The sequence below is a fragment of the Zalophus californianus genome, chromosome 8 (genome assembly GCF_009762305.2).
Source record: "Zalophus californianus isolate mZalCal1 chromosome 8, mZalCal1.pri.v2, whole genome shotgun sequence".
Taxonomy (NCBI): domain Eukaryota; kingdom Metazoa; phylum Chordata; class Mammalia; order Carnivora; family Otariidae; genus Zalophus; species Zalophus californianus.
In genome coordinates this window covers 25,422,160-25,564,270 of record NC_045602.1, presented here as the reverse complement: position 1 = coordinate 25,564,270, position 142,111 = coordinate 25,422,160, and the positions used below count along the sequence as shown (strand labels likewise).

Sequence of the window (142,111 nt, the reverse complement as noted above, 5' to 3'; positions counted from 1 at the left end):
TCAAGAGTGTGAAATAGGAGCCATTCTACCAGCCAGTTCAAACAGGTTATGAACAGAACAGATGTGGAAATGAGCTTAGGAGGAACAGTTTATAAATTAAGAAAACATAAATATGTCAATAGCAAAAGGGCTGAAGATGCAAAACGCAATTTGCACACACACAAATACCACCGGTGTTTGGTTTTGGTAATGGTAGGATATCTTGTTACTTAGACTAACTATCCTCCAGGTAGACTTATAAACTCCAGACAAACAACCATAAAGTCAGTGGAAGGCCCTGGAAAATGATTAAAAGGAGGCAGAAACTGGAGAAGGATTAACCCTTGCAAGAAAAGAATTGTGCTAATGAGAGTCACGTTTATATAGCTTTTCACCTGATAGTTCCTCCCCTGCTTCCACCAGGTCAAGACACACAAAAGAGGGAGGCTACCCCTCAATCAGGAAGCCTCAGCCTTACAAGTTTAAGGAGCCAAAGGAGTGATTTCAGGGCTGCAAGAGCACTTGGGAAGTGAAGAGGGAATCTTGGAAAGGAGGGAGCCACAAAGTGGGGAGACACAAAATATTCTTAAAAGTTCTGCCCAAATTCTTAATTGACCCCTGAATTGCACATGGGTGGGGGTATCTCCAAAAAGCCCAGCTGGAAAGTTAGAAGAACTGAGCGTATGCTGGCCCGCAAAGTAAATCTCAATACATTTCACAAGATTGAATTCTTTCAGATTATGTTCTCTAATGACAACAGCATTAATTAGGAATCCAATATAAGATACATACAAAAGCCTTAAATATTTAGAAATTAAATGGTACACTTCTAAATAAGTAATGAGCCAATGAAGAAGCCACAGGAAAATGAGAAAATATTTCATACTAAATAGTAATGAAAATACAACATATCAAAACTTGTGTGACACATCTAAGACAGCGCTAGAGGGAAATTCACTGATGTAGTGTCTCTATTAGAAAAGAAGAAAGGTTTAAAATTAATGATCTAAGTTTCTACCATAAGAAAAAGGAACAAATTAAGCCCTAAATTCATAGAAGAAAGAAAATAATAAAGATTTGAGCAGAAATAAATAAAATACAAAACAAACAAGAAAACTAACAAAAGCAAAAGTTGGTTCTTTGTAAAGATTAATAAAATCAATAAAACCCCTGGCAATACTGGTCAAGAAAAAAAAAAAGAGAGAGAAAACACAAGTTACTATATCAGGAAAACACAAATAATCTGTATTGAGGATCTGTTATTGCTAAAGATTCCACAAACATTAAAATTGTCCTAAGGGCATATTATAAACAAGTTAATGCCAATACATTTGATAACTTAGATGAAATGGACAAATTCCTTCAAAAACAAAATTTACCAAAACTGACACAACAGAATAGAAAATCTAAATGGCCCTAGCTATTAAAGACATTAGATTTATCTCAAACCTTCCCACCAAGAAAGCTCTAAATCCAGATGCTTTCACTGTTGAAGTTTATCTATCAAAATTAAGGACATGAAATGTCCATCTTCTATAAATGCTTTCAAAAAACAGAGGGTGAGGGAACATTCCCCACTATACTGTATGAGGTCACCATAGGCCTCCTATAGGAATCTGACAAAGCCTTTACAGAAAAGAGAATTACAGATGAATATCCCTCGTGAACATAGATATTAAAATCATAAGCAGACTATAGCAAGTCGAATCCAACAAAAAGGATAATCCATTGTGACTAAGTGGAGTTTGTCCCAGGAATGCAAGTTTGTTTCAATCTTTGAAAATCAATGTATTTTACCACTTCAACAGAATAAAGGAGAAAAATACTCTAATCATCTCAATAGATGCAGAAAAAGAATTTAACAAAATTCAACTTCCATTTATGATTAAGATACTCAGAAAATTAGGGAAAGGAACTCCTTCAGTTGAATAAAACACATGGACAAAAATTTTATGGTTTACATTATACTTAATGGTAAACATTAGATACTTACTAAGCAAAGAGTCTACTGTTTCTGCAGGGAGTTTCCAGTAGAACCCTAGTGGACCATGGGGCAGTCATGGGTTGATTATTTAAGACTGCAGGGGGAAGTGTTCTAAACTCATGTTCTCAAGCTGAAGTGTTTGCATCTTCTTCAAACTGAAGAGACAGATAGAGTACAGAAAAATTCCACATGAACGATGAGTTTGGACAGAAACATTGCTCTAAAAACTACTATTAACAATGAGACCGCTTAACCAAAATTTAAAATGCTTATGTCCTCCATCTAGAACATCCACTTCGAGGTTTCTAGCCCACAGAAATAGGAATATGTACAGGGATGATCATAGCAGCATTATCTGTAATGGGGGAAAAACTAGAGAAAAATTAAATTCTATCAATAGAATTTTCCCTCTTACTGTGCAATACTCTATAACCATTAAAAAGAATGAATGCAATGACATGAAAAAATGTCCATAATATATTTTCTTTGTTTTTTGGGTTTTTGTCATAATATAATTTTTTTATTAAAAAAAAAGCAAGTTGATATTTATAGTGCAAGCCCACTTTTATTAAATAAAGCTCTTTATAATTCATATATAAAATAAAAGCCTGAAAGGATACATACCAAAATTCTGATCATACTTCACTTTGGGTGGTGGTATTATAGGTGATTTCAATTTTCCTGACACTCTTACTTTCAAGTTTTTCTGCAAGAAGCATTTTTTAAGATACGAGCCACCAGTCGTGCAAAATGAGTGCAGTTATTCCCCTTACTGGGAGGGAGGGGGTGATTCCATTAGAAGGCCAACTGTGTGACTTTGAGCAAGATACTTAATTTTTCTGAGGCTTTTACCTTCTCTCCAATGACAATTATGATAATAGAACATTCTGCAGAGCGTAATTGTGAGCATGTGTAAGTCCCTCTGTGCTGATATACATATTCCCATATGGATCCCAGAAAGTCTCGTGTGTCCCTCAGGGAAGCTGGCAGAACTTTGGATCTCACACACACCACAGCCCTCGCATCCTCATGTACTAATGGTGTTTGAACACCTGCCAGGAATGGAGTCCTATGCTGGATGCTTTACATGTATTATTTCGAATCCTCCACAAAGCCCTGAAAGACAGGCATAATTCAACATGCATTTTATTTAATAAATATTTAGTGATCATCAACTATGTGCCAAGCACTTTTCTATGGGCTGGGGATACAGCATTGAATAAAAATGACAAAAATCCCTGCCTGTCAGGAGTCAAACATTTTCATGAGGAGAGACAGGCAACAAACATAATGAATACCTGTAGGATAAGTAGTTAATGTCAGTATCTCGTATGGTTGAAGGCGGTATATGCTAAAGGAGAAAAATAGAGTGAGATAAGGCAAATTGGGAAGATCAGAGGGAGTTGAACTTGCAATTTTCAAAAAGGATGGTGAGGGTAGGTTTCCTTAAGAAGAATTATTGCAGCATTATTTACACTAGCCCAGATATGGAAGCAACCCAAATGTCCACTGATAGAAGAACTGGTAAAGAAGAAGTGGTATTCATATACAAGGGAATATTACTCAGCCATAAAAAAGAATGAAATCTTGCCTTTCACAACAACATGGATGGATCTAGAGGGTGTAATGCTAAGTGAAGTAAGTCAGTCAGAGAAAGATAAATATCATATGATGTCACTCATATGTGGAATTTAAGAAACAAAGTCAACTAACAAACAAAGAAAAAAAAGAGACAAACTAAAAACAAACTTAAATACACAGAACAAAAGGGTGGTTGCCAGAGGGGAGGTAGGTGGGATGGGTAAGTAGATAATCTTGAGCACTGAGAAATGCACAGAATTGTTGAATCATTATATTGTACAGCTGAAACCACTATAACAGTGTCTTAATTATACTTGAATAAAAATTAACTTAAAAAAAAACACTTGAGGGAGATGAGAGAGTAAGTCAGGCAAGTATCTTGGCAAGGGGGTTCCAGGAGGAGGGAACAGCCAGTGCAAAGGCACTGAGCCACAGGGAAGGGCCAAGGAGGCTGAGTAGAATGAGGAGAGTGGGAGATGAGGTCAGAGAAGGAACAGGAACCTGGGAGGCCTTTTAGGCCATTGTAAAGACTGACTTTCTCTGAGAAATGGAAGCCATTGAGGGTGAAGTACAGTTTTCCAAACACTTAAAACAGTCCAGGGTGGCAAGTGACAACCATTAGAGTGTAGGCTAGAGAAACTGAGGCATTGCTAAATCAAGAAAGCACCCCAAAGTCACGCAGCAGGTTGGAAATGGAACCTCCTCTCTCCCTCCCTCTTGTCCGTTTAGCATCTCCTGCCTCCTGGTCTAGACACTGGGTATTAAACATAAGCTGTGCTCTGTCCCCGGTGGCTCAGTTCCCAAAAGAGTGCCGGTTCCCCTTGGCAAGGGTGAGCACCACAGCAATCCAGCCAAGCTACAGTGAATAATTGTTATTTCCTTGCACAACATCCATCAGGAGACAAGCCCTGGCATTTATCTAGCAGCAAGTGATCGTTATCTGGTGGCAATGTTCTTCCCACTGACAGTATATTCTAAATAAGGGTCAGCCATCCAGCGGTCTGTCTGCTGCTGATTTCTTCCTGTGGAATAAACCACATTCAAACTGAGGCAGTGGGGGCCCTGGGGCTGGGGAGCAGGAAGAGAGAAGAAGGCGGTCAGGGAAGGCGGTCCTTCCACAGTTGAGCCAAAGAAGCTAGCCTGAGCTTTTTGATTCTGACAAATATTTGTTGAATGAATGTTTGGGAGAAGATGGAAGATAATACCAGGAGAATCCTCATTTCCACTTCAGCAAACCTTCATACATAAATGAAACAGAGCATCCAGTAAGTTACACGGATGGTGAGGTTCTGGGTGTCAGGAAGGGGAAAGAAAAGGCTCATGTGGCTTTTGATCTCTGTTGCTTTTCTTCCTGTCATCAGACCAGGATCTGGAATGGGTTTGAGTCACAGAGCTCAGAAGTAACTGTCATTGAGTGAGCTGTGGACTTGGCATCAGAAGACCTAAGTCCAGACCCCACCAATTTCTGGATCCTGGACCTAAACTTCTCTGAGCCTTGATTTGCTCATCTGCCTAATGAGAATGGGAATGACCTTTTCTCACAGGGCTGTTGTGAGAATTTGAGGAAATAATAATACATAAGAAATGCTGTGTTGACCATAGGATGCTCTGCATGGAAGCTACTGCAGTCTGGTTCAGGTCTAGCAATTTCATTGACGTTGTTGAAGTGGTTGGCCCTGTACTGCCCCTGCGTCTTGCTGACCTAGAGGCTAGGCTTCTTTCTGTTGTTCTACCTCTTACGGTCTTAGACTGAAAGCTATAGTCCAAATAATGAGTCCATCAACTAATAGAGAGCCCAGTCTGAACTAGGCTGCAGGGATTCAGGAGAAATATAGGATTTAGTAGTCTGTGTGCCTTCATTGGGTTTATAAGGTTCACACTTGGACAAATTGAGCCCAATAGAAGCCAAGGTACAATTATGAATATCTCTGTAGTTGGATCATATTTACTGAGGGCCTGACATGTGCTAAATGGTGCCAGGTGCTTCCACATCATCATATTAACATTCCATTCTGAGTACAGAATGCCCTCATTTTACAGATGAAAAAACTGAAATTTGGAGAGGCCAAGTGATCCACTCAAGACCAGTCCAATGACAAGATAGTGACGGGGGCCATATCTGTTTATTCCCAAGTCCAGAATTCTCTCCCCTACCTCAACTCTCTAGATTATAGATTATTCTCTATAGTCTGGGGCTTTGACCATCTCTAAGGAGAAATGAAAATTCGTGGCTCACATTCCAGGCAGTTGAGGCTCTGGGAGGCTCCTACACATGGATTCTGCCCCATCTCTGGAGGCCTTGCTACCATAGTGTAGTAGGACAAGTAATCTCCGGAGGGATTTGGATATTTAAAACCCCAGGGATAAATGCAAATCAAAACCACAATGAGAAACCATTTCACATCCATTAGCATGGTTATTGTTATTGGTTTTTTTTTAAGCGGAAAATAACAAGTGCAAATGCGAATGTGAAAGAATTAGAACTCTTGTTCATCGCTGGTGGGAAGGTAAAATGGTGCAGCCACTGTGGAAAACGGTATGGCAGATTGCCATAAATGGCCAAAAAGTTAAACATAGAATTACGACACGATCCAGCAATTCCACTTCTGGATATAACCCAAAACATTAAAAGGGAACTGAAACATATAATTAAATACCCATGCTTACAGTAGTATTATTCGTAATAGCCAAAACACAGAAGCAACACAAGTGTCCATCAGTGGATGAATGGATCAACAAAATGTGGTATAACCACACAATGGAATATTATTCAGCCTTAAGAAGGAAATTTGGACACATGATACAACATGGATGGACCTTGAGGACATTATGCTAAGTGAAATAAGCCAGCCACAAAGAACAAATACTCTATGATTCCCCTTATTTGAAGTACCTAGAGTCATCAAATTCACAGAGACAGAAAGTAGAATTGAGGTTCCCCGGACTGAGGGGAGGAGGCAATGGGGGTGATTATTTAACAGAGAGTTTCTATTTGGGATGATGAGAAAATTCCAGAAATAGATAGTTGTGATGGTTGCACAAAATCGTGAATATAATTAATATCCTTGACTGGTACACCTAAAATGGTTAAAATGGTAAGTATTATGTATATTTCACTACAATAAAGAAAAAAAGCCCTCAGGTAGAAATTCTTCAGTTGAAGAAGAGGAATGTTATGCTACCAGAGTTCTGTTCTCTAACGAGTCCAGGATGATTATAATGTTTGTTTGGAAATCATTAACTGCTCATCAAAGAAGGGGTAGCCAAGAACACTCAAAAGGTGACAAGAGAAGAGAAATAGCTCTGCAGTGTCAACGTAAGTCAAGAGGAAATAAGGATTTGATTTACGAAAACTCTGTTTTTGTGAGACTTTCTTCAGAGCCCTCCTATTGTCCAACACAAACAACCTGCATCACTATTCAAAGGAGCTACAAGAAAAACCCAGTAGAATTTGACCACAGGTCCCTTTAAGTCATTCAAAGATGAACATTTATGCCACATGTTTCTTGGGCCTTTAAAAGGCAATGTTCTATGCTGATGGTCCCCCCGGCTGTATAGATAATTGTAAAACAAACTCCATATTCCACTGACACCCTTTCTAATTACATCTCACCTTCATTAGGCTATTAAACTGATAGATGGTGGCAATTACATTGAATCCCACTGAAAACTCTCTATCTGTGACACGCAGTGACGAGAACATGAGTTATTTACCCAGAAGCCAGGAAGAACTTGGCTGCCTTGGCCACTCTGGGGAAAGAGAAACCTCACGCGACCATTAGCAGCATATGGATTCCAGGAGCAATGTCAGGAGGCTGGGTGGCAGAGCACACAGTTGGTGTTCACTTTTCTACAGACCTCACCAGATGCTTAGATGGAAAATAGAAACTATTATCAGGTGTTATAGAGTTACTTAAAACAATTTTAATATACTCAGAAGAGAGCCTGCAAAATACTTAATTACTCCTAACCACTCCATATGAGGAACCAAAGACTTTGAACCTGGAGAAAAGAAGACACAAGAGCAGGGGGCGCTATCTCTAGACATTCCAACAGGAATTAGACTTGTTACATCTACATGGCCCCAGAAAGATAAATTAATAAGTGCAGATAACAGAACACCCTACTCTAATACGTTTAAATAACGGGAACATTTACTAGTTGACATAGCTTGGAGGACCAGAGGTAGATGGGCTTCAGGTCTGGCTGATTCGGGGGCTCAATGATATAATCTAGGTCTCAGATTCTTTTCATTCCTCCTCTCTGCTATCCCCAGGGGCTTGTGATGGCCATCAGTAGCAATAAAGGCTACGTGCTCTCTTGTTCACTACCAGTAGGAAAGCAAGAACTGACCTCCCATAATTCTCAGAAAAATGAGGAAAGCTCATAGAAGCTCTCAGCAAACATTCCTGATCACATCTCACTGGCTGGAATGGGGTCACACCCTCATTTCTAAATTAATTGTTGTAGTATGGGAAATGGGATTATTTTGATTGGTCTGATGATCGTGTCCCAACCTGGAGCTGCTGCAGGGAAAAACATGCACCGATAGTTAGAAGCAGTTGATTCATAGAAAGAAGAGCTTCTAGCATGGGGGGGGGGGGGGCATTTATGCTGCATCCATTCCATAGCTGCCCCCCTTCAGTACCAATGACAAACATAGTTCATTAATCTATCATCTACCTCTGAGCCTGGACGGCCTCTGCATCCACCTTCACTTGGTCCTCCAGGTAGTCACTAACAATAAATTAGGGACAGCTCTTAAAAACCATTCTATTAGCTAGGCCAGCCTAAAGATGGAATGAGCCAGCATAGGAGAGAGTGAGCTCTTGGTCACTGGTGCTGTCTTAGCACAGCCTGTGTGACCTGTGTGCAGAGATGTTGCTATGGGGATTTGATCACAGGTGAAGGTTGGAGCCCGACTGTCCCTAAGATTCCATGGTTACAGTGGCTGGGGAAGGAAGCCAGGGCATTAGAACAGGTTTCAGATTAGTAATAGAGGAAGGATTTGAGTACCTTGTCCTAGCCTTTGGCTTTTTCTCCATGGTCCTGAAACTTTAGATTCCTTACATAGGGTAGTACCACGGGCACTGACAGTTTTTCTCCAGAGCACCCTTCCTAGTCACAAAATACCAATATCTCTGCCTGGGGCTTAATTGGTTTACAACTAATACACAGCCTGAGAAGTTGGTTGTCTTGCCCAAGATCACGCAGCTAAGTCAATGGTAGGACTGAAATGGGACATTGGGTCTCCTCCCCTTTAGCCCAGAACACTCCTCTGGAAGCACCAGCTATGGAGCTGAGGGGTCCTCCTTTGGTCTACAGATGACAGAAGCAGACCTGCCCTGATGTAGGCAGAAAGCACCAGATGGGCCCCAGCACTTGAAGTGTGGCCCTCATGGCCCATGCTGGCTCCTGCAGGAAGCTGAGTACCAGCAACCGTGTGATGGGTCTTCTATTCTGTTTGGGCTTCACTTCCTCCATCCACCCCCTCACGTGTGTCCCATAAATAGGAGATGTTTGTATGGCTAAGATGCTCTCAGGCCAAGATGTGATGTGGAGGCCGTCCCTCCAGCTTCTCCCTCCAGAGCAGATATTCCAGGTTCATCTGAGCAGGGTGGGAGTCCCCATGGCTGCTTCTTTCCATAGGTTCCTGCAGCCTGTCACCTCACTGGGCAAGAGTGGGAGGACAGAACTTACCCAGACACAGAGCTACTGTTTCCCTGCTCTGTCGCTTCTCTAAGCCATCCTCTTACAAAAATGTGTAAAGACCAGAAAAATGTGAAAGGAAATCCAGAAAGGAGTTCTCTGGAAGGAGCTCTTTGTCCCCAGTGACTTCTGACAGCACAGTTAGCATACTGAGCCACTCCTGGGGGGTAAGCCCAGTAGAAGGCACTCGATGCACATTATCCGGGAGTTTCTTGCTGACAGTGCTGTGACACCGGTGTGTTTCAATCAGCCCTGAGGGGTGCTGCTAGAAATTCCATGGAACATGTCTTTACGTTCAGTCTGTAGCACAGTGCCTAACCTTAAAAGGCATTAAAAAGTAATTAGCTAAGTGGCGCCTGGGTGGCTCAGTCAGTTGAGCATCCGACTCTTGGTTTCGGCTCAGGTCATGATCTCAGGGTTGTGAGATCAAGCCCCAGGTCAGGCTCTCCACTCAGCACAGAGTCTGCTTGTCCCTCTCCCTCTGCCCCACCCCCCTGCTCATGCATTGCCTCGCTCTCTAAAATAAATAAATAAATAAATAAAAATCTTAAAAAAAATAAAAATAATTAGCTGGCAGACTGAATGAATGATTAAACCCATTTTATAGATGAGAAAACCAAGGCATGTGATCCTTAGTTGATAGGCCAAGGCAACAGAAGAGTTTTGGCAGTGCTGGGACTGAAACTAGGTCTTCTGCCTCCTGGTTTGGTTTGGGGCAAGACTAGACCATCTCTACTCTCCCTCTGTGCTCCCTAATATCTGGGGACTCAGCAAATTCACCTCTTTGCAATAGAACTCTTTGTGCAGTGAGAGAAATGCTCTGTACCCGTGCTGGTCCAGTAGCCACTAGCCACATACGGCTTGGGAGCACTTGGAATGTGGCTGGCGAGACTGTGGAGCTAGGTTTTTACTTCCTGTGGCTAGTGTCTACCATGTGGGAGAGCACAGCCCTAGCATTTTCTCTCCCCCAGGGCCCAGCAGCACAGCCTCTGCCAGACATTGATGCAGTGGAAGTTTGCAGTTGGCAAGGCACTTAGAGAAACTTCCCCGTATCCCTTGGCAAAATACACCAGCCCCTCCCCTCCAGATGCACCAGTCATTCTTCAGTAGCTGTGCTTCTCTCTACAGACGGGAGATGGAAACAAAATTGGGAGAGTTGAAGCAGAAAGACTATTGACTTTTAATCCTTTTTATCATCCAAGAATTTCAAGGTGTATTCTTCATGTCATTCCATTCCTCACCCGGGAGCTGGGAGAACTGACCCAGAAGACCTGGGCAGTGCCAAGTCATGTGAATTAAACACACTTTAAAGGAAACTTCTCTGGTCAACATCACTTTTTCTCTGCAAAACGTTTAGATCTTTACTATTTTCTGTTGGGTTCATGCCAGGAGGGGATTTTCTTTTTTTTTTAAGATAGATTAAACCATGAATCCATTAACCGCTGATTTAATTTCTGGGCCCTCGTTCTTCTAAATTGTTATCACGTCGCATAATAGAACCATGGCACATCTGAGCTGGAAGACAGTTCAGGCAATCTCCAGGCTGTAAAATTAATGAGAATGGAACAGTTACTGCTTACCCAAGCTTGTGCAACCATTGGACCGTGTTCTCTACACCATCATTGTCGTCATCACCGTGATCCTCTGGGGTCTGTAAAATTCTCCCCCACTTTACAGGTAGGTAAGTAGCTGAGCTAGAATTTACCTGGAGGTCTGGCTGGCTCTGAGGCTGGGACTCCTCCTCTGTTCTCTAAACTTTCCAATCCTGCCATGGATAAGGACACAGAGGCCTGGAGAGCTAAAATCACACAGCAGTTGGGACCTGACCTCCTGTCTCTGTGCTCCATTCAGTTCTCTCCTTCGGCCTCGAATACACAGCCCCACACCCAGCTTGCTCATACCACCCTCGATTTCTCTTTAGCAATACCCTTTTACCAAGAAAAAAGGTCAAAATACCTTCAGGTGCCCTTCAAGGCCCTCCACAATTTGGTCCCACCCTCCCTGAAGCAGCCTCCATCCCCACTCAGTCAAGGGAGGTGTCTGAGCAAACCCGATGTTCACACTCCTTCAACACTTTCAGAACTGAACTTTTTCTCTTGCTATGATAAAAAAAAAAAAATACATTTAAAAACAAGTTACATACCTGTATACTGACAAAGATGTTTTGGCATTAAACCTAAAGATGTTTATTACAGCAATAGATGCATTACAGTGAAAAGTGCAAAATGAAAACAGCGTACAGGGTCAACCACAACAGAAATGTTAAGAATAGAGTAATTCTATTCTGTAGATTAATATAAAGCCACTAAAATGGAGGTAGGTGCCCATGACGAGGGAACATTTGGCTACCCACACTGGAAACAGCTGAAGGAGAATAGATCGGATTTCCCTGAGTCCTCCTGGGCATAGAGGGCACTGAGCAAAACCAGAAATGGCTGAATTGGGCCCCATAATAATAATAATGATAAAAATAGCGATAATGTGGGTTAATCAATTTTGCATTAATTTATAAGCTCAAGTCTCCAGCACTTGCCTGTTCGTCCTTGAAGCAGTCCCTTGGGGATAGCTGGGAGACAAGTTGTCACAACGGACTTGGGCGTCTGAAACCGTTAGCTCAAGGCCCAGCAGGGTCCCTGAGACTTCAGTGTGCCCGTCTGTAGAATGAGGAGGATGCTACCCACTGTCGGCAGCTGCGCTGAGCGTGACTGGCAGCCGGTAGCACTCCCGCTTCGTGTGTCCCCCAGCTGCTCCCGCAGTGAGGAAGCAACCCCATTCCGGGCTTCCTCCAAGCCCCGGGAGAGTGAGGGCCGCTTCACCAGGGCACCCCAGCAGAAGGTGGGGCCAACCACGGCTCAGTTTGGACTTGCTGGCCCCCCAGGCTCTTCCTTAACTTGAATCAAATTGATTTGCAGCAGTCTGTCCACAGGGTGGCAGGAATGCAGAGACAGGAACCTGCCCCGGCTTCCCCGGGAGTCCTGCTGTATTTGTGGAGAAGGGGGCCCTAACTGCGAGGACGGCCCACGCCTGCCACACATACCCCGGGCTTCTCGTGCTGTAGCAACCACTCAGAGAGCCGCTTCCAGACCCCAGTCAGTGCACAAGGCAATTACTGCCTCCATGGAAGGTGACTGTCACCCAATGCTCTCACGAATTGTTGGGTTCCCCAGGATGTGCTAGTGGAAACCTCTATGGAATGATTTCATCTCTATGCTGTCGTGCGTAAACACTCAGCCTAGAACCTGCCCTCCGGGGCCACAGAGCTTGGGAGCTGGATCCCTACCAGGTCTGATTTTTCAGCCCCTAATTCAGAATTGTGTGAGATGGCTAAGAACAGTGGCTTTTAAATTTTTGAAGCAGCAGAGCATTTTTTTCCTCAAATGAAATCTCATCTGAAACGTATGTGTTTATTTTGTAATTTCTAATTAATAATATTTACCTTTTTTACAGTCAATCAGTGACAATAATGAGGTTGTTTTGATTAACAAATAAGATTAGATCAGGAACCAGGGATGACAGTTGCATTTTTTATACAGCTTCAGCTTCTGATTTATATCAGTATTTTATTTTTTTTGTATCATATTAATTATGCATAATAACTAATACATTAGCACCACTGATTGCTTCAAACATTTTTTTTTTTTGCTTCAAACATTTTAACTCACTTAACCTTCAGAACTCTAATAGATAATATTCTCATGCTCATATGTGAAAGTGGAGGCCCAGAGACCTGGAGGAGTGGCCAAAGCTGGGGTTCAAATCCAGGCAGGCTAACTCCATTGTCTGTGACTGAATAACTATGTTCTTGTGGCTCCCAGTGAAAAGCCTAATAGAGTTGACCCTTGAACAGTGGTGGGGGTTAGGGGCGCCAACCCCCCGGCACAATCAAAAATCCACAGGTAACCTTTGATTCCCCAAAAAGTTAACTACTAGTAGCCTACTGTTGACCAAAAGCCTGACCAATAATATAAACAGCCAATTAACACACGTGTTGTATATGTATTATATTCTAGATTCTTAAAATAAACTAAGCTAGAGAAAAGAAAATGTTAAGAAATGCTAAAAAAAAAAGTCTGAAGGAAGAGAAAATACTTTTATGGTACTGAACTGTATTGAAAAACAAATCCTGTTATAAGTGGACTCATGCAGTTCAAACCCGTGTTGTTCAAGGGTCAACTGTATATATAAATATGTAGTTATAAATGATAACTTTTTAATTGTCTGCCCTGCAAAATTGGGCTATTCTTTAATTAAACTGGGAAGGCGGAAAGAGTTTTATTGTGTTTCCTAACCGAAAATAAATAAATAAACTAACCCTGGAAGCACCCTCATTAGGATTCAGGGACCAGTTTGAAAATTCCTGACCTACAGCACCAGGGACATATTGAAGGGACAATCAGTCTGTCAAAACACACGTGCAGAGAACCCTCAGGGTATAGTTGAGACAAAAGGCACTGGCTGGCATTTTACCAAAAGGAAATCTCTAGTCTCTGGCACTACCAATATTCCCCGTTACAAATCTTCCAGCTGGTAAACAGAATGATGCCACTGACATTTAATTGAAATGTCAGCACATTTAGAAAGAGCCCTGATGAAACTGCCAAGTTAAAGTTATCGCTGATGACTTAAGCTAAATGGAAACAGAAAATCACCACTAACGTCCCCACCCCACCCTCACAGACAGAGAGAAAGCGGAGAGCTTCAGCTGTCCAAGAAAAATTTAGAGATCGTTTTTAAATGGAGTTTTATTTTAGCTATGAAAAACCATGGGGCAATTGGAAAAACTTGTGAAAGTAATCAGGTCCGAGACAGGCCAATGCCCATGTAAATCAATTCAACAAGCATACCCTGATTAAATTGCCTTTGGATGGTAATATCACCTTACATTTATTTGCATAGCTTACAGTCTATAGAGGCCATGGTAGGTGGCAGGAATGGTCCTAATTCTGCACCCCCTCCCTGCATCCTCCTCACCTTAACTTTGCAGTGCCCTCCTATTCTGATGCTGGGCTTAACCATGGGATTTGCTTTAGCTAACGTGCTCCTAGAAGACGGGACATATGCAGAGGGTTAAAAAGCTCCTGTGTGTTTCCACTCATCCTTCCCTGCGCCATCTCCCCTAGACGAACGTGCCCATGGAACAGAGCCAAGTATCCCAATTGTCCCAAGGCCATCCTAGATCAGGAATAGCTAGCCAACTCAGAGTCATACGAGAGAGCCAAGTCCCAATCCGCAGAGCCAATCAAGTGACCTGCAGCTGCGCATGGGCACTTGAGGAAGCACATTGGGAGCAGCTAAGCCCAGATCCGCTGGACCCCACAGACTCGTGAGCTAATTCAGTGTTTACTATTGTAAACCACTGTGGTTTTGAGGGTTTTGTTAAGGGTCACTATTGTAACAGCACACATCTGATGAAGAGACTTGCCTTGTATGACCTCCTGTGTCCCCTCCTTGGGAGGGAGTAGTTACCTCACCCACTTTATAAATGAGAACACTGTGATTCATACAGGTTAAGTGGATTGGCTTTATTTCCACAGCTTCTTCTGATGCCTGGTTCTCTGCTCAGGCGCAAGTCATGCAACCTCTCTGAAATACTTAACCAACAGCATTAACCTAGAGGCTGAATCCGTTTTTTTCTTTTAGATCAAAGAGGCAGTTTTTATAGGTTGAAAGCGCAGAGGGAGAGCAGATGTTTCAGAAGTCCTGGGGCCCAAAAGGCAGAAGCTGCAGAAGCATTTGGCTCTACAGGCCCCCTCCCACTCTCACCCTGGGACACCTCCCTCCTTCCCCAGGTTCTACTCTGCTTTGAAGAGATACATGACACATCCACAGCAGCTGTGTGTTTCTCTTGCCATCTCTCGGTGGCTGATTTCATTCGCAGGCATTCTGCAAATGCTTCACGGGAATCCCTGCCAGGTAAGGAAACCACTGGGGAGTTACAGAGAAATGATCAAAAATATTTTTTTTGACCTTGCAACGCTCACCTTAAAGATCTATTCTTGCTCCCAATTTCCCTCAACTCACGTCCAAACTCAGGCAAGATCCTTTACGATCTGGAACCAACCTATAATTTGAACATCACCACTGCCTCCCACTTCCCTCCCCAAATTTCTCTGTTTCAGAATCAGAAATGTCCTGCTCTTTTTGGACAGGTGGCCCAAGAGCACGAAGCTAGGGAGTGGCAGAGCAGAGCCGGTCTTCGAACCCAGGCCATGATCTATGACTCAGGCATTTTGAACTTTTGCCTCTGCTTATACTCCCCAATCTGCTCTGCATTATCTTCTCTTCCTTTTTCTTGACTTGCTGAACCTCTATTCTTTCCTATGAGATCACACTCACTTCCTTAAATACTTTGAAGACCCACTCACTTTATGTGTTTGTTCATGCATTTGGTTTATCTGCCTGAGACTGTGAAGTGTCAGCAAGTCCTACTGCCAAAACTTCATGGCAGCCAAGTTCATGCAGAGCCCTCAGAAATCACAAGGAAGTAGTAGACTTTGCTCTACTCTGAGTTGCCCCCAGGTTAAATATGATGGGCCCCAAGACGTAGGCTTTAACGTGCTCAGAGGGAAGGACGGGACTACTCCCTTTTAGAAACAGGTAATTCTAAACAGACCCATTTATGTTATGTGGGGCTTTTTTGGGGGGGGAGGGGCAGAGGGGAGAGATAATCTTAAACGGGCTCCACACCCAGCATGGAGCCCAGCATTGGGCTCAGTCTCACAACCCTGAGATCATGACCTAAGCCAAAATCAAGAGTGGAATGCTCAACCAACTAAGCCACCTAGGTGCCCCCAATATGTGGGTCTTAAACACCTGTTTACCAGGAGCCTTCACACGTGCTCACAGGTAAGATAAATTCCCAATTCCTCCAGCCTGCAAAGGTATGAATCACATTGGTTGCAAGTGCCTCTTTTCACTGATGTACTCGCCCACTTGCTGTGCGCTCATCAGAGGTAGATGCCCTGTTTTGTTTACATTTGTATTTCCACATCTGTCCTGCCACTTCCTCACCCCCAGCACCAAGTGCTACCATAATGCCTGGCACATATTACAAGCGCAATGCTTGCTTGCAGAAAAGGGAAAAGTAAAACTTAGGCTGTTGGGTAGTAGACCCACAGGGGTTCCTCTAAGAAATAAAGGCACCTCCTCAGAGCCTTTGGTGAATTCTCCTTAAAAGCTGGGCATGCAGGAGAAATAGCATGTGCTCTAGAGTCAGAAGGTCCTAGCAATATCGCTTAATTTCATTGATCCTTAGTTTCCTAATCTGTAAAATGGAGATAGTAAATGGTATCATCTTAATGCTATCATTGCGGGGAGGGGTAGAGAAAAGAAAAGCTCATCTTTCCAGAACTTATGACACACTGGGGAGAACAAGCATGTGTATTTTGAAAATCTCTCCCCAGAGGATTCTGATATACTAACCCACCCCCAACGTGAGAATCACTAGTCTAGGTCTGAAGAAAAGAGAGTTGGGTTCAGATGGAGGCGTACCTGGAATTCTGGAAGCATTCAGAAGTTCAGATGGTGACAAGCAGAGTGGGGTTGACTCCCAGAAGAAGGATGAAGACAGAAAACATGCAGAAGGAAAGGAAGGCCACAGTTGGCTGTTTTATTATCCATATAGACCAGCGATAAATACAGGAAAAGGCCATCAAGATATCATTTTGGATGTCTCATTGACCTGGTCTGTTTTCTGGGGTTTCATGATCCAAATTCATGGAGAATGTCAACAGGGTATGAGGGCATGCTCAGGACAATGATTGAGGAAACCCTGGGGGCTGGGAGAAACTGTGAAGATACTTTCATTTGGCCCTGGACTTGTGGGAAAGAGAGAATCCAAGATGCAGGACTGGATGTTGGCAGTGGAGCAGAAAACCAGCAGACCTGTCATCCATTCTGCAGGAGAAAAGGCAAGCAGGGACTCTGACATCCAAAAGAGAGCCCCAAAGAGGATGTCCCGGCAGAACTTCTGAGAGATGCTCAATCCCCTGGGGCTCTGATGCTGATTTAGCCAGGGTCTTAACCATGTCTTTCCTGGACTATAGCAGGAGCCTCCCAACTGGTCTCTGTACCACCCATTTTTGCTTCCTGTTAAGTATCTTCCCAACCACTACCACCAGAGTGATCTTTTTCCCTGCTCTGTTTTTACAGGTATATTAAAAGTATAATCGTATGTAGATTTATATATTCAATATATGCATATATACTATACTGTTCTTTGTAATTATTTTATTAAAAGGGGATTGATTATATTATACATACCCTTCTGTATCTTTTCTCATCCAATAAAACCCATGGAATTCCCTCTAAATCTGCTGGCAGTTCTCCAATTCATACTTTTTTGTGGTTACATAATATTCCACAGTAGAATGTACCACAAATCTATTCAGTTTAGGGCCACTATAAATATCAATGGCCAATTCAGCAAATACACACACACACACACACACACACACACACACACACACACACACACACACAGATATACATATATATACTTGTATATATAGCCAATTCATATGAATTATGAATTCATAATAAAAAGATATTGATATTGAAAAAGAACGTCAACTGATGAGAAAAGCTATCTCATTCATATGAATTAGGAATTGGCCTTATGTACAATATATATGTATATGTATAGCTCTGTGTCTGTGCCCTTAGAAAATATTATTTTCGTTTTCATAGGGTAGATTAACAGAAATGAGATTGCTAGGTCAATATATGTACTTTGAATCTTAATAATTGGATATATTATATATATCTATATATATATATATATAGATAACTATATATAACTATATATATATAGTGTATATATACCAACCGGCAGTGTATGAGAACCCTCTGTTCCCCACATCCCTGCCAGCAATAGATATGAGAGTGCTTTTTAATTTTTGCCAGTCTGATGGGTACAAAAAGATATCTCATTGTTATTTTAATTTAGACTTCTGTGACTATCAGTGAATTGAGTATATTTGGTGCCGTTTGCATATGGCCTTCTATGAATTGTATTTTGATACCATTTTTTTCTATTTATTGTGATTTATTCTTTTTGTCAACTTATAATTTCTCTCTGCAAGGAGAGGAATTAACCCTGTATCTACCGTCTGAATTACAAACATTTTTATGGATCTACTACATGTCTTATTACTTTGTTTAATCAAAATGCATAATCTAGGTTTTTTGCTGAGATATAATTTGCACACCATAAAATACACATTTTTAAGTGTACCAGTCATCAGTTTTTAGTGCATTCACAAGGTTGTGCACCCATCACCACTACCTAATTCTAGAACATATTCATACCCTTGGAAAAACCTGCACCCATTAGCAGTCACTCCCCATTTCCCTCTTCCCCCCAGACCCTGACAATCATAAATCTGCTGGCTGTCTCTGTGGATTTGCCTATTCTTCACATTTTATATAAATGGGATCCTACAATATGTGGCCTTTTGTGTCTGTTTCATTTACTTAGCATGTTTTCAGGGTCCATTCACGTAGCCTGTGTCAAAACTTCTTTCCTTTTTTATGGCTCAATATTCCACGGTATGGATCTACTATATTTTACTTATTCATCAATGATGGACATTTAGGTTACTTCCACCTATGGGCTATTGTGAATATATGCTATGTGAATATATATTGCTATGAACATCATATACAAGATTTTGCACAAATGTGTGTTTTCATTTCTCCTAGGTCTATACTTAGGAGTGTGACTGCTGGGTCATATGCTAACTCTATATTTAACTTCTGAGAAACTGCCAAGCTAGTTGTTTTCCAAAGAATCTGCATCATTTTACATTCCCCCAGTAATGTATGAGGGTTCCAATTTCCTCCCTATTCTAATTTTCGGAAAAATTTGTAGATGGATTAGTGCTAATCCTTCTCTATAACTTCAGTAGAATTCACCAGTGAAGCCACTTGGTCTGGGCTTGTCTTTGTAGGAAGTTTTTTTTATTACTAATTCAATCTGTTTACTTGTTATAGGTCTATTCAGATTTTTTATTTCTCCTTGAGTCAGCATGAATTTTTCTAGAAATATGTCCATTTTATTTGGATCATTTAGTTTGTTAGCCTATAATTGTTCATACTATTCCCTTATAATCCTGTTTATTATAAGGTCACTAGTAATGTTCCCTTTTGTATTCCTAATTTTAGTAATTTGGGTCTTTTTTTTTTTAATCAATCTGGTTAAAGATTAATCAATTTTGTTCATTTTTTTCAAAAAACCAACTTTTGCTTTTATTTATTTACTTATTTATTATTGTTTTTTCTATTTTCTGTTTCATTTATTTCTGTTCTAATCTTTATTATTTCCCTCCTCTGCTCATTTTGCTTTTTGTTTACTCTGATTTTTCTAGTTTCTTAATTAAGATAGGTTAGGTTTTTGTTTTGAAATCTTTCTTTTTATTTATTTTTCTTTCTTCTTTTTTAATATAGTACTTTACAGATATAAATTTTCCTCTAACTGCTGTGTTTGTTTCATCCCATAAGTTTTAGAAAATTAAGTCTTCATTTTCATTTTTCTCTTTTATTTTCAAAATAAAATTTTATTTCTAATTTCTAATTTTCCTTATGATTTCTTCTTTGACTCATTAGTTACTAGGGGTATTGTTTAATGTCCACTATTTGTGAGTATCTCAAATTTCCTTCTGTTTTTTATTTCTTTTTTTTTTTTAAGATTTTGTTCACTTGACAGAGAGAGACACAGTGAGAGAGGGAACACAAGCAGGGGGAGTGGGAGAGGGAGAAGCAGACTTCCCACAGAGCAGGGAGCCTGATGAGGGGCTCGACCCCAGGACGCTGGGATCATGACCTGAGCTGAAGGCAGGCGCTTAATAACTGAGCCACCCAGGTGCCCCCTGTTTTTGATTTCTAATTCCATTCCATTGCAGATGGAGAACATGCTTTGTGTGATTTCAGTCCTTTTAAACTTATCGAGGCTTGTCTTATGGCCTAACATATGGCCTGTCCTGGAGGATATTTCAAGGGCACTTGAGAATGTCTGTTCTGCTCTGTTAGGTGGAATGTTCTATAGATGTCTATTAGATCTGGTTGCCTTGTAGTGTTGCCCGATATATAGAAGTCTTCTGTTTCCTTATTGCTCTTCTGTCCAGTTGTTCTATCCATTTTTAAAAGTGAGATATTGAGGGCCCAACTATTATTATTATCTATTTTTCCTTCAATTTGTCATGTATTTACTTCATGTATTTGGGGAGTGGGTCTGTTGTTAGGTGCATATGTGTTTATATTTGTCCTAGTAAGATATCCTTGTCTATAATAACAATTTTTGTCCTGAAGTCTACTTTCTGATATTCGTATAGCCATTATAGCTCTTTGAGTTACCGTTTGCATAATATACTTTTCCACCCTTATACTTTCAACCTATTTATATCTTTGAATCTAAAGTGTGTCTCTTGGGGTGCCCGGCTGGCTCAGTTGGAAGAGCGTGTGACTCTTGATCTCAGGGTTGTGAGTTTGAGCCCCACATGGGGTGTAGAGACTACATAAATAAATTTAAAAACTTAAAAAAACAAAGTGTGTCTCTTGTAGGCAGCATATAGTGAGTTTTTAAAAATCTATTCTGCCAATCTTTGCCTTTTGACTGGAGTTTAATAATTTACATTTAATGTTTAATCCACTTGTATTAATTACTAATAAAGCATTTATATCTGCCACTATGCTATTTTTTGTACATATCTATGTCCTTTTTGTTACTCTGTTCCTTCGTTTCTATGTCCTTTTGTATTAAATAAATATCTTCTGGTATACCTTGACTTCTTTGTCACTTCTTTTACTATATATTTTGTAGTTATTTCCAAAGTAGTGACCCTGTTGGCTGCCAGGCTGCTGGTATCCACGGTGTTAGTGAGCTGTTGGTTTTCATGAATACTGCATGGGGAGAGGGAGATGAGACGAGGACAAGTTAAAATGTTTGCTGTTCTTACTAAACGTTAGCCATTTCTCTTATATAAATGCCCATTGAATTTCTGCAGGTCTTTGGTTAATTTTCAGAGCTCTGAAAAAGTTGATTCTGAACAATTGCTAGTGCTATTATGGCCTTTATGGAAGAGAGAAATTTAGAGGTCCTTACTCTTCCATTTTCAGTGATATCTCTGTTATACCCTTGTTTTCATGTAAAGTTAATTTTAATTTGTATTTTCATTTAAAGGCCTACTTTAATTTGTATATAATTAAATACGTTTTTGCCATATTTTGTTAATTCTGGCTGTCCACTCTCATTAGTAGAGTCTCTTCAACTTTAGGGTGTAGTCTCCTAGGTTAATATTTATAGATATAGATAAATGCCACGTATATTAACAGATATATATGTGTATATGTATAAATATATAATATGTAAATATATAAAATATGTAACATACAAACAATATGCATCGTATTTGTGCATACATGTACGTCACATATATATTAAATTTATTGATATAATAATATATAATGATATAATGGGTTGTTTTGATAGATTCTTTCATATTAGACCACACTTACTATAAAATCTGCTTAATAATAATATATCATTCTTTAGGCCATTGCCAAATTCTATTTGCCAATATTTCACTTAGAATCTGTACCTAATTAAGGTATTAAGAATTTTGCACCTAATTAGGGTATTAAGAATTAAATGATATGAGCTATTGGGATATGGTTTTTGGGATATGGTTTTCCTTTTTTGTTGTCTTTGTCACGCTTCTTTCTAGCATCTGGAGTAGTTAAATAGGAATTACGTATTCTTAAGTTATATAAAATCCCCATTTCTAGGCCAGGTGAAACTCACTCATCAATTTATGTATTTCTTCTCTAGTAATTGAGGGAAGTCAAGATTTCCATTTCCCTTTTTTTTTAATTTTTTTATTGTTATGTTAATCACCATATATTACATCATTTATTTTGGTGTAGTGTTCCATGATTCATTGTTTGTTCATAACACCCAGTGCTCCATGCAGAACGTGCCCTCTTTAATACCCATCACCAGGCTAACCCATCCCCCTACCCTCCTCCCCTCTAGAAACCTCAGTTTGTTTTTCAGAGTCCATCATCTCTCCTGGTTCGTCTCCCCCTCTAACTTACTCCCCTTCATTCTTCCTCTCCTGCTATCTTCTTCTTTTACTTTTTTCTTAAAATATGTTGCGTTATTTGTTTCAGAAGTACAGATCTGTGATTCAACAGTCTTGCACAATTCACAGCGCTCACCGTAGCACATACCCTCCCCAATGTCTATCACCCAGCCACCCCGTCCCTCCCACCCCCGACCACTCCAGCAACCCTCAGTTTGTTCCTGAGATTAAGAATTCCTCATATCAGTGAGGTCATATGATACATGTCTTTCTCTGATTGACTTATTTCACTCAGCATAACACCCTCCAGTTCCATCCACGTCGTTGCAAATGGCAAGATCTCATTCCTTTTGATGGCTGCATAATATTCCATTGTGTATATATACCACCTCTTCTTTATCCATTCATCTGTCGATGGACATCTTGGCTCTTTCCAAAGTTTGGCTATTGTGGACATTGCTGCTATAAACATTGGGGTACATGTACCCCTTCGGGTCCCTACATTTGTATCTTTGGGGTAAATACCCAGTAGTGGGATATTGCCGGATCGAATGGTAGCTCTAATTTCAACTGTTTGAGGAACCTCCATACTGTTTTCCAGAGGGGTTGCACCAGCTTGCATTCCCACCAACAGTGTAGGAGGGTTCCCCTTTCTCTGCATCCCCGCCAACATCTGTCGTTCCCTGACTTGTTAATTTTAGCCATTCTGACGGGTGTGAGGTGGTATCTCATTGAGGTTTTGATTTGGATTTCCCTGATGCCGAGCGATGTTGAGCACTTTTTCATGTGCCTGTTGGCCATTTGGATGTCTTCTTTGGAAAAATGTCTGTTCATGTCTTCTGCCCATTTCTTGATTGGATTATTTGTTCTTTGGGTGTTGAGTTTGATAAGTTCTTTATAGATTTTGGATACTAGCCCTTTATCAGATATGTCATTTGCAAATATTTTCTCCCATTCTGTCGGTTGTCTTTTGGTTTTGTGGACTGTTTCTTTTGCTGTGCAAAAGCTTTTTATCTTGATGAAATCCCAATAGTTCATTTTTGCCCTGGCTTCCCGTGCCTTTGGTGATGTTTCTAGGAAGAAGTTGCTGCGGCTGAGGTCGAAGAGGTTGCTACCTGTGTTCTCCTTTAGGATTTGGATGGACTCCTGTCTCACGTTGAGGTCTTTCAACCATTTGGAGTCTATTTTTGTGTGTGGTGTAAGGAAATGGTCCAGTTTCATTCTGCATGTGGCTATCCAATTTCCCAACACCATTTGTTGAAGAGACTGTCTTTTTGCCATTGGACATTCTTTCCTGCTTTGTCAAAGATAAGTTGACCATAGAGTTGAGGGTCCATTTCTGGGCTCTCGATTCTGTTCCATTGATCTATGTGTCTGTTTTTGTGCCAGTACCATACTGTCTTGATGATGACAGCTTTGTAATAGAGCTGGAAGTCCGGGATTGTGATGCCGCCAGCTTTGCTTTTCTTTTTCAATATTCCTCTGGCTATTCAGGATCTTTTCTGGTTCCATACAAATTTTAGGATTATTTGTTCCATTTCTTTGAAAAAAGTGGATGGTATTTTGAGGGGGATTGCATTGAATGTGTAGATTGCTCTAGGTAGCATTGACATCTTCACAATGTTGGTTCTCCCAATCCATGAGCATGGAACGTTTTTCCATTTCTTTGTGTCTTCTTCAATTTCTTTCCTGAGTATTTTATAGTTTTCTGAGTACAGATCCTTTGCCTCTTTGGTTAAATTTATTCCTAGGTATCTTATGGTTTTGGGTGCAGTTGTGAATGGGATCGACTCCTTGATTTGTCTCTCTTCTGTCTTGTTGTTGGTGTATAGGAATGTCACTGATTTCTGTGCATTGATTTTATAGCCTGCTACTTGACTGAATTCCTGTATGAGTTCTAGCAGTTTTGGGGTGGAGTCTTTTGGGTTTTCCACATAAAGTATCATATCATCTGCAAAGAGTGAGAGTTTGACTTCCTCTCTGCCGATTTGGATGCCTTTGATTTCTTTTTGTTGTCTGATTGCTGTGTCTAGGACTTCTAATACTATGTTGAATAGCAGTGGTGAGAGTGGACATCCCTGCCGCGTTCCTGACCTTAGGGGAAAAGCTCTCAGCTTTTCCCCATTGAGAATGATATTTGCTGTAGGTTTTTCATAGATGGCTTTTATGATATTGAGGTATGTACCCTCTATCCCTATACTCTGAAGAGTTTTGATCAAGAAAGGATGCTGTACTTTGTCAAAAGCTTTTTCTGCATCTATTGAGAGGATCATATGATTCTTGTTCTTTCTTTTGTTAATGTATTTTATCACGTTGATTGATTTGCGGATGTTGAACCAGCCTTGCAGCCCAGGGATAAATCCCACTTGGTCATGGTGAATAATCCTTTTAATGTACTGTTGGATCCTCTTGGCTAGTATTTTGGTGAGAATTTTTGCATCCATGTTCATCAAGGATATTGGTCTGTAATTCTCCTTTTTGATGGGATCTTTGTCTGGTTTTGGGATCAAGGTAATGGTGGCCTCATAAAATGAGTTTGGAAGTTTTCCTTCCATTTCTCTTTTTTGGAACAGTTTCAGGAGAATAGGTATTAATTCTTCTTGAAATGTCTGATAGAATTCCCCTGGGAAGCCATCTGGCCCTGGGCTTTTGTTTCTTGGGAGATTTTTGATGACTGCTTCAATTTCCTTAGTGGTTATAGGTCTGTTCAGGTTTTCTATTTCTTCCTGGTTCAGTTTTGGTAGTTGATACATCTCTAGGAATGCACCCATTTCTTCCAGGTTATCTAATTTGCTGGCATAGAGTTGCTCATAATATGTTCTTATAATTGTTTGTATTTCTTTGGTGTTGGTTGTGATCTCTCCTCTTTCATTCATGATTTTGTTGATTTGGGTCCTTTCTCTTTTCTTTTTGATCAGTCTGGCCAGGGGTTTATCAATCTTGTTAATTCTTTCAAAGAACCAGCTCCTAGTTTCGTTGATCTGTTCTACTGTTCTTTTGGTTTCTATTTCATTGATTTCTGCTCTGATCTTCATTATTTCTCTTCTCCTGCTGGGTTTAGGCTTTATTTGCTGTTCTTTCTCCAGCTCCTTTAGGTGTAGGGTTAGCTTGTGTATTTGAGACCTTTCTTGTTTCTTGAGAAAGGCTTGTGTTGCTATATACTTTCCTCTCAGGACTGCCTTTGCTGTATCCCAAAGATTTTGGACAGTTGTGTTTTCATTTTCATTGGTTTCCATGAATTTTTTTAATCCTTCTTTAATTTCCTGGTTGACCCATTCATTCTTTAGTAGGATGCTCTTTAGCCTCCATGTATTTGAGTTCTTTCCAACTTTCCTCCTGTGATTGAGTTCTAGTTTCAAAGCATTGTGGTCTGAAAATATGCAGGGAATGATCCCAATCTTTTGGTACCGGTTGAGACCTGATTTGTGACCTAGGATGTGATCTATTCTGGAGAATGTTCCATGGGCACTAGAGAAGAATGTGTATTCCGTTGCTTTGGGATGGAATGTTCTGAATATGTCTGTGAAGTCCATTTGGTCCAGTGTGTCCTTTAAAGTCTTTATTTCCTTGTTGATCTTTTGCTTAGATGATCTGTCCATTTCAGTGAGGGGGGTGTTAAAGTCCCCCACTATTGTTGTATTGTTGTCAATGTGTTTCTTTGCTTTTGTTATTAATTGCCTTATATAATTGGCTGCTCCCATGTTAGGGGCATAGATATTTACAATTGTTAGATCTTCTTGTTGGATAGACCCTTTAAGTAGGATATAGTGTCCTTCCTCATCTCTTATTACAGTCTTTGTTTTAAAATCTAGTTTGATATAAGGATTGCCACCCCAGCTTTCTTTTGGTGTCCATTAGCATGGTAAATGGTTTTCCACCCCCTCCCTTTCAATCTGGGGGTGTCTTTGGGTCTAAAATGAGTCTCTTGCAGACAGCATATGGATGGGTCTTGTTTTTTAATCCAATCTGATAGCCTGTGTCTTTTGATTGGGGCATTTAGCCCATTTACATTCAGGGTAACTATTGAAAGGTATGAATTTAGTGCCATTGTATTGCCTGTAAGGTGACTGTTACTGTATGTTGTCTGTGTTCCTTTCTGATCTTTGCTGCTTTTAGGCTCTCTCTTTGCTTAGAGGACCCCTTTCAATATTTCTTGGAGGGCTGGTTTCGTGTTTGCAAATTCCTTTAGTTTTTGTTTGTTCTGGAGGCTTTTTATCTCTCCTTCTATTTTCAATGACAGCCTAGCTGGATATAGTATTCTTGGCTGCATATTTTTCTCGTTTAGTGCTCTGAAGATATCTTGCCAGTCCTCTCTGGCCTGCCAGGTCTCTGTGGATAGGTCTGTTGCCAATCTAATATTTTTACCATTGTAGGTTACATATCTCTTCTCCCGAGCTGCTTTCAGGATTTTCTCTTTGTGTCTGAGACTCGTAAGTTTTACTATTAGATGTCGGGGTGTTGACCTATTATTATTGATTTTGAGAGGGGTTCTCTGTGCCTCCTGGATTTTGATGCCTGTTTCCTTCCTCACATTAGGGAAGTTCTCTGCTATTATTTGCTCCAATATACCTTCTGCCCCTCTCTCTCTTTCTTCTTCTTCTGGGATCCCAATTATTCTAATGTTGTTTCGTCTTATCGAATCACTTATCTCTCGAATTCTGCCCTCGTGATCCTGTAGTTGTTTCTCCCTCTTTTTCTCAGCCTCTTTATTTTCCATCATTTGGTCTTCTATATCACTGATTCTGTCTTCTGCCTCATTTATCCTAGCAGTTAGTGCCCCCATTTTTGATTGCACCTCATCAATAGCCTTTTTGATTTCGACTTGGTTAGATTTTAGTTCTTTTATTTCTCCAGAAAGGGTTTCTCTAATAACTTCCACGCTTTTTTCAAGCCCAGCTAGTATCTTTAAAGTCATGATTCTGAACTCTAGGTCCGACATCGTACTAATGTCCGTATTGAGTAGGTCCCTGGCTGACGGCACTACCTCTTGTTCTTTTTGCTGAGGTGATTTTTTTCGTCTTGTCATTTTGTCCAGAGGAGAATAGATGAATGAGAGAACAAAATGCTAACAGGTTTACAACGTCCCCAGCAAATATACTGTATACAAATCAGAAAAGACCTGAAACCAGGGGAAAAGAAAGGGAAAGAAAGAAAAAAGAAAGAGAAAAAAAAAAGAAAAAAAAAGATAAAAACAAAAACAGAACAATACAAAAAAAGCAGAATGCGATCAAATATGATCAGGCTAGTGCATAGATCAGTGCCACACACTAGATTTTGGGCGTATTTTGGTCTGTTAGAAAAAAGTGCCTCCTAAAATTTTAAAGGAAGAAAGACATATATGTACAAAATAAGGGTTGATACAATGAAGGGATAGAAGATGACTGTAAAGATGAAAATTATAAAAGATTTTATAAAAGGACTTGATAAGATAAGAAGTTGTTTGAAAAAAGAAAGAAGATTTAAAAAAAAAAAGAAAAAAGGGAGAGAATGTGATCAGGCAGGAGACTAGAACAGAGCCATACACTAGTGATTTAGGGTATATTTTTATCTGTTAGAAGAAACTGTATCTCAAAATTTTAAAGAGAGAACAACTTATGTATATATGCCAAAAATAAGAGTAACTAATATGAAGGGATAAAATATGACTCTAAAAATGAAAAATAAAAAATGTTTTTTTTAATAAAGAGATTGATAAGATGTTGGTTGAAAAAGTGAAAAAGAAAAAAAAACAGTTAACAAAAATTAACTTTGATGAACTAATGAATCATGGTAAAAAAAGCCATGAATTCTATGTGCAGTATTCCCCTAGCGCTGGAGTTCTCCCGTTCTCCTTGATCGGTAAACTTGCTCTTGGCTTGCTGGCTGTTCGTGCTGATCTTCTGGGGGAGAGGCCTGTTGCTGTGGTTTCCAAATGTCTTTGCCGGAGGCGGAATTGCCCCGCCCTTGTCGGTCCGGGCTAAGCAAGCTGCTCGGGTTTGATCTCAGAAGCTTTTGTTCCCTGCAAGCTCTCCGTACAGCCTTGGAGGACCAGGGCAAAAATGGTGGCCTCCCAATCTCCACCCGGAGGAGCTGAGAACTCGGGGCCCCGCTCCTCAGTGCGCCCCCAGAGAAAAGCAGTCACTCCTGTGTCCCCGGTCTCCGGCAGCACTCTGTGCTCACCCGGCCTGTGACCGAGCGTTGCTATCTCTGGCACCCGACCCCGTGTGGAGTCTCCAAACCCAGCAGATCCCTGCGGTGCGCTCCCGCACCACTCCTCCCAGGGGAGAGAGGGGAGTCTCCCCCACTTGTTGGGTCCCTGCTGCAGGAGCAGTGGCTCGACGGGGCCACGGATCACAGTTTATGGCAACCCCAAGCTGAGAGCCCGCACCTCAGCTCCGTCTCTGCAGCCGGCTTCCCCGGTCCAATACCTGGGAGCTCTGGCGCACTCAGGCTCCCCCAGTCTTTCTGTGACCCCAAGGGTCCTGAGACCACACTGTCCCGGGAGGACTCCACCCCCCGCTTAGCCAGTGCAGCGACGTCCCTCAGCGGAGCCGACTTCTAAAAGGTCCGATTTTGTGCTCCGCGACTCTATCACTCGCCAGAAGCGGCCGACGGAGGCCCCCTCCCCTGCCGTCTATCCTCCCGAATATCGCCTCGGATTCACTTCTCCGCACGTCCTACCTTCCAGTAAGTGGTCGCTTCTCTGTTCAGATAGTTGTTGCTACTCTCCTCTTCGATCTCCTGTTGAGTTCGTAGGTGTTCAGAATGGTTTGATCCCTATTCAGCTGAATTCCTGAGACCAGACGAAATCTAGGTCTCCTACTCCTCCGCCATCTTGCTCCGCCCCCCCTCCATTTCCTTTTAAATCAATTTTAAAATATGATATATTTTACCTGGAATTAATACACTGAGTCTAAATTTTCAGTTTTGTTAGTAAAACGATTCAAGCACGTATTGGTGGTACATGTCTCTTTTTCACTTTTAATCTTGTCTATTTTTATACTTTCTTCTTTTCTCCCTTAATAAGCTTGAAAGAGGTATATCTGTTTTATTGGTTTTCTTGAAAAATCAGATTTTGGATTTATTTATTCTTTCTATTTTTAAAATTTCCATTTCATCGATTTCATAGAGGAAATTAAAAAAGAAATTACTTACTACCAACATAACAATGAAAAATGTAACACTCCATACAAAAATAATACAAGACACTATACAAGTAGCACTTAATTATTAAAGAAGGACACTGAAAAATCAAATGAAGCCAAGCACTCATCTTAAACTAGAAGAACCATGAAATAAACCAATCGGATAAAAAAAAATCAATAAGCCGAAAAGTTAAAATTAAAGAGCTCTTTCAAAACCCCAAGTCTTCCTTGCTTATATCTTTTATTTCCATCTACAAGGTGAAGACTAACTTCTTAGCCTAAAGCATGGCACCTAAAGCTATTTATGATTTGCTTTTTAGCCCCATCCTTTGGCACTCCCCAACACACTTCATGTTCCAATAATACCACATTGCTTGTATTTCCTAAAATACATGACATTCTCTTTCTTGCCTTCATTTTATTGCACATACTATTCTCATTCTCTGGAATGAATGTCCCATCTTCATCCACCTGGCAAAATCCTTTCAGTCTTTCAAAACCCAGCTTTATGGTACCTCTGCAGGAAGTTTCCTTGACTTCTCCACCAGAAGGAATAAATTTTTCTCCCTTCAATCTACATCTCCTTTCTATACCTCATATATATAGATATATACAGATACCTATATAGATATATATGTGTATATATTTGTGTGTGTGTATATATTAAATAATTAAATATATTTTATGTATATAAATATATATATGTTTCTTCCTTTGATACTAGGATATCATTCTCCCTGATTGTTCATTCTGAATTTCTTCACTCATCTTCTGCATGAGTTTCATCAGTGTGGCTTAGTCTTCTTCATTCTTTTCTGAGTGGACTCATGCATTCTCATGACTTCAGCTTACACCCCTGGATTGACAATTCTCCAATCACTAGCCCCAGCCTGGATCATATGAGACTGAAGCTGACACTGCTAAAGAGGAACTTATTAGCTCTCCCATAGACACCTCCAGTCCAACTGCATGATTTTCCCTCTGTATTCTCTATCTTTGAGAATGGTATAAATAGTTCCCAAGTCACTCAGTCTGTAAACGGTACCATCTCTGCCTCGTTCTCATTCACTGCTCATGTCACCAGATCTTGTTTGTGCCTCTGAAATGCCTTTCAAATCTGTCTCCTTGTCTTCATTACCACAGCTATGGCCCTACCTCCATTCTCATCATCTTTATCTTAGACTACAGTAATAACATTCTAATTGCTTTCTCAGCAGCCAGCTTCGTTCATGCTAATGTATTCTTTGCTTGGTTTTAGTTCTTGTTTTAGTTCTAAAACATAAATCTCATAATATTTCTCCACTAAAAAAAAAAAAAATCTTTGTTAGTTTCCTACTACCTAAAGGACAAAGTACAAGCTCCTAAGCACTGCACACAAGACCCTCCACAGTCTTTTAAGTTTGTATCTTATCAAGTTCATGTCCAGTTTTTCCCCACTGTGCACCCCACACTCCAAGCACATGGGATTGTCCATTTCTTAAGACCACGTTATTCATTGATCTATTTGACCATTTAATACCTGTCCCTACCCACTTGTCTATAAGCTCCGTGAAATCAGAGGCCGTCTTATATGCTAGTGTATCCTCAGTGCCCCAAACCATTTCTGGCATTTTGGAGGTGAATGAACACACTTCCACCCTTTCTCATCTTTGCTGTTCCCTTTACCTGCCCTACCCCCATTTTCTCAGTGGTGAATATCTCTTCACCCATCTTCAAGGCCTAGCTCGAACACCGATGTCTCCATCAAGTCCGACCTAAATCATATCCTTCCCCAACTCAAAATGAATGACTTTCCTTCTCTAGGCTCCTAAAACACTGTCTCCAAAATGCCAGTTTAGCATTTATCTCTTGTACTTTAATCATTTAAGTCTGTGTCTCTTGTTTCACTAGATTTGAACTCTTAGTGGGGAGGGGAATGAATGTCATTCATGTGCAGTTTGAAACATTGAACTGCGCATTGAATAGATAGGTATTCAGTAAATGTATGACCCGAAAGAAGGTGGATTCAAACTTCTGCCTTTGGACGATGTAAGGTCTTGTCCCCAGTTCAGACAGGGGTCCTCCTCCGTACAGCACCTCTTCTGACTGTCTCTCTTGTTCATCTACTATTGTGTTTCACTGAAGCATCAAACCAGTGTCAGAACTGGAAGGGGAAACTGAGGCTCCACCGTTGAAGTGACCTGTCCAAGGCCACACAGTAAAGGTAAGCGCCAAGGCCAGGACCAGATCAGCTCTCTTTTAGGCTAGTATCTTTCCCACTTTGCATCACTTCCAACCAGTTGCCTCCCTGATGGGAGACAAGGCCAAGTGTCAGGGAATGAGAGGAAATCCACAGGCCAAGGGTAAGTAATGTCATGAAGTGTGTGTGTGTGTGTGTGTGTGTGTGTGGTTTCTTGTCGCCTTTCTAATCCACCCTCAGCCCTCTGTGTGGTTGCACTGGGCTCCGAGAAGTGAGCAGAGAAGTCCCTGATCTTGACAGGAACTGTGAGGAAAGAAATCATCACTCCTGACTCTTCCCAAATCACTCACCTTCTAGGGGATGCCCAACATCAGCTGTGACATGCTGTACTACCCCAAGGTCAGATGTAAGCTCTGAACAAGAAACAAACAGCCGTGTAATGTCACTGTCACCAGGAACCTAGATCCCCAAACAGCACTGAAGATGACGAGCCCGTATCCCATCCCCCTCCATCATCCTGGCAGACAGCAAAATGGCAGCCTCTGACCTCTGCCCTGCCCCCTGTGACCCAGACAGAGAGCAAAGAATAGCTCAAAGGGGTGTCAAGTACCAGCATCCTCCAATATCAAATTAAAAAAAAAAAAAACCTACATTATCCTCAATAGACATGGTTTTATTGTAATTGCTTGGAATTTGAATAGGATGCTATAAGCATCCCCATAAATTGGACTTCTTTAGATTTATTAAGCTATTTATTGAATGGTGGGTAATAAACTTTCAGGATTAACAGCTCTGCAACTGCTCTGAGCCAGTTACATACAGAGTTGCTAAACTCCCATAAAATAATTACGAATCAGTTACCATGCTGACAAACCGTAATTGTCAAAAGTTCAATGCAGACTCAGGGCCTTATTTAAAAGTTTGTTCTTGTTTGCGGCTTCGAATCTCATTTTCCTGGGCCTCCCATTCTCTTCATTTCTCTTTCTCTCCATTCTTCCCAGTCCCTCTGTCTTCTTCCCCTTCCTCTCCCACCATCCCTCCTCCTTTCTTTCATTTATAATAGGTGACGGTACCTCCTATCGGTGGAATCATGTAGTATTTGCCTTTTTGTGACTGGCATAATGTCTAAGACTCATTCGTATAATATGTGTCAGAATTTCCTGTCTTTGAAAGGGTGAAGAGTATTTCATTTTACATATATAACACATTTTGGATTTTCATTTAGGCATTGATAGACAATTGGATTGCTTCCATTTTTTTTTACTATTGTGAATAATGCTGCTATAAACAGAGGTATACAAATATCTGTTTGAGGGGCACCTGGGTGGCTCAGTCAGTTAAGCCTCTGCCTTAGGCTTGGGTTGTGATCCCGGGGTCCTGGGATAGAGCCCATGTGGGGCTCCCGGCTCCACGCGGGGCTCCACGCGGGGCTCCACGCGGGGCTCCACGCGGGGCTCCACGCGGGGCTCCACGCGGGGCTCCACGCGGGGCTCCACGCGGGGCTCCACGCGGGGCTCCCGGCTCCATGTAGGGCTCCCGGTTCAGTGGGGAGGAATCCTGCTTCGCCCTCTCCCTCTGGCCCTCCCCCCCGCTCATGCTCTCTGTTTGCTCTTTTTCTCTCAAACAAATAAATAAAATCTTTAAGAAAACAAAACAAAACAAATATCTGTTTGAGTCCCTGCTTTTAATTCTTTCAGGTATATGCCCAGAATGGAATTATTGGATCATATGGTAAATTTATATTCAATTTTTTGAAAATGCCATACTGTTTTCCATAGTTGCCAAAAATACTTTTTTAAATGCCTTTTCATTAATTTTAAGGATAATATACATTATGAACAACTTATAAAATACAGAAATGACTACAGAAGAAAATAGAAGTTATTCATAATATCACCATTCAGAGATAAGCAGGGTATTTACATTTTGAAATAATTCTCTCTAACCTTTGTTCTCTATAACTTTACCCTCACAGCCTTAACCTGATTTGATTTGTGTTTCTCAAACAGAATTTTTAGATAGTGCTATCTATGCAATTATAATATTTTTTTTACTCCACATTATACTGTGAGCATTTCCCAGTGTTGTTAAATGTTGTGCATGTGTGCATGTGTGTGTGTGTGTGTGTGTATGTGAATAGCTTTACAATATTCCATTGTATAAATGTTCCACTATTTATAGGGTATAGCTAAATTAGATCAATCAGTAAAAGCATCTATTAAAATTCTTGTATAAATTTTTTAGCTTAATTAAGTTCTAATTGACATATAAGATTGTGACAGTTTAAGATTTACAAAGTGTTGATATGATACCCTTATATGTTGTGAAACAATTACCACTGTAGCATTAGTTAACACTTTCATCAACTCACATAATTATCATTTCATTTTTGTGGTGAGAATATTTAAGATCCACTCTCTTAGCAACTTCCAAGTGTATAATACAGTACTGTTAACTATAATCACCACACTGTATATTAGATCCCTAAAATTTATTGGCTTATAACTTTGTAACTGACACTTTGTACCCTCTGACCAACATTTCCCCATTTCTTCCAGCCTCCAGCCCTTGATAGCCACCATTGTACTCTCTGTTTCTATGAGTTCAGCTTTTTCAGATTCCACATATAAGTGAATATTTGTCTTTCTTTGACTTACTTCATTTTCCTTAATGGCCTCAAGGTCCATTCATTTTTTTAATTGTTTTTTTAATATTTTATTTATTAGAGAGAGAAACAGCATGAGAGGGGAGAGGGTCAGAGGGAGAAGCAGGCTCCCCGCTGAGCTGGGAGCCCGATGTGGGACTCGATCCCAGGACTCCGGGATCATGACCTGAGCCAAACGCAGTCGCTTAACCAACTGAGCCACCCAGGCACCCCAAGTTCCATTCATTTTGTCACAAATGGCGGTATTTCCTTCTTTCCCATGGTGGAATAATATTCCCCTGTGTGTGTGTGTGTGTGTGTGTGTGTGTGTGTGTGTGTGTAAGAGATATACACATATATATCACATCTTCTTCATCCATTTATCCATTAATAGGAATTTGGGATGTTGCAATATCCTGGCTATTGTGAATAATGCTGCAATGAACATGGGAAGGCAGGTAACTCTTCAGAATCCTGATTTCATTTCTTTTAGATCTATACCCAGAAGTGGGACCTCTGGGTATAGATCTTATCATATGGTAATTCTCTTTATAATTTTCTGAGGAGCCTCCATACTGTTTTCCATAGTGGCTGAACCAATTTACATTCCCATCAACAGTGCACATTTCTGCACGTCCTCACCAACACTTACCTCTTGTGTTTTTGATGATAGTCATTCTAACAGGTGTGACAGGATATCCCACTGTGGTTTAGATTTTCTTTCCCTGATGATTGGTGATACAAGACATCTTTTTATGTACCTGTTAGATGGTTTCTTTAGAAAAGTGTCTATTCAGTACTTCTGCCCCCTTTTAAATTGGATTGTTTAGTTTTTTGCAATTGAGTTATATAAGTTCTTTATATATTTTGGATATTAACTCTTATCAGATATATGATTTGCAAATATTTTTTCCTATTCAGTAGGTTGCCTTTTCATTTTATTGTTTCTTTTGCTGCATAGGAGCTTTTAGTTTGATATAGTTCCATTTATTAATTTTTGCTTTTGTTGTTTGTATTTTTGGTGTCATAGTCACATCCAAAAAAATCGTTGCTAAGTCCAATGTCAAGGATCTGTTTTCTGCTAGGAGTTTTATGGTATCAGTTCTCATGTTTAAGTCTTTAATTCCATTTCAAGTTAGCTTTTGTGAATGGTGTTACCAATTTCATTCTGCATGTGGTTGTTCAATTTTCCCAGCACCATTTATTGAAGAGACTATCCTTTCCCCATTAAACATTTTTGGCTCCCTTGTCAAATATTAGTTGATGATATTTGCATGGTTTTATTTCTGGGCTCTGGGTTCCATTGGTCTGTGTGTCTAATTTTATACCAGGACCATACTGTTTTGATTTCTATAGCTTTGTAGTATGGTTTGAAATCAGGAAGTGTGATGTCTCCAGCTTTGTTCATCTTTCTTAGGATTTCTTTGGGTATTAGGTGTCTTTGTGGTTCCCTACAAATTTTAGGATTATTTTTTCTATTTCTATGAAAAATGCCTTTGGAATTTTGGCAGGGACTGCATCAAATCTATAGATGGTTTTGGATAGTATGAACATTTTAACAATATTAACTTCCAAGTCATAAATATAGGACATCTTTCCATTTATTTGTTTCTTCCCCAGTTTCTTTCATCAAAGTCTTAACAGTTTTAAGTATACGTATCTCATCTCCTTGGTTAAATTTATTCTTAAGTATTTTATTGTTTTTTGATGCTATTGTGTGTGAATGGCATTGGAGTTTTTATTTCCTTTTTAGATATTTTGTTGTTAGTTCAAACTGATTTCTGTATGTTGATTTTGTATCCTGCAACTGTACTGAATTCATTTATTCTAATAGTTTTTGGGTGCAGTCTTTAGGATTTTCTACATGAGATCCAATCCTCTGCAAAGATAATCTTGTATCCCTTCTGGTTGGATGTATTTTCTTTCTTTCTCTTACCTGATTGCTCTGCCTAGGATCTCAGTGCTATGCTGAACAGGAGGGGTGAGAGTGGGCACCCTTGTCTTGTTCCTCACCTTAGATGAAAAGGTTTCAACATTTCACCATTGAGTATGATGTTAGCTGAGGGGTTATCATATATGGCCTTTATTATTTTGAGATATGTTCCTTCTACACTCAATCTATTTGTGAGGAGTTTTTAACATGAAAGGATGTTGTAGTTGTCAAATGCTTTTTCTGCATCTATGGAGATTAACATATGATTTTTATCGTTTATTCTCTTATTGTGGTGTATCACATTTATTGATTTACATATGTTGAGCCATCCTTGTATCCCAGGGATGGGTCCTAATTTATCATGAGAGTTCATCCTCTTAATGTGCTGTTAAATTCAGTTTGCTAATATTTTGTTGAGAATTTTCACATATATATTCATGGGGGACATTTGTCTATACTTTTCTTTTTATTTTCTTTCTTTCTTTCTTTTTTTCTTTTTTTGTAGTGTCCTTATATATCTGACTTTGGTATCAGGGTGATGCTGGCCTTGTGCAATCAGTTTGAAGTGTTCCTTCCCCCTCGGTTTTTTGGAAGAGTTAGAGAAGGACTGGCATTAATCTTTAAATGTTTGGTAGAATTCACCAGTGAAATAATCTCGTCCTGGGCTTTTCTTTGTTGAGAGGTTTTTAATTACTGCTTAAATCTCCTTAGTCATTATTGGTCTGTACAGATTTTCTATTTCTTCATGGTTCATTCTTTGTAGGTTGTATGCTTCTAGGAATGTATCCATTTCTTCTTATCAAACTTGTGGGTATGTAATTGTTCATAGTAATCGCTTATGATCCTTTGTATTTTTGTGGTATCAGTATAATGTCTCTTCTTTCATTTTTTATTTTATTTATGTGAGCCTCTCCTTTTTGTAGTCTAGCTAAACTTGTGTCAATTTTGCTTATCTTTTTAAAAAGTTAACTTTTAGTTTGGTTGATCTTTTCTATTTTTTTCTGGTTTCTATTTCTTTCTTTTATTTTTTTTTCCTGCTCTGATCTTTGTTATTTTTTTCCTTCTGCTAACTTTGAGCTTACTTTGTTCTTGTTCTAGTTCTTTGAGGTGTAAAGTTAGGTTGTTTATTTTTTGTTATATTATCTTGATGAATTGACCCATCTATCATTATATAATGACTTTATCTCTTATTATCATTTTTGGCTTAATGTCTATTTTGCCTGATAAAAGTATAACTAGCTACCCCTACTCTCTTTTGATTTCCATTTGAATGGAATATCATTTTCCATCCCCTCACTTTGAGCCTATGTGTGTCCTTAAAGCTAAAGTGAGTCTCTTGTAGACAGCATATAATTTAATCTTTTTGTTGTTTAATCCATTCAGCTGCTCTGTCTTTTCACTGGAGAGTTTAATCCATTTACACTTAGAGTAATTATTGATGGATAAGGATTTATTAATGCTATCTTATTGTTTTCTAGCTTTTTATAGTTCCCTTGTTCCTTTCTTCTTCTGTTGCTGCCTTCCTTTATGAGTTGATGATTTTCCATAGTGGTATGCTTTGATTCCCTTCTCTTTACCTTTGGTTGAATATTATGTTTTTGTTTTGCAGTTACCATGAGCTTACATAAAACATCTTATAGACACCACAGTCTAGTTTACATTGATAATGACTTAACCTCAACCCCATTAAAAACACTACATTTTATGTCACAACTTACCTCTTTTTATACCGTGTATCCATTAATAAATTGTTGTAGCTATAGATATTTTTAGTACTCTTGTCCTTTAACCTTTATGCTAGAGTTAAGTAGCATAAATACAGCACTGTATTACAGTATTAGGGTAGTCTGAATTTGACTATATACCCACCTTTATCAGTGTGTTTTGTATTTTCATAAGTTTTCATCTTACTGATTAGTGTTCTCTCATTTCAGCTTGAAGAAGTCTTTTCGGCATCTCTCATAGCAGGTTTAATGGTGATGAATTCCATCTTGTTGTTGTTGATGTTGTCATTACTGTTTTGGCAAGTCTTTACTTCTCCTTCATTCCTAAGGATAGAATTTTTTGGTTGGCAGGTTTTTTTTTCTCTCAGCACTTTGAATAAAACATCCCACTCTTTCTTAGTCTGTATGGTTCCTAGTAGTGAGAAATCCACTGTAGCCTAATGTGGCTTCCCTTGCAAGTTGCAAGCTTTTTTTTTCTCGTGTTGTTTTAGGATTCTCTCTTTGTCTTTGATTCTTGACGATTTTATTATAAAGTGGCTTAGAGAGGATCTCTTTAAGTTGATTTTGTTTGGTGACCTATGAGCTTCATCAACTTGGATATCCAAATCTCTCCCCAGATTTGGAAAGTTCTCAGCCATCATTTCTTTAAAAAAGATTTCTGCCTCTTCTTCCCTCTCTTCTTTTTTTGGAACTCCAACCGTTTGCATATTGGTTCATTTGAGAGTGTCCTACAGATCACGTAGGCTTGCTTTACTCTTTTTCATTCTTTTTCCTTTGTCTGCCTTGAACTGGATAATTTCAAATTCCTTGTCTTCTATCTCACAGATTCTTTTTTATGCTTGATCCCATTCTTCTGTTGGTGCTCTCTATTGCACTTTCACTTCATTTATTGTATTCTTTTGCTCCCGAATTTCTTTTTTTTTTTTTTAAGATTTTTATTTATTTATTTGACAGAGGGAGACACAGTGAGAGAGGGAACACAAGCAGGGGAAGTGAGAGAGGGAGAAGCAGGCTCCCTGCTGAGCAGGGAGCCCGATGTGGGGCTCAATCCCAGGACCCTGGGATCATGACCTCAGCCAAAGGCACACACTTAACGACTGAGCCACCCGGGTGCCCCTGTTTGGTCCTCTTCTGCGATTTCCATCTCTTTGTTAAATTTCTCATTTTGTTGTTTATTGTTTTCCTGATATTGTTGAGTTGTCTTTCTGTGTTTTCTTGTAGCTTAAAATAGCTCTTTTGAGTTCTTTATCAGGTAAATCACAAATCTCTATGTCTTGGGTTTGGTTATGGGACTATTATTTTGATCTTTTTGTGGTATCATGTATCCTTGAGTTTTCATGTTCCTTGAGATTTTGCATTGCTACCTTCACATTTGAAGTAGCTTTCACTTCTTCCAGTCTTCACTAATTGCAGTGTCCAATACATTCAAACCCGTTCTTTCTTTCTTTCTTTCTTTCTTTCTTTCTTTCTTTCTTTCTTTCTTTCTTTCTTTCTTTCTTTCTTTCTTTCTTCCTTCCTTCCTTCCTTCCTTCCTTCCTTCCTTCCTTCCTTCCTTCCCTCCTTCCTTCCTTTATTTCTCTCTTTCTTTCTTTTTCTTTCTCTCTCTCTCCCTCCCTCCCTCACTCCCACCTTCCCTCCCTCCCTCCCACACGCCTTCCCTTCCTCCTTCCCTCCCTTCCTCTCTCCTTCCCTTTCCTTCCTTCCTTCCTTCCTTCCTTCCTTCCTTCCTTCCTTCCTTCCTTCCTTACTTCCTTCCTTCCCTTTTCTCCAGTAGTGTCCTAGTGCTTCTCTTCTGGAAACCTGGACTTCCACAAAGACTGTCTTGTCAGTGGATGGTTTTCTAAGACAGTGTTTACCAGGTTTGCAGGGGTTCCCAGACAGCAGCTAAGAGGGACTGGAACCATTTCATGGGCCACTGAAGGTACCACAGCCAGGACCAAGATCTTTATTCATATTACCTAATGCACAGCTGGGCAAGACACCTCCTAGTTTTTTTGGTGCATGGTGCTGGATCCCATAGCTCCCACAAGGCCATCTTTGTCCCTGGATAGATGCTGAATTATTTTTGTTTGGAGGGGAGACAAAAATGAGGGACGTCTTCTTCCACCATGATGTAAAACAAAGTTCTCTTTCACAGCCTCTCCACTTAAGGGATTATACACATATGGACAACCCCAAACACCTGGGATCATCACAAAGAAGATTAAGAGTTAGAAAGGGATTACCTGCGTGTTAATCAGTGCTGTATCTTAACTATCTGCATATTTGTCTCCCAAAGACCCAACTAGATTAAAAAACACATTTTTGAAGTGCAGAAATTGAACATTGCACATTGGAAAATCTGCAAGATTCCAACCTGCGTCCAAATTTAGTCCAGCAAAATCTTAGCATATCTTATAAAATAAATAAAATGAGATAAAGCCAAATATAATAAAATAAAAAAGAAATGATTAAAAATTAAAAAGTATAGTTTCTCTCCAAAAAGTTTAAATCAATAGATCACCGCTCTTTGAGCTGTCATGCTTACACTCAGTTCCTCACTCCTTTTTTTTTACAGAAAAATCCTTGATATGAAAACTTCGAGAATTTTCATTCTCACATAAAATTTTGAAACCAAGAGAAATTCCTTTCATCTTATAGTCCATAGCCAATTTTATCCCAGTATCAACCAGGAAAAAAAGCTCACCTTCAAATTATACAGGTCCCTGAGGGGTCAAGATGAAACTGTTTGAAGGTCCTGCTGTGATCAATCTGGTTAATTGAGGTGGAATTTTTTACCTAAATGGTGAACTAGCCTCAAAAACAAATACATCTTTAGTGTTTATATAAGTATTTCTCAGAAATAAGGTGCTTTCATGATCTTGTTTGCATAGTAAGTTTAATCTTGTGACAGATTTTCTCTCTTGATAGTGAATTTCTTGAGAAAGGGCATTTTATTATAATTCTTTGTATGGACTTGTAGCTTGGAAAACAAACACTGTATTTATTAGCTAGAGAGGAGGAAGTGGAGAACAAGGTAGAGAAGGGAAGATCCAGATTATAGTATTCGATGACATATCCCAGTGGCAAAATGCTCCTGGAGGGGAAGGGTTGGCATAGGTCATGAACTCCTGGGAGGTCAGAACTGGAATGAGCTTCTGGATCCCGGAGTCCAGGGTTTCTCAGATATCTTCCCTTCAGGTCCTTCTGAGGTGTTTCAGGGGCCTCACATCTAGGCTGGGGCACAAGGGCTGAAACTTATTTGGAAGCCCAAATACATAAACATAAATTCAACAGTTCCATGAGAACAGCTTGTGTGTGTTTGTGTGTGTTTGTGTGTGTGTGTGCGTGTGCGTGTGTGAAAATTGACTACTCTGTGTAGCTCATACAAGTAAAATCATATTGTATTTGTCATTTTGTGACTGGCTTATTTCACTTAGCATAATGTCTAAAAGGTTCATCTGCGTTGTAGCATATGTCAGAATTTCCTTCCTTTCTAAGACTAAAGAATATTATGTTGTGTGTATATACCACGTTTTCAAGATCCATTCATTCATCATTGGACATCTGGGTTACTTCCTTCTTTGGCTCCTGTGGATAATGCTGCTGTGAACAAATATCCATCTGAGTCCCTGGTTTCACTTCTTTTGGATCGACACCCAGAAGTAAAATCCCTAGATCATGTGATAATTTTGTATTTAATTTTTTGAGGAATGGCTTTCTACAGTGTTTTCTGTACTGTTTTCTATGATGGCTGCACCATTTTCCGTTCCCACCAGCAGTGTATAAGGCTTCTGATTTTTCCAAATCCTTGCCAATACATGGTATGTTCCTTTTTTATATATGATATCCACTGGAATGCGTGTGAAGTGGTATCTTGTTGTGGTTTTGATTTGCATTTCCCTGAAGACTGATGATGCTGAGTATTTTTTCTTGTGCTTATTAGCCATTAATATGTCTTCTTTGAAGAAATAGCTATTCAAGTCTTTTGCCTACTTTTTAAACAGAGCAACTCATTTTTTTTAAAAGATTATTAATTTTTATTTATTTGGGCCTCCAATTAAAATTTGAAGAAACAGTTCCACTGATTTTTTTAAAGAAAAAAATATATTCAGAATGACTAATCTATTCCATCTTCCCTTGCACAGGCCAGGGCTCTTCAGGTGGGTTCAGATGTCAACTTTCAGAGTTGTGCTTTGCCTTACATACAGATGTGTGCCTTACACACTTCTGTAAAGACCATCTCTCCAAATAAGGTCACATTCTGACGTACTGGGGGTTAGGACTCCTCCGTATGTTATTCTGGGGCAGATAATTCAACTCACAACACATTCCAACAGCCTACAGTTGCAGAATGTTGGTCTTGATTCAGACAGAGGTCAGTCCAGGCTCATTATTAACCTCTCTGGGGCTCAACTTCTCCTTGTAATGGGTAAGACAAGGTGATCTTAAGACCCTCCTCCAGCTCTAAAATCTCTCCTTCCCTTCATCAACACATACCCACTTCCCATGTGCCCGGCTCTCTGCTAAGGATTCTCTCAATAATAGGTTAAACATTTGAAAAACACTTGAAACCAGTGAAATGACGTCTATCCCCAAAGGTCCCAAGGCTCACAATGTTGCCAGGTGAACTGAGGAGACCACTGGCCTTGAAGCCTCAACCCAGCCTGTCTCAAAGATATCATCAAAGGCTCTTGGTCTGGATATGAGGAAGAATTCAAAAACAGACACGGCACGGTGGGTGAGCAGTACAAGCCGGAAAGTTTATTAACTCAAAGGTACACTTTGAGATGTGAGAGTGGGTGAGTGGGGAGGGGAGAAGGAGAGCAGGGGGAGGGGGGTGGATATTCCTCACTGGGGTTCAGGTTTCTATATGGTTTCTATAAAAATATTGACAGTTGTTAACAAGAGGGTGAAATATTCTTTTCTTGTGGTGGGGATTTCTTGAAAGCAGGATTTCATGCTTTTTCTTCCTTATTTGGTCAGGGGATTCCTGTCATGGCACCCACGATCTTGGGCCTGTCTGGTTTGATCTGGTTTCTTGTGGCCTTGTTTTTGAGGGCTGCCAGGACAGGCCTCTAACTTCCCCAATAGTTGGTCATGTCTTCCTCTTTGCTGGCCTCCAGGTATCCCAGCAGTGGGCCGTCAGAGGGAGGGTATATTTTGAGGACAGATGGGACTTACCAGGACCCATCCAAGCCCAGTTCCCATCATCTTGGGACTCCACATGCCCCTCAGTGCTACATCCAGCTTCCCATCTCTTCACACAACTGGAGTACCAGCCTTCTCACCTCAGCGCTGATACTTGCGCCACAGTGGCCCCCTCAGTCTCACGAGGAGAGCTACTCATGCAGAACTACAAATATTGTCCTTGGTGACAAAATTATCCAGTGAAGGCGGGGAAATGCACCCACACGGCAGGCAGCCTGCAGCTGACAACAAGTCTCCCCCAAAACACCCAGCAGCCAAGCTCCCAAGTGCTTATTAGCACCAGTGTCTGCTTTGCTAACATCTCCTCACACAGACATCTTTAGCCCCGGGGAAAGGAGATGGACACAAGGCTTTGCAAACCCCCTACAGGCCCATCGTGATCTGTTGGAAAAGCTGGTGGGAAATATTGGCATATGCCTTCCCCCTGGTGGGAACGCATGATCCATTTTCTTTTTCCTTTTCTTTCTCCACCCACTGCTCCTCATGGAAAAAACTGAAACTATAGAAACATGTAAAGAAGGCGTGAATATAATCAGCCATAGTCTTACCATACAGAGGCAGTTATTATGACATCTTGACATTTTTGCTTCCAGAATTTTCCTGAGCCATTGTAAAACAATTGAAATCATATTGAATATATTATTTTGAGTTCCATTTTTTAATCATTTGATAGTCTCACAACATTTTGCTAACATTGGTTATTAGTCAACTTCATAATGAATTATCATTTGGGAGACTGGCAACCCCACTGATGGGGCAGAAATTCAGTGTGAGTCAGTTCTTTGGCCCCACTGGTAGTTGCCTTTCATGTTGACTTTAAGATTTCTTCAGACCCAGGGGAGCCAGGCCACCAATTAAAGAAAAACTGGGCGAGGCACTTGTGGTACTCCAGGGAGAGAAGCGGGGGTCTGAAAATTGAGCAAGTCTGGGTCCAAATATGGGGCAACCATCCCCCCAGGAACAGCACCAGTGTTTTCTCAGTATCTTAGCTACCAGGACAAGCAGCATGAACTGGGGACAGTCTTGTCCTAAGTGTCCTGTGGGGTCAAAGATGGTGAGAGACAGCTCAAGTGGGCAAGGCCCAGCTCGCACAAACTGCATTGTCCCAGACACTGCCCACCCATTGCATTTAGTGCTTAGTGACTCTGCAGGGTACTTATTGGTCAGCCCCATTGCAAAGACAATTTAATGGAGGCCTAGAGATTTTAATGACTTGCCTAAGTTAAATAAGGGGCCAAGCTGGGATTCTAATCCAAATCCAGATTTTTATACTACAACCATGTTGCTTCTGGAGGACACTGAGAAGCCTCCCTTGCTCAAGTAAACTAATAAGATATTCATTTCTACTGAAAATCTTCTCTCAGGAAATAAAGACCCCAAGTATGGTTGGTATAGTGGATGAAGTAGTGTGACAGGTAGATCCTGGCTCAGGACTGGGACATGAAGTCTCCCTACTTAACTGAGAACCACCTGTTGGCACATTGACAGCTGGTGGTTCTGCCAAGTAGGGAGACTCCAGGCATTGCCCTGAATTGTCCTTGACTGAAGAGTCACCTCATCCAAGGGTACAGTGCCTCCCCAAATACAGCCTGCATTCAGTTACTGGGCCATGTGGGGGATATAAAAGACTTGCCCTCATGCCTCAGAGTGGAACAATTCTGAAGGTCCATCCAGAGTCTAGACCAGCCGTGGAGGTCTGCTGAGACCTTTGTTGCAACAGCCTCTATCCGGGTCCTTCTGCCTAGCACTTCCCTCTTCCTTCATTGCCCTACAGGCACTGAGCCCAACAACACTCCCCAGTAAAGCTTTTGCACATAAATCTCCTCTCAGAGTCTGTTTCTCAGGGAACTTGCCCTAAGACCTTAGACCATTAATCTTTTGCATGCTATGAATGAAGGGGGTACAGAAATACACATTTTCCTTCCATAACTCCTGAAAACTAGCATACTCCCTTAGTACCATACTGAGGGAAGAGGGTTTTCTCGGCAAGAGCGGGCTGGTGTAGGGGGATGGAGCACTCAGAAATAGCAGGCTGGGTGGGGTGGCAGAGTTGGGGTCTTTTGGCAGCCAGAGGGGGTGGTGCGTGCACTGAGCAATTAGAAATGCCCCCACCCATGAGGGAGACAGGAGAGAGGGACCCAGAGGTAAGAAAAAGATTAAACCCATGGTTCTCAATCCAGGCTGCACATTACAATCGCTCAAGGATCTTTTTAAATATATTATTGCCAGGAGCACCCTTACTCAACCCCAAGTGTCCGACTTGATTGATCTGGGAGAGGGTATTTTTAAAAAATTCTGATGCACAGCCAGGATTGAGAATCATCTGGGGAACAGAGGTGGGCAGAGGTGGCCTCTAAAATCTGCTCTACAAGTTTACTCTGACCACCGGCCGAAGGGCCCTGACTTACCACTAGGATTCCCTGCAGGGCCCCCGGCATGCTCACAGAAGGCAGCCATACCTCCTGACCCTGTGAAGGCCCGACGACCTTCTGACAGCACCCACATCCCAGCAGGGCTCATGAGTGGATGTCGGGAGGGGGTTGCCTTTTCTAAGCAGTGGGCCAGCAGAACCAGGGCTACTACAGAGATCCATCCTCCTCAAAGCCGTCTCCTGGGATACCTGTTAACCTGTGGATTCTCACACCCCACCCCAGATCTCCTAAATGGAAATCTCTCCATTTCCTAACAACCCCCTCCCCCAGTGAATCCTATGGATCTAAATTTGAGAACTGCTGCTGAGAGCTCACCGCCCAAGTTTTCTCTCGTACACCAGTTCACAGTGTGAATGTTTCGTTTTCGATGCAAGAAAGGAGGCCTCCCAACTCCTTCCTAGCGCGCACTTGCGTAGGAGTCAGTTCATGTTCCCCAGTGAGCAGATCGGCTTGCTAATGAGTATCCGAGTATCTGAGCAGAGCAGGAGAATCCTCTTCAGCAGATTCTTTCTGGTTAGTTTTTTTCCTTTTAGCAGCTATGGTAAACATCACTACATCGCTTGTGAATTGTCCCAAATATATTTTTTTTTTGCATTGTGCAATTGAATTGACAGTTTTGCATAATAAAAGGTTAACATGATGAGCAAACAAGAAATGAATAAAGCTTGATTGTTCAGACGCAAAATTTGCAACAGAGCACACTGTACTTATCCTCATGCTCGGTCCGTTGTCCGGTGATTGTCCTCTCAAGATGTAAGTATGGCTCTAGGATGGATAAAAGTAGATATTAATAGGCTTGTACACAACCTCCCAGTAGCATTGCCTTATCGAGGAGGCACAATCATTTCTTTGACCCCCCCCATCTTGGCTTTCTGTAATCATAACTGGTCTATCTCTATTCCTCATCCACAGTAGTACTTGGCAGTTTAAGCTTCCTCATTTCATTACTTTGTGATGGCGCCAGCAACCATATTAATGAAATTATTTTATCTTTCATAGATAGTGTGTCAGTGGGCAGTTAGCAGCCCCATCAAGGACCCCACGAGGATCCTCGGCGGCTTCAGGCCCCAGGGTCTCCCCCTTTCTCCCTTCTCTAAGGCCCCTGCCTAATTTCCTCTTCCTTCTGGGGATTCATTTATCTTCCCTGTTGTAGTATTTTTATCACACCCAAGACTGGCTTAGATGGAGCCAGTCTCTTCGGGATATCCCCTTCTTTAGGTACCCCCAACTGAGCTTAATTAGTTTTCTTGTTCATTATGCTGGGGGACAGATGGAGAAGCCCAGAAATCCACAGGAAGAAGCTATCCTGGTTTAAACAGACTCTCCAAGAACGTTTTCTGGAGGGCTCTCCCATCGAGGGGGACAGAGGGTCTCTTTTCAAGGCAACTGACTCAAAACTAAGAGCCTGATTTAGATCCGGTGGACTCTCAGTCCCTGCAAGAAGCTGCTTCTCGATCCTTGGTTCTGGACACACACCATCTTCCTCCTCAAGGTCTGCTCACCCCAGAGATTGGTCAGAGACTTTCCCAGGCAAGTGGGCTATTCCCCCACCCGTTTACCAAATGCCCTTTCCCTGTCTTCAAGCCATCTGCACCAACCTTGCACACTTACTATTTGCACTTGTCCCCACTCCACCCCATTTTTTTTCCTTTCAGGAAGAAGGATGGGTTTTCCGCAGGGCCCCAGCTTAGCTAAAGAATAAGCAATATGGCTCATGCCAATCCTCCCTCGCCCACCCACATATGTTGGCTTGCCTAAGCCTTCTTTGCCTCAAATTCCTGAGAACTTATTTACCGGAGATGCAATCAAAGAAGGAAGCAGAAATGACCAATCTCCCGTCCCCTCGCCACATGTCGTCCCAGGAAAGTCCTGGTCTGTGCGTCCTCCTCAGGCTGCAGTGACAGTGACCACCCTTGAACTGTGCTTTCCCAGCCCCAGGTGTCCATCCAAGGAGCTCACCCCAAGGGATGCTGGAATGTTGAAAGGGGCAGAGCAAGCGCCCAGCAACCCTGCCCTGACGCAGATGCACGTCTCCCAGGGTGTTGCCCTCCTGCTCCTTCAGCACAAGCAGGACTTGGGTCTCTCCAGGCCCTCTCCAGCACGTCAGCAGGCAGGGAAGGGGGTCGTTTTTTCCAGCGCGCCCGTGACTAAGGATTCTCCATCGGTAGCGGAGCCCGGTTCTCCTTGGCCAAATGCTTCTGTCTTTTTTAGTTTGGCAACATGCGGGAACACCAGAAACAAACGTATCGTGCCAGTCTCTGTTGGTTTCTTCGGGCAATACTTAGAGTGTTCAGACTGACTTGCTATTAAAACAGAACTTGAAGAAACACATGAAAATGACTTTCTTTTCCCTCTCTGGACCTTCTCTTTGTCCACGTTGGCTTTCCCTTTCTGGCCTGGGTTATCACCTTGGTCCTTCTCATGTGTGTTCCCGGTTTGCAGCTGAGAAGTCCCAGCTCTCTTCTTACCTGGCTCTGCTAAACTTCCACCAGCCACGGACTAGGTCTGGTTTTACGAACTCATAGCCACCACGTACTGAATGGTTCCTGGGTACCAGATTTAGCAAGAAGCCGTTGAGCTGCCTTTGCTTTTTTTTCACTCTCATGATGGCTGCTGAGTTAGATTCTATTATCATCACCATTTGGAGGTTGAGGAAACAGGCTTGGAGTTAAGTAGCTTGTCCAAAATTCCACAGTTAAGTAAGTGGTGGGGCCCAGACACTATGATTTGGAAACTCGAGTGTGTATAATGTTATCTTGAAGATAATGCTGGATCTGTCACCTATTGCTCTGAGACTAAGAACGTGACTGGGGCACTTCATAATCCACCCAGAACACATCCATAGCCCAGCAAACTCGAGGTAGGTGAGCCTCCGGCCACTGTATACTTTTTGGCACTAGCAAAAATCAACTCATAGGGCGCCTGGGTGGCTTAGTCGGTTAAGCGACTGCCTTCGGCTCAGGTCATGATCCTGGAGTCCCGAGATCAAGTCCCGAGTCAGGCTTTCTGCTCAGCGGGGGGTCTGCTTCTCCCTCTGACCCTCCCCCTCTCGTGCTCTCTCTCTGTCTCTCAAATAAAAAAATAAAATCTTCAAAAAAAATCAACTCACTTTGTTGGCTTGGTTTTTTTCCACCCACAGAGGAATGTAAAAATAATGAAATCGGTTAGATGATCTTTTAACTATATGGCAAACATTCTGCATACCTGTCTGCCTTGTCACAACAGTCCCCTGTCCTACTTTGCAGGGACATTTGATTTAATCCCCTAAATCAACACTGTATTTGTTTTCTTTTATATATATATAATATATGTTATAAATATATATTAAATATAAATATTTAAATATATAAAATGTATTTTATATATAATATATATATAAAAAACCAAGATGGAACCTATCAAAATGAACAGGACTGGGAACAGTTTACCTCGGGGACATCCTGGAGGCTCATGATGGGAAAGGGGTGCAAAGGGGTCTTTCGGGTACTGGTAATGGCCTGTCTCTTCATCTGGGTGCTGGTAACTTGGATTTCATGTCGTGAAACATTCATCAAGCTGTCCTCTGGAATTTGCACTTTCCCACCACTCTGACCCCTGCCCGGACCACCTCCAGCAGTCTCTTCTCTTGATAGGGCCCTCTTCTATCCGTCCCTCCTTAGGGAGCCTCCCATGACCCCCCAGTCAAGATGAGGTTTCCCTGCTTTAGGTGCTCATGGATGGGCCTCCCGGGCCTGGCACAGTGCCTGGCACAGGTGGCTCTCATGAAGGAACCGGTAAAGGAATGATGGCGGGGAGAGGGAGGCAAGCAGGCAGAGGGCTAGAATAGAGGCTGGAGGGAAGAAAGCGAGACGAAGGAGAAGCAGCAGCAGGGAGGGGAAGAGCTGCATCTCCCAGGATCTGGCATCTTGAGGCATGGCTAGAGATTGGCACGAGGGCACCCTCGGGAGTGTTCACTTGAACGGATGAAGACTCCCCTGAGGAAGAAGTCACCCCAAGGGAAGGCAGACTCACCGGGGGCAAGATTGGCTGCAGGGGCTCACAAAGGGAGGGCGGAGACCCCAAGCCCAGGCTGTCTCGGGGGTTCTCCTGGCTCAGAGGAGGGGACACACTAGAGCAGTCTCTCTGCCAGTTCTGTAGGACACTGAGAGCAGGGGTGTCAGCTGTGGGGGGAGCAGACGGCCACCTCAGGGATGGTCACAACTCTGGCAAAGGAGGGGCGGGTGACCACAGCCCGGGCGACTACAGCCCGGGCGGGAGCGGCCACAGCGGGGTCTGCACATTTGACATGACGGCGGAGGCCTGGGTGGGCCATCATATGCACTGAAGGCAGGCCTGACCCGGTGGAAGACGAGGTGGGTCCTACATGGGGACCAGAGGGCTGCATCTGGGGGCAGATGTGGACTGCCCAGTGCGGGAAGAATGTGAGGGACACGCCACACTTCCTTCTGACCTGGAGGAAGACCAGCCAGGAAATTAGGACAGAAGTCACCCAGTTCACAGCCCCAGGCTGGATTTCTCTGGAAGACACACATTTCTGAGAGTTGGCTTCTAAAGAGCACATATGAGCGAGGAAGGAGAACACCAAAGAACCGGAAGCCCCAAAAGAAAACAGCCCCTTGGATTTGAAACAATTCTTTCCAGGGTCCCCCATTTCATCCCCAGCGATTTGTGTGTCTCCTGGTACCAAGAACACGCCTTGGGGAGACAGTTCCCCCCCCTTTTTTAAGATTTTTATTTATTTATCAGAGAGAGTGAGAGAGAGAACACGAGCAGGGGGAGTGGCAGGCAGAGGGCGAAGCAGGTTCTGTGCTGAGCAGGGAGCCCGATGCGGGGCTCGATCCCAGGACCCTAGGATCACGACCTGAGCCGAAGGCACACACTTCACCGACTGAGCCACCCAGGTGCCCCAAGACAGTTCCCCTTTTAACTCAATATTCCCAAATCTTGCTCTGGGGCAACAGTTCCTACTCTAAGGAGAAAATAATATATTTGATGACATGAGAGAAGACAAAATCATCATCAGTAAGCAGGAAAACTCCCAGTTTTCTTTAGGCACTGTCTCAAGATACACTTACATGGATAGGACCTTCTAAAGCATTTTCACACCAAGTTTTTCTGAAACTCTGGCTTTCAAATGTTTTTAACTGTATCCCCTATTAGGAAAATCATTTTGAGCACGCACCACAAATAGAGGTCTATTTATTCATTAATTATATGCATAAAATAGCTTGCTTATTGCTGACTGTATTTACAGTGCAAGTTCCAGCGACATGGGTCCCCTGGGGTGCAGGTGTTCCAGTAAATAAATAGGAGGGAAGACAAGGCAAGCCTTATAACCTTCCTATCGCATAGTCAACCACGACTCAGAGGGGAAGGGACTGGCCCAAGTCAGACAGCTGGGAATTGTGGAAGTAGGATTAAAGCCCACTTCCAATGGTTGAGGGACCCCTCCCCTCTACCTGGCTGCCTCCCTGGGGCGCAGTCTCAGCCACACGTGACAAGTGCTCCAATTCTTCCTTCCGTGTTCCAGATCGATCCAGCCCCATCAGTTCCTGCTGACTTCCACGTTTTTCTTCTTGCATTCCCTACTTTACCATTCTCACCTGGAACACAGGGTGAGCACTGCTATCCAGGTTCTCCTCTCTTTCTCCCAGATCCATTAAGCAGCTAGGATGCCGACCTTGCCCCCAGGACTCACCAAGCCCAGGGGTTAATGGGTTCCACGACCTGTTTGTGGAAAGTAGATGCTCTCTCCAGCAGAAGGCCCACGTGATGTGACTTCCTTTGAGGGGCCCCTCTTGATATGCAACACATGGCAACCGCCCTTTGCTGCGTGAGAATGTTCTGCGAGGGCTTCTGTAGAAACACGCATTCCCCCATTCCTGATTCCCGGTGTAAATACTTGGAAACAATGAAAAAAACCACACCCCAGGCAGCCAAGACATTGGCCGCTCAGCTGGGGGCTCCAGGAAGTGAGCTGGGATTAGGAGGTGACTGGAAGCCCTTGCAGTTGAACACAATATCCTTTCTCCAGGAGGCCCCGAGGTCTGGCCCTGGAGTCACTGTTTAACTAAGGTGGGGCACTCCCCGGTGAGCTCATATAAGGAGGAGCCTGCTGCGGGAAGGAGCACAGACTCTGCCAACCCTGCTGGCCTGCGCTTTCTCTGGACCCTGTGACCCTTCTCTGCCACCAGCACTCTCCATCCCACAAAGCTGCTGCTGAGCACGGGGGAGCTGACCTCACCTGACTCCCAGGGGAACACCGCTGACATCAGATGCACCCGTCTAGGAAGCAGGTAGGATGTGAATGGTGACCTCCCTGGACTTTGGACCACAGTAGTGGTCCACACTTCAAGTGGTGCCCACTTCAGTGGGCATATGAATTCCCCCAGAGAGCGTCTTAATTACATACATTCTAAGTCTCTCCATCAGAGAGATGTATTCAGTAGCTCCAAAAACCTGGGACTCCTGGTACAAATGGTCCAAGGTTAGGCTTGAAGGAAAGCAGGGCGAAGAATGAGTTGACTCCCTAAGAGAAGATCATCTAAGCTTGGCATATGTCCTCTAACACCGAGTCACCTTTACTTCTGTGCTCCAAGTCCCAACCTCGAGGGCTACGCTGGCCATAAGGGATACTCTGATGGGAGGAATCCTGTCTCCTTGTTCACCCATGTTCAATTTCTGACACGTAGTACATGTTTCATATTTGCGGAAGGCAGGAATGGGGCCCAAGGCTTGCCTTTTGTTTTCGGGTGATCTAGCTTAATAATTACAAGAACAGAGTTGAAAAATCCGGGTTAACCACAAGACTGATCACCACTTCAGAGACTGAGGCGGCTCCTGTGACCCTTAGAGCTGTTCCCAGGCAGTGCCTCTGTCTCTGGGGCTGCTCAGGCCAGGTCATCCTTGAGATGAGATTCTGTTCTTAGAGAGACTGAGCTCTCGCTGTTTTGCTTAAACCCAACCTAACCAGACTAGAGAAGCGCAGACCTTTTCCCTCTGTAGTTACAGTTGCGTTAAGACCTGCCAATTGCCCTGCTTGTCCCAGGACAGAAACCGAACTTCGCTGACCGCCAGGTGGCATAAACAGGAGAGTGATTCGGCTTATCTTCTTGAATGCCTCCACCTTTCCCAGCTGGACCTAAACTTTTTTATTTTTTTTTATTTTTGGGGGGTGATAGCTTCAGGAGGACTCAATACTCGACACATTGGGTGATGAGAGTCTAATCCACCACAGGTGTTTGTGCCTCCTGCTGTTCCCTCCCTCCCGGGACAGTCCTGATGCAGATTCGCACAGGAAGGCTCTGAGAAGGGCCAAAACAAAGAACCTGGTCAAACTGAGTAGGGCCAGTGCTTCCAATCCCCAAAGCCAGGCTGGAAGTCCTGCTTCAGGCCGTGGCCACCCTGGGGTTCCGTCTGGCTTTTGTCTTAATCCCAGAATTCTCAGGGGACTCTTTTCTACTATGCACTGCCTTTTGCTTTGCACAAACCGTTTTGAATAAAAAAAATTCTGTGATCTAATGGAAAGGCTGTGCATGCTCACCAGTCTGCAAAGCTGGTTCCCCCAATAAACAACTAGGAAAGCTTGGCCAAACCTTATTTCCTCATTTTAAATAATTAAGCTAGTTGAACAAGGTGGTCCCTCCAGCCCCTTGTGAACCGAGCCGCTCCTGCTAAAAGGCAGCTGAGGGTCGTCTCATCCTGCTCAGAGACCATCTGGTTAGCTAATAAACAAATGGCGGTCTTTAAGAGCTGGCATAAGGGTATGGAAATGAAAGCTGGTCCCTCAGCTGCCTCCTGCTGGGGTCGTAGGGAGGATGCACCGTGTCCTGTCCTGAGGTAGTGACCGGAGAGGGGCTGCCTCTGAGCCCTTGGGCTCTGGGATTACCATTCACTCTGCCAAAACAGCCACAAGGGACCTTTAGAACTGAGAGTGGCCAGGACCTTTCGTTCATTTCTCTCTGAAATGATGGTCCCTCGGGCAATACTCTGCCTTCTGTTCCCTGGCTGGGTCAGCCCTGCTCTGCCTGCCTCCCATAGCTATGGATCAGGCCTGACCAGGACCTCCTGCAGCTCAGAGAACTGAGCCGGACCCCATCACAGCCTGTGGACCACGGACCCCAAGGGGTGTGTCTCCACCGGAAGTGATCACACACCTGCTTCAGGAGACGCGGCCAGTGACCCACATCTGGATCAGGGCTGGGCACAGGAGAGGTCCTAGGACCGTTTCCTCGGTTCTCCTCACCAAACATCACATCTTGTCCCCAATCTAATCCTTACCCAGAAATGGCTGCCAACCCGTAAGCTACATCATTATGCTCCATCTCCCAAATCCCCAGCATCCTTTCAAGTACTAAAGTTAAGAAACTTTTAGATGGCCTTACCTTGGGGAGAAACTCGGGGCAGAGGCAATCAGGATGGGCTGGCTCCTAGGACTCTGACTGCCGGCCACGACGGGCACATTCCTCTGACTCTGAGACCGTCCCGATCCAGCACCGCTGTCTCCCTCTGACACTGTCTGCAAACCCTGTGCCCACGTCACTTTCTCCAGAGGGGCACAGGCCTCCCCCTGGCTCCCTTGGGGCCTCACCTGTTCTGGTACATAGCCCAGGCAGCGGGAGGGAGGCCGAGGCTTCCTGGGGTGGCATCTCCTCCTGACTCAAGCTGAGGCTCTTCAGGCACGGTCCCTCCCCCTCCTGGCCTGCCCCCTCCCCTTCCCACCAGGGTCTCTTCACACCCCTCACAGGCAGGCTCCTAGACCCCCTGCTCCTCTTTCTCCGTCTCCCCTGCCTACCCCAACCCCCCTCCAATGCTCTGGCCTTCTTGGATTTGAGACACAGAGATAGAGCATGAGCAGGGGGAGAGGGAGCGGAGAGGGAGAAGCAGGCTCCCTGCTGAGCCAGGAGCCAGACATGGGGCTCGATCCCAGGACCTTGGGATCATGACCCCAGCTGAAGGCAGAAGCTTAAGCATCTGAGCCACCCAGGTGCCCTTCCTTGGATTTTTTTTTAAGGGTAGAATGAGAAAGAAGGATGGATGGAGCATGGGAACTCACAGAGGCCTAAACCCCCCTCAGCCTGCTCTTCTCTGCTTTACTCCCCTTTCCACACACACACATCTATAGACACACGCACACATTCTAACTTCCTTTTCTTTCATGGTGCTCTTTGACATGCTTAATTCAGAAGATCTTTTCAAAAGACTTTTCCTCTCGCACTGACCCATGCACTGCCCCCGTCCCCACGAGCGTGACCCATCCACCTGGGTGGAACCTTGATTTCAGAAAAGGCTCAGAGCAGGCAGCTCGGCCTGGGCCTTCTTGGGACATGCCATGGTCGGAAGTCCTGGAGCTGGCTGGCCAAGGGAGTCTCTCCCTTAGCATGCTTGGCTGCTGGTGCTACTGACCCTCTCTCCACCCCTGCCACCCCCTCAACCAGAGTGGGGGGCAGCCATTGGCACAGCCAGCACCACGCTCCCCATCCCACACTCCACCCCGTCGACCCCGTGGCCTCCCCAGGCGTGGGACGCCCAGAAAGGCCAGGCGCACACTGGGATGTTTGAGCTAAAGCCCCTAATTTGCTTAAGAAGGAGCTGGAAATTAGCTAAGTAGAAAGTAGACCTTCTCTTTATGGGTAGAAAAAAAATCCATGCCCTGAAATCCCAAGATCATACCAAGTATTACACAGTGGTTCTGGGGGCACATGTAGTTACAGAACCCGGAAAGAAAGCTCCACTTTGTCCTCAGAACACATCACCAGTCTAGCTTAGTACCTTTCTAGGCTGTGATTAAATGACACCTATTGGAGAACTCTGGGAATGGGAAGGAGGGTCTTTTCATGCAAAGGCAAGTTTCATTTTTTTTATGTTTGCACATGATGAACCCAATTTAACTGAAAGGAATAATATATTCAGTGGGTTCCTATTTTGTTGTCTACCCAGCAATATCAGTTAGGGTACATGAGAATCCACAATCTCCGTTCCAGAAACACAACTTTACAGTTGGAAAGCAGCTACAAGAAAGTCCAGCCTTTGGAGAGTTCCAAAGGGGGAAACGGGCAAGGGGAGGGGGGCAGAGTGCCCGAGACTCAGAGCCTCAGTGGAGCGGCACAGACTGCCCTCGGCCTGGCAAGCGATGGTTTTGTTACCCCACGGGCACTCCTGCGAGGGACCCATCAGCTGAGGTCTCTGAGCTCCCTGAGACCCTAGGTCCCAGAAGAGGCTGGGTCCACACAGTGAGGGCACCAGGGAGCGAGGAGGTTGGCGCTGCACTGTCTGGGGGCCACAGAGAGTGGTTTTGGTTTTCTGCCTCTCCCTCACCAGGCCGCGCATCCCCTTGGCAATCAGCCCCGGTGCTGAAAACAGAGTCCCTGAAAGGTAAGGGGTGGTTCTGTTCTGAATACTTATTCCTCTGCTACCGGTTCCAGGTCTGGGAGCTTTCCAAATCTGAAGCCATTCTAGAGCCTTCCTCCATTTCTCTGGCTCCCATGACCCTTGGTGGGTTAGAGATGACCTCAGACCCCTCTCAGCCCTAATGACACAGAGAAGAAGATGCCCCTTGGCAGGGACAGTGACCTGCTCGGCTTGTAGGCCAGATCACCCACCTTAAAGCTGGGGGCTGGACAGGAGTCTCAGCCAAGCGCTGGCCAGACTTCTCGGACCCTAGCCTCAGTTTCTCCTTCTGCAGAGCAAGCCCACAGAGTCGTCCTCTGAGGCTTGTGCCTTTCTAGGGGCCACACACCGCACTCACAACTTTCAGGCCACAAAGGCCGGAAACTCACTGAGCTGATGCTGAAGTGGGGGAGGCACGGGTCTAGTTGTTAAGTTCCTTTCTAAACCCTAAAATTCATGTTCATGTTCACCTTTACACCACCTCATACTAGGTCTCCTTGAGAAATAGTCATGTGCTTTCCCAGCTAGCAATTTGCATATGTACAAAATTCCCTTTTTCTTTCTTTTTCTATCTACCTCTCCCCTCACTCCTCTTCCCCCTCTGTTTCACCCTGCCTTCACCTCTCCCTCTCTCCACCCCCGCCCCGCCTCTCCACACTCTGTCTACCTCTCCCTCTGTTCCCTCTTCTCTCTCTCCAGAGCCCTGAGGTGTGCCTAGGTGTCAGATAGCTGAAAGTGGTTTGCGTGGGGCTTTTTTCCGCCAGAGAGCAGTTAAGTGCCTTATTTTCTCCACTCGGGTGGCTAAATTATTCTCGATGTGTTAAACAGTGTAATTAAACACATACACACGCGAGTGCGCCGGGCCCCTTCCCCCACCCTCCTGCCTCGCTCCTTGTCAGCAGAGAGAGTGTCAGCCCCAGCCTTCAAGCTCTGTTAGTTTTAATTTGAGTTGTGGAATTAGTAATGGGTTTTGCTGGAACACTGTTGTGGGAAATAGATCGCTCCTCGTGCAGGGTTTGGGCACCATTTCAAATGAGTATTTGTTAAGGGGAAAACCATCCCTTGTCATGTTCTGCTACATTACATCAGATTTATTTCCATTGTTCTGAAAAACACCAGCCTGGAGAGAGCTGTGTGCATCACTCCCGGGCCGAGAACAATTGAACTCGGGCTTCCTGTTTCTTAGCTGATTGAAAACAAAATGCAAACAGCATCAGCCTTTGTTGCTGGGACATGCCAAGCTCCTCCTGGAGGCCCAGACACCAGCGCAGGCCCTGCACCTGTCACTGTGAAGCCTGTGGACCTGCTGGCCAGTCCTTTCGGACCCCTGGCGCAAAGTGACGGCATGGTTAGGTGGCAAAACTTGGATGTGGAGGAAGAAAGGTGGAGAGGACCCCAGCAGGTCAAAGTGGAAAGGATCCGCCCAATGCAAGGATTCTTCTGCACCCCACCTCCCTATAAGATTATTCGACCTCAGCTTGACCATCGCCACTGAAGAGTGCCCATGGTCATTCCTGCCATCGGCAGATCTTCGGCGCTATCCAATAAGGCGGCGACTGGCATGTGTAGATATTTACACTTAAATGTAAATTAATTAAAATAAGATAAATTTTAAGTTCAGTTCCTGAGTTGCACTTGCCCTATTTCCAGTGCTCAATAGGCACATGGGCTAGGCAGATCTGGAGAGCCCTACTGTGGGAAGTCCAGGAGGCCGCTGGCCAAGGCCTGGCATGCCTGTCACCTGTTACAGGGCCCCGGCCCCCGCGCTCACGTTCCGGGCTAGGTCAGTGGGCACCTGGGGAGATCCTGACAGGCTGATCATCAGGGGACCTACCACATAGCTTTTCTTATGTCCCATGCCAAGCCCTTTATAAGGATCATGTCGTTTAATACCCACCTGGTGCTCTGAGGCTGGTTTATTACCACTACGTCCAGCCCATTTTATTTATGAGGAAAGGAGGCTCGGACAGTAAGAGCATTGCTCAAGATCACTCAGTCCCTAAGCAACATCTGATACCAAACTTAAGTTTAAAGTTTCGAGTTGATTCCCCATGCTCTTGACCACCATCCTATGATGTCTTTTTTTTTTTTTTTTAATTTTTAATTTTTAAAGGGACAAGGCAGAGCCCAGTTTTCTGAACAGGAACATAACCCTGGGAGGTCAGAGAAGCAGCAAGGAGGAGCCTGATTGTGGGACCTTTGGGATGGCTAAATCCCTGTTCTCTCAGACAAGGACTATTCTGGAGGGCTGGGAACAGGACTTCTGAGCTGGGTCTGACAGTGACTGTAAGTCACATGGTCTGTCTTTCTCCCAGTAAACCTTTCTAGATTTCCAACTTCCCAGAAAGTGATCTCTAGGTTCCTTGTGTGTTTAGTTGATGGCATTTTGTGCCATTAGAAAAAAATCCCCACTTTTCCCTGGAGGCTATAACTGCTCACCAGGAAACCTTGCTTGCATGCAAAAGGCTCTGCCTTGGCCAGATGCCTTGTGCTACCCTAACACCCTGCTTTGGCTACCATTGATGTGCTGCTTGCAGTGTGGCCCCCAGAACTGAACACTAGTGGACTGGATGTCCAGCAGGGGTTGAGAGCAGCTTTGTACAGTCGGGGGGGAGCTCCCGTGGTGTCTACGGCAGTGCCTTCCTGTGGTGGCCGCACCTCGGAGCGGGGACATCTTTCACCACGTTGCCCCATTTACAACAGGAAGCCAAGTAAGCCATACAAAATCTTTTCAAAATGAAACTGAGCCAAGGCAAATCCCACTCACTATTTACTTGCACAGTTAACTTTTAAATGAGAAGACAGATTTGCAGTTTCCTTGGGTAACTTCCATCTTCTCGGTTTTGAGGTCCTTTAGAATTTTAATTCTGCCATCTGCTTGGATAATTGTTCTTCCTTTATATCATTAAAAAAATGATTTTAAAAAAAGTTGAGAAGTATCTTCATTTTCATTTCAACATCTTCATCCAGGATCAAGATATAAATGTCAAACGGGCCAGGACAAGGGACAGAGTTCTGTGGCTATTACAGTACACTGATTCTGAGATAATCCAAAATTACTCATCCATAATCTCTGGCTCAAACTATGAATTCTGTATACTCTTCCTGTACCATATATTATACTGTATTTCTACCGAACCATAACGTAGGATACAACCTACCCAGTCTTGCAGTCTGGTCTGGTTTCACCACCTTATATATAGGGAATAAAGGGAAATTTTATCAAATAGTTTTCAAAAAATCAAGGTATGTTCTATATAGATCTCAATACACATGACCACATAGATGTGGCATTCTTCTGTTCCTCTAAAGTCAGAGCTCTTTTTTTGGAAGGGAAAAAAGAAAAAGAGAAGAAAAGTTAAGTAATTGGTTTTGATAAGGCTATATTTGCTCCTAGAAACCCAAGCGTTATTTCCTAAGTGTTCAAAGTGTTTCTTTGCAAGTCCATTTCAGAATGTTGCTGTGAATATCCTACTTCTTAAAAATATTATAAAGTTATAAACAATTTTTAAATCAATGCTTCAGGAGAATGTTAATTACAAATAAACTTCCAGTTTTAAAAAGAGAATCTCTCCCAAAGTTTCTTATATTAAGTTCCCAAAAGAATTAACATTTGAATGAAGGTGGGGAGAAATCAGAGGGGGTGACGAACCATGAGAGACTATGGACTCTGAGAAACAAACTGAGGGTTCTAGAGGGGAGGGGGTGGGGGGGTGGGTTAGCCTGGTGATGGGTATTAAAGAGGGCGCGTTCTGCATGGAGCACTGGACATTATATACAAACAATGAATCATGGAACACTACATCAAAAACTAATGATGGGAGGGTATGTGCTATGGTGAGCGCTGTGAATTGTGCAAGACTGTGGAATCACAGATCTGTACTTCTGAAACAAATAACGCAACATATTTTAAGAAAAAAGAAAAAGAAGATAGCAGGAGAGGAAGAATGAAGGGGAGTAAGTCAGAGGGGGAGACGAACCAGGAGAGATGATGGACTCTGAAAAACAAACTGAGGGTTCTAGAGGGGAGGAGGGTAGGGGGATGGGTTAGCCTGGTGATGGGTATTAAAGAGGGCACATTCTGCATGGAGCACTGGGTGTTATGAACAAACAATGAATCATGGAACAGTACACCAAAACAAATGATGTAATATATGGTGATTAACATAACAATAAAAAATTTAAAAAAACTAATGATGTATGGTGATTAACATAATAAAATAAAATTTTAAAAAAGAATTAACATTTGGCTCAATTTATAAAAATTAAACTTCCAAGCAAATAGTCATAACACATTTCTCTTTGTATAAAGTAAACAATATCTGTCAAGGAAGTAAAAAGATAAGCCACCAACTAGAAGATATTTGCAACATATGCAACCAACAAAAGATGACTATCCAGAGTAAATAAAGAATTCCTACAAATCAAGAAGAAAAGACAACGCAGTAGACAAATGGGCATGAGATATGGATATTCATTTCACACAAGAGGGACTACAAATGACAAACATATTGAAAGATATTCAATCTTACCAATCAGGGAAACATAAATTAAGACTGCAAGGAGTTGGCATTTTACTCCCTCCAGATGGGTACAAAAAAGATGCTCGCCAATACGAAGCACTAGTGAGAAGATAGAGCATTGCTGGTGAGATTATAAATTGGTACAACGTTGGAAAATAATCTGATATATTTAATGAAGTTGAAAATATGCATAGACTAAACCCAGAAATTCTACTCAGTGGTCCTACCGCTTCACATACACACCAATATACCAGATGAAAGTTTCCATTGTTCCATCTCCCTACCAACACTTAGTATGGTCAGCATTTAAAATTTTAGCCTTTCTAATGGGTGTGGTGATTATCTTATTGTAGTAATAATTTGCATTTCACTGGTGACTTAAGATGTAAAGCATTTTTTCATGTTGGTAATTGCCTGTTTTTGTTTTCTGGTAAAGTGTTCATATCTTTTGATGGTTTTTAATGGGTTCTTTTTCTCTTGTTGATTTAAAAGAGTTCTTCATGTGTTCCGGACACAAGTCATTTCCCTGATTTTTGTGTTACACATATTTTCTCCTGGTCTGTGATTTGCATTTTTGTTTTCTTAATGGTGTTTTTCATGTTTTGGATGAAGTCTAATTGATCCATTTCTTTTTTCTTGTAAGGTTTATATTTTTCCATCCTGTGAAAGACACACTTTCCTACCCCTAAGTTTGCAAACATTTGTCCTAAAAATGTCTTCCTCTGTGCAAGTATTTTCTTCTAAAAGTGTTATAATTTTATTTTTAGATTTGTAATCATTTGACTTGATTTCTGTTTATCTTATGAAGTAAAGGTCCATGTTTTTTGTTTGTTTGTTTGTTTTGTACCTTTTTCCATATGGAATTAATCCAGCATTGTTTTTTGAAAGGTGTTTGAATCTCCATTGAATCACCTTGGAAACTTTGTCAAAAATTAATTGACGATTTATGTTGTGGTCTGTTTCTGGATTCTCTACTCTGCACATTGATCTAATTGTCTATCTTTTTGCCAACTGAAGTCGGGTTGGCTAAGTCCTCCAACATTTTCTTTTCTTTTTTTTTAAGTAGGCTCCACACCCAGCATGGAGCCCAATGCGGGGCTTGAACCCATGACCGTGAGATCAAGACCTGAGCCAAGATCAAGCATCAGATGCTTAACCAACTGAGCCACCCAGGCACCCCAACATCTTCTTTTTAAAAAAAACTTCTTTGGTTATTCTAGGTCCCTTGTATTTGAGTGTAAATTTTAGAATAAGCTTATCAATTTCTTTAAAAACGAAAAGGCAATCTACAATTTCGGTTGGAATTGTATTGAATCTATAGATACATTTGGAGAGAATTGCCATCTTGGCAATACAGAGCCTTCCAATTAATTTAGGTCTTCTTTAATTTTTCTCAGCAATGATTTGTAGTTTTTGCTGTAGGGAGCTTGGATGTCTTTAGTTAGATATTTTTCCCAAGTTTTTTTAATAGAATGCTATTGTTTTCCTATTGTTTGCTGCTAGTATATAATAATATAACTGATTTTTATATTAACCTTGTATCTTGCTAAATATAAATATATAAAATAATTCTAGAAATTTTTTCTTATTGAGCTGTCTAGGACCTCCAGTACAATGTTAAATAAAAGTGATAACACTAAAAAAAAAAAAAGGTGACAATGGGCATTCTTGCCTTAACTATGATCGTAAGAGGGAAAAATACTCTTCCATCACTAAGGATTATTTTAGCTGTAGATTTCTTTTATAGATGCCCTTCATTAGTTTGAGAATGTTATTTACTTTTTCTAGGTAACTCTCCTTTGAGAGTTTTTAACATAAATATGTGTTGGATTTTGTCAAAATAGGTTTAATTATTGGCTTCTTAAAAATCTTTTTAATATGGTTAATTACACTGATGATTTTTTTAAGTGTTAACCTTATATTCCTGAAATAAATCCCACTTAACCTTGATGTACTATTCTTTCTCTTCTTTTTTACATTGTTGAATTTGATTTGCTGAAATTTTGTGAAGGATCTTTGCTGTCTCTGTTCATGAGGGATAGTGATCCATAATTTTTTTTCTGTGGTGTGGATTCTTTCATGAGACTTTGTTGTTAGTGTTATGTTGAACTGATACAGTAAGTTCAGCAGTGTTTCCCTTCTCCTCCAATTTCTGAAGAAGTTTGTGCAGGATGGGCTATTTTAACCTAGAAAGAGTAAGAGAATTCACCAGTGAAACCCCCTGGGTCTGGGGGTTTCTTTTGGAGAAAGATTTTACTAACAAATTCAATTCCTTGATTAGATACAGGGTTATTCAGATTTTCTGTTTCTCGTGTCAACTTTGATACATTGTATTTTTCAAGAAAGTCATCCATTTCATGTCACAGCAAATTTTTTGACATTAGTTTCTTCATAGTAGCCTCTTATGAGCACCTTAATATTTATAGGGTTTGTGGTGATAAACCCTTCATCACTGATGATATTGGTGATTTGTGTTCACACTGTTTTGTCCTTGAATTACTCGATTCTGGATTTGTCTGTTTTCTTGATGTTCCCAAAGGAGTAGTTTTTGCTTTGCTAATTTTCTCTACTGTTTTTCTCTGTTATGATTTTCTTCTCTCGTCTGTATCATTTACTTCCTTCTACTTGTGTTGGGTTTTCTTATTTCCCTCATGATATCATCTTGGACTCATGAATTATTTAGAAGTGTGTTTAATTCCAGGTATTTGGCAGTTTCCTAACTATCTTATAGGTATTAACTTCTAATTTTAATTTTGTTGTTAGAGAATATCCTGTGTGATTCAATCCTTGGAAATACATGGTTTTATGGCCCCGTGTGTTGTCTGTTTTGGTGACTACATCTCATATATTTGAAAAGAATGTATACTCTGCAGTTTTTAGATATAGTGTGGTATATGTACCAATTACATCGAAGTGATTGATAGTGTCATCCAGATCTTTTATGTTTTCACTGATTTTTAAAATTTTTGTCTAGTTGGCCTAGAAATTGCTGAAACATGAGCGCTAAAATATACTATAATTGTGGGATTGTTTCTTTTTCACTTTAATTTTGTTAAGTTTTGGTTCACATATTTTCTGTTTCTATTCCTAGGTGCCTACACATAAATGATTTTTTTCTTCCTGATAAACTACCAATATTAAATGCCCCACTTTATCCCTGGCAATACTGTTTGTTATGAAGTCTATTTGATCAAAATACTAATATCTACCCCAGCCTTCTTATGCTTACTGTTTGTACGGCACATTTCTTTTTATCCATTTATTGTTGCATTATCTGTGCCTTTATTTAGAGTGTCTCTTATGGGCAGCATATAGTTGAGTTTTGCTATTTTATCTCCTTTGTAAATCTCTGCCTTTTAATTGAATTTAACATATAATTATTGATATAGTTGGATATATATCTATTTTTTGTATGTTTATCCACTGTTTCCCCTTTATTGACTTCTTTTGATTACTTGAATATGTTTTAGTATCCCATTTTAACTTCTCTATTGTCTTTTGGGCTTTAGCTCTTTTTATCATTTTGTTAGTGGTTGTCTAGGGATAATAGTACACATACGCAATCTTCCTAATTCTATTGTTCCACTTGATGTAAAATACAGAACAGTTGCAGCCATCTAGCTCCCTTTAATTCCCTTCTACTGTTGCTCATGTTATAGTTGTCATATGAATTATATCTGCATACTTTGAAACCCCTGCAGACAATAATTTTTGCTTTAAACACATATGTGCATTTTAAAGAATTTAAGAGGAAAAAACTAGTCTTACATATTTACTCATATATTTACTATATACCATTCCTGCAAATTCAGTTTTCCCTGTTATTATTGCCTTTCAAATTGAAGAACTTCCTTTATCATTTCTTCTGAAGCATGTCTTTGGAAGATGAATTCCCTTAGTTTTTGTTCATCTGAAATGTCTTTATTTCACTATTATTGCTGAAATACATTTTCACTGGATACAGAATTCTGGTTTGACATGTCCTTCTTTCAGCAATTTTATTATTTTTTAAAGGTTTATTTATTCATTTTAGAGAGAGAGAGAGCAGAAGTTGGGAAGAGGCAGAGAGAGAGAGGGAGAGAGAGAATCCTCAAGCAGACTCCCTGCTAAACACAGAGCCCGAAGCAGGGCTTGATCTCATGCCCTGAGATCATGACCTGAGCTGAAAGCAAGAGTTGACACCCAGCCAACTGAGCCTGGGTAGGTGCTCCACTTTCAGCAATTTTAAAATTATTCCACTCTTTTCTGTCTTCCATGGCTTCTGGTAACAAATCTGTAGTCCTTTGCATCATTGTTCCCTTTGATTTCACATTTCATTTTTCTCTAGCTTCTTTCAAGATTTTTTTTTCTTTATCTTTGGTTTTCAACAGCTTGATTTTGATGTGCCAGTCATGGTTTTCTTGAGTTTTCAAGCTTCTTGAATTCATAAATTTGTCACCAGATTTGGGAAGTTTTTGATTTCTACAAATACTTTTTCTGCTCTAATATCTTGATCTTCTCTTCCTGGGCCTGAAATTACACATAAGTCATACCTTTTGGTATTGTATCACATATCCACCTAAGGCTCTTTTCTTTTCAGTTGGATACTTTCTTATTCTTTCCTCTGTCATCTTCACTCTGCTCTTAAGCCCATCCAGTGAATTCTTGTTTTAAATTTTGTATTTTGTGACTCTAAAGTTTCCATTTGTTTCTTTTTTATAACTCCCATTTCTCCATTGAGACTATCCTCTCATTCATTTCAAGTGTGTTTCCTTTATCTTATAATAGCTGCTTTAAATTTTTTTTCAGATTATTTCTACATCTAGATCATTGCAAAGCTGCCACCTGTCAATTGTGTTTTCTCTTGAGAATAGATCATAGTGTCATCGTTCTTTAATTTTGAGTAGTTTGTGATTATATCCTGGGCAAAGTGAGTGTTATGTTATGTAGAATCTGTGTTCTATTATAATCCTCTGGAGAATGTTGATTTAAAAAAAAAAAAGCAGGACTCAATCTGATTAAGTTCAGACTATGCATTCAAGTGCACTTTCTGTGAGGGGCTAAGTGCTTAGAAAACTTTCCCAGGATCATGTGGCTAATAAGGGGCAGAATGAGGACTTGAGTTGTGATCTTTGAAAGCCATTTAACTTTGGGGCTTTTCTTTCTTTTTTTCCTAGAGTCATTTAACTTCTGTGCATCTTTCCCATATGTTAATAAGAATTTTTCAATAAAAAGACTTGCTGGTTATATAAGTGTGAAACCCTGAAAGCAAACTTATTTAAGTTTTTTTTTTTTTTTTATTGAGGACTTCTTGGAAGCTCTTGTGAATCTCCATAGGGACTATTTGATATAAAATATTTTCCAAACCATTTGACCTCGTAATCTGTTATTTATGGAGGCTTCTGCTCCACAGAACATACTTGAAAAGAGCTGATTTGAGGCATTCATCCTACCAACACTTGTAAGAATTTTATAGAATATCTACTATGTGGTCTGGCACTAGGTGCTGACAAACCAAAGTTACTAGCATTTAAGTATCTAAGACTTTTCTGCTGTTCAGGAGCCCTCATCATCTTTCCATAAATTTCAGTAATGTTTACATACTCAGCACTGTTGGGTCATTTTCACTTGTGTTTACTGACCTCCTTCATCTAATCTCTGAGGTCCTAATTGATATGCCCCCATTCCTTTTTTTTTTTTTTTTTAGGTTTTCATCCATTTTTTTTAATTTTTATTTTTTTATTATGTTCAGTTGGCCAGCACATAGCATATCATAAGTTTTTGTGGTAGTGTTCAATGATTCATTAGTTGCCCATTCCTTTTTGATTGCACACTGCCTAAAATATGCATCCAGGGCTAGACAAGTTGTTGGGACAGTATGGGGTTAGTCACTGCTATGGACTGAATTGTGTTCCCCCCAAATTCATATTTTGAAGCCCTAACCCCCACTGTGACTGTTTCAGGAGATAAGGCCCAGAAAGGAGGTGACTAAGGTTAAATAAGGTCATAAGAGTAAAGCCCTAAAGCCCTAACCCAATAGGACTGTGGCCTTATAAGAAGAGAAAGAGCTCTCTCTCTCTCTTTCTCTCTTTCTCTCTTTCTCTCCTTCTCTCCTTCTCTCCTTCCCTCCCTCTCTCCCTACCATGGGAGGACACATCAAAACAGTAGTTGTCTATAAGGCAGAAAGAGAGTCCTCACCAGAACCTGACCATACTGTCATCCTGATCTTGGATTTGGCAACCTCCAAAACAGTTAGGAGATACATGTCTGTTGCATAAGCCCCCACTCTATGGTATTTTGTTGTGGGCTGAACAGACTAAGACAGTCACCCAGCTCAGCAGAGGACAGAAGGAAGGACTGAATCAAGCTCACTTTATAGACATTGCGGGGAGCAGAACAGATTTTACAACCACCAACTGTATCTCTTGCCTACTTCTCATTCTAGTTCTGAGGCTTGATGCATTAGCTCACGCAGTCTCTCACATTAGAAACTTCACATAAACTCTTTTTGCCATTTTTCTAGCTCCTCTTGTGCCATTTTTCTTGCTAGACTCAAGAGAAACCCCAGTAGTAAGACAGCTTTTTATCCTGAATATCAGGAAGATCTTCCATCTCGCTCTCTTTTTTTTTACCTAGGCAGTTGAGTCTTGCCTTTGTTTACCTTTCACAGTGAAGCAAGACAGAAAAATAAATAAGCCAAAAAGCCCTCCCTAAAAGGACAGATATGAGAGTTGGTTGGCCTTTTCTGCTGCACACAAAAGTGAAATGTCAAGTTCTGTAGACACTTCCTGCTTGAGAAAGTGAGTCTGCTGGCTGTTTCCTGGCAAACCTATAAGCAATCCAGGGGGCAAAAGGGTGAACCTGGTAGGTGTGAGGTCCGTGCATAGAGTGCGGAGGCTCCCTCCACTTCCTGCCTGCCTTCTTTTTCTCCCATCAAGATTCTCTTCTCTCCCAGAACAGCAGACCACCTCCTCCACCAGCAGACACCCACCTGTCCCCCAGAGTCTTTCCTTCTTGGGCTCTCAATTAGCGAGTGCAGAGCAGTAGCAGAACTGAGGGCATGGACGTGATGTCTCACATCTAGCCCTCACCACTGCAGGCCCTTCTGAGACTAGCTGTCATTCATAAGAACAAGTCATCATCTCAGAAGGTGTAGGGCTTTCTGCACAGTCCTTTCATAATCAAAATGATAATACTGCTAATAACCATTATTTATTGACCACTTTCTATGTACCAGTCACAGTGCTAAATACTTGACAAGCATGGATTCATTTGAGTCTTAAAAGAGTTCTACAACACGCACATTATTGTCATCATTTCACAAATGAGGAAAGCGAGTCTTATATGGCGATTCCTAACTGTCCACTACCCACTGGTGAGCAGTGAGGGCCCTACAGATGGCCTGGGAACTGACTCCCAAAGGTAAGTGAGGCCTTTGCAAGAGTCTGATGGAAAAGTCAAGCCAAATTCTTCAGACTCACTTCTACATAGAGACTCCCTCTTACATCCTATAATTGTGTTATTAAGAGTAACTACTATTGGGTTTTCCTAAACTAAAATTAGCTCATTGCTGGAGTTTATCACACACTCTAATTCAATATTTTACTGAAAGGTGGATGGTTTGGCAATGCTGTACTGGTTCCACTGTCGACGAGCATGTGCAGAGTTGGGAGACCCATAATTTTCACAACTCTCCATTATCAGGTGTCATTGCCTTGGTCCTGAGTTGGCAATTTCTATTACTGTTTTCTTGCTCTTGAATGATACCTTACTGTTATTTCAGCTTTCTATATAATTTGTTGTGGGTTTTCCTCTTAACCCTATAGTGAGTGATGAGGTATATTGACATATTTTCACTGTTATTTTCTAAGAACTAGATTGAAGAAATGCATATAACATATTGGGTTAAACCAAATGGCCTACATTCAAACATTTTTACCTTAGGTGAAGCCATATGAAATGGACTATATTCAATAATTTTTTACCTAAAAAATGACAGTCTCATATGGTCCAACCTAATAGTTCAAATATAAATTATTTTTACCTCATTTGCTAGACATTTGTGTGTGTAATTCCCTCCAAATATGTGTGTACAGTAACACTTTATAGATGATATTCTGCCTATGAATTGGTGTTATCTAACTAATTCAAAACATACTATTATTATATGTTAACTGTAAAAACATTGCTAAGTTATTTTAAGTTTGCATGTTTTTTTGTATGATCCAAGATCTTGATTGTAAGCTCATATTCTTTCTTCATGAGTTGTTCATTTATGTCCCTCTTTAGTTCTTTATCGTCAGCTGATTCCTTTTTCACTGTAAAGTGGAAATGGATAGGACCTATGGACCTTGGGGTCTTCCGTGCCCTAGTCAAAGAAGCTTGAAATGTACTACTTTAAGGTCTAAGGAAGCTTTTCAAGTCCCACAGTCAGTAAGTGTGGATTCATGATTCAGATGCAAGTCAGCTTCCCTCACAGATGGAGGGATGGAGGATGTGATACACACTTTGGTAATGGCATCAGTTATATCCTTATGGCTTCCTGAACAAGAAATCCCAGACTCCCTTGACCTCTCTTTAGGGAAATTAGGATGCCAACTTTTACTGAGTGCCCACTGTATGCCAGCCATTGTTCTCATTTAATACCACAACAAACTCTATGAGGTTGGTATCATTAATCTGTACAGATGGAGAAGTGGGTTCACAGGCTTGAATACTACTCCATATTGTGGAACCAGTATGAAGGTGGTGGCAAAAAAACTTTTTGTTCACTATACTACCTTTTCTTTTTCCTGCCCCACATTTCCTTTCCCTGCCCCCATATTTGATTCATCATGGAATCCTATTGGTTCTACCTATAAAATGACACTAGGATCTGTTTTCCATCATTTTCACTACTAATTGTCTAGTACTGTCTCTACCATGAACACGTGTAGCAGCATCCTAACCTCCTTCCTGTCTCAGTCCCTACCCATTCCCTCCATGTGGCCTCCAACTCACTCCACAATCCTTTACACAGATCTGATCATGACCTACCTCTTCAATGGCCCTGCGGTGCATAAAGCATGTCACAGTCCAACTTTCCAATCTACCTTGCTGGCCATCTCTGCCAACATTGCCTATCCCCAACCCCTACCCCACTGACCCCGCCAGACTGCCCCCCAATTCTAACACCCAAGACCTTTCCAATCCAACTCCTGGGCCTCCACACGCTTTCTACTCAGGGAACCTGGACTGATTTATATATAGAGAGAATAATTTATACATATACACCCACCAGTTCTCCACCTGGCATAGTCTTCTTCCTTTAAGGCCCCATTCAAATGTCACTGTCTGTGGGAGAGTCATCCCAGACTTTCCCTGGCAGTTCATAGCTCCTCCTCTTTATATTCACAGGGTTTTGTACACATTTTTAATCAGACAATTTCTGTTGAATGATAGCAAGTTGTTGAAATGTCTCATCTATCTTTCTACTTGATAATGAGCCCCTAAGGGATAAAGATCATGTCGCATTTATCTTTGAATTGCCAGCATTCAGAAAAGTGCCTGGCACAAGGTCAGCACTCAATAAATGTTCATTAATATACAAATACCCCCCGTAGTCTCTCATGCACATAATAGCATACTGAGTAGCTCTTTGGTACAGCAGATTGAAAATTGAACTGGGAGAAAAAATGCTTGAATTCTAGTCTGAGCTCACCCACCAACTGGCTGTGTCACTGAGGACAGAGTGTTTTGGGTCCCAGTACCATCACTTGTAAAAGGGGGTGGGGAACATCTGAGTGCCCTTCTAAGGCTCACATCTAATGATGCAAAGGACTTGACAGTTTATCCCTAAAAATACCTCCCTTTCTTACCAGAAAGAAAAGGCCTTAGACATCTTCTAAGGAGAATCATGGCACACAACCAGGAGCCTCTAGACAAGACCCCTGTCATCAAATTCAATGGCCAGGACTTTAACTCCTTGTGGGATCGTTGCCTAAGCAGAGGCCTACCATTTGAGGATGAGACATTCCCTGCAGAGACTTCTTCCATAGGTCTGAAGCTGCTCCAGGGAAAAAACCTCTCCAGCCTGAGGTGGATGCGGCCAAAGGTGAGTGAGCCCCTCAGGAACACGCCCAGCTCCAGGGCCCTCCTAGCTGCCGGCCATGGTGCCTCAACTGAAACAAGAATGGGTCTGTAAAAAAAAAAAAAAAAAAAAAAAAAAAAAAGGGTCTGTGCCCTGCTTTTCAAGGATGACCCAAACCAAGTGGGAAGGAGAATGAGATTTATCTGGTCCCTCAGCTACAGTGTTGTACCTTTAGTGGGACAGAAGGACCCTGTACCAGGAACCAGGACCCCTGTGTTCTAACCCATTTCTATCACTGAGCACATCACTAGATTGCATGCCTCATGTTCTCATCTGAAAAATGGGAAACCATGGGTTTGAAGATTGCAGTAGTTGGTCTTATCTCCATAGTTGAGCCCATCTGTCTCCATCACTCCTTATTCTCTTCCTTATCACTGTCCTTATTTTTTCTTTTTCCCTGTTGGAATTTATTCAAAGGGAAGATATCACGTCAGTCACTTATACAATAGGATAAATTTAAATAATTGCCTCACCTCTCTCATTTATACTTGCATTTTCAGTCTTGCAAAGGCTTGATCATTTATAAAAGAATTTCAGACATTAGCTGCAAAATTAGGGAGATATTTCAGGGCAACATTCAAAACCCCCTCCTCCACTACTACAGCAGATGGCCACTAACTCAGCCTTGTGGTGAGATAAGCCCTGTTGATTTTTCTAAACTATAGTCATTCCAGGGCATGAATCCCCAAGAAAAATTTCTCAGCCCACTTAACATTCTTATAATCTCATCAGGGCTACTACTGATGCAAAGAACCCAGGTGGGGACCACTCCGGGGGCCCTAATGCCCAACTCTCCTGTTCTTGCTTCCAAAAGCAGCCAGCAGAACCTAGAAAAAGAGAAAATAATATAATGTCTAATAAGCTAATAATTACAATATCAGCAGGTGTTACCAAGCACTGATTAAATGCCAAGCACTCTACTTTCAATAAACCCAGGATAGGTTATACAGAAAGGGCATTTTCTGATGATGTATACAAGACATTGAACTCTAGAGGTGCCAAGTCTTGCCCTACCCTGGGACAGATTTGTAGGGGGGCTAAGTGGGGATCAGCTAGAGCTCACGATCAGATGGTGGTACACCAGGCTTCTAGGGTCCATCTCACCAGCCAGAGGTATTAAGTCCCCAGCAACAATTCTCTTCTGGCTTTCTTCTCCTACAGAGAGCTGAACAGAGAACTCTATTTAAAGTTTAGAAGGGTTATATTTTTTCCCTTTGTTATTTTTAGGAGCTGAGATTCTTTTAGAAAGTGGTTTTTTTTTTTCAAGGTGCTGAGTAATAGATGTGAGACCATATTTATAGTGTTAAAGAATTTATAACATTTCTATGCTGAAATGGAAGGGTTTCAGAGGAAGGGTTGAGAGTTTCTTATTATCTGATTCTAGCAGCATCTCAAATTTTGTATTTCGGGGGCAAGGAGAAACTGAGGCAAACAGCTATGAGATGACTTCCACAGAATCCTGCCGGGAACCTGAAACAGGGGTGGCCAGAGGCAGATATGTCTTATTCCCATTCTTCTTCTCAGCCAAAAGCTGAGACAAATGTCTTCATGTCCCTTACAACATTTACATTCGTATTTTCCTGGGTTTTCCATGTGTCTTCTCTTACTTTGTCTATTTTGTTCTTTCCCAGTTATATTAAGAAGAACACAGATTCAGACAGGTGATGCAACTTGCATAAGGTGGCAGTTAGTGAGGGAAGGACCTGGGATTTAAACTAAGATTCCTGACTCCACATGCAGCACTTTTCTTCACATGGGATTGTGTACCCAATAGGACTCTGTCAGGATTTGAATGAATGAATAAGTGTGTGAATGGATGAAGGAATGACTCTATCTACAGGTCCTTGACGTGGATTTCAAGCTCCATATGTGCAATTGAGAATCTGTAGGTCGACTTGTTTAACAAGTAGGATGGTAGATGAGAAGGCCAGTGAATTCACCCTTTCAACATGGTGACATCCTCAACTGCCAAAGCTTATAGTTCCTGAAAAGAGCCTTGGAGGAAGAGCCATGGCCAGTGTGGCTCAATCCTAGTTGTAAAAGCCAATACTTACATACTGCTGACTATATGGCAGGCCTGGCTTTAGGGGCTTTGACTCATTGAATCCTCATAGTAATGCTATAAGGAGGTACTGTTATTAACCCCATTGTACAGATGTGAAATAGAAACAGACTTAAGTAACAGGCCCAAAGTGGTACAGCTGAGATTTAAGCCCTGGACTCTGTCTCCAAGACCTGTCCTCCTATCACCATAATACCCTGTCTTCTGTTGGGCCTCATCATAAGCTCATGTTGTGTTCTGGCCTCCTGTTTGCCACAAATGTTTTGTGCGCCAATAGACTGCTAGCTTTTCTGGGTAACCAGGAATCAATGTCTATGTTGTGTCCTTCTTTCCATTTTTTAGGTGAAAAAGAATGAGGGTAAAAATGAAATAATGTATGTATACCTCACATGATTATTTTAAGGACTAAATAAAGACAATACTCAGAAGAGTGTCTAGCACATTGTAAACACTTACTAAACACTAGCTATTGTTACTACATTTAATTTGGAGGGATGGCATAGGGTAGCACCCTCAGGGGCTGTCCTTTTGGATCCCTTAGGCTTTCACAGTCAAGTCAGCTTCAGCCCTCAACGAATTTCAACAAACACTTTTAGGGGAGAAATGTAGGTCAGATGAAACTATTTCATCTAGGTCTAGGGGAGCCTGGCAGGGAGTGTGGAGAGTGACTTTCTTCTTACATTCTGCTGCCTGTCACTACTTGACTCCCAATCTAGAGTTTGCCCAGTCACTGTCTAGAGGTCTGGCTGGCACTCCTTAAAGGTCAACTATACAATGGCTGAGGTGGCACCAAGGTTTCTGAGGCCATCTTCACATCCTAGGCTTTTCCAGACAATGGGGACCCTCATCCTCTAGGCAATTGCTAAACCATCATGGATATGATTCTACCTTTTTTCTTTTTTTTTAAAGATGTATTTATTTATTTATTTGAGAGAGAAAGAATGAGACAGAGAGCATGAGAGGGGGGAGGGTCAGAGGGAGAAGCAGACTCTGCTGAGCAGGGAGCCCGAGGCGGGACTCGATCCCGGGACTCCAGGATCATGACCTGAGCCGAAGGCAGTCGCCCAACCAACTGAGCCACCCAGGCGCCCGGATATGATTCTACCTTGAGTACTCACTTGGGCTTGGTAGATTCACTAATAGCCCAAGAGTCAGGAGCATAAAACTAGACTCAGTTTTCTATGCCTGGTGCAGAAAAGTTGTTTAATGTCCCATAATGTCCTCTCCCTCTCTTTCTCTGTCTCTCGGACTCTCTTCTTCCATCCCTCCTTCCCTCCAACAGTCAACATAATCCATTTTGTTGCTGGAATTTGAAATAGAAGCTCCTTCATATCCTGCTTCATTCGGCTTCTCTTTGTTTAATAAATTTCCAACCCACCCCCTCACACTTTCCCCATTGGCAGGCAATCAGGTTCTGGAACAACCTGTGACCCTGCACTGAGCAAATGGCACTGATGGGACCCAACTCCTCATCAGCCTCAGCACTGCCTGCAACCCCCCATGTCAGCAAGAGACAATGCTGAGAATTAGACTTGTACATGGAGTATCTGTTTATTTCCCTGAATGAAAGTTGATGTTAGAGTGACTTCCTTTTAGATTTTTAATTTCATAAATAATAATAAATTCCATTTATCAAGTATGTGCATGCATTAAGTATTAATCTAAGCACTTTACATATGACATTTCATTTAATTCCCATAACAGTTCTGTGAGGTAGATAATATTATTATCCTTATTCAATAGATGGGCCCTGTCCAATAGAATTTCCATGATGGCAGAGTCTTTTAGTATCATTCAGTACAGTAGCCACTAGTTATATGTGGCTATTGGGTACTTAGAATGTGGCTAGTGCAACTGAGGGATTGAAGTTTTAATCTAATTTAAAGTAGTCACATATGACTTGTGGCTGACATCACAGAATTATAGGTACAGATCTTCATAGCAGAGCCACCAATATATATCAGATTGAGAGGTTGCAGTTTCATTTTTGCCCCCATTCTCTCATGAAAAACATTTCACTTCTCAACTGAAGAATGAGCTGCGGGCCCAAAACATGTTCTCTGATGGGTGCTTAGAGCTCCAAACCCGACCCCATTGTGGATTCTGGCCTGTGGCCATCCCAGAATGAAGTATTGCCTCCCCATGTAACAACTTTTCATCTTTTAAGTAGCCAGAGTGGAGTTTCTAAAGGGATCATTCACTAGAAATGATTCACCTTGGGACAAAAATGGGTTCTTCAGAAAAGGAAGGGGTTAACAAAATGGACATATGAGTGTAGGTTACGAAGGCAACAGGTAACAGAAGGTGACAAAGTGATCATGCCAGGCCAAATGCCATTGAGCCAAAGAACCTTGATGCCAATAAAACAAAGCTCTCTAGCAAAAATAGAAAGGGAGTGACACTGCCACCTGGCCCAGCCTGAACTCTGGCCACCCTCTGAAAGATATATTCAGCCTGTGTCTGAATGCCAAGATGCTAAACCTGGTGTTCCCTCATCTGAGAGGCAGCACACCATCTGGAACAGTGCATTAGCAGCCTTTGATGAATGCAATAATCATTCCAAAATATACAAAGTGATGTTGCATTGGAAGAGACATCTCCAGGGATGATTGCAGGAGAGTGTCTGGTTTGGTACCAATTAAGTGAGTATTTTCTAAAATTCCAGGGGTTCTTGCCTTACATGTGCTTCTGACATGCCTAGTATAACACAGATTGCCCCAAATGTTTGCCTTGAGAAACGGCTTCTCAATGCAGAAGTTGCTAAGATTACTTAGTGGGACTATTGCTGATGCCTTCTGTATTAGTCAGGGTTCTCCAAAGAAACAGAAATAATAGGATATATATGTATGTGTGTGTGTATATGCATCTATTCTATATCTATGTATCTGATAGGATATAACCAATAACAAATACATAGATTTAGCCTGTTGATGTTTTTACTGTGAGGATACGACTCACGTGATGAGGGCTGAGAAGTCCCACACATCTGCCATCTGCAAGCTTGAGACCCAGTCAAGCCTGTGGTGTAGTTTAGTCTGACTGGGGGCTGATGGTGTCATTACCAGTCCAAGGGCAGGAGAAGACTAAAGTCCCAGCTTGCAGTCAGGCAGAGGAAGGGCAAATTCTCCCTTCCTCTACCTTTTGTTTTGTTCAGGTCCCCAGCGGATTGGGTGGTCCTCACGCGCTGGGGATTGTAATCTGCTTTACTAAATTCCAATTCAAATAAATGCTAATCTCATCTAGAAACACAGACACACTTAGAAATAATGTTTAGCTGCATATCTGGGGACCCCATGATCCAGTCAAGTCATAAAATTAACCATTACAACTGCTTTCTGTACGAATGATGTTTCAGAGCCCCTGAAGAGCCCACCTCACAGAATCAGAAAACACTGATCCAGAGAGGCCCACACTGCTGGTGTGGTCAGCAGGGAAGAGCTAGGCACTATGGAGCCACATTGCCGCTTCACAGCCCATTCCTATGGAGCTGGAACAAATTGCTCAGCTTTCCTGAACCTGCCCCCTTACCCTGGCGGGGCCTCAGAATTCTTGGTGTTGCCGCGTAAATCCTGAATGCCACCTCTGGCTAATCCACTAAATCCAGGTTGTGGGAGGAGGCACCCGGCAGTCTGCCTGTCTGCGAAGGTCCCGGGTGATTCTGAGTCACACTCAGGGTGGAGACTGCTCTTTGCCAGGCTTGTCACACTTCACTGCCCTCGTGTGCTCATCCCACCTGGTGACACCTGCAGAGCATGGCCATCTCTCTTTTTTTTTTTTAGGTTTGCATTTAAATTCCAGCTAGTTAACACAGGGTAATATTAACTTCAGGTGTACAATTTAATTACTCAACACTTCCAGACAACACCCTGTGGTGCTCATCAGAGCACGTGCCCTTTTTCATCCCCATCACCTGTGTCACCCAGCACCCCTCAACCTACCCTCTGGTGACCATCAGTTTGTTCTCTGTAGTTAAGAGTCTGTCTCTTGGTTTGCTTCTCTCTTTCTTTTTTTCCTCCCCTTTTTTTTTCTCTGACTTATTTTGCTTAGCATAATACTCTCTAGCTCCATGCATATTGTTGCAGATGGCAAGATTTCATTCTTTTTGATGGCTGAGTAATATTCCATCATAAATATGTATCACATCTTCTTTATCCATTCATCTTTACCTATTCTCTCAGCAAGTCAGCCCAGCAGATTAAAATGTTTCTGGGTATAATTTCCATTTCTCCCTACTTCTCTCTTTAAAAAAAAAAAAAGATTTCATTTATTCATTTGAGAGAGAAAGTGAGAGCATGAGCAGGGGCTGGGGCAGAGGGAGAGGGACAAACAGATTCCTTGCTGAGCAGGGAGCCTGACGAGGGGCTCCATGCCAGGATCCTGGGATCACGACCTGAGCCAAAGTCAGACGTTCAACCCACTGAGCCACCTAGGCGCCCCTACCTCTGCTCTTGTTAGATCATCTAGCATCCCTCTAAAGCCCAGGCTAGGGAAGAAACAGGTAGCTCAGAGGACAAGAGACACAGATGCAGATGATTCCAGTGGTTGCCCATAAAGTTGGTATTGAATATTGATTTACAATAATTGCCATTTAATTTTCACAGCATTAAAATGTCTTTCAGCTCCTAATTAGCTACATTTTTTTAAATTTTAATTTTTATCATTTTGGTAAATCAGAGAAAGTTGTGCATTTGTTAGAAGGATATAAATTGTTTCTCCTTTGGCCCATGTAAATGCTACTTTATATTATTATATATCCTGATATGAAACCAGCTGGTATTTTTCATTTCTAGGGAAAACCCTGCTTGATTATAGAGGGTTGGTCTTAACAATTTCTTGTTAGTTCATTTGCTGGGTATTTTATTTTGGTATATTTCCATAAGGGAAATCAGTCTAAATCAGTCGTGCGTGTGTATGTATGTGTGTCATGCTTTTGCTGTCCCAGGCTATGCTGGGCTTCTTAAAATAAATGGTGGCAGGGTCTTTCTTTCCTCCTTCCTTTCTTATACTGAAACTCTAAGTGACACAGGAATTGTCTATTCCCTGAAAGTTTGAAAGAATTCCACAGGAAATCATATGTTAGGGATATATTCTTTGATCATTTGAAAATACCATTCCAAGGTTATTGATTTTTTTTTCACTTTATTTACTAACTTGATTCATTTTTGGTCATGTTAACTTTAGTCAGAAAATCATCACTATTTTTAAATTGATTGGTATAGAATTTTATGTCACGTTTTTATACTGCTAAAACCTCATTTGTATTTCTAATTTTAGTTGGGTTTCTTTACCATATTTGCCAAAGGTGGGGTCTATGTAAACCTTTTTCCCCAAATGGAATGAGTTATTTGCTTTATTGATCTTGCTATTTTTCTATATTAGAATTTGCTAATTGTCCTCTTTTATCATTTTTTTCTGCCTATATTTGAGGCTCTTTTCGTCTTTCTAGCATCTATGGGTTGACTGTTTAATTCATGTTTTTATTCCATCGTGTTTTTATTCCATCATGTTTTCATTCCATCATCCATTGCATGTTTAATAATGAATGCATTTGAGGCTCTGGGTTTGTGAGTATGGCCTTTTTAATTTTGCAAATATTATAGAAAAAAGGAATCAATATTTATTGACCATGTACCTTGTCTGATGCTCTGCTAAGTATTCACATCCTTCCTTGTTTGTGAAATGGAAAGACTCCTGCTTTGCAAGGCTAGTGGGTGACAGTGGGTGAATAAAGCCCCTGGACCAAGGCAACCAGTGCCTCGATCGCTTTACCACTGGCATCTCCATTTTGCACACGAGGAAATTGAGTCTCAGCAAAGTCAAGGGAGTTGTTCAAGGTTACTCCGGGAGAACGCACAGCAGGATGCCACTCCAGGTCTGTGTGAATGCCTCTCAGCACACCCGCTCCCCCTCTGCAGGCACTGCAGGGAAACCAGGAGCGAATAGCCGAGGAGAGATGGTGCTGCGGGCAAGGTCAGGGAAGCTGAGCAACACGGTCTTTGTTCCCAGTCCCAAGCCTACTGGCCTCTACTCTAATTCCCACGAGTGGAGGATCTTAAGCATCTGCTCTCTGACAGCAAACCCCACTTCCTTTTTGTAGTAGAAAGGGTGGGCACAGCTATTGGAAGTGCCCCAAATTGTTTGGAACTGGGCGAGTTGCTCCCTCTATGGCCCTCCAGAGGTTTGCCCTGCTCACTTGTGCTGGGGGAGGTCCCCACATCTGCCCAGACATGGGTACGCCAGGGGCCCAGCTTGGAGCCCAGATGTGGGTACGTGGCACGCGGCGTGGCACCTCCACCCGGGGAGGGCCTGAGTGTGCCTCTCCTGGCTCACCCGAGAGTCCAGCTATTTGTAGAGAAGGCAGTGGGAGCAGGCTTAGAGAGGTAATTACACTTCCCGAGCAAGCTGGGCTGAGTTGTTTGCAGACATGCACACCTTTGTTTGCCTCTTGGTGTCTCCACCAAGAAACTGGCAGTTTATGAAGGGCTGGTAGGTCTTTCAAGGCACAGGACTCTACATTCACGGCTGTTGAGCAAATAAATCCATTTCCACTTTGTGGCCCTGTTCTCTGGGGATTTATTTGTCAATGTGAAAAGAAATGATACAGGAACAATTACCAAAGTATGCAAATGCAAATTTATGCAGTGGAAATGCAGGAGGAGCCACTGAGCAGAATGGGTGCTGAGGGTAATCCTGCAGACTTCCAGTCGGGGAAAGCTGGGGAGTCCCTGGGGACCCTGGCCCCAGGGGAGCCCCTTCAGGAGCTCTCACAATCCTTTTGTCTGCTAAGAGTTCCCCCAAATTCTCCCCAGACATGGTAGCCCTGCAGAATCCTCTAGTGAACCCTCCTGGGGCTGCCAAGGACTCTGTGTGTTGGAGTTTGGGGCAGCACTGGGCGCTGTGTAACAGTACCCAAGACAAGGGGCCCAGGGTCTTCCAGAATCAGTCTGTGAGTTAGCCAGGGAGTGGGCAAAGGTCTGAGTAACACATCTTGCATCCTGTACAGCACGTGGCTAGACTCGAACCTGGAGCCCAGAATGCCTCTACTGACTTCTGAGAGAGGGCATTCCCCAAGGAAAGCTTTATTATGCTTATAAAAGTGTCCTCTAATAAATGTATCTCTCTTTTGTTTTTTTCTGTCATTTATAACCTGTTACTGAAACACTGCTTATTGAGACTGGGATGGCTGACTATTTGATCTAAAGATCCCGAGTCCTTATTTATACTTATCTCCTCATGCATTTTGCTTATGCATGTCTTGCCTGTTTTGTCAGTTACATACACACCCCTTTGACACCTGCCTTCCTGATAGCAATCAAACCTGAAGAATGAGAGGAACTTTCCTGACTCAGATTTTAAGTACCTATTTAAGAATTAACCCCTACCCCTCAAAGAAAAAGTAAGTGATATCTTGGGTACCACATAGGGACGTAGAGGAATGAAGGATGCTTATGGCTTTTCTCCCTCTTGCCTAAGGATATATTAAAGGGTAAATCAGAGCCTCACTTCATCCTGGAAGGTGCAAGCAGATTTGACATCCAACAAGGAAAGGCCGGTAAGGACTCAACATCTTTCCTCCTGGCCCTGGAATAAGCAGGCTGCCTGAAGTCAGCCTCCAGGTAGGGAGGGACAGAGGGTGGTGCCCACCCAGACCCCAGAGTTCTACCCCAGGTTCTGAGGAGGCAAGGTCAGCATCCTTGGTGCTGCTGTGGATGGACTGCAACAAAATTTCCTGTAACTTCAGCTCTGGGCACCTCTGGCAAAATGAGAATCAGAGGCAGGTTGGCCCACCAGCCCTGCTGAAGCCTGGCTGGGGCTCTCTTGACTTCCCTCACCATCGCCATTGCCATTCCTCGAAACCCCTTCACCTTCATCCCAGCCACCCCAACCCCATCGCCCCATCACCACCACCCCTATCACTACTACCCCCATCAGCCCCACACCACTAACCCCTACCACCACACCAGCTCCTTCTCTATCTTGCTTGGAACTGGCCCTAGTGAAACCTTCCCCAGTTCTCACCTCTCAGAACAACAACAACAAAAAAATGGCATTATTCAGAAGAAGGCATATGGAGACCTGTGAAATGTGTGGGGTGGAGCTTCCAGATGTGTTCAGTAGACCTTTCATGGCTTACGTCCCCTCGCAGGAGATTGCTGGTTCCTGGCAACGCTGGGCTCCTTGACACAGAACCCACAGCATCTACAGAAGATCCTGATGGACCAAAGCTTTTCACACCAGTATGCAGGGATCTTCCGTTTCCGGGTATGTACATTGCTGGGACATTCCTTACATGGATGCATTCTCTGAAAGCACAGGGAGGTGAGTGTCTTGAATACTCCCATGGTCTGCTCGTGTCAGATGGAAGAGTTACCTACGTGTTAGTTACTTTACATATCTCTAAAAGAATTTGAGCTCAACATCTGGCAGCACATAAGAAACATAAGAGTTAAAATGTTTTCATGTAAATAAAAAGAAATGGCAGAAACAATTAGCAAAAAAAAAAGTCATTAATCAAGAACCCTGTACATCATTGAGCCATTGTCTGTGTTGATTCCTATGCCCTATCTTGCTATTTTGATACAGTAGCTTTAAAATCAGTTGCAGCATCTGGTAGAATAAGTTTTCCTTCCTTATTCTTTCCTCAAAAATATCTTGGTAATTCTTGCACATTTATTTTTCCATGAGAATATTAAAATCATTGTGTCTAATTAAAAAGAAAAGCCACTGTGATGCAGAGTGGAGCGGCATTAAATTTATGTATTAATTTGGAAACATTACATTTTTATTATTTTAATTATTCCTTTCCAGAAACATGGTATATCTTTCTATCTATTCAGAACTTCAATAAAATGTTTTTATGCCCTTCAATAAAATGTTATAGTTATGCTTCCATTATTGATGTGACACCCTTCTCGTTAAATGTATTCTCAAATATTTTAAAATTTTGTAGCTAATATGTATGAGATTTTCCCCCTCATTTCTAACTAGATGTTGCTGACAGGAAAGCCACTCCTTATTATATATTAAATTGTATCTAGCCAATTTACCAAATTCTTTGATTAGTTTCATTTTTTTAACTAATGGGTTTTTTAGTTAACTAATATTCTCTGCAAATAAAGATAACTTTGTCTCTATTTTTAACATTTCTAGAAATTACTTTGCTCTTTGTTGCATTAGAAGGTCACAATCTTTTTTTTTTTTAATGACAAGAGATAGTGAGGCAGATTGTAGAGAACTTTGTTTTTGTTTTTAAGGTTTTATTTATTTATTTGACAGAGAGATAGAAAAAGAGCACAAGTAGGCAAAGTGGCAGGCAGAGGGAGAGGGAGAAGCAGACTCCCCGCTGTGCAGGGAGCCCGACGCGGGGCTCGATCCCAGGACCCTGGGATCGTGACCTGAGCTGAAGGCAGATGCCTAACGGACTGAGCCACCCAAGTGCCCCAGAATGTCACAATCTTAAATAAGAATGACAAGAGCAAAGTCCTGCCTTCTCCTGATTTTAGTGATCTGCTCTCCTGCTGTGACATTTTTTTTTTTTGATGCCTGTGGGATTCAATTTGATAAAAATTTTCTTAGAATTTTTGCATCTATATCATAGATAGAGTTGGTTTCTAGTTATTTTGGCCATGTTGGAGTTATGCTAGCTTTTTAAAATGAACCCATTGAGTTTTACATATCTTGATCTGAAATAATTTGAACAATGGTTGTTAATCACTGATTATCTGTTCTTTGAAAGTAAAACAAGCAATAGTTAAATCATCTGGAACTACTTCCTTTTTCGACATGATTTCTTTAACTCTTCTTGCGTGTTCAACAACTATTGAAATGCTTGTGTCTCTTATTTCTTCTGGAGTTAATTCTTGATATTTATATTTTGCCAGGAAAACCTACTATTTCTTCTGTGGTTTCAAATTTATTGCCCAAAAGTTGATTATGTGATTCTCTGAAAATTCATTTAATTTCTTCTGATCTATGGTTAAATCTACTTTATCAATCTCTGTGCTATATTCTTGTTTTTCCTTTTCTTCTTAAGCCAGGTTTTCTTAACCAAACCAATCTGTTTATTGGTTTTTTAACGAATCAACTTTTGATTTTCATTATTCTTTCTATTTTCCTTTTGGTTTTTTTTTCTATATAATTATTTTCAATTTATTTTTATTAATTCCTTTTACTTTTTCTGTTAATTTTATTGTTTTTTGTTTTCTGAAACTGTTTACTTTTCTGTCTTTTTTGTTTAATAATAAAAGCTTTTAAGAGTATAAATTTTCCTCTGAGATCTTATCTATATCTATAGGTTTTGATATAAAATGTCTTGTATTAATTTTAAGATAATATACTTTTGGTTTTGGCTAAGTTTGGGTTGTAGAGTTTTAGATTAAATTATGATCAGAGAATATATTCATAAAATCTCTACATTTGGGGGAAACATTAAAGTTTTGTTTATGTCCAAGTCTGCAACAGTTTTTGCATATGCTTCATGGACATATGAGAATACCCAGTGGGCAAAAGTTTTACATATGTAATCAAGCTTTCTGATTTGTAGATTGTTGTTTCTGCAATTAACTTTTTTATCTTGGTTTATTTTTTGTCTGCTTGATTTATCAAATTCTAAAAGAGGTGAATTGAAGTTCTTCCCCAAAGTTACACCTCGGAGGGTTCCTCTTATGTTTTCAGATGTTCTAGCTTTAAACTCTTCCTGTTATATTCTGTGGTACCTAAAGGTTTATGTTCTTGCTATCTGGTTGTTGGAATAAAGATCACACAATATCTCTCCTTTTTGTATTTAATGTGTTGGGCTTTGAATTCCTCTTTACCTGATATTCATATTGCTACTTCAGCTCCCTGTCATTTGTGTTTTCCTGTTACATCTTTATTCATCCTTTCATTCTCAATTTCACTTTCACTATGTTTCTTGTACAAAGAATATTTAAAACTCACTGCCCACCATTGTTGCTTTCACCCTTCATTTCCTCTTATCTTAAGATTTTTGTTCTAATTTCATCCTCATTAGGTAAGTAGTTCCTTGGATAATTTCCTCCATCACATTGGTGTTTTTCATTTGCTCTTACTTAAGAATAATATGTCAGTTGGGTTTGGGATTCTTGGATCACATTCTCTTTCCTCAAATATCTGTAAACTATTCCTTTGTCTCATAGCTTCCAATGTTGCAGAAGAAAAATCCAATGCTAATCTATGCTCTTGGCTTTGTTGGCAACATGTTCTTTCAAACTGCAAGTTTAGGAGAGGTACTCTGTCTCCTTGGTGTTCAGAAATTTCTCTGGAATAGTTCCAGATGTGTGCCTTTTTGAAATTAATCTTGTCTGGAATTCAGTGAGCCCTTTCATTCTGAAGACCTGTCTCCTTTTTCTGCTCAACTAAATTTCCCTTAATTATTTCTGGGTGTCCTCCTTTATTTTGTTCTCTCTTCCTGAAGTCCAACTATTTGCATACTAGATCTTCTAACAAGTTCCCAAGGGATGCTGTTGCTGGTGGTCCAAGGAACTAAGGAGTGAGCTAGAAGATGCAAGATTTACTGTCTGAGCTCAACTCAGGCTACAAGTATTGGTAGTAACACGTGGTTAGGAGAAACTGAGGCCCAGGCAGAACACTCTCTGCCCTTCTGGATGGTGACAAAGTTCCACAGTTCTCCAGAAAGAGCTGAGGTGTTGACTTCTGTACATCTGTTCTCATCACTCTGAGCTTGGGCACTACTCTTGGGAATGAGCCCAGTGCCCAGGGCTCCTTTGCTCAAAACACTTCTGGCTTCCCTCGGACACTTGGGTGCTGACAAAATGGCACCAGCGTGCTTCTTAGAGGGTCCAGACATTATTCAGATGCCAGCCCTCCTCACCTAGGGAGGTGAACCAGGAAATGCAGATTGGTGGCCTCATTCTTGACCTCATTCTGGGAACAATCTAATCTGTGTTCCCTTTGTATAAGGATAGCAAATTTGGTCAGCATTACTCATGTGGGAATATTGGGGTGAAGGTGACTTCTAAATGGAAACCAACCAGAGGAGCTCATTCAAGTCAGGACTCAACTCATTCCTGATATTCTACTCTGCATCAGGCACTATCCTAGGTGCTGAACAAAGAAGCTATTGAAAAACAGTTTCCACTTTCAAAACTGGATCTCATTTTGACAATCTCATCTGACCCCAATCACAGCCCTATGAGGAGGTTCTTACTTTATCACCATTTGACAGATGAGGAAACTGAGACACAGAGAATTCAGTGTCTTACCCAAGGTCTGTTGTTCAGGTAACTAAAGGGAAAACCAGGACTCAAGCACAGATCCAGTGACTGGCCACCGTCTACTACACTTTGCTATCCAGATCAGGCTGTTTTTCCAGTACCCCACTTCTAGTTTTCCTTGGCGTGTCAAACATGTTTCATGATCTCCCTCCTAGTAACACCCTTGTTGGTTCTTAACCGCATCTGTCTATATAATTTACTACGTTAGGGACACAAATCCACAGCTGTGCCAGAACCAGCTGCAGTGCACTGAGCTCATTAATGACCATGAAAACCTCTTCTTTGCTTTGTCTCCACTGCCATCTCTGTCTCAGTCCCCATCTCTACTTGGAAAGTGCGTCCTCAGCTGGATGCAACGGCCCAACATCTGGGATATCCAGCTGTGGGAAAGGCCATGTGGATGGTTTCCTGTCACTGCCAAACAGATGAGAGATCACATCCACCGAGCTTTACTCCGAGCCCCCCTGTCGGAGACTTGCCTTCATCAAGGCTCAGACTGAAGCTGGAAGCCCTGCTGCTTATCCAGCACAGGGGAGAACAACAAAGAAACTCCAAAAGGCTGGCTTTGTTATGAATTTTCCTCATTTGGTGATGTCCCCGGGTGAACCATTAAGAGTTGAACACCGGAGATTAAAGCAGTCTGTTTTAGAGAGGAACATCTGGTTCATTTGTGCTCTTAGCAGTAGCGGTGCCAGCCAGTTTCATTTCTGCTGCTCTGATGGCAGGGCCAGCTTCACATGAGCTGAAGAGGACCAGAAGGAGGCTGTCACTGCTCAGTCCTGAGGAATCCTCATCATTTGGCCTCCAGGCCTTTGCCCACACTGTCCCTGCCATCTGGGATGCCTTTCCTATCTCCTTGCCACCTGTTTAAATCCTGCCTCCTCCCTCGAGCCTTCGGCTCCCAGTAGGCTCTCCTGTCCCCCATTATAACACTCTGTATCTACCATTCTCCTTGTTATTCAGCGTCTGTTCCCTCTATTGCCATTTTGTCCACAAGGTATACTTGGAAAGTCTCATGTGTGTGTGAAGCTCTTAGAGGACTTGCCAAAGTGAGGCCAGAGTTAGTAGCAAAGTCAAACTAAAACCCAAGTCTCTTTCCTCCCAGCCTGTATTTTCTTTGACTCACTTGATCTGTGACTCATCTGTCCAGTGCAGTTGACATGCCAGGCCCCTGTCTACTGACGGGGCTGGGATTTTGTTCTAGATAGAGTTTGTTGTTATATCGATGAGGTCACATCATGACAGCGGTTATCATTTGGCATGGGTTGGGGGTCCCTTCTGCCCTGGCTCTACTAAGGCATATATTCATCTCTCTTCCAGTTCTGGCAGTGTGGCCAATGGGTGGAAGTGGTGGTTGATGATCGCCTACCTGTCCTGGATAAGGAGTACCTCTTTGTGTATCCTCGCAACAACAACCAAGAGTTTTGGCCCTGCCTGCTGGAGAAAGCTTATGCCAAGTAAGAGTGGCCCACCCCTCTGACCGGGGCTTCAATGCTCACCTTGCCTGCCCAGCTGCTTGCCCTGTTGGATGCTGCACAGCAGCTAGCCCTAGGATTTTCGGCAGCTCTGCATGCAAGTGATGCCCTGGGAGCCTCAGAGCCTTTGCCACCAGGCTGGGCATCCCCCATAAACAATCACTGTATGCAAGGCTGTGTTGGGGCCACGGGAGGAACCCAGAGATACATAGCAAGGAGTGGGCAGGACAGGACTGAAAAGAAGTAGGTACTAATAACACTGTTATTGCAAGGCTGGGCTAAGAGCCCAAATAAAATATAATATCACGGTTGATGGTCAAAGTCTGATGAGAGAACAGAGAGAGAACATTCTTGACTTTCTGACTCGCAGAGAGTCAGGCTGAGGCTATAGAGAGGATGGGGCATTGCGTGAGGCCTTGAAGGATGGGTAGAATTGCAGCAAGGGGAAAGGGGATATGTTGGAGAGTTATTCCCAACCATGGGAATGATTCAAGCGAGGACCTAGGGACAGGAGAGTTCAGAGTGAGATCAGGCAGTTGGGGGCCCAGTATGGTTACTATGAGATTGTATTTGGGGAGGGGGGAGCAGGGCAGGAGTTGCTGGTTATTATATGGTCCAAGCACTGTGATTCAAGGACTACCTTCTAGTGTTAACAAGATCAAGGACTTATAAACACCCCAATTCATATGTTTTATTTAGACTCTTTGAGTTGCATCTGTTCAGAAGATGTGTATTGAGCATTTAACCATAGGCCAGGCATTGTGCTTGGCACTGGGATAAAGACTCTGGGACTGGCTTAAGTGGGTGTGAGAAAGAATATGGGTTATGTGGAAGAGGTCACTGTCACAGAGACCTACACAGGTGCAGGACACATCAGAGCTAGGAATCAATGCTAGGAGACAAAGGCACCATCCCTTTTAGGAGAAAATGAGTTAGTGGAGTTTCACCAAATCAGATTCCCTAAAAATCATCATCACCAACTGCATTTTACAGATTGGGAAGCCAAGACTCTAAATAGTCATGTGATAGTAATCACTAGCCTGAATCTGCTGGGGTTTTCAGTTATTTGACCTAGGGACATAATTTAATAAGACTGAAGACCCTGCTGGGTCCAGTCCTGAGCCCTGAGGATGCTAACAATCCCACAGACAACCCCAACACTCCAGTCCCTGTCCTTCCAGAGGTCACAATCTGAGCAGCCGTGCATTGCAAGAGCTCGTGCTCTTTTTTTTTTTTTTTTATTTTTTTGCATACTGTCTGTTGAGCCCATTTGTGGAAAACTGAAGCTATTGCTCATTTCCAGTGTCAAGAAGAGCTGTTCATTAGCACTTGAGAAGGAACCCCAGCTAACAGCCAAGGTTGTTGAACCGATCCATATGTTCAGGGAGGTTAATTTGCTTCTAAGCTACTTACCCAAACACTGCCATTTCTTTCGAGTATGGATTCAGCTCTCACTACTTCAGGGCTTCATTTTTTCCTTCTGTGAAAGGGGAAGCGTGCCAGTTCACTTGGAGAATTAGAAACCTTGTGGAATGAAATGATGACTTTGACCCCATTTTGTTAACAGTCGACCTAAAGCAATCATTCAGCTTGAGAAGAAAATGGGAAACTGGACCCAGAATCTACATTCCACCGCCTAAAGAAATCTAGTGGAGGATAAAATGTTTCAAACTAGTAAGCTGTTTTAAAAGCTTTCCCCTCTATCCAAAGAAGGGGATCATAGAATGCAGGAGTGAGTGTAATGGAATTAGAGCTATCAGGGCTGGAAGGGACCTCTGTCAGCCTCGAGTCCTACCTCCTCCTTTGAAAGATGAAGAAACTGATACGAAGAGCACTGAAATGAGTAGCCCTAGGTCACGTGGTGTTCGAGGCCAAGCTGGAATGAGGACCGTTCCCCTTGTTTGGGCTTTTCCATCATCCCTTGATGCTGTCAGTTTTATAGGAAAAAGATTTGTCTTTTTGCTTCTTTGGAACTCAGTGTCAGGCACACAACAACCACAGCACAAACATGGAGAACCCATCCATCCCCATGGAGATGACCCAACTTCACCCCCAAGAACATAGACCAGTGAACACATGCATCCCAAACTTTCAAATATCCTTGCAACTGGGAAGTCTGGAAATGAATTGGTTGAGTCAGTCAGATCTACATTGGCAGTTGTTCCCCCCGCCCCAGAGGTCATAAAATAGGAGATCGTAGGACAAAATCCGTTAGGCTGCATATCATCCTGTACGGAATCTGGGCAGTTAAGAATCCCAGCATTTAAAAAACAAACAAACAAAAAAAGAATCCCAGCATTTTAGCATCCTTTCTGATTCTGATTTAGATGTCTGAATCCTTCCCTCTTTCCTAGCATTGCTGGGCAGATAGACATTTCCCCCAAATGAGGCTGAAGCACAGAGATGAGAACAAGGCCCTCTCCGAATTCCTGGGCTCAGGTGACAAGGTATAGTGACAGGTGTGGTGAACACAGTTCTCTCTCTCTTTCCCTCCCTTTCTGTTTCCTGTTAGCAAAGGGGGCTAAGAATAGTTGCCATGTTCCTGAAGCATCAGCAGGATTTGTGAGCTCGTGTTTGTGAAGCAGAGAGATAGCTCCTTGTCAAAATACCCAGCTGCTGCTGAGACAGGCTTGCTGGGCATTGTGGAGAGACAGTGAGAGAGGCGCTGCTGGCCTTCCCCATGCATTGGGTCTCCCTGTGGCAACTGCAGGGTGGTGTGAGTGCAAGACCTCAGATGGGGCCCCTAGACACTGAGGCAGTGGGCCTGAAGTGCCGGGACAGGGCCTGGCTGCTTTTCTGGAATGGCCCTGGTGCGCCCCATTTAAAGCCAAGGGAGGATCCCTGAGTGCCTCACCAAGAAGGGGCTGTTGCAGTATTTGAGGTCATGCTGGTGGGCTCTAGAATGGGTCCCAGAACCACAGTCTTTGTGAACTTCCAGGACCCTCAACAAAGCCCCTCCTAATCTCAGACCAGAGCCAGAATACCTGTGGGAAATCAAGAGTCAGGCATTCAGACCCAACTGGGCATGACCATTATCAAAGGTAGGCTTTGCCTTTGACTAAGTAAATACCCCAGAGACAAGATTCTAGTACCAGGCATAACCCCGGGTCAGGGAGAAGGAGAGACAGGAAGATAAGATTTAGAACCAGTTTTATAACAAGTTGAGATCAATCTGTCATGTGGCAGTTTCTGTAGAATGGCCTTCTGTGTGTCCTTAGCTTTCTGTTATAAGGGACATTTAAGGCATCCATGGTATTTGTGCCTGGGACGTTGTCCTGCTTTGAGTGGCTGTTTGACCTGTATTTGCTCAAGTGAATTTACGTGAATTCGAGGTGGTGCCCGGGCGGAAAGGGTGGCAGGGGTGGGACTATGGGAGAAAGGATTGAGGGGCCCCATGAGCTTACCCAGTCAACCTCGCTGTTTCCAGGGGCAAAAGACCCAGAAGGGAGGGTTGCAGGCCCCCTAGAGGAGCAGCAGGGAGGAACTGTCGGATCTGCGTTACCAGAAAGCAAGCCTTGGTTGCAGCTTCCCTACTGCCACTGGCCTGTGACAGTGGGACAGATGAGAGTGTCCCCTGGCGAGAAGCCTGAGTGACCGGGACAGTGGTGAGGAAGACCCCCACGGAGGAGCTTTGACACCAGGAGGCAGGGTCTTCTCTCCACCGGGCCTCAGCTTCAAGTCCTTTGTTGGTTTGCCCTGTCTGTATTTTAGGGTTCCCTGGGAGGCTTTCCAGTTCACCCCACTGACAGGAACTCGAGTTCTCAAAACAAATCTGCCCCTGCCTGGCCCTGCTTCAGTGGTCAACGTAGCCTCTCTCCCAAGAGCACTGTCCTAGGCCCCGGGCCCACCATGCTCTTCCCGGCTGGGGACCCTTCCTCCCCGGAATGCCTGTCCCACTGGCCTTGCCTGGATAAACTCAGCTCAGAGTTGCCCCTCCCGTGAGGCCCCCCTGGGCCCTCCTAGCAAATAGACCCCCAAGGGCTGCAAAGAAACTAGACGACTCATTCTAAGGAGAGTGTCCCAGGGGCAGAGTGAGGTTGGGAAGGAGTGACAACTGCGGAGGTAGAAGCAGGGGGAGTGTGGCTTTGCTGTGCCCGACAGTGACAGCCGCGAGCACGGCCACTGCTGGCCACACGTGCCAGGACTGGCACACCCGTCACAGCAGCCCATGGAGGCGGGGACTGTCACATGCCACTTCCCCAGCCGACAAAGGGGGCCGTAGGAAATCTCAGCCTCCTGCCCACGTTTGAGAGCTCATGGAGAGGGGAAACCAGGCGTCGAACCAGAGTGGTTTGGCTCTTGAACCTGGAATCTTTCGGCCTCCCTAGTGAGTGACTGGGGCTGCTCAGGTTTGGAGGAGACCAGGGAGGAGGGGAAATGGGGCAGAAACCCCACGCAAGACTGTGAAGAGGTGCTTTAGAGGACACGTATGAGGGTTCCACGTGGCTCGCTTGGAAGATGTGGCCTCCTTGATGAACCTGGGATGAGGGGCTTAGTTCTGAGAGCGGGGATTCTGGACCACGCTTGGCACTGCAAGAGAAGAGAGGCTGCTTTGGGCCGAAGTAGGCACCGGGGTTGTTGGCTGAGCTCCTGGAGGGCAGGTCTTGCTCATCTTTGAGCACTCCGTGCCTAGCACAGTACCCCTCACACAACAGGGACTGACCACTATTGTTAAACTGAACAGGAAACTGGATATTCATCATCATCATGTCCACTGTTTATTAAGGGCTTGCCATATGCCAGGTTAAGTAACTTGTTCAAAGTCAAGCAGCTAAATATGTGGAGAGCTTGGGATTTGATCCCTGGCCTGAGGCTCCAGCACCTGCTCTCTAACCCCTGCACAAAACTGCTGCTTCTGGGGCTGCCCAGCCCCAGGAGACCAGGGGAAGGATGGTGGCACTTTACTGGAACCTTCGTCCAGGTGAATAGAAGGCAGGTAGCCATAGTCCAGGACTAGATTGGGCAGTCCTTCACTGGGCAACATGCAGAGGTCAGGTGTGCAACCTCCCTTCCTGGAGTGTCTCACCAAAGTCCCCACAGGGGTTGATGTGACTTTCCCCCATTCCAGGTTTCATGGATCCTATGCCAACCTGCATTACGGCTTCCTTCCTGATGCCCTGGTGGACCTCATGGGAGGGGTGGTCACCAGCATCGACCTGCACTTTCCTTCTGACCTGGTAACGATGGTGAAGACAGCAGCCAAGGCAGGCTCCCTGATGGCCTGCGCCACCCTGGCCAAGGTGAATAGACTCTACTCCTCGCCCAGGAGTATCTAGCGACCAGCCCGTTGAGTTAGTAAGGGGCATGGCCAAGCCGTGCCTCATGTCATCCTCACAGCAGTCCTCCCTCTGAGATAGGGGGCTGCAGAATTCACTTGCAGAAGAGGAAATGGGCTCAGAGAGGCTAAGGAAAATGCTCAGCATCACACCAGCCAGTAAGTGGCTGAGTCGGGTTCAAATGCCTGCTGCCTGACTCTGAAGCCTTTGCCTACCACTCCTTTGTGACCAGGCACAGTGGGGTCCAGAGGGACTGGAGCCCTTTGATTCTCCCTGGCTCCAAAGGCGGCATCCCAAGGTCAATGTGTCCCATTTTGAGAAGCCTGGACGACCCTCCAAATTATTTTGGAGTCTATTCTGAGACAGCCAGCTCCCTATCCAGGAGGGTATTTCCTGCACCCTGTAAACATGTGGGCTTTGAGTCACATACCCCTGATCTGAAATGCCACCCAAAAACTAATATGCACTTTAAATCCCAGTTGCTCACAGCACGGGGGTGGTAGGGTATTCCCAACTCCTACAAGACACCCAGCCGACGCCTTTTGTGCTGTGTGTCATTGAGGACGAAGGATTGGAGGAGGAAACAGTCCAGGTTGGCCTCAGGACTCAGTGGGGTTCTGTCAGTAATGAGGTAGTCTCCAGGGCCTCATCCACCTGGCAGCTTTCAAACTCTGTCCCTCTAGAAAAGAGTTCCAAGAATAGTGTAAGTCCGTGGGACGCCTCTCATCCAGCCACAGCTTAGCTGCTGATTCAGCTGTGCTTTTCTGTTTCTCTGAGGAACCTGTGAATGTGTAATGCTTGGTCTGCTTTCCTCCTCTGAAGCCAACAGGTGAGGCCAGGAGAATGGAGAACGGCCTGGTCAGTCAGCATGCCTACACCGTGACGGGAGCCGAGCGGGTAAGGCTCCGTGGGTTGTGCCGGGCTTTCTTGCTCCTTGAAACAGGAGTCAGCATCACATGCCTTCGGCAAGCCCCGCTCAGCCTCATTCCTTCTACTCATCCAGAAACTCTGATGCCCAGCAGCTTCATCCCCCAGGGACCCACCAGAGTTCTTGCTATGCTTGCCCTGATCTCAGACAGGCTAAGTGTCCAGCTAGACTGTGGGATGAGCCCAAAAAGAAAGAAGAAAGAACCACCCAATCCACTGGGGCAAGCCCTGACAGGGTTTTGTTAGTTACGTACCAACTAAACTGCTACCACAGAGGCACTCCAAAATACAGGGGCTCAAGTAGGATAAAGTTCATTTCTCTCTCAGGTAAGCAGGTAAACCAAGGGACACTTACACGTTCTTATAGAAGGCACCCATCAGAAAACACACAGCATTTCCTCTCAGATCCCATTAGTCCGAACTTAATCATGTGCCACACCGAGGCACCAGGGAGTCTGGGAAACATCCTGTCTAGCTGGGCCTCCTTGTGCCCAGCTAGACTTCACTCCCATGGAAGAGAGGAGGACAGTGTTTCCCTTGATGCAGGAACGGACCTGGGGTCGACAAAATTGTGTGCACTATCATTTGGTCTGGAAAGCACGACTGAAGTCCAGCCCCCTCCCTTCCTAAGTGAGACGCTGAGGCCTGAGAGGGGGAGGTCGGGGTTAGCACAGCTACTTGACACCAGCTGTGTGGTAACCATGCCCCCTGGCCTCGTGACGGTTTCCCACATCCCCCCCACACGTCCCCCCATCTCTGTATTTCCCACAGCTCTTGAGGTCTAATCGTGTCCTCTAGGCCCTGAGAGACAATGTCCCAAGCCCCAGGGTCCACTCCCCGCAGGTGTTTATGGGCTATAGAATGCAGAGCGTCTGGCATGGGATCTCGCCTTTGCCTTCCTTCCCTCTGAATCAGTCTGTCCCCTGTCCGGTGACCTCAGGCCGCTTGCTCTGTGGTTTTGTGTTGTGGCGAGTTTTCCACAAAAATAGAGATAGTATCTTCTGCCTCCTGCTTTTCTCCTTAGGGAAAGGCGTAACAAAATGCTTCCTCTGCACAGTACCTGGGAGACAGTAGGCACCTAACAAATGCTCGTGGGATTAACGGATGGGTGCGCTTGTGTGTGAATGAACGCATCCATCTTTGGCCTGTGAAGATGACATAACTGAACCCCCACCTCCATCACAGAATGGATGTGAGGAGCTCAAAATACCTTTCCCACGAGCAAGGAAGGAATCACCCCGATTAACCCTGGCCAGGAGAGATCCCAGGTACAGTGGCCCCAGACTCTCTTCTCTGAATTCTCCGACGCCCATCTCAGAATACTCAATGGGGGCAGCCAGTGCCATTATCACACCAGGCCACATAGGGACATGCTGCTTCCCCCTACTCCCCGTCCCAGACATGGAAAGTCTAGGGCTAGGGATAACAAATTGGTTTCCTTGGGCGCCAACCTTGATCCAGTGGCAATGCTGCTTGGATGACTGTGTTGACAAGACTCTGGCACTGCTTCCAGATTTGGGGAAAGAGCTGTGATCAATGAGTGATCTGTGCTGGACGTGGAAGGAGCCAGGGCACCTGCATGACCTTTCCGCCATCCCTGGGAAAGGCCCTTTATATATTGAGACAGCCTTTGGTTTTTCTATTTTTAATTTTTTAAATTTTTCATTGTTATGTTAATCACCATATATTACATCATTAGTTTTTGATGTAGTGTTCCATGATTCATTGTTTGTGCCTAACACCCAGTGCTCCACGTAGAATGTACCCTCTTTAATACCCATCACCAGGCTAACCCATCCCCCCACCCCCTCCCCTCTAGAACCCTCAGTTTGTTTCTCAGAGTCCATCGTCATAGTTCGTCTCCCCCTCCGATTTCCCCACCTTCACTCTTCCCCTCCTGCTATCCTACTCTTTTTTTGTTGTTTTAACATATATTGTATTATTTGTTTCAAAGGTACAGATCTGTGATTCAACAGTCTTGCACAGTTCTTTGGTTTTAATCTGCTGTGAGCCATGAAACCACTTCTCCTAGGACTAATTATTAATAGCCTGCGGGACTAGCATTTAAGAGATGCATTTGAGGAAATATTATCCTAGACTAGATAACCTGGATCACCCCTTGCCCGGGGGTACCCTTTCTCAGCTGACCAGGGCCAAGGTACAATGAGTAGCCAGGAGGGTGAAGCAAGCAAGTGTGCGTTCATAGAGGTTGTTGTGACCTTGGCCTTGACTGTGACCCCTGAGCCTCTCTGCCAAGGCCCAGGAACTTGACTTGGCTAAAGACTTCTCCTCCAAAAAGAGAAGGTCACAACTGACCACAAGTGCTAAGATTAAACCAGCCCCTAAATGCAGTGTGTTTCTTAATCTGCTCATCCTCCTCTGGGCGACACACAGACAGGAAGATAAATGAAATTGGCATTTTTTATTACGCACCTGGCTGGGTCGGTGACTCCCCTGGGCAAGGGGGTGAGTGTTTATCTGCATGCCTCATTTAGCCCTGCTCTCAGCTCCTTCGCTCACTGGTTGTTGTTCACCCTTGTGCCCATCTGAGCCCCGACTATGTTAGGCACTGAGGGTGGCTCATTAAGCTTTTTGGGCCACCGGGCAACCATTTCTCACATCCCTGCTCCATGGGCTCCATCAGGCACTGACGGTTAATAAATACACTGTGTGTAAGACCTGGAGTGCCCAGGGGTGGGGCAGGGAGGGGTGGGGAACCCGGGTCTGTGTCAGGAGCCCCCCCATCCCATGTAGCATTAAAAGCCAAAGCACCTTCCCCTACAGTACCAGCCAGATAGAAGTGGATGGAAAAGAACCTTATCCAAGCCGAGTTCTTTGGCCCTTGTCTGACTGCGTTGTTCCTGCATTATATTGCCCTACTGGTAATGACATGGGCCTTGGCCAGGTGGCCCAGGGGTGAGATGCAAGGTCAGGATTGTGGCCATACCCCAGAGTAGTCTGGGCCCTGGAGCAGCTGTATCCTTTATCTGCTCTCCTCTCCAAATTAAGAGCCTGGGTTTCAGAGACTAGCAGTGGCTGGGATGAGAATTCTTCTTCTGCCACTTACACGGTGGCCTTGGGAAAGTTGCTTAACCTCTCTGGTGTCCAGTTTCCTCCTGTGCAAGACAAGGGCTGTATACACATCCACAGGCAGTTTGAAGGACAGAATGCACTCCCCTGGCACCAGGCTCCAAGCCCCACCTCCACACGCGGGGTTCTTTTCCATGTGATGGTACTGCACTCGGGGCTGTCTCCGCTGCCCCTGGTCTGGAACCACAGAGCAAATGGGCCCCTTCCCTCACCCCTGCAAGGCCTCGGCCTCCACAGATGACCTCAGCATTCATCAGTGTCCAGCTAAACGCAACCATGCTTTAATTCCTCTCACCAGGCTGAGGGCTCCTGGATCTGGGAACCTGGGTTCAAAGGGTTGAGTTTGTCTTGTTATAACTTACCATTGGTCCTGGCCTCTGGCCTCTGTGGTCTGAAGGAGCCAGCCTCCATATCGGGGAACTAGGGAAGGAAGAAAAGTTCAGGCCATCAGGGTCCCTGCTTGCCTACAGGGGTGTGGGTAGAGGAGGGCTGACCTGGGCTGTCTTGCCCCCCAGGCTGTCCCACTCTCGCTCAAACCCGCCTCCTCCACATCCTCGCTCATGACCACGCTGTGGAGACCCCGGCACAGGTAGCAGTGGGCCGTGGGCAGGAAAGCAGCTACGTCCGTGGAAGAGGGATACTGCTGGGAACAGAGCTTGCGGGAGGCTGGGGACCCATCAAGATCTCCCCTCTGCAGCCCACAACAACGCTGCACGCTATTCATCAGCCATTACATCTCAGCTCGCCCACATTCCAAGAGGTGCTCGTCCGGCATGATGAAGCTATGTCTACCTTTCGAGGTGCTGAGCAGAAAGAGGGTCCGTTTTCTCCCCTCTCATTCCAACTCCATGCAGGCAGCAGAGACACATTGATTTTTTTTTCCTTTTTTTTTTTTTTTTTTTTTCTGGCTGCAGCCAAATGAGGTCAGAAGTTAAATTAGTCCTTGGAGGTAAAAAGCAGCTGCATTCATAGCCCCTCTTTCTGCTGACTTTTGCTGTCGAGCACTGACAGTTTCTTTTTCTGTTCTTTGCAGATTCAGTACGGGAGGAGTTGGGAAGACCTTATCCGCCTGTGGAACCCCTGGGGCAACACCGAATGGAGAGGACGCTGGAGTGATGGGTATGGCTTCTGAAAACCTCTCTCCAGCCTTCACTGAAGGCCTGGTATGCAGAGAGCCCCAGCCGCAGGAGGGTGGCATCTGTCTCACCTGCTGTGGATCTCACTGTCCAGTTCACACCTATGTGTGGCTGTCAGCCCACTTCCCATTCCCATGATGCCATTCAGCGGGCTTCTATTAGACCCCTACTGTGTGCTCTCTGCACTAAGTATACTGTGTTAGGGGTGCTGTGGGGTGTGTACAGATGACAAGACCCAGTGTCTAGCCCCCAGAAGGCTACAGTTTAGCACTGTGAACCCACATATCCAGAATTAGCTGTTTTTTAAAGGGCTGGGGAAGGAGTGGGACAGATATTAAGTTTTACTTGGCAGAGAGAGATGGAGAGAAGGAGCCTCATCCCATAAGGGACCCCATGGGATTTTGATCCTGATGACACCATCAGGAAAAGATTTCATTTGGTGGGGGGAGTTGGGGAACTGAGGCAAAGATCTGGCCGCCTGGGTTGTCCATCCTCCCTACTGATCTGGACTCTGACGTATAACTGGTGTCTGGACTCACACCTTGCTCATAGAAGGAGTGAACGGAGCTGGGTGAGTGTCAGAGGCCCCTTGGCCATGTCCCACACAGCTGCTCTCTGCCCCAGCTGGTCAGTGGGGATGCAGCTCTGTGGTCGGTGGTTCCCTGGGGCTGGGCTACCAGTTCCCAGCTGCCAAGAAGACTGATCCCTGGTCCCCATCCCTTGATGACTAAGAATGAGATGAGTGTCCCTAGAGGGCCAGCTGGGGACAGGTTACCTGCTCCTCGGGCAGCCAGCAGGTCAGGTGGAGGCGACGGTGGGAAAGAGAATAAGACTAGAAATGCAAAAGCATTCAAACAGGTGAACAGCACCCAACAGCAGTGAAAATCAATACAGTGAGAAGTGAGTTCTGGAAGGCAAATGCAGAGTTGGCCAGCGTCCCTGCCCTACTTCTGGGCTGCCCGGAACCTGGCCTGACGCCACAGGCTAGGCTGTGGCAGGGCCCACTCTGATCCCCTTTGAGCCCCTACAGCTGGCGTGTGCCTGCTCAAAGTGGGCACTTGGCAAATGGAAGATGAACGTGCACTGGAGCTGGGGGTAGAGAAGGGGGAGCAGGTGGAAGGGGGGTAGCAAGCAAAGTGAATTCATAGAATGATCCCGGTGGGACCTCAGATGCCCCCTGGAGCACAGAGCAGCTGAATCCCTCCACACAAGGGGAATGAAACTGCAACACCATGAACCATGGACAGTGTTGTGTTTCCACTCACTCTTCCCCCTTCTCCTTTTATCTTGCCTGTCTTCCTTCTTCCTTCCCAGGGGTATCCTTTGCCTCTTCCGATGTAAATCTTAGCAACTTCTGGCCTTTGCCAGTTCTCTTTCTCAGTCATTACCCCAAGCTGCCAATATGGCCCAGCGGGTGATGTGGTTAGCAGAATCCCTGACTCGGGGTTGGCTGCTGGGGTTGGAGTGCAGGAAGGGCAAATGTCAATGATGCATCTGCCTGGGGTAGGAGAAGAGGCAACAGATTCCACCTCGTCTCCTGTGCTAAACACCGCGTGACTGGTGAAGGCAGCCAAGGCACCAGACATTAGGGAAGAGAAGCTTCCCGTGGGCTGGCATGTTCAGGGCAAGCTTCACGGATAGAGTTGAACCTGAGTTCAAGCCGGAAAAAAAAGGATGATTCAGCTGGGAAGAGATCACCAGGTAGGCAGGGCCGTGTAGACCACTGCGCTGAGCCAGGAATGCTTACAGTGTGTTCAGGGCCAACAGAGGAGCCCGGGAGAGAAGTGCTGGGAGCCGGGGCCAGAGAGACTAATGCCAGCTTAAGATTCTGGGTTTAAACCCTATGGGCAAGGGATTTCCGAACGCCCTTCAACAGGGTGAGACACGTGCAGAGCAGTGCTGACTCTGAGGGCCACACACCTGGCTGTGCTTAGGTTCGTTCACCACATCCCCCCAGAAGCGGGGCCGGAAGAAAGTGATAAGGCCACATGATCACCATCTCCATGCAGGTGGTCGATGCCCTCCCTGCTCTCTAAGGAGTGGAGATGGATGGAGAGAGCCAGATAGTCTAATCTCGGCCATAATTGAAATTTCAGACGCACACACTTAAAGGCAAACTTGCATGAATCGATAGCATATTGATTTACACTACATTTATTTTCCCTTACACACTGCAGAAAACGTAATTATCCCTTAATTATAAAATTGCCATTTTACAATAACACATCTGACTGGTCCGGCCTGCGGCCTGTAGCCTGAGTGGTGGTCCCTGCCTTACTCTCCCTCGATGCAAGATGCAGGCCGCTCCTAGAGAGAGATCCATGACACGTTTGCGCCTCTGGGGCCTGTTGCCTATGAGCATGTCTCTGCTATGAGGAGCGGGCTAAAGAAGGGACAGCTGCTCCCTTCTGCCTGCGAGGGCTTCTTCCTCCACCACAGACCCAAGGACTAGCTTCTGGAATCCATTATCCCAGGGAACTGAACAACTTTATTAATTAAGCAAGCAGAAAACTATTGCAGGCCCGTGTGCCAAGGCAGTGGGTGAACCTCTGTGATGATGTAGTGGTGAGAGAGCCTCACTGAGCTCGTGGAGCTAGGAGTCCAGTGAGGGATGGCAAGAAATAAAGGAGCACTAGAAACACAGGGTCCTAAGTGCTGAGACAGGAGTGGTCCGGGGCACCATGTGGGTTCCAAGGAGGAGCACTGACTCTCGACGTGGAGTGGGGACACCACAGGGGCACAAGCAAGGTTTTCAACAGAGGTGGCTTTTAGGAGGAAAGATGAGTGACGTCCTCAGTTTACAGGACTGAAATGAAGAAGACTATCCCAGGCAGAGGGAGCCTCATGGTGAAGGCCAAGGCAGGGACAGGACAGGTATTTCCAAGGAAATGAAGACATTCATGTTCTGAGTGTAGAATTCAAGGATGGGGTGTGGGGGGGAGTAGGGAGCTGCTCAGGTAAAGCTGGAGAGGTAGGCAGAGGCCAAGTTTCTGTTTCAGGGGCTTGAGCTTCAGCCTGAGAGGAAAAGGGAACCCCTGATGTGTTTTCAGCAGGGAGATGTCAGAATCTGACTTCTGTTCGAGAAAGATCATTTCGATGGCAGTGTGGAGAGTGGATGGGGAAGTGGGCAGGACTGTGTGGTGGGAGACTCGTGGGAAGTCCAAGAAGGGGATGAGGGTTCATGAACCAGCAGAGCAGCAGGAGGGACGGAAGTTAGTGGGTGGCTTTGAGAGGGGTTTCAGAGGTGGAATCACGGATCATCACACTCTGGCGGTTGCTTGCCTATAAGGGTTATAAGGGAGTGGCTTCTCGCAGTCCCACGCAGGCCCTGGGAGAAGGCAGAGGTGCAGAGTGGGATAGGTTGGTTTCCAGGTCACCAGGGGCTCTGGTGGAGACATGGCTTGGCCTGTAGCGTGTATCCATTTCGGGGAAGAGGATCTGGCTGGAGACCATTTCGGAAGCCACCAGCGTACAGAGAAGGAGGAATTCTGTCACTACGTAGAATGACACCCTCCACGTGTACCCCCAGAACTAATGGAGGACAGGCCTCCTGCTGGGGCACATTTTGCTGAGACACAGTGCTTTGGAAGATCTCACCCTGTGGTCTGTCTCTCCATGCTCAGGTCTCTGGAATGGCAGAAAACCCACGACCAACAAAAAAGACTGCTGTATGAGAATAAGGAAGATGGAGAGTTTTGGTATTTTTCTTTTAAAATTACCTTGTAAAATTTTACCTATTGGCCACACCCTCAATCCCTACCCCTTTCCCTAAACTTTCGTGAGACTAGAGATTAGCTTTGCAGAGACCTATGTAGAGGAGACTATTCTTTTTTTCCACCAAGACACAAAAGCTTTGGACGGGAAATTATTTGTGTGCTTTCTCTTTGTGTGAAAGGTATTTCAGTTCTGAAATACTAGAACTTCTAGGAAATGTTAATGGTAAAAGGGAACATTGGCCCCAAAGCTTTGAAATCAATAGTTTCCCGAAAGCCAGGATGCCTGATTATCACATCTGTGTCTTCCACACCATCTTGTTAGGACCCACAGCATCCCCCTGGAGCTCCACAGTCTTCCAAAAGAGCAATTCGGTATTAATCTCCCTGCCCTGACTCTAGAGCTCTGGGTGAGACATCAGCGTCCTTTCCTGGCAGCTGTGTAGGACTAGATGTTTTAAAAACACATTCTCAGCCATGTGCTCACTTTTTAAAGGATAATAAGGACATTTTCCTGAGAGGTTGTATGGTTGACTTAGTAAAGTATTTAAATGAATTTAGCATGTGTGAAAAGGAGGCTGGGTCTAAGGAATCAAGAAGCAGAGAGACAAATGTAAACTAGAAAGGAAAAATATTTCCAATATCTCCACTTTAATCACAGTACGAGGTGGGATTTTATTTTTTTCTTATTTTCTGCCCTTTTTTAAAATTTAAATTCAATTAGCCAATAAAGTACATGTTAGTTTCAGATGTAGTGCCCAACAATTTATCAGTTGCGTATAATGTAATGAGCACTGGGTGTTATACAAGGTGGGATTTTAGATGTTGAAGCCATTTTATTCTGATAAGGATCTCAACAATGAATTTGGCGAAGGATCCAAGGGAACAGCAGTTTTCCTAGCACCATGTAGGACCCAGAGGAGAGAGAGATGACAGCCATCCTTCATGGCCATGAGAGGGACATGCAGAACCCAGAGTTTTATTCAGTCCTGTCTTCCCGACCACAGGAGGGAGAAGTATACTTGACAGTGAGCGAGCCAGAACGAGGCTCTGGTCTTTGGGTGGGACAGGGGTAAGTCCATGAATACTGGAACTGATAGACAAAGGTACAGTGGAGTGATGGGAACCCCCACCCTGGGAACAAAACCAGTAAAATGACGCGTATCTGTTTATAACAGGATGTCATGTCAAGATTTCCAAGACAACTTCTCCTGCCTGTTTGTATGTAACCAATTTCCAGTCAGCCTAAACCAAGGAAACATGCCTCATAAAATATGGTCCCAAATGATGTTTAAGAACCGTGCAACTCCAGGAAACACCACAGGTAGTTATGACATTGGTAATTCTGCCAGATGGAAGCCGCCAGCCCTAGCCCTGTCCTGGCTTCAAGTCTCAATGGCCTTTGATTCTACACCATTGGCCTGAACTTGAGAGGAATCTGCCAGTCTAAAGGGACAGCTGTTCTTCTCCAAGGGAAACAGTTGTTGGTGGGCTGGGTGGGAGAATCTCAAGTGTGCCTCCCTTGCCCTGTCATGCTCTCCCACTGTCTACTAACCTCCACCTGTCCCCCAGGAGGAGGACAGACTCACCGCTCTTCAGTAATTACCCAGGACAGTGGGGAGCTGTGTAAAGAACACTGGACAAAAGTCAGGGCTTGGATTAAACCATCGCTTTGCCCCATAAAGCACCATCCAGACATCAGAGCGAATACTCCTGCCCCATGTTGGTTGGTGTATTCTGCAGCAGCACAGAGAGATCCCAGAGGCGGGCACCTGTCTTTGGGTTCCCCTGAGATGAATTTTGTTGAGTGTGACCTTGGGAGGGTCACATATTCTCACTGCACTTCCTGCTCCCCATTTGCCACACAGATGAGTGAAATAGCTCCTGGTGAACATGAACCTGAGTATGCTTACACATCCTCGAGAGGAGGAGCTATGCAAACAAGTTCGTGTGTGTGTGTATGAGTGTGCATGTGTTTGCACCTAGACATGACCATTCCCTCTCCTTGGCACCTACCTGTTGAGAATGGCTTGCTGGAATGACCCACAGGTACCCCTCTTTTCAACCTCCAGGATCTTCACTCTGCCGGTCAGAGAATCTAGGCACCAGGAGGCCATGGGTGGACTCTAAGGAACTGCCAAGTCACACTTGGGCAGTAAATTTACTGATTCACCTTCCAGAGCCTATCTGTCTGACTGTGGGGCCAAAGTCCCCTTCCCTGGATATAGCACATATCAATGAACTAAGCAAAATGATATACTGGGGCTATTCTTAGCAATTCCTTGCATGGGAAAGAGGGAAGGGAGCCAGCGAGCAAGTACATGCTGGGCCCTGCTAGGTACACTTGAATGCATCATCTTGTTCAACCTTCACAAGGAAGAGCCTCTGTGTCTCCCCATTCTCCTCTCAGAGCTTCCCAACCTGTGATCCGACCCTGCTGATGTGTATTGATTCATCTCTATCTTGACTTATCTTCATTCTTCTACATATTTGAATCCACCTTACTTAATCACCTTACTTCTGTCTCTTGCTCTGGCTCTGATGAGCACACCTGGGTAGTAGCGTACTATGAGTTGCCATCCCTCTGCCTGTTTTCCTGTGTCTCCTTTGGTGCTTGGGGATTGACATCATTTCAAGGCTCTGATGATTATCACCAATGCACAAGCTCATACATACCTGAGGATTCTGACATTCCACTTATTATGATAAAAATAGCCCTCATCTTTACAGTTAAGGAAACATTTTCACCAAGTGGGGAATATACTTCCCCTCCTTGTTTTTAAGAGGAAGAGATAGAGGCTCACAAAATGAAGAAGCTTGTGCCACGACTAGTAATTGTGGGAACTGGGACCGAGCCTTAGGTCTCCGAATCCAGGGTTGCCAACACAAGCCACTGGAGCTTTCTGAACCAGTATGGCCCAGGTCTAGGAGTCATAGAAGTGAAGCTGAGCTCCAATGACCACTCTTTCTCATGCAGAAGGACTTCCGAGGGACACGCAGTACATCTTCTCTGTGCCAGAGGGCATGGAAAGCAACAATGTCATCATATCCGTCAATGTCAGGCTGCAAAATTTAAAGGCAAAAGACAAATTTCCACTAAGCTTCAAGGTGTTCAAGGTAAGGCAGCCTTCATCACGGCTTACCCTTTCAGACATTTGTGCGTTCCTTGGGCAGAGAGAGCAGCTGACCAGGCTGGGAGATTTCACTAAACTACCTCGGAAATCAAACCCAAAGGGCTCTAGAGTTCACCTGGTTCAACTCCAAATTTACAGGAAAACCTGGGCCTGACAGGAGATCAGCCTTGACCAGGCTCGCAGTGGGACACACCTCCTTCCGGTGTCACTTGTCAGCATTTCCTGGTATGCTGCAGGCTCAAATGCTTGTTACTCAAAAAATAGTCTGGTCCAAGACCAGCTGTTGTAACAATGCAGATTGCTGGGACCATCCCAAACCTTCTGAATCTGAACCTCCATGGACAGAATCTGAAAATCCACATTGTAACAAGCTCCCTTGGTGCTGCTTATGTGCATGAAAGAGAATCATTGGCTAAACTTTGAAAGGAGTTTAAGGAAAAAAACCAATTCTGGGTATAAAACCAGGAGGTATGTTTTTCTCTTGTATTTAAGCCAACATCCAGTCATAGCTTGGTGGTTGGCTTGCAAGCATCTGCTTGGCCCTTCATCCAAGGTCAGGTTTTCCTCTCCACCTGGCCTCCCCTCCCACCATGGCACTCCCAACAAGCTTTGCAGTTCCTGCGGGACCATCCTTCCACCCACAAGTCTGCACACACCCCACTGTGAGGAGGTAATCAGGGAATTCGTTTTTTAAAATACTATTTAAAAGTGTTACAAAAGAAAATCCGATACCTCTGCTCCCACCTCCTTTACCAAATAATTTAATGTATCCCAAAGATAAAGTGAATGGTTCTTAAATCATATGCTCCACACCCTCTCTGCACTGATATAACAAAGACCCTGTCTTTATGGGGAAACTGAAGGAACTGAGGTGAAGTGACATGGTCAGAGTTAATGACAGAGCTGGGGATTGGGCACCAGATGTCCCCCAAGCCTTCAGTCAAACGTAACCACCACCTCTGTGGCTGGGGCTCTGAATTTAGCATCTCTAGGAATAATCTTCATTCCTGTTCACTGAGCCTAAAGCAACAGTGAGAACCATAGGTCAGCCCACGTGTGACAGGCTGAGCACATTTCTACTTCCCAGTTGCGTGAAATGAATGGAAAGAAATGGTTGGGGTTTGGCACAGTACTTCTGAGGGGCCTGAGACCTGCTGAGACCATCAAAGAACACTGAAAGATGCAGCAATGGACTGTTGTCATTGCCCTCCCCATCAGGCACCTGAACACTCTTCCACTTAGTGGAAGGCAGGGCCTAGTTTCCCACTGCAGCAACCAAAGAGGCCAAATATTTCCTCTCCGCAGCCCCTGGATGCAAAGAGGTAGATGTGTGAGCCAGGCTTGTCCAATCAGATGCTTTTCTCATGTCTGCCTCCCCCATCCCCACAATCTCGGTCACTCTGGGTTTGGACTTTTGAGGTAGGACCAGCCAAGGGATTATCCACAGCAAATCTTGGGGCCCGGCAGCAGCAGTGGAGGCAGATCCTGGGCTGGCATCCAGCTGTGTAGCTGTCCCCACTGCTTCCCACCCACTTTCCCAGCTGCATTCTCTAGACTTTTCGTAAATGGCTTTTTGCTCATCCCACCCTGATTTGTTTTCCTTGCTTCCAGCCAAGAATCCCAAGTGATTCAGGTGCCTTCTGAGAGGACTCTTGTCCTTGGCGTCTACTAACTCACCTCCGAGAAGAACAGAGGAGAGGGGCTGGGGAGGAATTGAGGCATCTGGTCTACCCAGCCAGGTTTGACTAGTTCTGTCTCTCAGCAAGAGAGAGTAGCAGCACAGGTAGTCCTGCTGCTCTCTCCCGATGAAGACTACTGCCCTCTTCTGATGAGAGACAGAAGCCCAGAGAGGGGAAGAGGGCTGCCCCAGGGCACAACTGGGGATGCTGTTCACATTGCCATCTATGAGCCTGGCGCCCCAGAGCTGGGCATCACAGCAGCCTTGTGTTAACTGATTTGCCCCCAATTTTTATAGTTCAGGAGCCTGGCACGATTGTAATCCTACCTATTTTTAAATGCTGTCGAGCCCATTTATCTACTTTTCAGCCAGAGATGCTTTTCTCAGCCGTACACTTTGCTAAAAAGGCACTAAGACCCGAGGTCTCCTCAGGCTCCCTGGAGGTCCCAGTGGATCTTTCAGGATCCTGATTGAATTAAACACCAAAGAACTGTCCAGACTATGGCAACTCAAGAGACACTTGGGTGCCTTTCACACTTCAGCTAAGAGATATGCTATGTGCCTGCCAGCCACCAGATTCTCAAAAGTCTACAGGGCTCTGATGGGGTTTGTGGGTATGTGCTGCTTGTATGACCGCTCTGTATGGTGCTTGCTCTGGCCCTGACATGGTCCTGTGACTCCCAACTCCTACGGGAGCACCGCTCTGTCTTCCATCACAACAAACATGGGTGGTGTCCGAATAGGCAGAGGAAAAGGACAAGGGGGTGGACAAGCCATTTCATCTTCACCCCAAAGATCCCCCCTGCCAAGGTTGGGACTTTCCACCTCCCTTCCAGCTCACTGTTGGTCTCCAGAAAATCTGCCTGGGCAAATCAAGTGGTCTATACACATGGTTGCAGAGGGCCGGGGGATCAGCAGGGGGAAAGAACCAAAACCCACACCAACAGTGGAAGACAGTGTTGGGCAGTGGGTCTTAATCACCAAGGAAGCAAAGCAGCTTACTTTATTCCGACCTCTGCTCCTTAGACTGCTGGGACCGTTTTCACATCCATAAAACAGGGTCCTAGTGTCTGCTTTCAGGGTTACAGGGAAGCACCTTGCAGATGGCAGAGTGGCTTAAAAACTGCATCCTCAGTGCTTCCTTTTGCCACGTGGAAAGACAGAATGTAGGTATTTCCCTATTTGGATGCACACATACATCCCTACAAACACCGGGAGGCCTAGAACAAATTCCCGCCATATTTTACAGTGGCATGATGGAATAAAAAACATTTCCTCGCATTGGAGCGCCTGATGCTGGGAAACTGACATTTGATCTAGGTTCCCTCTTACCCCCGCCCTATTGACATCTCGCCCTGCCCTTGGTTTTATCATCATTGCTACAAACAGTAACCGCATGTGGCTGAGCTGACAAACGCAGACTCTCCTCCTCCGTTTCCTTCCCCCTTGAGCTCCCTATAGCCTACAACAGGTTAGGTTTTCTTTTCACATCTCTGCCCAGGGAATGAGTAATGCTCCCATCCAGTGGGGTGTGCAGGGAACAGGCTGACCGTAGGAAGAAGGAACGCAAGGCCCTGAGCTGGGCTGCTGGGATCTGCTTGCCTTTGTGTTTTTGTTTAGTTCCTGAACCTGCCTTTCTTTTTCTGCCCTATAGGTCGACCCTCAGGTATGAATCAGCACCTTCTCATGCTTCTGTTGCTGTGCATTGGTAACTGTTCGCGCCTCTTCCAACACCTATAACTTTGGCACGTCTCTTGCTGTTCGGCGGCTGCAAATTCAGTCTTGCTCTGTCCTGTAACAGATACAAACTTAGAATCTCCAAATAGATCAACCGTGCAGGACATATTTTTGCTGTGCTGGTTCTAAATGTTGGACCCCTCGAGCTGTTCTTTGGTTTGAAATCTAAGAGGGGCTGCAACCGTGAAACCATCTTCGAGAATCTGGCCTCTGACAGATAAGACTGATGCAGCCGGTTCTTTCCTATTTAAGATAAGAAGCAGAGCTAATGGCATCTTAGGGGGACTTTAGCCTCATATTCTTTGTCAGCCCCTGAATCCACCACAAACAGGTTGCATGCTCTGCAAATGCACCTTCAGGTCATATCTAGCTCCTCTTTCAACCAAATAGCCACCTCTCCTGAGCAGATATTCTGGCTCAGCGTTGGTACAGGGTGATTTAAGAGTCAGGATGGAGGACAGATGGAGTTGCAAGCATGTAGACCCCTTAAATGGATGGGGGCTGTGGCTGCTGGGGGAGGTGCATGTGCCTGGGGACCAAGGATGTAACCACAGCCAACAGGTAGTACCTCTAGCGTGCTTCTGGGTCCAGGGAAGCTCTTCCGGGCCTTCCAGGGGTGCCCCCAGTAGGTAGACAGAGGCCAGGACAGGGGTTCTCTAAGCAGGGAATACTCAGAAGCCCAGGAAGAAATTGGGCAGCAAGGAGGCCACTGACACCAGTGGCCCAGCCACAGAGCTGGGTTTAGGATCTGATTTTCATTTCCAGCACCCTGGTCATGGGAGTAGAATTTCTGGAAGGGCTTCAAGGGAGGCACTCAAGTGCAAGGAACAAATCTCCAGAGTTGGAGTGAGGAGTGGGGATTTGACCCAAGAAAAGGCACAAGCCCCATCCCTAGAACTACAGGGTCAGGTCTGTGTGCAAGTAGGCCTGTGTTAATTTGATGCTAGGTCTCTGTGCACTAGACCAAGAGCCTCCCATCATGCCACATACTCACACTTCTGGCTGCCACTGAGCAAGTCTGTGCTAGAGGATAGGGAGCCTGGACAAGGCTTCAGGAGTCCAGTGGAGAGGAGGGCAGGAGAGCAGGGAAGCAGGGAAATTCTGGACTGTAGGAAGCACACAATCCTCTGTACATAATGTCTCCCCATGTGCACATGCATGTGTTTACACACATACATACCCAGAGACACAGGACAGTACTGGCTTTCTGGAGAAGAATTGTTCTCATCGTTGCTTTTGCCAGAAGGCTCACATAAGTCAGGCTCCAAACCTGCTAGGGCCACTGTTAACATCAGCAAAGTCACTTTGGAGGTTGCCCCCAGCCCTCGCCGCATACCTGGGACAGAGACCTATCTCCTGTCTCATCTTGTAGCCCAGCCTTGTTCCCACCCTCTGAAAAGAAACTCTCCCTTTCTCCCTGTTTCTCCCCAAGGCAGAGCTCACAAATAATCATTTCATGCTGCGTAACCACTCTAAATGGAATCCCCGTGCTCGACTGTATTGGGGAAAATTTATTTAGTAAGGGGTTTTTATTATGTAATACGTATGTGACATCTCGTAATGGGAACTGCATTATATTTATTGTTTTATCTCTAAGAAAATATTGAAATAAAAGGAAAATGATCAAAGCCTATTATTCTCCAATGAGAAGGAATTCCAGGGCTCTGCTGGGAGGCAAAATGGAAGGAAGGGAGGAGTCCAACTCTTCTGAGCTACACAGTCCAAAGAGTACTGTAAAAGGTTCAGGAGAGAAGGGGCATCAGGGGCTCCAAAAGTAATTCAGTGTCAGAACAATTTCACTGGTTTCCATGGAAGTCTTTATAAGCAGAGAGAGTAACACCCAAACCCAGGATACTATGGGACTTAATGAGATAAAACCATGTACCATATCTTTTTTGCATTCGTTGTGGTGTCAGCATCTATATTAAATGACAGTCTGAATTCTGTGGCATTTTGAAAATCCAGGTAAGCACTATCTCCCTTTTCAGGGCCTGTAATGCTGTTCTGATGAATGGAGAGGGGTCTGGAAGGTGGTGGGTCTCTTCTGGGGGCTGGGCCCATGCTCACAGGGGGTGTTCTGACCATCTTCATGTTTTCCTCCAGTTCCAGCCCTTCTGGAAGAGGTTGCCACCCACCTTCTTTTCTCAATTCAGAAATGCTATCGAGGGCATAGCTTTTAAAACCAAGAGCAACCTCACAAAGTACTTCAGTCTGAGTACTGGGACCTACGTGGTGGTCACCTCGGCCCACAGTGAAGCAGTTGAGTTTTTGCTCCGAATCTTCCTGAAAATGCCAGATGGTGACAGGTAGAGAAACGCTGGGCTTCTAAATGTTTGATTCCACTTAATTTTATAAAAACACATTGTGTCATCCTGTGCAGCAGGTACTGTGTCAGTAGGGGACATGGCATGGGCCTCACTTGCAAGAAGCTCACCACAAAGGGTGGCGAGAGAGTCCGAACCAACAAGTAGACCATGAACAGGATGGAGCCATTGCTCAACAGAAGTGCAAAGTCACATGGGAGGACAGAGGAGACGGATCCACCTCGGGCAAGAGGGGTTGAGGAAGGCCTCTTGGAGAAAATGGCATTTGAACTAGTCCTTGATAGAAAACATAGTCTAATGCTTAAAGGAAAAGGTAGTGCAGGTAGAAGAAAAAAAGCATGAGGGAAGTGGATGAGCACGATGTCAGCCATATGCACAGGGAGTATAGGTAAGCGATGTCAGCCATATGCCCAGGAAGATCATACATGGCATGCATGGCAGTCGTCTGAAATGTGACCAGGGGGTGGGGTGGGGTACATCAGGGAGACCGAAAGACCGGGGAGACTGAAAGACAGAGGACAGTCATGGCGAGTCTTGAGTGCTAAGTCCGTGGTCAAGACTGGGATCAACAAGTACATATCCTGCTGGGCCCCTGATACCCTGTTGGGCCTGAGGCAGACATCGCTATAATCATGGCATCTTAACAGGTGAGCATGGATGGTGCCTCAGTCCAGCATACCAGATAGCCACTGTACCACCAAGGTTGGAACATAAGACAAAGCTTATCTGCTGCCTTGGCAATGGGGGTCACTGTACATGTGTATCTGGTTGTGAAAGGAACGATTTGCTAAATAGTTTGAAGACCAGATGGTGGCCAGTCAAAAGACTGGACAAGTGGTTATGAGGCTTACCTGTCTGCTGACTGTCATAGCTGCCCATGTCACATCCCACTGTGCTGAGGGCCCTTCACTCAGATCCTTGGTGTAAATGTCCAGTGCCACCTAGGGTGTCCTCCATATACAGGCTTCCTTTAAATAGTGAGCCATTCATCCTTGTCACACTATTTCCCTGTTTTTCTAGGAATCTGGGCAGCAATTTCAACCTTACAGCTCCAAAGGTAGGTATGTGAAGGCTTGATTGGCCAGCTTCATTGGCCACATCCTATCCCCAAGAACTTCTGTCTCCTTCTTACCTCAGCACTGACCAATGAAAACAGAGACACCATAAATGGGCTGATGATGGCTCAAAGGGGCAGGGCAGGGGGGAAAAGACCAAGCCTCCAAGGTCAGGCTGGAACCAGTCATCTTCCTTCCACAAACTTTGGTGCTCTCATTCCCCTACAAGTTTTATCCAATTGCTGGGTGAAGCCTCTGACTCAGATCCAGGTGCGGGGAATGGTTCTTGTGCCTTCACTGTGCCAGACAGATAGCTTCTTTCCACAGAAATTTGATATTGACTCTTTTCCCTTTGATCCAGGCAAGTCTTCTGGAAAATGGCTCCCAAGAAAGCATCTTCCACAGATATGCTCAACAGGTAGAGTACTTAGCACGGGGATGAGTGATGGAGCCACCAGGCCCTTATCAGGATACAGAGAAGAAAAGTGACTTGGTGGGTCATTTTGTCAACCTCTCTCCTTGGATGTCTCCAGAACGGATCTGGTTACCAAGCCCTGGATAGAAGTGGAACCCTAACTGGGTGACATCTGGGCTGGAATGCAGAGCTTGGTGAGGGAGGGGCTAATGATGGAGGTGGGGGGTATTTTAAATCTTTAAACAAATAACTGGCAATATCCCCTGAAATCTTTCCTTCTGCTCTGCCACCTCCTTGGCATCATTCCTCCTGGGAGCCAGCCAGCTTCAGAAAACACCAGCGGTGTTTTTCCTGCCAAGCCACCTATGTGCACAAAGGATTTTCTTAATGGTTTAATAAACCGTTATAAAGAACTCCTTGACTTGCCAGGATAAAAACAGCTGCCAAGTGCTCTGCACAATGGGCCTTTTGCCATTAATAGTCATGTTGGTTTGGGAAGGGCAAAGTGATAGATAGATATGACCATGTGGACCATGCCAGTCTTGGGCCAGGCAGAGGCCAAGGACAGGAAGGATGTCAGGCATTCAGAGGGCTAATGGGGTAACTAGGAGGCAGCTTAAAAGGAAATTATTCAGGCAGCCTGGTCCCAGAGGGAAAAGCAAGGAGAAATGAAGAATGTGCCTGTCGTGAGGGGAATATGTTTTAAGGAGCCACTCAATATGGACCTCCTTGAAATCAACATGGGCCCAGGATTCAGGTCCACATCTGGACTAATTCAGAAGGCACTTCACTTGATGCAAGACAAGGTCTGCCCAGATGATTATCCCCAGTCTGTAAGCTCCCAAAGGCAGGGATGGCATTATATGCATTCCTTGTCCCCAATATCTATCACTGTCCTTGGCCCAGAGAAGGTGCTCAGTCAATCTGCATTGAATTAAAACACATTAGCTTCCCCAGAGCAGATGTCCAAACTAAGTTTACTGCCCCGAGGCAATCAGCAGGACCTAATGAGGATACCTGAGACCCGGCTTCCTTCAGGGGCAGATGGCAAAATCCGCAACATAGTTCATGCACCTGCACATCTGAAATAAAAATTATAATTTGTCATATGACAAATGGTAGATTCCCTCTAATCAGGGTTTTTCCAAACAACCACCAAATGTCTCCTCATAGAGGGTAACTAGTAGCCTAGATGGGGCCTTTGTAGGAATTAAAAGACACATGCAGCTCTGTGCGAAGGTGCACAGCTCTGAAGTGGAACAGACTGGACTGCACCCCCTTTTCACCCCCTGGCTGAGCACCCTTGAACAGGGCCAACCTGGCATCATTTTGCACAACCTGTGAACTGTCCTCAAAGGCTGTATCCTCAAAGGAAAGTTGAAAGCAAAATGTTTGTGCATGCACTCACTGAGTCCTCTCTCATGATCTCTTGTATCTGTTTAACTAGCCTTAAGTGAACTCAATGACACGCTACTACTACCGGGACTTACCTACATCAGCCGTGACAGTGGTGATGGTACTATAACCCAGGGTCTGCCTGGGAGAAAGGAAGGACGTGCTCAGCCTCTGAGTCAGGTCATGGCCATCTATCCATTTATTCAATTGGCAAACATGTACCAAATATTCCAAGCACCACACTAAGCTTTGGGAATGCAAAGCATCGGTCCTCATGGAATCTTATGTTGAGGTGGTAGAGACAGACGTGCAATTCTTTGGGTATTTGTTTAAGGCAATCTTCATCTCCATTCCTATCCTCATTTCCTCAAACATTGTGGTCCAGGTCAGGGACTGTCCTAGGGTGGAGAGACATGCAGAAGGGAGACATGGTCCATGTCCCAAAGCTACTTATATTCTAGTTGGTGACTCCACATAAGTTAGAGTTCCTTGCCAACTGTTCTGCAAGTTAGGTGCCATGTTGATAGTGGGCACACAGTGTGACTGTCCTGATGTAACCCAGCCAATGAGATGTTGGAGGGATGGCCTGAGGGCCCATTTCAAACACTGGCAGCATGTTTTTCTCAGGGGCAATAAAAGGGGTTCTCCCCTGAGGACAGGCTGTGGGGCTGCTTTTGCCTTCAGTCAGATGGTGAGGCCAACCAACCCCGAGGACAGCATGTCTGTGGGTCTGTGGGGTGCCTATTCTCAGAAGGACCCAAAGAGAGCCCTTCTTCCTCCTGACCCAGTCCCACTCTGCAAAGCCACCTACTGAGGGACCTCACTCTGGCTCCTTCCCCCACGTGAAGCTCTCCCAGAGTGCTGATGTCACATCACCCCCTCAGCTTTTACCAGCCTGCATGTGAGAAATGGCCACGCGCAGCACAGCTCTGCTTCTCTGTGGAATCATCATGGAAGATGCCCCCCCATAAAGCTGCTCAATGTCCCTGGGGGAAAACTGAATGCAGTTAACAACTTCAGAAATTCAGGCTCGGAAAAGTTTCTCTCCCCTCAACCTCCATTGCTTCCCGTTTTTAATCCAAGGGAAACCTTGTCTTCCTTTATGCTTCAGTGGCTAGGAAGACTAATGCTAAGTAATGTGCTCAATTAGATCAGCTTCTCTTAGCCTAGATTCCTGGCACTTTCATCTCCTCTGTGCGCACACACATGCTCATGCTCACACACACACTCTCAATAGTCCTATTTTCTCTCCATCCTTTTCTGGAAGCAGATGGGAAAACACACCTACAGGGCTGAGTCAATTCATTCAACACTTCTCCCGAGGGGTTCCCGAGTGCTAGGTATGGTGGAGAGGAAGCAACTACTGCTTTCTGTCCAATAATAAAGGAAGAGAGAAATGCAAGGCAACCCACACGTGGTATCAAATGTCAGGAGTGATGAGCACTACAGACGTTCAGGGAGGGAGCATCGCCATGACCTGGAGCAATTGGGAAAGGCTTCATGACAGGCTAGATGGGCACTGGGTGGGAACCGAGGGCTTGGAAGTCTGAGCACTTCTACAGAGGAAGGCAGGGGTGCCCCTCAGCTCCTGAGCACTGATGGGATTTCTGCGTTCCTCCCTTGTTTGGATCAGGGACTGAACATGGATGCCACCCAGCTTCAGAGCCTTCTCAACCAGGAGTTCCTGAAAGGTAAGGTCAGACCCCACAGGCCTACCGGCCCCACCCTCATCCCCACTGCTGAGCCAGTCTAGTGTCACCCCCACCCCCGACATGTCCATCCTTCCCATTCTCCACCCCCAGGAACTCCAGGGGACACGTTCTCTTTGGATGAGTGCCGGAGCATCGTGGCTCTGATGGATGTATCCTTTGTAGTCCTCCCTCCCCTCCTCTGGCAGCTCTACGAGCCCGTCCGCTCTTTGAGCTTCCCTGGCGGTCTCATTAGGACGTTAGGAACGCTTTTCACTCGCAGTGTTTTCTCTTCTTTGGTTCTAAGGGCTCACCCAAGAGCCTGGGTTCCTGTGGATTCTATGCTAACTCACTACCTCTCCCGAACAACCGTAGCAACAATGCCAATGGTTATCATTTATCAAGCATCTTGGCACGCCAAGAATTGTCCTGGGATATATACTTTCCTTGTAGTCCTTGCAATGACCCCTATGATGTAAGAAGTATGATCCATCACATGGTGAGAGAGGAGTTCAGAGAGGCTAGGCAGCTTATTAAGTAATCCCATAGCCAGTCCAAAGTTGTGCCTGGATTTGAAGAGTTTGCAGCCTCCAAATCTGTGTCCTAACATCATTCTGCCCTGCCTCCTGGCAGCGCCAGTGGGGGCTGTTTTCCTCTCACCCTCCCCTTACCCTGGATGAGTCTTCCCTAAATCCCTTGTTCAACAAGCCCCAATTCAGTAAAGAGAACAACCACTGGAACTTGGAGAAAATGCCCGGGTCTACAGAGAGCCGTACCCCATTAGTGCTACCATGCCACGGCGGCAGAGGTCAGGGCAGGAGGAGGGAGCTGTCCATGGGCACCAGTGGCCAGGCTGGGAATCAAACCCAGGGCTCCTGACTCCTGTCCTGACTGCCACCTCCAAGGAGCTATTTCTGCCCTGCCCAGCCCCGGAGACACTGGTTCCCAGCTGCACCCTGTGACCCTCCCCTCAGTGTATGCAACCTCCCTGGAGTGAGACCGATCATGCTCCTTCACTGTTAACAAGGCCCGATTGGGAATGGGAGGCCCGCCATTGTCGAACAAGAGCTCTTCTTGATGAAATCGTAAATCAAGCCCTGTCTCTGCTGGCCCTGGTTTGGAATCACCTGGAGACACTGCCCATCCCCCACAGATGAATCAGAAGGGCCCCATGGCTCCCCACAACCCCAGGGCGGGTCACCCCGGGGGAGGTGGTGTCTGTCAGAGCCCTGCAAAGCAGACAGGTCTGTTCTACCCTTCCTCCCGCCCACCCACCGCTCCCCTGCAGCAGCAGCTCAGAGATAGCTTCTTTTCCTCAAATTAGCTCTCATTAAACCCATTGTACTGCTATGGGGTGACCAGGGCTGGCTGTACCGCCTTCCCTCGACTCAGCTGCACCGCCTTCCCTCCGCTCAGCTGCACCCACATGCTGCTTCAGGGGTTGCAGTGACCCTTCCTGCTCCTCCCCACTCTTCCCTGCCAGGGGCCCCACTCCACCCGGTGCAGGCTGTGTTCGGGCTCTCTCTTCCCCTGGATGCACGTGATACTGGCCCCTTTTTCTCAGGGCTTCTTTCCCCTTCTAGTTGCCCATTTTCCTCTGTAAAATGAAGCTAAGCCAGGCCCCTGCAGACACAGCGGACGCCAGTTGTGGTGGGGCCAGGTCCAGGTGAGACTGGACTGATGGTGCTACTAGTTGATGGATGGAACTGCTCCTGGCTCTGTCGGCAGGGCCTCTGCCCCCCTTGCGCTGCATGGTCCACTCTTAACTCCCCTCCAGCTGAAAGTGAATGGGCAGCTTGATCAAGAGGAGTTTGCAAGGCTGTGGGGCCGGCTTGTCCACTGCCAGGTACTGGCATTTTCTCTTTGTGTCCCATTTAGCAAATTTCTACTGGGTGCCCTACCTGCATAGGTTGAGGGGCGTGAAAGAAGAGGAACCCAGCCCTGCCCTCAAGAGGACTCACATTTTGTTCAGGGAGACTACACGTACTACTAGAAGACATGAGGCAATGCCCAAGCAAGTGGCAGGGTGAAGGGTACTCTAGGAGGTTGAAGGAGAGAGGGGTCACCAAGGACGGTAGCTAAGACCACCAGCCAGCATCAGCCCCCGCAGGCCCCCTTTCCCCCGGCTCCCTGAGACATTCCCCCTTCGCACTTGTTCATTTCATTCCTGTCCTATCTGCCAGGTACAACAAGATCACAGATGTGGCCTGTGGCCTCCCCATTGTTCTCAGGACAAGGTCTAAGCTCATCAGAGCTGTACACAAGCCCCTGGAGCTGGGACCCTGGTTTGGGGTCCAGGAGGAGCCCTTGGACTCCTTCCACTCGCTCCTTCAGCCCCCAGCTGTGAGACTCGGATCCCCGCCAGGACAAAGCACCCTGATTGTCCAGCCTCAGGAATCTTCCCTGGGAGGCCTCGCCTGCCCCCAGGCCCGGTTACATCCCCCTGAGCCCGCAGTAAAAGATAAGGTGCTCTCGTGGGTCTATCCCAGGGTGTATCACCTAGGCCCTGACTTAGCAGTCTCAAAGGGCATTGTAAGGGCTGATCTGCCCCCCCACCCCATTAGATTGCAGAGCAGGGGCACCCTCATGTTCATCTGCTTCCCCCAGCGCCTTTCTTAATGTCTCATACACAGTAGGCACTCAAAAAGGCCCAACAAATGACCAAAGTCATGAATTACCGAATGAGTGAGGGACTCCCAATGGAGGGCTTTCTATATACTCACCAAAAGCCAAATGAGGCCGGAAAACATTCTTGGGCTGCTATTTCACAGTAATCACTGCCCCCAGGAATCGGTGGGTCACACACCTGCTGGGGGTATTTTGCCTTGGAACAATTCCTGTGGGGCGGCCGAGCACAGGCCCAACTGGGGAGCCCCAAGTCCAGTCGTGGGGCAGCTGCATGCTTCCTCCCAGCAAGTCACCTGCCCAAGCTTCTGTTTCTCACCCGGGAAGTGCAGGGCTGATCAGGGCTCGGGTGAGAACCAGGGAGAGCAGGAAAAGTCCGGGGTGCAGGAGAGCCACCCTGTACAAGGCTGTGTTAGGGCTGCTACCTCCTGCAGCTGGGCCAGGACCCAGGACGCGGTCCCCACCTGCCTGCTACATGTACTCACTACCGTGCAAGGCACCCTCCTAAGCTCTTCCTAACCATTTGCTCATTGACCCCTAGCAGCAATCCTATGAGGCAGGTACTGTAATTGGCACTGCACTGCAGGTGGGGAAACTGAGGCCTGGAAAGATGAAGTCACTTGCCCATGGTTACACAGCTGGTAAATAGTCAAGCCAGCATTTAAACCCAGTGGTTTGGTTGCAAATTCTGTGCTTTTAACCACCACCCTATGCAAAGTCTTGAGAGAGCTCTACACCTCCCGGACGCAGGAAGCTGCCATGTGTCGGGAGCCCAGTCTAGGAGGTGGGGAAGGACACAAAGGAGGTTGGGAGAGAGGAAGGTGCAGGCCTGGGAGAGGAACCCACAGCCCCACAGCGGGCGGCCAGGGTGGTCGGCTTCACCAGGTGCCTCCCACTGCTGCCTCCCTGGGGCCTTAGCTGAGCTGCCTCTCAGCCGGATCCACTCAAGGTTTATTGAAGCAGTTTCCTGGGGTGGAAAAGGGATTTCCAGGGCTTCTCTCTCCCCAGGACTTCCTCTTTAAGATGGGCGAGGGCTCTCACATGGACTTCTTGCTTCCTTTCCCAAATCAGAGTGTTTTCCAGAACACCCAGGATCGCTCTGGAGTTTTCCTGAGTTTGGATTTGTGGAAAGCTATAAAGGGTACAGGTAAAGCAGGGGCCCCTCGGAGTTGTCACGACTGGGGCCGTGGTGATGGTGGGGTGTGTGTATGTGAGAGAGAGAGAGGTGCACACGCCTCCCATGCAGTAGGCAAGGCTGGTGCAGCAAAGCTGGACGGTCAGGAGAGAGCAGAGCAGTGGGCTCCGTGTCTTCCCTGGTGAACACCAGCCTCTTTGGGCCTCCGGGCTCAGAACTCAGACTCCATTCTCCACAACCTGAGTTCTTGTGTGCCAGTCAATTTTCCCAATTGCCTTCTGTCTCCAAACAACTCTAACTGTGTGAAAATAACCTCACATCATTGATACCCTCCCAGAACTTAAGCTTGCCTTAGAGACACTTCCATCTCAACTTCTGGGCTGTCAGGGTTAAACCCTCATGAGCAGGTGGATGCACTCTCTTCACGGAGGGTTTGTAGCTAAGTGAAATCAACTGTCATCTGTCTGCTTCAAGAAGGCAAGAGCTTTCAGTCCTAGGATGATGATAAGGATACCGTAGGATGCCTAAGAGCTTCAGGGTTCAGGGAGAACTTGGACTCATGTCATCTCATTTGATTGTCTCAACTACTCTGTGATCAGGAGTCATGATCTGCCCTATACCGGTGGGGGAAATGGATCACACAAAGGTTAAGTCAGAAAACTGCCACCTTCCTTGAGAAAATGTGAGATCAGAGTCCCCCCAGGTAACCACTGGAAGGAGATGCTCCACAGTTCTCCCTCCCGCGGGCCTTCATACCAGAGGGCAGTGGTTCTCAAACTTGAGTGTGCTCCGGAACCCTCTGGAAGCTTGTTAAAGCACAGCTTGATGAGCCTCACCCCTCACCCAAAACTTCTGATTCAGGAGGGCTTGGGTGGGGCTCAAGAATTTGTATTTCTAAGAGGTTTCTATGTGAGGCCAATGCTCTTTGGACCGCACTTTGAAAGCCCCCAAATAGCTACAGAAAAAACAGAATCTGATAGGAGACCACACTGATGACTCCAGAATAATAAAAGGGAGACAGAGAATAGCTGGAATGCGACTAAAAAGTTTTCAAAGACCAAGCAGATAACTGAAAGGGGCCATGGAGATGACCATAAGAAAAGAGGGTGATTTTTGAATGTGGCGGAGCTGGAGAGTGCTTGGCCTATCTAAAGGCATTCGAATTCTTATTTTATTAATGCTGCTGGAGACACCAAATATCTCTGGTGCATGAGGCCCACAGGTCACCAGGCTCACCCCCTCGATGGATGGTTTGGCTTGCAAGGTCTGCTTGCCCCCCAAAGCTTGCAGGCACAGCCATTTGCCAGTTTGCTCTTGTCTGCTGTGGGGTTGGTGCCTCCTGGACCTCATAACTAGACATGTAGGACAACCAGTCCCAAAGAGAGCAAGGTGCCTGTGTCTCACCCACCTGTGGCCACCTTCTGACTGTGGTCTCCTCTCTGAGGACCAGTCTCTTTCCTAATCCCCCAACTTAGGACTGAATCTCCCACTTCCAGGGACGACACTTGCTCACACTAGCAGCGTTCACACCTAAGACCCACATGCAGTCATGGGGTTAGGAAACAAGGTAGTTTCACAAGGTCACCAACGGAGAGAGGCCTGATGGATGCAGGACTAGGAGCAAACTCCAGGTGTCCTGGAAGCTCCCTGTTCACATGGAATTATCCGATGATTATGAAGGCTGAAGTATCCCCAGAGCAGTCAGTGTCTTGAGTATCTGGAGTTGGTATCTGGCCAAACTCCACAACAATGTCACTGGGGGCCCAGCAGCCAAGAAGAAGGAGGCAACAAGAGAACCATTAAAAATATGAAGTGGAGTGAACGGGCCCCTGGGCCAGACTAAATAGGAAACAGTGGTGGAAGGCCACCACTCCAGGCGGGTTTGTCAGACTTTGCATGTCAGAGGACCGGACCTGCTACCAGCTTTCTCCTGCTCACTAACCCACCCCTTGGCCCAGACTTCCTTGCAGGGACCTCCATCAGCAGTGAGCTGCTGGATCTCATGACCCTCCGGTACAGTGACAACAGCGGCAGGGTCAGCTTCCCTAGCCTGGTCTGCCTCCTGTTGCGACTTGAAGCCATGGCGAGTAAGTGTCACCTGGGTGACATCCTGGAGACCGTCACAATGACCAAGAAACATAGGAGGGGATCAGGAACACACTCCTGCCCCAGGCCTAGGCAAGGCCTCAGCAGCGGGGTGGGCTGGAGTCTTGCATGAGGAGCCCTTGCTCCAAGAGGCAGAGCCAACCTTAGCCTGTGTAATGGTATAGTCGGCCTAGGCCCCCTGCATCCCTTCTGTACTCTTTCTGTCCAGGACATTCCCCTATCCCAGGTCTCTCATTTCCTCATCACCCTATTTAGTGCATCTTTTAGGATCAAGGTTAATTTAACACACTGCGTCCCCTCTTCATGTTGTTTACCGTTTAAACCTACACTATAGTCTTGCAATGAATGATTAGGGTCTCTGCTGAAGGAATTCACACACAAGTGAATAGGTGGGGGCAGAGGGGGAGCTTTCCCAAGGCTCCAGAAGTTCAACTATGTAGGTCAGACGTTTGGACGCTTCTTAGCAGCCTACCCCCCCTTTTTTTTTCCAGTGAAATCCTATGTGAAACGCCAAGCTATAATATAGCTCAAGTGTTGCGTTGGGGGTAGAAGTGGGGTCTGGCCTCATCCTAAGCCTCGTCCCATCCCTGGCGTGAGGTACCTCTGCAAACCCCACAGCTCTGAGCCAGGCAGTCAATACAGACTGAGAGAACAGAGGCCTGGGAGCATCAAAGAGAAGGGTGAGGCATAAACCTCCAGAGAATTCTCAGCTGGACAAGGAGGGGGGCTCCCCCAAACTGTGCCCATAGAATACTTGATAAGACAGGCCCATGCATCCCCTCAGCTGTATGTGGAAGGGTGCAGAGTGCAAGGCTACGAGAAGAGGGAGAGGCGTGTGTGGGCCAGTGTGGTCACAGAGAACTGTCCCACGGGTGTGGGGTGTGGCTGGGAAGAGACAGGTGGGAGGCTAGGCACACTGTGGAGAGTGAGAGAGTACTTTACATAGAATCACTGTGTTTGCTTTTATCTTCCTTGACCTGTCCTGATTCCTCTCCTCCTCTTTAGAGACTTTCCGGAACCTCTCCAGGGATGCAAAACGACTCTACCTGACAGAAATGGAGGTGAGGGTGAGGTACTTTCCTCTCCCAGACACAGGACAAAGTCCCAGGCCACCTCTCCTCTCCTGATTCCAGGGGGAATTTTTCTCCTGAGGATATTGGATAGTCTGTCAAAGGCCAGCCAAGCTGCTGCCCCCCGCCCGCCTCCAATTACTGCCTTTATATATTGCTGGCTGCCAAGGCTGCTTTAGGATCTTGGCAGACAGATTTTATTTTTTTTCCAATAGCTTAGTAAAGCAGAGGATTATGTGGGAGTCATAAATCCAAGAGGGAATGAAGAACACCTGCTGAGCTCACTGTACATTAAACTTACTCCTAGTGAGCTTTAGAAAGAGGCTCCTGGCCCAGCCAGCTGGTCAACCTCAGCTATCCCTCTCATTGCCTAGCTACTCAGGGAGTAGCAAAAGATATGCTGTGATGGGGGCTTTGAGACCCCCCCGCTGGGTTGGAATTATCTGGAAATGTCTGATGAGACTAGACTGAGATCTTTCAAGGAAGGGGGTACCATTTGCCCTGCTCTGTATTAAGCGAACAAATTTTAAGCTATGTCATAATGATGATGCTTATTTCTCAGTGGATGAACCTGGTCATGTACAACTGAAGCGAGGAGTAGAGCAGACCCCAGAGTCCAGGTAAGACATGGCAGTTCTAGAATCATTTCCTTCTAGGAGCACAACTCCTTGTCTCCTTCAGGAACTGCACACAAGACTCTTGCCCTGGGAGCAGCCTCCCTAGAGATTACAGAGCCCTTATCTGTGTGAGCCAGGGCTCAAGGTCTCAGGGCCTCTGAATTTCAAGGCCAATGCTGCAGGCTTCATTCAAACCATGGGTGGAATGACCAGTGGACATTTATGAAAGAGTGTGGCCTGAAAGTCATGAGTGAGGGATTTAGAATTCTTATTTATTAATTCATTTATTTTTTATTGAGCTATAATTGATATTTAACAATGCATTAGTTTTAGGTGTGCAATATAATGATTTGATATATGTATATATTGTGGAGTGATTACCACAATAAGTTTAGGTAACATCCATCACAACACATAGTTACACATTTTTTCCCTTGTGATGAGAACTTTTATAATTTACTCTCTTAGCAACTTTCAAATACAATATAGTATTGTTAACTGTAGCCATGGTGCTGTACGTTACAGCCCCAGGACTTAATTATCTTATAGCTGGAAGTTTGTACCTTTGGACCACCTTCACCCATTTTGCCCACCACCCCCACCCCCCACTTCTGGCAACCATCAATGTATTCTCTGTGTCTGTGAGTTTCGTTTTGTTTTTAGATTCCACATATAAGTAAGATCATACAGTATTTTTCTTTCTCTGATTTATTTCACTTAGCATAATGCCTTCAAGTTCCCTCCATGTTGTCACAAATGGCGGGATGTCCTTCTTTTCTATGGCTGAGTAATATTCCTTTGTATATAAAATACATTTTCATTATCCATCCATCTACTGATGGATGCTTAGGTTCTTTCCTTGTCTTGGCTGTTGTAAGTAACACTGCAGTGAACATGAGGTACACATAACTTTTCAAGTTAGTGCTTTTGTTTCCTTCAGATAAATACCCAGAAGTAGTTGCTGGATCATATGATAGTTCTATTGTTAATTTTTTGCAGAAACTCCATACTATTTTCCAGAGTGGCTGCACCAATTTACATTCCCACCAAGAGTGCACAAGTGTTCCCTTTGCTCTACACCCTTGCCAACACATTAGCTCTTGTCTTTTCTATAACAGCCATTCTAACAGGTGTGAGATGATATCTCATTGTGGTTTCAATTTGTACTTTGCTTATGACTAATGATGTTCCACACCTTTTCATGTACCTGTTAGCCATTTGTATGTATTCTTTGGAAAAATGTCTATCAGTCCTACTTGATTATTTTTGCTTTTGTCGTTTTTGCTTTTGGTGTCAAATCCAAAAAGTCATTGCCAAGATCCATGTCAAGGAGCTTATTCCCGATGTTTTCTTGTAGGAGTTCTTTGGTTTCAGGTCTTACATTCAGGTCTTGAATCCTTTTTCAGTTGATTTTTGTATGTGGTATAAAATAGCAGCCCAGTTTCATTCTAGAATTCCTAATTTGAAATTCCAAAGAGGAAAGGCAATCACTCATCACAAGAAAGGCTAATGTGTGGAGCAACAGAAATGATAAGACCCTGGGGAGATGAGAGCTGGGTCCAGCCTCAGATCTACCATTGCCTCACTATGCAGCTGTTCACACATCTGTAGGCATCAGCATCTATACCTCTAGCATGAGTGTGCTGAAAAATTAATGCCCATGTCACATTTCTTCTATGCGTTTATTTTCAGGGAACAGACCCTAGAGATACATGGCCCACCCCCTACACTACTGTAGCAGAAGCCCCAACAGTCTGCCAGAATCTCCCAGGACTGGGCTACTCAATATTTGTGCTCCCCATGATTGGACATTTCTAGGTGCTAGGTATTTTTTTTTGTCTAGAGGCAACAATCTACTTCCCTGAAACTTTCCCCCCATGCTTCAAGTTCTACTCTGGACCACTGTAGAAAAAAAGACTAGACAAGCCAGACCTTCACATTCTTGCAGATAGCTCTGCTGTCTCACTGAGGCCTCTCTTTTTACTTAGTCCTGTTGATTCTCATGTAAAACCTATTGGCGACCATTTCTATATGCCAGTGTCCCTTTGGAATACACAGTTCTGCTATGCAGCGGTCCTGTGATCAGCATATTCAGGGACCCAGTAATTTTTGTAAACAGCATTTGTTTAATCTCCCAACTGTGTACCTCGAAATCAAGAGGCAGACACTCTCTCCATAAAGAAATAATATTTTAGCATAAATATTTCCTGATGAACTCTTGGTGCTTCTTACTGAACACAGGTTAACAAACATTGCAGAGATCAAAGTTAATTAGATTCACCTGTATTTTCTTGAATTTCCCCTTTCATTTCTTTTTAAAAATAGGGCATGTGAGTATTTCCCATTTCCATTCTGCCTGATTCCTATTCCAATCTGCACGATTTCTAATGTCAGGAATGATTCTAAGCTAATTCAACATGCAGGACCTGGAGTTTGAACTTTTGAAATAACTGGACTCTTTCTCATTATCCTTTCTCCTACACAGGGTCCCAATTCCCTCCTAACTAATTTTTCGACACTTCCTTTTCTGAACATTATGTAAGAAGGAAGTATAATAAAAGATGTATGGTTATGTGTGTTTCAGTCTCTTTCACTAATGCCTGTCATCATCCCTAAGAGTGCTCCCTTGTCTTCCTCATTAATTACAGCCCTCTGACATCATACTCTTAAAGCAGATCTACTCACTCTTGGCTGATGGGTTGCTGTGCAGAATTGGAGGCAGGACGTAAAGAAGTTCTGCCTCCAAATCTACAAACTCACTTTCATCTATAACCATCTCCCACCTTCTCCTGTTATGCTAGGGGGCATATGTCTCTGAGGATGTTCTGGATCTCATTACCTTCCCCCTTCACAAGGACCCGATAGAATGAGTTCTGTCCTCTGGGTTCTGAATACTAAATCTCTCTCTCTCTTTCTCTCTCTCTCGCTCGCTCTCTTCTGGAGTCTTCCAATTCCCATTGAAACATGCTTATCTTTTTAAATTTCCTCCATCTCCTATTCCCTTCCAGCCACAACTCCATCTCCTCCCTTTATAGCCAAACTTCATACAAGAGCTAATTGTCTCCACATCCTCACCTCCCACATTCCCCTCAAACTTCTTCAATTTGGATTTTTCAGACATCGTCTCTCCCTGACTTTCGCATTGGCTCCCTATCTGATTCTCCTATATCCACCCACTTTGCTTGAGTCAATTTCTGCAGTCTAAGCACACTTTTTAAAATTCACATCCAATCACTGTACTCCCCAGGTTAAAACCCTTCAATGTCTTCCTATTACTGTTTGGGAAAAGTCTGCCGTCATGAACGTGGCCGGTCTCATCTGGCCGCTGCCCACTTCCCTAACCATACCTTGTATCTCTCCTCTTTCCTGCGCTCTATCCGTACCATGCCAACATTCCCTTTATTCCCTCCAATGTTTCATTCTTTCCCCAACCTCGTGTCCTTTGGCCCTATTGTCTGCGAAGCCCTGGGGTTAGTTACATAAGTCCTGATCCCTTGTGTCTTAACCCCACTGGGTTCTCGTATTATTTACTCACTATCACAAAACCCTGATCATAACATTCAAAACTCTTTGTTGTTGTTGCCTACTCCTTACATTTTTTTAGGGTCATATTGAAATGTAATTCACACATCATACAGGTTATCCATTTGAGATACAGAGTTCAGTGGTTTTCAGTCTAGTCACGGAGCTGTGCAACCATCACCACAATATAATGTTAGAACATTTTTCATCACCACACAAAGAAAGCCATGCCCAATAGCAGTTAGTTCCTATGTTTGCCCCGCCCCTCGAGTCCTGGGAAACCACTAATCTGCTTTCTGAATCTATAGATTTGCCTATTCTGGACAGTTTACATAATTGGACTCATACAACACGTGGTCTTTTGTAACCAGTTTCTTTCATCCATGTGGCAGTCTGTATCAAGACTTGATTTCTTTTTAGTGTCAAATAATATTTCATTTTGTAAATATACCATCTTTGATTCATTCATCTGTTGATGGACATTTATTTAGGTTGTTTCTACTTTCTGCCTATTGGGGATAATTCTGCTGTGAATGTTTGTATACAGGTTTGTTCATGGGTGTGTGCCTTCGTTTCACTTGTGTGTATACCTAGGAGTAGAATTGCCGGGTCATTTGGTAACTGTATGTTAACATTTTCAGGGACTGTTTTCCAGAGCCACTGAACCATTTTACATTCCCACCAGCAGGGAATGAGAGTTCCGACTTGTCCACATCCTTGCCAACACTTACTATTGTCGGTAATTTTTATTATAGCCATCCTAGAGAGTGTGAAGTGATACCCCATTGTGGTTTTGGTTTGCAGTTCCCTGACTGCTCATGATGTTGAGCATCTTTTCAGTGCTTACTGACCATTTGTACATCTTTGGAGAAATGTCTATTCTGGTCCTTTGTTCATTTTTAAATTGGTTTATTTAACTTTGTTACCCACTTGTAAGATATATAGATAGATAGATAGATGATAGATAGATAGATAGATAGATAGATAGATAGATAGATAGATAATGTATATATTATATATTCATTCTAGTTACAAGTCCCTTATCACCTATGTGATTTGCACACATTTTCTTCCATTCTATGGGTTGTCTGTTAAGTTTCTTGGTTATATCATTTATAGAACACAAATTTTTAATTTTGATGAAGCTCAATTTACCTACTTTTTTCTTGTGTCACTTACACTTTCAGTGTTGTATACAAGAAATCATGGCCTCATCTAAGATCATGAATATTTACTCCTGTGTTTTTCTCCTAAAGTTTTATAGTGTAGCTTTTATATTTAGGTCTTCGATCCTTTCTGAGGTAATTTTTGTATGTGGTGTGATATAGGAGTCCAACTTCATTCTTTTGCAAGTATATATCCAATTGTCCCAGCACCGCTTGTTGAAAAGACTTTTCTTTGCCCCATCTTATTATCTTAGCAACCTTTTCAAAAGTCCATTTATCATAATGTAAGGATTTATTTCTGAATTTTCTGTTCTGTTTCCATGATCTATACATCTATCCTTATGCCAGTACCACACTGTGTTGGGTACTATAGTTTTGTAGTAAGTCTTGAAATCAGAAAGCCTGAGTCTTCCAGCTTGGTTTTCTTTTTCAAGATTGCTTTGGTAATTCCGGGTTCCTTGCATTTACATATGAATTTTAGGATCAGCTTGACAAATTCTGCAGAAAAAAAAAAGTAGCTGAGATTTTGTTCTTTTATTGTTATGTTAATCATCATATATTACATCATTAGTTTTTGATGTAGTGTTTCATGATTCATTGTTTGTGCATAACACCCAGTGCTCCATGCAGAATGTGCCCTCTTTAATACCCATCACCAGGCTAACCCATCCCCCTACTCTCCTCCCCTCTAGAACCCTCGGTTTGTTTTTCAGAGTCCATCGTCTCTCATGGTTCATCTCCCCCTCTGACTAACTCCCCTTCATTCTTCCTCTCCTGCTATCTTCTTCTTTTTCTTTTTTCTTAACATATGTTGCATTATTTGTTTCAGAAGTACAGATCTGTGATTCAACAGTCTTGCACAATTCACAGCGCTCACCATAGCACATACCCTACCCAATGTCTATCACCCAGCCACCCCAGCCCTCCCATCCCCCACCACTCCAGCAACACTCAGTTTGTTTCCTGAGATTAAGAATTCCTCAGATCAGTGAGGTCATATGATACATGTCTTTCTCTGATTGACTTATTTCACTCAGCATAACACCCTCCAGTTCCATCCACGTCGTTGCAAATGGCAAGATCTCATTCCTTTTGATGGCTGCATAATATTCCATTGTGTATATATACCACATCTTCTTTATCCATTCATCTGTCGATGGCCATCTTGGCTCTTTCCACAGTTTGGCTATTGTGGACATTGCTGCTATAAGCATCGGGGTGCACGTACCCCTTTGGGTCCCTACATTTGTATCTATGGGGTAAATACCCAGTAGTGCAATTGCTGGATCGTATGGTAGCTCTATTTTCAACTGTTTGAGGAACCTCCATACTATTTTCCAGAGTGGCTGCACCAGCTCGCATTCCCACCAACAGTGTAGGAGGGTTCCGCTTTCTCCACATCCCCGCCACCATCTGTCTTTTCCTGACTTGTTAATTTTAGCCATTCTGACTGGCGTGAGGTGGTATCTCATTGAGGTTTTGATTTGGATTTCCCTGATGCCGAGCGATGTTGAGCACTTTTTCATGTGTCTGTTGGCCATTTGGATGTCTTCTTTGGAAAAATGTCTGTTCATGTCTTCTGCCCATTTCTTGATTGGATTATTTGTTCTTTGGGTGTTGAGTTTGATAAGTTCTTTATAGATTTTGGATACTAGCCCTTTATCTGATATGTCATTTGCAAATATTTTCTCCCATTCTGTCAGTTGTCTTTTGGTTTTGTGGACTGTTTCTTTTGCTGTGCAAAAAGTAGCTGAGCTTTTGATAGCAATTACATAAATCTGTAGATCAGTTTGGGGAGTATTGCCAACTTCATAATCTAAAGCTTTTTGAGCGATGAACATGAGATTTCTCTCCATTGTTTTCGATCTTCTTTAAATTCTTTGAGCAATGTTTTATTGTTTGTGTCCTGCACTTCCTTTGTTAAATTTATTCCTAAGTATTATATTTTTGATGCTATTATAATTTCATTTTCAGATTTTCCATTGCTAACGTATAGAAATAAAAATTTTCATACATTGATCTTATATTCTGCCACCATGCTGAAGTCAATTATTAGTTCTAATGGTTTTTAGGAGATTCCTTAGGATTTTATATCTACAAAGTCATGTTATCTATAGAACTACAAGTACTTTTATTTCTTCCATTCCAATCTGGATGGCTTTTTTATTTTTCTTATCTAATTTTCTTGGCTAGAACTTCTAGGACAATGGTGACTAAAGGTGAAGGAAGTAGACCCCCTTGTCTGCTTGGTGTTCCCGATCTTGGGAGAAAATACCAATAAGGATAATGTTAGCTGTGGGATTTTCAGAGATACTATTTGTCAAGCTGAAGAAGTTCCCCTCTGTCTGTAGTTTGCTGATTCAACACACTTTTAATTACCTGCTTGATGTCAGTATTCCCTGCTGGACTGTAAGCTTAAGTATGTCTTTTTGTTGCTATCTCCTTGGCACGTAGGAAAAAGCCTGGCATAGAGGAACCACACAATAACAGTTTCCCAAATGACTGAGAGAAACTGCTCTTTCAGCTTCATGTCTTCCTTTGTTTGTTCTTGTCCCAATTTTTGTAAATGTTGTCTTCAACCCAGTTCTTCCTGCTATCCACTATTTGTCTAGTTTCTTGCCCATCAGGATTACTGGAAAGCAGATAATTAACATTATCTTGTTATAATCTCTAGTACATCATGACCTATATTTTTTTATAAAAGGCTTATTGTCTGACCTGTTGATCCTCTCACCCTTTTGAAATCCGCTTTCCTGAGACCAGGGCACATTTGTTTTTCCTTTTTTTTTTTTTATGATTTTATTTATTTATTTATTTGACAGAGTGAGAATGAGAAAGTTAGAGAGAGAGAAAGAGAGCAAGCATGAGCAGGGGCAGGGGGCAGAGGGAGAAACAGATCCACCACTGAGCAAGGGAGCCTGATGCAGGGCTCCATCCCAAGATCCTGGGATCCTGACCTGAGCCGAAGGCAGATGTTTAACCAACTGAGCCACTCAGGCGCCCCCCGCCCAAGGCACATTTCAACTCCGCCCAGCATTCCCTTATTTTGCTACTGCAAAGTCAAAGTTACTTTCTTCCAGGATTTCCGTCATTCCCAGGTTAGCAAAGAGACTCTCACTATTGGCCAACGTCCAACCCAGCAGAAAATTCCCTCCTTGTTCATCTGGCCCTCTGGGCAATGAAGCTGTCCCTGGAACAAGTGAAGGCCTTGTCAGATGAGTTAAGTGAGCTTCTCCCCAGAGGCTGGGGTTGCTAAAGCCCCCTCATCAGTCTTCTTGGACCCACCAGGCAAGCTGGCATGTACCCCCATTAGAAGAACACTTCTGTTCCTCTCTCTCTCATCTTCAACCCATCCGTTCTGCTCTCACTTAGTAAACTAGGGTATAGAAATATGCAACCAGACAACTCCTCTTCCTCCCCTCCCATCATACCTATTTTTTTGAATGAAGCATGTACCCCCCATTGTCCTATTGCAGGCAATGTTTATGTTAAAACTGTTTTAAAATATCAAGTTCATACTCAAAAAATGTTAATTGGCATATGGTGCTCGGAGAATTAAGGCTATGTTCATCTTAACTGATTTCAAGTCTAGAGATTTAATGTACTGTAAGTCACACTCTGCTGAGAGTTTGTCTAGCTAATGTCATCTACATTCATGTAGATCTACCCTCAATATGATATCAAAGTGCCTTACTCTAACAAAGTCATTATTTATAACAATTTACCACCATTTGGAAGTAAACTGTCCTGAGGAATGGGCCACTTTCTCCCACTCAGCTTGGAAGGTGACACATGAGCAGCAGTGGTCCTAGTCTCGCTGACCTACCAACAACAGTTTTCTCCCATCCTAGGAAATCCGCCTCTCCTATCCTGCAGACCAAAGACATTCTTTTTGAGAGTTGGGAGTCTGGATTTGCCTCTAGAGGGGCGAAACTCCCTACTTGCTTTAGCCAACATACACCTGGTGACTACTATAGAACCCAGGGTATCCAGCCTTCCAGATATGGCTTTTAAAGAGAACTGTATCCAACTAGAAAAACTGACTTGGGTACTCCAAGGGCATAAACCAAGAAGGAGGAAGAGTTGGCATCCAGGAAACAAGATCCAGCACTGGATCTTCCCTTCGCTAGCTAGGGAAGCTAGGGAAGCCCCGCAGAAAGAGGAAGAAGACCAACAGGGAGCAGGAAGAGTAATCTTTGGGAAAAATGGAACCAGTAGTTTATCTGATTGCTTAATCATGGGTAAAATTGTGCTCAGAAGGACTTTAAAATTTTGCTGGAGAGTTTTGGAAGAATTATTAGGATAATGACATAGACTAAGCAGATTTTTTAAATGAGGCAATTATTAACTCCTGGAAGAACAAAGAGTTATAGAAGAAAAAAAAGGAGAAGTGATCCTAGAGTATTTTTTCACTCAGCAGTGAACAGTACATACATAATCATAATAAAATAAAAATTGAATATTGATTTAACAAAAAAGATGTGACATAAATATATTGGAGAAAGGAGGAGAGAAGTGCAGGTATGGAATGTGTTAGGAGCATGCCAGCCCTATCTTCCAGCATAAGAAGTCAGGCATTTAACATTGACAAGTCCAGAGATAACTGTGCAGGCACATCACTTGGAAATATGGGGGTAGACATCAAAAGAAAGAATCTGGAGAGAGGAATTTAGGGCATGAATGGGACAGGAGACTGCTGTTTTTTCTTCCAGCCTTGTTATCCTATTCAAGTTTTTAAATTTTATATATTAGGCTGGACTTTTATGAAAAATAAGCAAACTAGTAAATAGAGTAAGACAAGAGTTTAAGACTCAAGAGAAGAGGAGGGAGATAAAGAAGAAGAATTAAGTCTTTACCTCGTGGCCAGGAAAGTTAGCTGATTATAGTTGTAGAAAAAAATGTCCATGCAAGAATATCACTTGAATCCAAGAGATGTGCACTTGAAAAAAGCCACCCTTCTACAGGAATCCACAGCCAGCAGACCAGCACTCTGCTGGAACAGGGGACAGAGCTGTTGTCATTCTAGCTGCTCCTGGTCTCAGCCCTTACAACCTGCCCAGGGGGTCAGAAGAACATCTCCCAAACTTACCCCCTACTTTGCCACAGGCATTCAGGTGCTCAACGGGCTGCAGTTTGGACTAAGGGCAGAGTAAGTGTGTAGGCTGCCTCAGAAGAATTTTGGAGAATGAGGTGGAGATATTCCTGTCCACTGGGGAACAATGGGTGTGATGGAACTGGTCTAGCCTCACCAGCATGGGGTTCATGCTTCCTCTGTTGTCTGCGGGTCCCAAACTGTATGCGTGGGAATGGGTCCAGGTCTCTGTGGTCCCTCAAAGGAAGGAAAGGAAAAGCTTCTTTACTCTCCTCTGGCCTTCTGCATTTGAGCATCTGTGTCTTTCTCTAGGACAAGCTCCCAGTGATCACTCAAGAATCTGGCTCTCCTTGCAACGGGCAGTGCCGCCCCCATGACTGGCATACATTAAAACCTGGCCAGCCTAAAATGTAGTCAAAGCTGCCTTTGAGGAACCTGGGCCAGGTCCTCAGCTGGGTCAGGCTCAAGTAAGCCCAACGTCACAGAGCAAGTCCTCTGACCACTTCGGGACACCAGCCTGGGACGCTTTGGAAGATGAAGCAGGAGATGTTCCACTGTAGGAAAGAAGGGGAGAAGCTTCATCTTGGTCCCCTCCCTCCAATCCAATTCATTTCTAGGAAAAGCCAGAATGAACCAGTCTGCCCACCCACAGGGTGCTGGGGGTGACCTGGGAGCAGTCCTCTGGGTGTTGCAAAATAATCATACTTCCCACTGTCTGTATCCTGATTGTTTCATAGCCAAATGGCAAAATAAAACACGGTTCCCATAAAGGTCTTGGACTCTGTGATAAGTAGGATCATAATTCTGGATTTAAAAAAAAAAAATATTTGGGGAAGGAGAAATCCAACCAGCAAGGCAGGTATCTCCCTCCCTCTTTATCCATAAAGGTATCTCCAGAAGAGCATGGTCCCCTACAGCATAGAAGAGTTTCCAGAGAGTGACCAGGCCAGATGCCACTCAGGAGAATTTGTGGTTTCAGAACGCATTCCCGGAAGCATACCCCAGTGGGAGAATCCTTACAAATACGTGTGTCAAGAGGACAGTAGGGTGGAGACTTTCTGAGCGGACCCCATCAGAAGGCAGATGGTATGGGGCGGGGGTACGCCATTGCAAACACCTGTGCTTGGGAACAAGGTCAGCCTTTGGAAGTGGACACATCCTGGCAAGAAGAACAAAGGCAGCCAACTAACCTGTGTCCCACAGGGACTGCTGCGAAGGGTTTATGATAATTTCAGCAACTGTAGCAGGGACAGACCACACAGCAAACCTTGGGGCCAGGTCATTTTGCCTCCAGGCCCTCTGCTTAGTTAACCAGGATGGATGGCCACGATGCTCAGCATGGACTTAGGAGGCAGACACAGAGAATGCCTGAGGACCCGGAGTCCTGGGCTGTCAGCCTGCTCTCTCACGTAAGGTTTTCTGCATGCAAGACACTGGTACCAACAGATCAACACAGACTCTGCTAAAAAAGAAACGGGGTAGGGGGACTGGTGCCCAAAGGAATGAATGAGCCCCCTCTCGCAGGAATTCACCTGAACGTCCAGGTGGAAAACCCAACAGACCTGCCTACTTTGCTGGCCCAACTGAATCACTCCAGACTTCTTCCGGAAGGAATTTTGCAGCCCTAGGCTTGGTGGCGAGCAGCCCAGGGGCGGGCGTGGTCCCTCAGCACTGCTGGAGAGCTGTCCACAAGATGCAGAGTAGTCTCCTCCCTCACAGTGCTTTGCTCAAGAATCAGTCTTTAATTTTCTCTTTAACAGGATAGAAGGGGAGAGTTGACTCAATTGATTAATTGAAAAGCTGGCCCTCACGGCCACACCGGGGCTGGAGGGCTTTCATGGCCTCCTTTCTGCGTGGAGCTGGGGGGACTTTGTCCCCATCTCCCCATGCGAGGGAAGGGCCTGGATCCTTAGCCCCGGCCCAGGGCAGACCAGGCTGCTTGTCCCCAGGCTGTACTTTCTCAGGGTCCCCCACATCCTTCAGCCAAGGTCAAGAAAGTCCCCCCCCCCCCCCCCGGGGCGCCTGGGTGGCTCAGTCGTTAAGCGTCTGCCTTCGGCTCAGGTCATGATCCCAGGGACCTGGGATCGAGCCCCGCATCGGGCTCCCTGCTCGGTGGGAAAGCCTGCTTCTCCCTCTCCCACTCCCCCTGCTTGTGTTCCCTCTTTCTCTGTATCTCTCTGTCAAATAAATAAATAAAATCCTAAAAAAAAAAAAAAAAGTCCCTCACCCCCCTCCAAGCAGGGCTGAAGACATCCTGGCTCTGCTAGCTTCTCCCCGTGGGTCCTGGGAGCAGGTTAGGTTGGTTCTGGAGACGCGGCAGTGGGCATGGAGCCCAGCTGGGGCCAGACAGAGGGCCAGGGAGGGGCGGAAGCCCTCAGGGAACGAATGGGGTGGCCTCCGACTCCCAGAGCCTCCACAGTGGCAGCCACTCGGTGAGAGAAGCAGTGTGGCCAGGCTCTCCTTGCCATTCCATAGATGAGACCCCCGAGGCCCAGAGAAGAGGTATCCGCCCTGTTGCAGGGGGGCAGATACCAGACTGAAACCCTCGTCCCTCCACTCAGCGGCTGTGCCCGCGGCAACAGCTGGGCCAGGGCTGGTCCGGCCTGTCGGGGGAGGACAGCCTGGCTCCTCGGTGCTGGGGCTTAGCCCAGTGAGGGGGCACACTGGACTGTGGGTGCATGTGCGTGCGCACACACACACACACCAGGGACGCCCAGCCCCAGAAAGCAGCTCCTCACGCACACCCAGTGGCTTGGGGTGGTGTCAACCTTGCTTCTATCTAGAGCAGAAATGGGCCCCTTTGCCGACTTGCTTCTTGCCACCTCCAGGCCCCAGGGGGACAGAGGCAGGATTTAGGGCGGGAACTCACAGGGGACTTGTCATGGCTGTGCTCTGCCTCTTCCCCGCCCTGCTCCTTCCCTGTTGCTCCCTCAAGGGCCCTGAACTCCTCAGATAGAATCCTTGGAGAAGCTCCGATTTCGGCAGCTCAGTTCAGTGGGGAGTTCTCGACCTTGAATGGTCAACTTGCCCATGTTTGACAGTAAGAATGGAAATAATATAACTTATCCAGAACTAAGCATTTTAAACTTTCCATTCCATAGACCAGCCGGTTGGGGGGGAAGGGGTGGGACTAGGAAAAGGCGCGAGGCCTGGAATAGAGGTTAAATGGCAAGAACAGAGTGTAACAGGCGGCGACAGGCAGGAAAAGGGGAACCAGTCTGTTCCTGTTTTAACAGGATTTAACCCAGGGACGGAGGTGCTCACAAAGCTGCTGGAGTGGCCAGAGGAGCAATGACCAGAGAAGGGGGCCAGTGACTCCCAGGCTTACCACTGGCTCTCAGTGCACGGGGACCTGCTGCCGCCCCCGGAGCCAGACACGGCAGGGAACGGCTGCCCACAGCCCTCGGTGGGGGACTTGCCCGACAGAAGCTCACATCTCCCGAAGCCTGCGTGCCTGCCCGCCCTGCTGGAGGCAGAGGAATAAACTTCTGCCCCTCCTCTGCCTTCCAAAGGGCACATAAGTGCATCTCACTGGGGGGACTTGACGTGTCTCAGGACCTCTCACGCTTCCAGCCCCTTCCAGACAGGAGAGGATACAGAGGGGGTGTAAGGAGTGCCGGCACCAACAGAAGAGAGAGATGGGAGGAGAGAAGAAAGACCAGCGGGTGGATATGGAGAGCTGGCAGAAGACGGGCGATTCCGGGAGTGGGGCCGACGGAGGGGGCGTGGCAGGAAGCGATAGTGACAGCTGAGTGAGATGGGGGAGGCAGAGGGCAAGACAGAAATCGGGAGGTTAGAACAAAGGACGAGGACCGGGGCGCACGGTTGCGGACGGGGGTGTGGACGGAGGTGTGGACCGATGGAGCCCAGTCACTGGAAGCCGACTACCAGCAGAAAGGACTTGCCTAATACTGATCAGGGTTAGGCCTGTAACTCTCAAACTTTATTGTGCATAGAAATCACCTGGAGTAACTCTGTTTAAAAAAGATTTATTTGAGAGAAAGAGAGAGTGCAAGCAGGGGGAGGGGCAGAGGGAGAGGGAATCTCAAGCAGGCTCTGCGCTGAGCACAGAGCCGGAGGCAGGGCTTGATCCCACGACCCCGAAATCACAACTGAAGGTCACTTAACCGACTGTGCCACCCAGGCGCCCCACCTGAAATAAATTTTTTAAAAAGCTTCAGAGATTCTGATCCAGAAAGTCTGGGGCTAGGCCTGGGAATCTGCTTTTATTGAAAGCTCCCAGAGCGACGATGCCTGTGGTCCTTGGACGACCCTTCAGATGTCACTGCTTTTGTGACAAGTGCTCTTGGCCACATCATCTGCGGTATAGCTGTGAGATGCCTCATGAATCCCAGCTTCAGAGCTCCCCCTTGCAACACCCCAGCCATACTCTGCACCCCGGGTATCTGCCGGAGGCCTTCCTCCCCGAGTCCTTCCTCCCCTTCCTCCCCGCTCCCAGAGAACTGAAGTCCTGGATTATTTTTACCTCCAAACAAGCTAATTAAGCAATAATCCTAGAAGAATCCATCACTCTGACAGGGTTGTTGATTAACCATCCCCCAGCCAAGCCAAAAGTGCTTAATATCCCCGCGGAATGGTCAATAATGGTAGGGCAGCCCCGGGCTGCCGCAGAGCAGGTCATGGCTGAATCTGAGAAGACAGAGGCAGACGGGCAATTGGACCCGACTTTGCAGCCAGGAGACGCTCAGAGGAGAGGCAGGGGGACTGGCTTGACGCTCCACAGGCTGGGGCATCGCTAACAAGATTCCATGCCATTCTTTCTGAGACCGCCAAATGCCCCCAGAGGGTGCCTCGGGTTATGAACAACTCTGGACCACGGGAGAAGAGCCTGCGGAAAGGGGGTTGGACCCCCGAGACATAATTCTCCAGCTTTAGAGCCGTGTCAAGTGTAAAGCTGCGGGCGTGAGACCAGAGACAGGCAGAACGATGAAATCACTTTGAGAGATCATTTCAAGTCCAGACGATATATCTTACTCTTTTCCACACTTAGACTCTTGTTGTAAACACCCCTCTCTTCCCCTAAAAGATTCACTTTCTTCCATCCTGGGAAAATAGGCTCTCTGCCGGCCCAGGAGGTGATGAAACACTGCCCCCTGGCGGCCACAGTGGTCGCAGCGTCTAAGCATCCACCTTCCAAAGGCTCTTTCCCACCCAAGCGGCCGCGCCGGGCCTGCAGCCAGCCCCACCCGAGCAGGCATCACCTGCGTGAGCTGCCACATCTGTGGACTGCGTCTGTCCGACTCCGTTTTTGTCTGAATTCTGGTCTCCTTTCGGCCGTGTTTTGCAAAAAGGGTAGATGATGTTGGCAAATTCTCTGGACCAAGGGGAAGGAAACGACCCCCAGCTGGGCCACCCTGCTTTAGTCACTGACATGCCAGGTCATCTTACATCTTTAAGGGTATCCAGTTCTGTTCAGCCACAAAAAAAAAAAAAAAGAAAAAGAGAAAAGGAAAGAAAGAAGAAAGAAAAAGAAAGAAAGAAAGAAAAGAAAGAAAGAAAGAAAGAAAGAAAGAAAGAAAGAAAGAAAGAAAGAAAGAAAGAAAAGAGAGAAAGAAAGAAGGAAGGAAATAACATCTAGTAAGTGCTCAGTAAATGCTAAAGAGAATGAACAAGTGAGCCTATGTAAAGACATGGAGGGTAGTGGAGGGGACAGAGCACTGGAAAAGGAATCCCGAGTGTAAGGCTCCCGGTTCGGCCTCCAGCCAGCTGTGTGTGTATGTGTGCTTCAGGGAATGGCCTTCTCTTTCTGGGCCTCCTTCTCTAAAGTGAAGGACCCGAAGCTGGAGGTCTCTAAGGTCCCTTCCACATCACAGACTCAAGGACCCGGGTCCTAAGGATTCCAATCCATCATCATCTTTCAGGGGGCAGCAAATAGCCAGGAAAAAAGAGGCCCCAGCAGCAACAGCTTTTCCTGGGACACACCCTCTGGAGAAAGAAACCCAACAGTGCTCTCCTCCATCGGCCTGGGAGTCACTGCTCTTCTGACAACTTGGTGAGCATGGACATTCAAGAACCCCTTCTCCCACCCTGCGTTGGCCATTGACCTTGGTATTGTTCTGGACAGGTAGAATCAGGCCCCAGTGGGGCCGCTGATGGTGGTGGAATGGTGACACCCGGTGGCCAACTCCAGGACTCACAGCCCGGGTCTGCAGCTCAGCACTTGCCAAATCCCCACCTCTAAATGGGCAGCCGTGACCCCCAGCGTGAGTAGAGCAATGCCCCTGAACTGTCTCTCCATCTGACCTTAGTCAGAAGTTTGGCCTTTACGTCCTTCTTCCAACACCCTTGTCCTCTGAGACTGAGACCCCACGGCTTATGGCTTATACTCAGGGATCCCAGGCCCCCCGTGATGGGCAGGCCATCCCCACTGGCAAGGCACAGCCCAGAGTTCACCACTGGAACCCTGGAGCTCCACCCGCGTGGTCATGCCCAGTCCTGCCACACACCCACCTCCATCCCCAGCCATGAGACAGGACAGCACAACCAGGCTGCAGATGCTCCGTGCGCAGGACTTCTCCATCCCGACCTGCAGCTGCCGAGGTGAGGGATAGTAACAGAACCAGCCAGAAGGAAGCTTCACTGAGCTCACTTTCTTTCCTGTTGGGGGTGGAGGGCAGTTCAGCTGGCTTTGCCCACTTTGGGTGCCAGAATCTTGCCCTATTGGTGGGGTCCATAAGGGTCATGTATCCCCAAAGAACAATGCAGATGGGTTTTTTTTAACACACCTTCCTCCCTACACTAACTCCACAATCCACAAAGAGCAGGAAGTGCGTTGTGTGCAGAGACACTGCGCAGGGCCCAGGTGTCACCCCATTGGGGCACGGCTGAGGACAATGAGACTGAGCTGGTTGGGTCTTTCCTGAGTCCCATATCATTCTGGTCCTGAAAGAGCTAGGCTCCCTGCCTCTTGAGTCATGGCCCTTAATCACCCATTTTTGGTCTTTGGTTTATTCGTTTTTCTCAAAGTATAATCTTTAAGTGGTACATGATTTCCACAGAAGACCTTGGGTTTTTTTTTTTTTTCCGATATGCAAACTGCAAAAATGCTGAACGAGGCTGTCCCTTTACTCCTCGTGGCTTCCCCCACGCCGTCCCCAGGAAGTATAATGTGGTAGCACTCCACAGTCCTTAGAAGAAGGAAGTTCACATTGGGGATGCAATTTCTAGGGTTGTCACAGCTTCTGGTGGTGTGTGGTAATCTTCCCTTGTCACGTAAAAACGCTTTGTTGGAGATGGAGAGCAGGCGAACTGTCATTTTACGACACCTACTTCTAGATATTAGTCAGGGTCCAGTCAGGAGACAAAAATCACACCAACTGTTTGCATAGGGAAAACTTAATACAGCGAATTATTAGCTAGTGAAAGGTGGTTAACTACTAACAGGGACCACAGAGCTCTAAGGAAGACAGGTGTCGAAGATGCAGGAATCAGCTGCCCCCTCCAGGGCTGAGGGACAGTACCCAAAGAAGGAACGAACAAGTTGGATGAGATTCAGACCATGTTGGAGAGAGTGCAGCCCATTGGGTGGTGAAGTTCACCGGGGCACCAGCGTGCCGGAGTGGAGCGCAGGAGGCCCCCCTGCTGGGTGGCGGGAAAACTCGGTGGAGAGAGCACCTCTGGGTGTGGGAGCCCAGATGCCGCCTGCAGTCATCCCGGAAGGAAGAGAAAGGCAGAAGGGGGAGCTCTTGCTCCGTATGCCTTGCAGTGTCCCTCTATCACCCTCTTCTGGCCATGACTGGCATTGCACCAGCTGACAAAGAAGACACCTTTAGAGAGTCCAGAGTTACGAAGTAGGGCCAAGAAGCTGGGATTTGGAGTTAAACACCTACTCTGTGCCAGGCCCCTGTGTTGTGCATTTCCCTCAGGAACTTCATATACTCTCAAGCATAATTCCTTGAAATAGATATTATCATTCCTATGTTAATGTTGAAGGCACTAAAAGCTAGGAGTAATCTGAGAAGGATATGCTCCCAGCATAGGTGTGGGAGCTGGTGTTTAACCTGATGTGTGTGTGGTTCTGGAGTCTGTGTTTCTCCACCACGCTAACAGGACCTGTTTCTGTAAAGGGTAACGGACCGTAAGATCCTGTTCTCCTCCTCCATGAGCTCACCTCGCAGCCATTGCTTCTCCGACTGTCTCCTTAGGGAGGCAGGTGCCCAGCGGATGCTCTGAGGCAGAGATTCCCAAACCGGAGACACGGGGAGGGCTGGTAAGAATGGAGGCTCTAGGACCTACCTCTGCACTTTCCAATTTAATAGACTGGGGGAGGCTGGACTCTACAGCCAGCGAACTCCCCGGAAGTCCGATGCAGTCCAAGAGAGGAGCGCCACCTCCACTGGGCTGGAGGGGGAAAGAGAGGAACTGCCTGGCCTTTGATGGGGTGGGGGGGCCTTCATGCTAACAAGCTCCTCCCAGCCCCAGCACCCCGTGGAGAGGTCACTACTGATACCTGGTTTCTGAAATGAAAATCAAATACCGCGCATGGATCCGCGGCATAGGTGATGGAGTTGTCATCGGCTGTAACCAAGACGGAATTGATTCCGATTTGTCAGCTGGATAATTGAAGGCCGGGCTCCGGGCCCCCTTGGCCCCTTTGTCTAGCAGCCCCTTTGGGCATCTTTTCTAGACAGGAGGTATTTCAGAGCTAGAGCTGGCCAGAGGTATCCCATCTGGCTCGGGAATAGGACCACCGGCTTTGGAGCACCTGCCGCCTGCCCGGAACTCTGCGCCACCACCTCCCATCCTTATGCCTGGCTGGGAGGAGCAATGCCACAACAGTCGGCTGGGAGACCGGAACGTCTCGCCCAAGGCCACATGGACACAAGAGGCAGGGCTGAGATTGAGACGCTGGGGGGGTGTCACTCCAGAGCCGTGCTCTTTCCGTGGACTTACCTGGCCTCGGGAGAGGAGGCAGCTCCGGGGTCGGGGTCCTGCGGGGCGGGGCGGGGGGGGGGGGGTGAGCCAGGCCAGTCCCAAGAGGGGGCCGAGTGTTTGCTGCCCTGGGAAGGCTGGTCCGGGCCACTGCAGGAGGCCCGGAAGTACCCCAGTGGGGAGAAGGGAGGCCTACCCAGACACCCCGGCAGTGAAAGAGGTGGAGAGGAAGCTGGGGAAGGAGGCTCCTTAGGGAACAGTAACTCAGTTCAGCAGAAAGTGGGGCCCATGGATGTTACATCTGGTCGGTCCTTCTGAGTCACTGTAGAAATGGCCACCTGTGGAATCACCTCCAGGAAGGGGGACAGTTCAGACACATCTCAGGTGCCAGCCTGTTGAATCCCACAAAAGGGTGAGAACAGCTTAAACCCGACCGCGTCACACTGCCCTACCAGTGAGATAAAAGAAACTCAGTATGGGCTGACTGAGGTCTTGTGACTGCAAGGAAGGCTAGCTTTGGTGCCTCTGGGGCTCCCCCCTCCCATCTCCTTCCCCTCCTTCCCTCCCCCACCCCTTCCCCACCAGCTCAGCCTGCTTTGGAGCTCCCCCTGCTCAGGCTTCTCGCCAGTGGCCGGCTCTGCCACACAGCAGCTCTCTGCAAGAAGTCCTGTGGCCCCGTATCGAGTGGGACAGACCAGGCCCAGATTCCTGAGGCCTCTCGTCTATGCGGCCTGACCCTCACTCTCTGGGCCCAGCTGCCCTCCTCTGGAAACAGGTGCTCACAAGTACCACCTCTGGTCCAAACTCAGAATGAACGACACCAAGAGTGGACCCTCATGTCAACCTTGGACCCTGGGGGATGATGACACATCAGGGTAGGTTCCTCGACCGTAACAAAGGTCCCACTCTGGTGGGGGGTGTTGCCGGTGGGGAGGAGGGGCGCACATGGGGCAAGGGTATGGGGGAACTCTCTGTACTTTCCCTTCAATTTTCCTGTGAACCTAAAGCTGCTCAAAAAACTGAAGTCTGTTTGAAAGGGGGGAAAAAATACTTCCCCTTAAGCCTGTGGTAAGAATGAAGTAAGGTAGTGACGTCAGAGGGTACGGACCGTGGGGCCCACAGTGGGGTGAAGCCTGAAACCCAGTGCAGACCAGGAGGACCCTGACGCTCATCTCCGTCACCCCCTCAGCTCCCTCGGGGAGCCCTCCGGGGGCTGGGGACAGGTGTAGGAATCGAGAACCAGATTGGGCCAAATGACCTTGTTAATAAATCAGGAAACAGAGCAGCAAGTGTAGCCCAGGGCTGGACCTAATGACAGGCCTGGGCCCTAGGATTTGTAAGATCAGTTCCTCCCTCCCTCTCGCCTGAAAAAGTTTTCTCATAGCCAAATGAAAGAACAGGAAAGGACTTGGCTATCTGGCAAAAGCATAGTTCTGGCTGGCTACTCCACTGCTCTAAAACCCTCACTTGCTCCCTAGTGCCTTCGCCTGGCACACCGGCCTTCCCTCCACCTGCTTGACCCTGCGTCCACTCTGGGTACCATTCAGGGGGTGGAAAGAGAACGGGCAGGTATCAGGAGACCCAACTCTGTGGTAGCTCTGTGACCTTGGAAACATCTCTCTCCCTCTCTGCGCCTCAGTTTCCCTGGATCCCTTCCTTCCTTCTTTCACTGAACACACTACTGAGTGCTGACTCTCAGCCAGACAATCTCTGAGGTCTTTGCTGGTGGTATTATTTTCCATATGATGCCGTTCAGATGCTCTGGGAGAAATATCACACACAGAGAGACACAAAGCATAAACAGGAAAACTAAAAGGTTTCCTTAATCACGGTTCCCGGAGATGTGCATTTCTTTCCAGGCTGTGCCTTGGAATCCACATTTCTGTGCCCACCGTGTGTACTTGGGATGCTTGTTTGGAAACTGCCCCGCTGACTTTGGAGATTGTAGG

The 142,111-nt window shown here is 45.0% G+C and overlaps 1 protein-coding gene across 7 annotated transcripts; it reads left to right on the top strand.

Annotated features, from left to right (window-relative positions):
- The first annotated feature begins 51,735 nt into the window (after positions 1 to 51,735).
- CAPN13 (calpain 13) lies at positions 51,736 to 132,031 on the top strand. 7 transcript variants are annotated; one of them, XR_003524430.2, is made up of 23 exons: positions 51,736 to 51,854; positions 70,310 to 70,542; positions 80,114 to 80,192; positions 80,787 to 80,902; positions 86,215 to 86,351; positions 91,438 to 91,609; positions 92,468 to 92,542; positions 96,696 to 96,781; positions 100,422 to 100,496; positions 101,690 to 101,835; positions 103,489 to 103,628; positions 106,978 to 106,989; positions 109,164 to 109,366; positions 110,405 to 110,441; positions 110,801 to 110,857; positions 113,883 to 113,940; positions 114,052 to 114,110; positions 115,715 to 115,783; positions 117,634 to 117,709; positions 119,656 to 119,784; positions 120,295 to 120,483; positions 120,809 to 120,864; positions 121,436 to 121,455. XR_003524430.2 is itself a non-coding variant. In XM_027620545.2 (23 exons), the coding sequence occupies exons 2-22, from the start codon at positions 70,345 to 70,347 to the stop codon at positions 121,460 to 121,462; spliced, it is 2,001 nt and encodes a 666-aa protein (XP_027476346.2). In that variant the 5' UTR covers positions 51,736 to 51,854; positions 70,310 to 70,344; the 3' UTR covers positions 121,463 to 121,493; positions 131,583 to 132,031. The 7 variants fall into 7 exon arrangements, 6 of the variants coding, with proteins under 6 accessions (XP_027476346.2, XP_027476344.2, XP_027476347.2 ...); XM_027620545.2 differs by lacking the exon at positions 120,295 to 120,483 and adding an exon at positions 131,583 to 132,031 and having other exon boundaries at positions 117,634 to 117,703; positions 121,436 to 121,493; XM_027620543.2 differs by lacking the exon at positions 120,295 to 120,483 and adding an exon at positions 131,583 to 132,031 and having other exon boundaries at positions 121,436 to 121,493.
- Positions 132,032 to 142,111: the final 10,080 nt, after the last annotated feature.

Excerpts from the sequence above, each read along its gene's own strand:
- CAPN13 (XM_027620543.2), top strand. The coding sequence starts at position 70,345 with ATGGCACACAACCAGGAGCCTCTAGACAAGACCCCTGTCATCAAATTC. Across the intron at positions 110,442-110,800 it reads TCAACCTTACAGCTCCAAAG|GCAAGTCTTCTGGAAAATGG; the intron begins GTAGGTATGTGA and ends CCTTTGATCCAG. Across the intron at positions 119,785-120,808 it reads GCGACTTGAAGCCATGGCGA|AGACTTTCCGGAACCTCTCC; the intron begins GTAAGTGTCACC and ends CCTCCTCTTTAG.